We start from the raw sequence: 139598 nt of genomic DNA, 5'->3' as shown, positions 1-139598 counted from the left end.
AAAGTAGAGACTACCCAATTAACAAAGACTCTCTCATATTGCATACTGGTTTCATAGCTTATGTACTTCTTCAGGATGATTCATGACTACTAAAAGCATCTATTTAAATATTAGTCATACTACATAATTAAGAGTATATCAATGTTAGACATTTTGTTATATCAGTTTTATAATTCTATTTACAGTTTTAATTATTTACATGAGGATTAAGATAGGAGCATTTAATAAAATCATTTGATTAGATTAACTACTTAATGTTAACAACAATTTATTAAAATCATGATTCATATAAACTAATGTAATCCCGTTTTTAATATTCCTTTGTTTAGTTTATAAATTAAGCTTACTTATTAGTAGCTGAATTTGGTGTGAGCGTTGTTAATACAGAGAAACGTTTCGTTGTAATTATAGATTCGAATAACATAAAATAAATAAATGTGGAAGTACATGTGTTGAATGTGACGAGTCTTTTGTGAACACGAATGTGGGATGTACAAAACTACGCAGCTATTTATAAATGGGTGTAAAGTTACTCATTCAGTTGGGAAACTTGTATAAAGTACTTTAAGTTTCATCCTTTGCTACAAAACGTTTGTTCTTAATATACTCATTGATAGTTTGAATTGATATTGAAATTCTTAACATACTATAAATGAAATCAGATATACCTACAAATGAAGGACGCCGGAGATCAGATAGATGATGCTAAGTAATAATACATTTCTTGGTATTTATGTAACTGTTAGCGCGCATTTGTCACCTTGATCAAATTGTTTATTTCACATTATATAATAACGTTTATAAGTTTGAAGCGCAACTTTTATTCATCGATTTTAGTAAGATTTAAAGATGTAATAAAAAAATATATTTTGTTAATGTATATTAAAATTATAAAATAAATTCTTAATAATTGACTCAAAAAAGGTTACAATCTTATTATTTATATATACTAACGATTTCCTTTTACTTAATTACTTTTAAATTAGTATTAATCAAAGATTTAATGAGTCAATAAATACTTTTTGTTGACTTAATAACAAGAAATATATAGATTTAAGATCAAGCGTTCTCGTAGTTGGTTTTCCCCGAGATGTGTGATTAGTAGAAAGTTGACTACGGGTTTAATGGTAGTGTAGAACGTTAGAATGGAAACTGAAAGCAATCTCCTCCGATGAACAGGAGCGTTTTTCCCAGAAAGAAGTGTATATATTTGCATGATAGCGTAACCGTAGTTTTGTCCAGTTTTTCAATTCTTAATCCGGAATGGAAAAATAATGCACGAATAAATAAAAGCGAGAATGCGTGCGTGTGTATAGGTATGTACATGCCCTTAGGGAATGATTGTACTCCCTGAAACTGGCTATTTAAATTGTGGATAGGGTGAAAACCAGTCTCACGAACGGACCACCGACCGGAGGATGATATCAATCATATCTTATTCACATGTCCCGCTTTTCAAAATCGTTAAAAAGATGCGTAGAAAAATAAACGCAATTCAATTCGGAGACCTTTGATTGTAGGAGACTTGACTGGATGTGACAAATAATGAAAACAATATATAAACAAATTAATAAAGATAATTAAAGATACATTTTATTAATTAAATTTGGAGACCTTAGGTTGTAGTAATAACTTTTTTGATAAAATGAATGAAAGAATGAACTACTTAATATTATTATATTCAAATTAATTGGAATAATCTTCTCTTATAGTAAAGTTTTGGAAAATTACAATTAATCTTATGTGTTAAAATATTACACATTTTATTTTGTTGTATTTGTTTTAGGTTTTTCTTTAATATATCTGGTTAACTATTAGAAATAAATGCATTTTCTAATCATAATGACCAATAAATATATTAATGAACGTCTTATAATTTCTCTACCAAAAATCAAGTATAAACATTATAAAATATTATGCATTTAAATACAAATAAAATTTAAAAATTGCAACAAAATGTAATATATTCCCTATTAAGAATTTATTTATATTAATATTTGATAATTTAAAGCTAATATAATTTCATTTATCGAAAAGTTAAATTTTAAATGTAGAATAATTTAAATATAAAGAAAAGTAATTAAATTCAGAGATCTGAGAACTTCTTAGATATATAAAACATGTAATAAATTCGATTATTGGAATTGTTTTGAATCATTTTGTAGACTAAAAATGTGTGTCATATTTGCAAAAAAAAAGAATAGTGCTTTTTAAATGGAATGCAATTTACTATTGGGAATTTGCATATGCAAATGAACGAAAGTGTTTTATTGATTTCGTCTAACTACGCATCGGCCAATAAATTGCTTAATGTCGTTTCATACATATCAGGTGGTTTCAATATAAAGACCACCTGTTGCATCGGAGTTAAACATTTTCTATACCATGTGATTCCCAGAAATCGAACAAAATTGCGTGTCATTTTGTTTCCGTTGCTTTCTACAAAATATCCACTATATTTAATTTACAGTTTTTTTTGCTGCTCTTATTGATTGGAAGAAAATGTCGTTTGAATTTGAATCGCAACGACTCTTTATTTCTTAATGCCGAGACGAGGTTTTATGGTGTATACACCCAGTATATTGTAAGCACATGTGGTAAAAGTGGTACAACTGAATATGCAGCTTACATGTAATTTAAGTATTGAGACTTTCTCAAGTACATGGGAAAAGAAATGATTCTTGTATACATATTTATATGCGGCGAGGAATGATTGCATTGAATTACTCGTTTGTGTTTCTTCTTTTTCTTCACATTTGCTGCAGTGTGCTGCATTGTCGCATTGCAATACTGCATCCAAGTGAACAGAATTCTCTGTTTCGTTGTAGATCTATTGTATTTTTAGAATAATAACTAGTATTTGGAGATTATCTTACAAATCTATTGTCAATAATTCTATTCAAACTGAAACATTTATATCTTTTTGAGGATTTTTTTATTCTTTAAAATAATTATTAAACATGAATTTTCTTTAGTACACTATTATAAATGTATTCATGTTATACTAGACTGGTTTGTTTCAATCGATTTGGTCTTCACTTCTGTCTTTATTTTTTTTTTGTAATTTGTGGTTCTTATATATTTGTACCCTTTATTGTTTCCTTTTCACGATTTTTTCTATTTTTTGATTAATTTATTAACAGCAGTCTTTTTTCATTTTATCCTATACGAAATACGTTTTCAAATGTATGAAATAATAATGATAGTTTTGAAAGTTGTTGCATACAAATTATAAATAAAACTTTCCCGTTTCAAAATAAGATTTAATATTGATACTTTCTAAGGATGCAATTTGAGATATAATTAAAACTTTTCTGGAACATAAATGTATCTAAACAAAACAAAATGCATGTTTTATTTTTAATAGTAATATTTAGTAAATTATTCACTTTTATTATTATAAATATAATTTGTAGACAAGAAAAGGTAAAAGGCTGTAGACATTTTTAAAAATTTATTTTAATATTTTCTATGTTTATGATAAAATTTATTAAATAATTTAGAAATTTTAATCTTAATGAGTCAGTACTTAGTATTGAATGTGTCTTTAATTTTCAACGAAAGTAATCTTTAGAGATGGAGAATAATGTATATGTAAATAAGTTTCGAAAGGATGTTGGAGTTTTCAGTGGCTCGACTACGCTCAGAAATCCGATTTATTTAAGTTTTGTGTCCTTGATACCAACGAATGCTTGCAAATTTAGCAGCGACACCGGCGAACACTTCGAACGACGCGCGATTGTTTTTGACTGAGCGACAGAAACAACACGAAAAAAAAACGTATTTCGAGGTGCATTGGCATAGGACAGGATCGTCGAACGAAAATAGACGACTATATAGAATATACCGTGAGCCAGCAAATTTTCGTTACGTTTCAATAAGTTTATACTCGTATTCCAAATCCTGTTATATCCTGAAACTCGTGTTGCTAAGAAATGAAATTTACAAGTGACAACAAATAATTATTTTATTTAATACCTTAATTAAAATATTGACAATTTATTAAATTTACTACAAAATAAATAAAAACCTTTATAAAAATAACATATTTAAGTATCTAATTAAACAAAATGTTTATATGTATTCAATTAGTAATAGTATTTTATAGACAAACTCTCTATAATGGTCGTAATTGAAAGATCAAGATTTTATTGGTCACCTTTTCAGTTTCCCACACGTTGGTGGATAATTTCAAAGATGCTATAATATCATTTTCTATACAATTATTTCCTCCTCTTTCAAATTATGATTTTGTAACTAGTTTAGTTATTTAGTTATAATTTCCCATTCCTTATAGTCATCATTAATTATAAATTACTTCGTAAATTGTATTTTAAAATTGTAATTAAAAATAATTTTAAGAAATTCGTGTTCGCTTATAAATTATTTAAAATATTTTTTTTTTGTTAATGTGAGTAGATTTGATATTTTTTTATTGAGAAATTGAAATAAAATTCTGAAAATGAATATATCAATTCTATTTTATTGTTTTTGGTACTAAAAACATGAAAAGGAACTTGAATTGTAACTGCTATAACATTAATTTGCTCTGGATTATAAATGGAGTCGAGTAACGGGAAAAGGAAATTGCCTGACGTTTAAAATAGTTTATGCTATAATAAAAGTTTCAAATAGATTTACTACACCTAGTTGGAAATATGGTTTTCGAATTTTAAATTACCCGGATTTGTATCATTCTGTAACTACAATTAATCGATTCTTTGGACAAAGACATTTAGATCGATCACAATACAAAGAAGCTATCAATCTCATATTTGTATTTATAGATTTTTATTTTTAAAAAGCTGTCTTTTGTAATTACATTTTTTTGTAATTAAAATTGATTATATTTTGCATGATAGTTCATTATTATACTATCTAGAGAAGACTTTTAAGGTCAAAACTTTGTTGATTACTTTCTGTAATGCAATATAAAATATGTTCACGTTGTAAATTTTAAATATATAAATGCATAAAATTATATTATTCAAATAAAAAAAAAACAAAATTTGTCTTATCCTAATTAACTTAATATCTAAATTATCATAAATTTACTTAATTGATTTGTTTATTTATTATTATTACTTCTTGGAATTGTCTTATCAATCTAGCTTTTAGCTTTAGATTTAATTAATTTATTTTTCAATTTAAACTTGTAAATAGAACATATTATTTAAAAATGTAGAAAAATACATTCATGTTTATATCAATCTATATTTTAAATTCTTAAAGAATATATTCGATTTACAATAATTTATCTTTAACAGAAACTCATAAGTAATATACGTGATGTTTTACTAAAAATATAAAAAATAACATTAATTTTCCTCCAAATCTAAGGATTATCTTTCGTAAATTATAGTAAAAATAAAACCAAACAAAAATTATTTATTTTTATCTTTCTTAAAATATTACATTCCATATAAATAATTGTAATTTTAATCTGAAAAATTAAATTCTCTGTAAGATTCATTAGGCGAAATATAACCACTGTAAGTTATACAACTAGTATCTGAATCAGAAAGTGGCTGTTCTCCTTGTATCTCATAAGAAGAAGCTAAACTATCACCAGAAGCAGCGAAAATATTATCATCAGAAGCAGCAAAACTATCATCATCATCATTATCGCTATCGGATCTACACAATTTTCCACTACGTTTATTATCCGTATTAGAGGTTGAATCATCATCATCATTTGTATCAGAGTGACATGAATCATCATCTGTTTCAGAATGTTCTTCTTCAACTTTTATTTCAACATCTCTTTTTTGAACTTTACATTTAGTCATTATATAGTCCTCCTCATCCGTGTCTGATGACTCATTGTTGATGATTGTATTACATATATCATCATCTACTTCAGAAAGCTTCGGCTCATCTTTTATTTCAGCTGAATATGTCCCATCAGTATCAGTTTTGATGCGCTGGTCTTCTACATCAGTAGTCGAAAATCTTCTTTTCTTTTGCCCTCTACGTTTGTTCAATATATTCTTCTTGTTGTCTTTGTCTAAGGATTCATGTATATCATCTTTTTTTTTCGAAAGTTGCTGCTCTTCGTCTATGTTCTTTTTTTCTTCTAAACTTGACATTTTTGGAATAAACACTTTCGAACTTTTATAATGTGATATTCTCGTCAGGAGTTATAAGATTGTACTGAATCCCCCAATCATATCAGTCAGCTGATATAATATATTTATCGTTTGTCATGCATTGTATTTTACAATAAATTAAAAAAACATAAATACTTCGAAATAGTAAATTATAAAAATATTGAAAAAAAAAACATTGTATGCATATTTTAGGAAAGATTATCAGAAATGGATAATAATAATAATAATACAGATTCTTTATTTGCTAGTATAGTCAAGGAGATAAATTCGTTTTGTTGGATCGTGAGATTTACAAGAATTAATAAATATTTCTTGTAACCTAGATAAGCGTTGCTCGGTTTGAATGTAATGCAGTTAGTAGTGTGTTTGTCGTAAAGCAGATTTACGTGTGAAAATCTATTCCTGTAGTCTCGAGGGGAGTGCTTTAAAAGAATTTTTGCAAATGCATGTACATATATATGTAGATGTGTGAATTTTAAATAGTCGATGAACTTCTATTATAATAACTGACCGAACGTATGCACATATACCCGACTGGCTGGGGCAATGAACGCACCGTCATTTTCTTCTTTGCAGGAGAGAAACCCATACATCCATACCCTATGCATATACATACACGTGTCTGTGACTGTGTGTGTGCGCGTATGTATATAGTTATATACGTGCAGATCTTGGGTATATACATGTATGCAGTACACAATATATTCCTTTCATATAATATCCCAAGACGTCTTGCACAGCCCGGGCAAATTGAAACTCATCATCGCGTCGGATTACATACATGCATATTACGCACGCTCGCACGCACATACGTGCATACACTCATACATACGTACACACGAATACATACATACATACACACACATAATACGCTAGAGGGAGAAGAGTTGGAGAGGCAAAGAACAGGTCGAAGAACAGGCCTCCTCCGGTTCGCATGGTCCCCATTTGGCCGTTACAAAACCTCCTTACAAGAAAAAATGCACTCTCCTCCTCGTAACGCTTGCCTTTTGTTCTGGCACACCTCGTCATTACATTTGGCAAGTGCTACTAGCCGAAGGGGAGATTTTGCGAAAAGAAAGCAGCTGTATGTATGTGCGTATGTAGTCTATAAGCGAGTCATGGCTATGCCTTCGGTTTTTGCGACGTTTCCACTTAAAACACCAACAAAATAACGTTCGTTTACACAAGACTGCAACCTGTCCCGGACGCGTTCGCAACGTCAGTATCATTGTGATCTTGGTAACCGAGTTACCTAGTTTCAATATGTACATGATCTTCAGTATTTAGGATCAATTGAATTACCAGATTTCTTCAATAAACTGAACCAAAGATCATATTAGTTCTATACTAATACAAGTATTATTATGATCTTGTTAAAACCAACTTATCTATATAATATTTCTTTTTTATTTCAAATTAATAAATGTAGACAGTTTTAATGTATAAACGTACTTCAGTATTAGAGTTCATTGAATTACTTAATTTCCTGATTATAGAAAACCCAATTTAATTTATTAATCAGAAAAATAACAATTTAATAGATTGCATAACTTTGCCAATTATCATTGGGTTTTTAAAGATCAATTGAATCAATTGATTTCTTTATTATAGAATTAAATCGATGTTCAAATTAGTAAAAAATAAATTTCACATTAGTTATACTTGATACTAAAATGTAGCCACTTTTAATGTATAAGTGCACTTTAGTATATAAGGTTCCTCGAATTCAGTTTGTTAATCAGAAAAAATATATAAATATATAAGATTAAATGTATAAACACACTTCAATATTAATAAATCCATTGAATTACCTAATTTCCTCATTACAGAAAACCCAATCAATGACAATTATCATTGCGTTCTTGGAAATCGAGTTAAATAATTTAAATGTGTAAAAAATCTTTAGTATTTTAGGATCAATTGAATTTGCCAAATTTCTTTATATACAATAGAATCGAAATGGTACAATAATACTATTGAATTTTATATAATCTATTCTATTTTTTATTTAAATTATTATACATATGTTGTATAGCCTTCCTAATTTTCATAACTGATTTTTCTACATTCACTGTGTAAACAAACTCTCTTCAGTATTTACAATCAATTGAAATAGTTAATTTCTTAATTATGAAAACGTAATTCAAAGTAATAGTATTCTAAATATCTTATAATCTAAGCCAGTTACCATTTAGGATTAAATAATTGTGCAACTAATTTCGGCTTTGAACATAGATATGTTTATTTAGATTATACAATATTTATCATTATATTTCCAGTACATTTATAATGCCTGTATATTATATAATATAGAACTTAATATCCTTGTTGATTTTCAGTCTTTGTCTTTGATTCCTATTAAATTCTCATGCAATCCTAATTTGGACCAAAAGTCTACTGGCCGAAGTCTTTCTTCCTTATTATTTTTCTAATCCCTTGGATGTAAATTATTACAGATGTAAACTAAATTTGAACTAAAAATAAATTGGAAGGATATTTCAAATATATATTATATTGTCCGATAGTTTCATATTCTTAGGTATTATGAGCTCATCTACATACACATCATCAAGTGTTTTGAGCATTACTTATGTTTTTCAATATCGCGATGATACGTGAGGTCTAACAAAAGTTTGCTTAGTTGGCTTTTTATTTTCGGAAACAGCCAGAAATCACATGGCGCTAGGTCCGGAGAGTAAGGAAAACTTGTGGTATACCACACTGGCCAGTTTCCAGTGGGATAGCCGCTACCACTTTTACGCTGGTAAATTAAATTGATACCATCACTTTTGTTGCTGATTTTTATGTTCTTGATTTAACTGGGAGATTTGCACCTTCTGCGCTCCATGCCATGGACTGCTGTTTTGTTTCCGGATCGTACTTATAGTACCAAGATTCATCACCTATTACTATTTTCCTAAAGGTGCTAGACTCTATTTTCAAATTTTTCTAAGAAATATTGGGCAAAATGAACACGTGCCTTTTTTTTGGTCATCATTTAAAATTCGTGGAACCCATCGTGCGGATTTCTTCGTGTAGCCCAAGTGATGACTTAATATTCTCAACACAGCCATGGCATTGAAGCCCAGTTCATCACCTACCATTTCCTGTGTCATTCTTGGATTTTTGTCAATTTTTGCCTTCACCAGGGCTACATTTGTGTCGTCAGTGAAAGATTTCGGGTGACAGAAAAATGCCCGGTTTGGAATATTCGAAACCACTTGGAAATAGTCATAAGAGATGATGCATTCACTCCATATGCATTTTGGCATTCCTGGAAAATTGGCATAGGCTTGAGTTGACCTCGAAATCCGTAAAGAATGGCAAAACAATTTTTTGCAGTGTTGGTAGTGGAATTTCTACCAACATTATATAACTAATCTTGCATTTTCAACTACCCATTCTTGAAATTTGACATGAAATATCGTTAGACTTTAACAAATTGAGAAACAACTTTTGTTTTTTTTTCAGAAACATATGTATTTACGCCAAGTATGCGAACTTTTGTTAGACCCCACTTAAACATATGATTATATATGAATTTAATTGAGACATTTTCCTTTTTAGCTAAATATTTATATTTCGTTTAAAAATGTTTCAAAAAAATTATTCGCAGCAAAAATTGCATTGTTATAATTACTTGTTGATTTTTACTCAACGTTGCAAAATGTTCATATATTTTCTCAGGTCATTTTAATAGTTTGCGTGTTTCATTATAGTAACACGTATTTAACATTTAGTTACCGCTTATTTAAATAAAGACGTTTAAAAATCATCTTTGAAGATGTTCTTACAAAGTTTCTTTTTAAGAAAGAGTACATTCCACCTACACTTGGCTATCTGTGCTAAATGTTTTAGAAAGTGTTATCTATAAACAAACAAGCAAATAAAGCTGAGTTAAATGTGTTAATGACGATATTTTTAAAATTTGTTAGTTTTGAATCGAAATATTTTCTATACTTCTCATATTTTTCTTAGTATATTAATTATTATTTATTAATATTATTAATAATACAAATAAATTTTAGAAAAATTAAACTAATGTATTTTAAGTTATAATATATTTAAAATTTCCTATTCATAAATATAGTTTATTTTTGGTTACACAATAAATCACAGTAGTAGTGTTTTGAAATTATTTATTTCTAAAAAAATAGTCGAGACTTGTTATTGTATTTCTGTTAAAAAAAAGAAACATTTTAGACAAATGTTTGCGTGAGATGTTAATATTGTTATAGAATAATATGGCGTGAACCGTGTGCATTCGGTGTCTTTGGTCATTTACTTGAAGCTGGTAATAAAAACTTGGGTAACCGGTTGGCGAGTAGAGGGGTTTCCATAATGCATGTTAGATTTTTATGTCTGCTAAATCTCAAAACTGGACATTTAAAAAGCCTCTGCATTTTAAAATAACCTCCAATTTCTCACACACAAAGTAAATACAAAAGGTTCTTTCATTACCTTATTTTGAATAGTTATTAGCTAATTATATATTGATTTGTTGTTGTTATAGAATGATTTGTTTAAAAATTATTGAGAATTTTTGCTTCAAAGATTCATATTACGGTTTTTGTTTCATACTCAGAAGATACATTTTAAAATTAAATGAGAATTAATTATTTGCTATGTATTATAGGAAAATATAGACAGGTTACTATAAAATTAATATCCAAATAATGACCATTAAACGCTACCTATTCTTCCTGCGTAATGCCAATTTAATATGGCTATTATCCGGATACAAGCCACAGGTAGCAATGGGCCCCAATTACGTAATAGGCCGAAAGGGAGAAAAAGAGGTAATAGTCAAACCCTAAGCCTTTGATGGTTATATCTCTCATATATTTTTTGTTAACCTGATCAGAAGGGTGGCAAGCGAAATCGCTGTACGCCCACCTGTTGAATGGTTTCGGTGGTTGTCCGAAGGGCATGCTCCTCTCGGCCGTATCCCGAATATCCGTCCAACCCTTCCTCCAACCACTGCATGCAGTTCTCTCTCATATTATTATTATTTTTTTTATCCTCCGGGTTTATTTCGCTACCTGTGACATAAATTTCAATCCATTCACGGGTGCGATGAAAGGGATGGCAAAATGAGGGTTGCGAATTCTATTACGGTGTAATTAATGTGGGTAAGAGTGGACAAATAGTCCATCGTCCCCACGGAACGACCAACACTTGCAGACGACGGTGATGGGACGCTGTGTGTATGTGTATGTATGTATCATCATCCTACGTGGATGGATGTGGATGGTACGGTTATTTTTTGGCGGGAAGATGGGAGAGAAGAGATCTTGTCCTCGCGCACCGCACTCACATATACAGCATGCATACATGTACACGCACACATACGCCACACATGTACTCACATGCAGGACGAAAAACCAGTTTCGATTTTTTCCCCAACCGCCTCCGCCCCTTTGCGAAAGCGTTCGTTTATTCTTCTTTCTTTCTTGTTCCTCTCTTCATTTTTTTTTCTCCTCCTCTTTTCTCTTCTTCATATTATTATTTCACTTTGTATTCCTCTCTTCTCTGCCCTCCGAGGAGCCGAGAGAGGAGCTAGAATAACCTGTTTCGCGAACTGTTTTAGCGGGAACCGAACAGAAAAAGAGAGTCCATCCAGTTAAATGGAATATCATCTTTGCCGGTTTTCTCGTTTGTTGCTTGCTCTATGAGATTTTCGGACACCGCTTGTCTTCTTAAAAAAAAAACGAAATGAAGACAAAGCATTGTCAAAATGTATATTCTTCAAAAAAAAAAACCAATTGTATTCTTATTTACTTTTAAACATAACTTAATTTTATATTAAATTTTGAAGTCTATTAAATAATTTGATCTGAAAAAGTCTATAATTTATGAAAGATCTTTCTAGAATTTTCTGTGCAAAAATCATCAGAATATAAATATTTCTTATTGGAATATACAGGATCTTATTGTATTGTATTCTCATTTGCAAATAATATAAATATTCTAAAGATTTTTATGAATTAATTCCACAAAGTTTACTTACTTATTATATTCCATTGTAATAAATATTTCTAATTGGAATATTTGTGTTATATAATCTTCCAATTAGAAACATTTATGTAACAAATAAAATAAATGTATACTATAAACTATGATTCAATTACTTTAACATATTTTTATTGTAATTATTTTTAATTACAATATGAAAATAATATTTATACGTTCAAATTCATCTATGTCAAGAGTTAAAGTCTCTAAAAGTTTTTTTTCAAATATTTAAACAATTACTATTTGTTGAATTGCTGTATTTATATCAAGTAAATATTGCCCATTGAAATATGCATTACAATTTATTAAATTGGGATTTATACATTTATCCACGCTGAGCATTACACGAGACATAAATCAAGGATGCTAACTACTATTAATTATCATGGAGTCTCGTGATACTGAAACTAGACTTATCCTGCGACAGCACAGTGTGCTGCTAGAATAGTAAGTAGGCATGTAAGGTATATAAGTCTCAGGTCACTCTTAGTGTCGATGCAGCTTTAGGTTAAAATTTTACCGCATTGTAAGACTTGTAGTAATTATTTATATATGCATATTTACATTAGTTACATAAAATATATACATAATTATATAGAATATAAGATGTATTAATGGTAAATTTCTATGAAATTCTCAGTTTTATTATTATTTAAATAATGAATATATACAATTGCATAAAAGTTTTGTTTTGGAAAGACCGTTTATCCTTTCCTTACACGCACAATTTTCGTATTTAATATGACTTAACATCTAGATAAAATGCAACGCAGAAAATATGTAACTGGTACGAGTGCGCTAATTGGCGAACAAATGTTCCGAGTGTCCGTTTCACGTTATGTGCTTTTCTTGTCTTCCTGCCGTATTTCATTTTCTTTCCCTATATTTGCGCAATGAAATTTCCGATTCTTATAAGAATGCCAATTGTTTGTTGCGTGCATGGCTTTTGTCTTCCTCTTCTTTCTTTTCTTTTTCTTCCTCTTTGTATGGGTTCTCGCTGGTGGAAAAACAGATGTGGCGGAAATGGGGCAGACGGTTGTGTGTGCAGTAGGTATGAGGAGAGAGGTTGCATAGGCATCTTATTTATAATCAGATGAAATAATATAGAACCGGAAGTATGTAACATGCTTCAAGTTGTTCGTCGCAAGAAGCGCGGTTTTTACAACTTGCGGTTGTACCGACCCCGAACACATGTTTTTTGATATATACGTGTATTATATAAACGCAGGGAGGAGAAGCATACGAAGAGCTTGCAATTTCTTTATGCTGGACACGTTTCTCCTCCTCGTATGCATTGTTTTGTTTGTTTGAATGCAATTGAACAGGGAAAGGGAACATAGTTCATTGTTCTCCTATGGAAAATCTCTAAGAGTCTAGACGATTATTTTATGTAAAATATTTTTTGATAATCCTTGTTGCTACAGCTTCTCAATATTTGACAAGTAACATATGAAGTATCATGATGTACATACTACCATAGCAAATAACCAAATTCCTACAAGTATACATAGAAAGTATAGCTTATTATCACTTTGGCGTTAACTACGAGAAATCTCGTAGATGAAAATATTCCTCTGAACGCCCACTACCAGTGGCAAATAAATGATCATTTCCCCCTCTATAACAGTGGTCGGCAACCTCAGGCTCTATATGAATGAATATGGCTCTTTTCGATATTAAAAACTATTAGTTCTATAGGTCGACCAGCGGACCATTGGTTGATCATCACTGAATGTGGCTCCCTAACAGACAAAATCTTAAAAATGGCTCTTCTCTACACAATCAAGTATTTTTGCTGTCTTCTAAGGTTATAAACTCCTTGACTGGTCGAGTTTCAAACAGTACGGTAATATTATGTTTTAACAAAACAAACTAAGCAATAAATAGATTACTTATACAAATTGTTATTTAAAAAAGTAATTTTCAGAAATTATATTTTTACTTTCTAAAAATATTATATAATAATACAGGAAATTTATATGAATCATAAGCCTACCAAGGCGATATTATTACCATTTTTTTCGCATTGTGAAATTGAATCATGTATTTAATCTTATTTGCTATAATTGCATTTCTTGCAAAATTCACATTTAATTAATATTTTCTTCTATTTCCAATTATTCTATTTTCAACTTAGTTTGTTTAGTTCACATTTTATTATAATAATTGATTAGATATACTATCAATTTACAAATTATAACGTAGTTATTTTTTTTCCAATAAATTAATGACTATAATTATTATTTATTGCAGACTCATAGTGAAATTATTGTAGCCTTGCAAACTTTCAGTCAATTATAACTCGATTTCCATCTCAAATTCGAATATTATTGCCAAGTTGTGCACATCACGGTTGACAGCACAATGAGATTTTACGAAATTACAATCTCTTAGTTCATAAACGTTTATCATTTTATTGATTCATCGTCATACATAAATTTTGTATATTTTTGTTATTACAACTTTTCCTATTGTAGCTGAGGTTAATTTGAAAGAATGATATACTAATAACCGTTGATTACGTAACAATCAACAGCCATATGGTGATTATACCATGGAGAATGTTGTTGTCGATGCCGGTGACTGCTTTGGTATGCGACTAGTTTTAGTTTATAAACGTTCCATTGTTTTCGGATATTTAACAACACTATCCTTAAGAATATATTGAGTTTACCGTATTTTCCCAAGTTGACGCTCCCATATATAAGACAAATCTTAAATTTGGGGATAACTAGAGCCAAAATTTCCAAACACTTTATAAGACTCAGCTAGTTTTTAAACCCATTTTTTTTTAAAGGGATGCATTTTATACTTAGCGAAATACGTTTTTCATTCTATATTTATTTAATTTTAACTGTACTCACTTATTTTTAAATTAATAAAAGAAATATTCTGGTGATATTTCATCAAAGTTTGTTTATAAAATAAAATTGAAAAGAGAAATCACTGATATGTTACTATAATATTATTGTTATCTAACATAATATATCACAATAATAAAATGTCTAGAGAATATAGTACAAATATATCTTAAGATCTTTTATAATAGTAGTTATATATTACTTGGTAAATATTCCAATGAGAGTACATTTTTTTTATATATAATAGCTGTTAACGTTTATACTAAAAAATATTAATATTATAAGATTTTAGACTGATTGGTAGATCATGATCAGATTTAATCATATTTTCACAATTAATTAATTAGCAGATAATCAACTAAGGACGTCAATTTATTATATATTTATTAGATAATTTTTACTTTAAACACAAAAGGACAAAATGTATTGGTAGAATAATGGAAATTGGACATTACATCACAATACAATAAAACTAAAATATGCTTCATATTAGAGGGACTAATGCAAATTGGCAGATATACATTTTTTAACACCTGTCCACCTATAATAAGTGTAATTGTTGTCCTGGACACCCCATATTTTAACCCTCAGAACGCCCCTAGATTAATATCTGTATTATCGATATTTTAAGATATTTAAGTTATCAAAACTTTATACCAAGCTATAATTAAAAATAAAGATGTTATCAAAGATAAATAGTCGTGATATTTGTGGGAAAATATTATTTTTAATGGTTAATTATAATTTAAAAAAAGGTATGATATAAATCTATTGATTTCACAATAAATTGTTAGAAAAAAAATCACAAATAGAAGATTGGCTGTGGAGATTTATAATTTATTGCTTCGTAGTATAAGAAAATCAATAACCCTTAAATCCGACTCACTGCAGTCTGGAGGTATAAAGCGTTCCAATAAATATTACCTAACCTGATCACAAACAACTGCTGTAATTTAGAAATATAGATAGAAGTTATATATTTTATAGCTAGTTTGAATTGTCAGCAAAGTTGAAGAATATTTACTGCTAAAACACATTTGTTGCTTAAAAATTACATGATTAATATAAGTTATAAAACTCTTTACAGATTGATGTCATTCTGTTAGATCAAATGTAATCATTATGTATATTCGTAAAATCCTCGTGGTCAGTGGTTAATCTAATATCAATGAAAGTTTTCAAAAAATGTCAATATATTGATTTTTCGAATTTGGACATGAACCAGTAATGCCTGTAATGCTCAAGGGTATACGGTAATGGGGGGCCATGACTTTGGACCATCTACGTATCTAAGAAAGAATATTTGAATTAGAATTCGCCCTATTCCATCATCTCTACCGTCAGTTACTGAACTGTTGCCTAGCGCCTAAACAGTGCTGAGATTCGGACAATGGGACCTTCGGACCTCAGTCCCGATATTTCTAGCTACGATACTGACACAATTATTTTGAAATGTTAATGGATTCTTTGAATGGATATTAAAACTGGATAAGGAGCATTTCAACGTTATTGTACTACTCGATATAAAAAAACCATTACGATTAACAATTCACTGCATGCAATGTGTGCTGTTTTTTTATATAACACATCTAACGATAGAAGAATGTTGAAATCGAATCTGTTATTTCTCTTTCCATTTCATTAATGCCCCTGTTTAAGAAATAAGAATGAAATATTTAAGATGTTGACCTTGTTTCTTGCATACTGAATAATACACAAACGCATTATGAATTCTGAGTATTGAAAAGCGTACGTGCGTTTTTCACTGGAGTGAAAGATCGTCCAGAGACGTAAATAGTGTCTTGATGAATTTTAATCGCTTGTAAACACATTTTCTGTTTATCTAATATACTTCTGCTTCTATGCACTTGTACCACTTCTAACAAGAATATGAAAACCAAATGCAAGAAAATTATTTACATACTGAAGTTTCTTGAATTTATTTATTTTAAGAAAGAGTGTGCTTATTTGACACAAAATTGTACTTCGTTTCATCTATTATCGGCTGTGAAGCAATTAGCTTATCTTTATGAGTGGCGAGTGCTTCTAATCTGTTCTTAAACACAAATTTTCGGAAGCATTTTTTTTTGTGCTGTGATATGATTATGTAAACATATTTTTGTGTAACAACACAAAATACAAAAAATAATATATAATATTTAATGATGATTCTAGGATAAATTTGGATGATTATCCTAGGTCAAGGTGAGTATATTAATTCAATAAAGATTAGAAGACTATAGGAAAACCATTTCTAATTGGAAAACTATTTTCATACTTAAGATTGTCTATTTTAAAAGACTGGAAGAATATAGGTTAACAATTTCCATAACATTTCGTAATGATGATCGTTTATCAATCAATGACTTTAGAAATAATGAAAGATAACTAATAAAATATAGAATGGAAAGAACGAAAAACTAGCCTAGCTTCAAACTATTATCCGAATGAACAAATTATTTTTAAAGATAATAGAACAACAAAATATGTGATGGTGTAATCTAAGAAAGAAAATTATTTTTAAATTTAAATATTTACAAACTGGAATATTAGTAGAATTGTTTTGAAGTATATTATATTTTAAAATAACTATTATATTAATTTGATTATAATTCTAGGATAAGTTTTGATGATTATTTTTGCAGAAGGTACTTGTTACACGAGAAATGTATGTTCTCTAACAAAGATTGCCTATTAATGAATTGACTCGAGGAGTTTAAATGATTATGCTAGGTCAAGGCCTACGCTGCAGTTCTAGAGATACTGGAAGACTAGAAGCAATTTACAAGAGAGGAGAGCTTTCTGTAATGAAGATCATCTAACGATTAATATACTGGATATGTTTAGATGCCTATGGTGCAGATCTGGAAAAAATGGAAGACTACCTTGAACTCTATTTTAAGGGTAGATACATATTTTAAGTGAAGAAGTTTTTTTTTGGAGTTCCATCAAATATTGATCAAGTTTAGATGAATAATATAAGTTACAGGTTTGGAAAGAATGGTATATATAAAGCAATTTCAATGAGAAAATAACTATCTCTAATGAAGGAAGATCATCTATCGATTAATTTGAAATTTTAAATGCTTATGGTAGGTGAAGGAGTATGCTACAGATTTGGATATTATGGAAGACACCTTGAGACATTTTCGATCTATTATAAGATAGGATTATCCTAGGTCAAGTAGTTCTAAAAAGAACAGACTACTTCAAAAAATAATAGAAGAATTATGATTTTGTTGGAGTGAAATATGAAATAGGATGATTATGCTAGGTCAAGGTGTACGCTTCAATATTGTGAAGAGTGGAAGACTAGGGTCATCTAGTTTCAACGAGGAAAATAGTTTCCCGAATGAACCAATCGGCTATTAATTAATGGAGTGCATTGAAAGAGAATAGCCGTGGCCTTAGAGGAATTTTAGCATCCGCATAGCCAAGAAGGCGGGCAGCCAGGCGAAATAAGCATGCAAGAAGAGAAGAGAGGTTGTATGAATAAAATGTCTGCAAGCAAGCAAAGCAATGCAAAGCTATGAGAGAGCAAGCAAGAACCGAGCGGTCGTTAAAAGCAGAAAGAATAAAGAATGCAATATGTCTGTAGAGACGACGGCCCCGGCGGAGGACGGTGGAGGACGGGCGACGGCGACGACGGTTCGAAATGGCAAAAGACTGGTTTTGCAACGGGGAAACCGGACGGGCCGGCGCATGCCCGTATCGCCGCCGCACAGGCCCCGCACCGCCGTCGAATGGGAATGCAAGGCGTCGCGTCGGCCAGACGACTTGCAAAACTACCGATATTCTGCAGAGTGCACATTGCATTGCAGCCGCGGGAGTCGGCACTACATCAAATTTTTCTATTCCAATTCTACAAAACGTTCACAAAAATTCTTAACCTCTATCTGCACGCATCTACGTAACACGTTTGCATCCACGGTTCTCATCACAATTTGTTTTCATCACTCCACAATTTTTATATTTTTTATTCTTCACATCTTTTAATTATTATATTTTATTTTTTTTTTAAGTTTTGTTTAATTCGTTTCAATTTTATACTTTCGTTTCGATGTTTGCAACGTTTTTCAACCACACCAGTTCATAAAATTTTGTTCATCAGTTTCGGTCGCGGATGTCAGTTTAGTAGTTCTTAAGTATTATTCACGCAATTAATCGCATCTCGTCTGACGCGTTAGGAGTTATTAATTTTTTTATTTTTTTTTATTATATATTATATAAATATGTTTGTTGTGTTTGTTGAAGTGCATTAAAAGTGTTTTCATTTTTCATTACAAGGAGTTTAAAAACAATCTTTAACATTTTTGGTACGTATACTTTTCCAATTATATCTCGCTACATGTTAAGCTTTTCGCGTTGGACGTATCGTCCAATGGGAGCCTAAGCTAAGTTCTTAGCATCTCAACTTAGCAACAAGCGCTGCTGCCGCTGACGCCAAATATTCAAATTAGAATTCGCATTCCTTCTTTCTCGAAACATCCTTTTCGAAGAAGCAAAAAAAAAACCCTGTCTGTTGCAAATCTTTTTGTTATAAACAATCCTTTGATTGTTTTTGGTGACGAGTCGCAAAATCGCGGCGGGAGGTTGCCAAAATAGCTGCGCTTTTGAGTCACTCTATATTTATAGTAGCGACGAAAATTGTTTACTCTTTCCAAAAAAAAAGATCGCTTTATTCTCTCCTTCTCCAGCGCGTCTCCATACAATCTTTCAATAATTAACTCTTATAATTAACCGCAGAGCAAAAACGTAACGTGCAAACGTTATTAAACAAACAGACGCTGACAAAAAAAAATAGATAAAAAGACTTGTATAAATATATATAATAAAAACGCTGCGTATTTCGTTTCGTGCTTATCGGTTTAGAAGTGGCGTGGCTGCTTGAAATACCTCAAGTACCTAGTATAATAGAATTAAAACCATAATCCTTTCATCATGTTGGATATCCAATAGCAAATCTTATTGGATTCCCAACTTTTTTTTTCTTCAAATTTAACATTCGCGCTTCGCTTTTAACTTCGACCACAAGTATTGTTCTGCAGCGTTTCAAGGCCTCGACTATGGTTAATAAGGAGTACTCAAGTGCAAGACTCCATATGGCATCAAGCTGAAATGCGTTTCGGCTTCGCGAAGCGGTTACCAGACGGTATTTAGGTGCGGCCATCAGATAAATTCTTTAATTAATGCTTTTTAATGCATCATTTTTAACGAGGATTAAAACAGATCTTTAAAGCGATCGCGGCAACAGATAAACCTTAATAACACGTACATTATTATTATTTTCTTATATTTTTAATTATTATTTTTTATTAAAAAAATGCAAATGAGAGTGTATCGAAATTTTTCGCCCCGAATCTTATGAAATGGGGTTGCGCGAATCTTTTAGAAACGTGTTTCTAGCCGTCCCCCTGACCGTTGTAATTTATGTGTGACCGGACAGAATCCAGACGAAATCCACAAACCCCAATTTGCACGTACAAATGGACCACACAAACGGTGTTCCTTTTAATGTGTAGGATGTGTTAATCTGGACCATATATATTATTTATAATTACCACCTACTTTATCAATTGACGATTGCAGCCTAAAAAAAAGGTATTGATAACTTTGTGATATTAAATATAAATTGAGTAGTAATGTAACAAACATTTTGTGATAATAATGCTATCGGTATTATTTGTGCTTCATAAATTAATTTTTGTGGTAATTAGTAGATATTGACGCTTTGACGATACACTCTTAATGTGTATACTTGCATCATATTGTTCGATGTAACCACAAACCGATTGGTTAGAGCAGACAACATCTGAATCATCGCCCGCAAAACCGTTGTGTATGTTTTCGTTTTAATCTTGTGCTTCCTGTTTTAATTTCAAGTATTTACTTCAATTGAGGATCTCAGTATTTTCAAATTCGTGACAAACTTAAAATTAGGATTTGATCGCTAGGTTTCCCCCCATTCATGTTTGGGACAGCATCCATTAATTGCATGTTAGTACAAACAACATTATTAATCATAATATGCACTGAACAGTATTCAACGTGTCAAGTATATTAATGCTTGTAATAGAAAATTAAACTCATTTTCTTATCATATGGTGATAAGTACACATAAAATGTCATTAAGATAAGACTTTATTATATACATTCATTAATTTCCTTTTGCTTAAACAACTTTTTTTTAACTTTTACAGAAAATGTTATTTAGTTCACTTATTCAATTATTGTCGACTTTTTATAGTTTCATTATAGGATAGTACAACTATAATTATGCAATATGTACTAACTACGTTGCACGTCTATATTTACGTTTCAAATTATGAGAATACTCGTTTGAACTTTGACTATTCCTTTCATAACTGAATGCACAACTACCTTTTAATTATATAAGAATAATATTAAATCATAAACGGTACAAATTAAATCAATTGATTTATGATTCTCATACATTTTTATTGAATTCAAAATACATACATTTAAATTTGTATCAATTAATCCATTTATTTAGTTTTATTTTAAAAAAGTGATGATTAAAATAAAAAAAACATTATTATTATATTCTATTTGTTAGTTTTGTATCATTTCCAAGTATTTTGTTATTCATGCTCATAATATGATATGCGGTTAACTAGTATTTTCTGGATTATAGTGATTCAAAGAAGGAATTCTTCAATTAAACTCATTTTATGCAGCGGTTTGAAAGTCAATCATCGGAAATATTTGATTTGCATAAAGTTGAACTAATTTTATTTAAGACTGTTTCAGCAAAACTAATTTTGCATTTACATACTGAGTGTTAATTAATTAAAATAATTATATTCAATTAAAATCAACGAACCGACTGTTTTTTTTATAATAATAAACAAACATTTTCCGTTTTGGTATAAATTTAAATATTTCATTAATAATATTTATTGATTATTTTTTATTCTTACTACTAAAATATTTGTATTTGTTGGGAACATTGAGAATTTTGAAGTTTTTGACTGAAATATGCCTTTAAGTAATTTGAATAACTGAGATGTTTCTATAAGTAAAGTGAAATAGTTTTAAAGAATATATAAATATTTGTTTATTTGATCTATTTAACTTCTTTCGAACATCGATTAAGTTAAGAATAGGTTTACCTTCGATGCTACATGCAACAACTTGGAACAAGTTCAATTCTCTATCTAAAGATAAACCATAACATAAACCTTTCGCGTTCTGTTTCTACTAGCAAACTTAGTTATTCAATTCTATATTTTTTTTTGCCGCGAATTCAAGTATATTTCATAATTCGTTATAACTCAAATACTATCGATAATTCCAAAATGATAATAGACCCATATCAACATGATACACATAATGTTTACATAAACTTGCAAGTAATAATAAGTATCCAATGAGGAGTCCTTCAATATATTTATACTAAAATATGGCTATGATAACCGTATCGGAATTCCCAGAACTCCGAAGGAAATGCGTTTCAATGACATAGGTTATTAACGTCGCTACTTGAATTTCAATTATTTGCGAATTGTTATGTTGTTTTTTTTTTGGCGTAAATCAAATTATTCATTCATTTATACAAAATAATATTTTCACGAAAACAACTATGCATATCGTCAATGCTTTGTTTGTTTGTTATCAATTTATGCAAAGTAATTAATTTGAATAATGTTTGGTATTTTCACGGTTACAAATGACGTGGAAGAAAGTAAAAAAAAGCAAAATTTGCGCAAACGGATTCCCCGCTATGTGTGTAATAATAATGCCGGGAGATGTGTAAAGGAATTTCCCATTGTGCTCGCGAAGTTCACACGGGCATTCAATTAACCCTTTTTTATATTATTATATAAGGGTAGGGAAAAGTGGGATAATGCAGACAGGTTTTTCTTTCTTCTTTTCACCCCGAAAATACTCGCGCGCATACACATACAGCAGACATACGCGATGTCCGAATATACATACACATACACATATGTTTGTGTGGATGCTCGAAATTCCCATTTATAAAAAGCGTAAATAAAATTATACTGTATAATTTTGCGTGTGATTTTTCTGTTTATCGAGGGTAATCCTGTTCACGTTTGAAAGTGTTAAGAATTTGAATTTTAAAGATTTGGAGGGGTTGTGTTTTTTTAATACTGGTTATGAGTATCGTCTAGTTTGGTTTTGGTGTGCTCGAATGATGCCCGCGAGGAACTGTGTTGTTATGTACATTCAGGGTAATTAGTGTTTGTAGTTTATCTTAAATTTATCTCAATTCATAGAAAACATATGCAGACTGTTTGTCTTATCTCAATGTTAGGTCTTAATAGTAATAGAAAGTTTATGGTTCTTAGTATTTAATATTATATATAAGTTATTTCATTGATTTTATTGAACATCTGTTTGATAAAATGAAGTCAACACTAAAATAACTTTATAATCAATTGCTCTTTAAATCATTTTCTAAATTAAGTAAAGGTAAAACATAGTTTCACTTAAAGATTCACATTTTATTCTTAATTATGAATCTTATCTTATAGGTAGCAAGTTATAATTTTAGCAAATTGTATGAAAATATTAATGTCTGTTTTGATTATATACAAATTCATGCGATTTTTAATGAAGCAAGTGACATTTTTACTGAAGACTAGTAATAAAAATTTCAATTCCAAATATTCTTCCACGTGATCTTTATACTAAATGTAAATAAAAATCCAATAGTTTTAATTGAAGTTTAATAGTTTAAAGAAAAGTTTAATTTGATGGTAAAACTTATATAAATTCATATGGATATTTTCTATATAATTTCAATCTTTTAAAAAAATCTAGTTAAATATCCAAATTTTACTAAAAGCAAATGCAGTTAAATAAATAAAGGGCGATGAACTAACCGTGGATCCATTATATAATTAAATTTAACATTATTTGAAAAATATATATTATTACTCTGTCATTTATTTGTTTAAAAATATCAATATTTATATATTCTTTGGATTTAATCATAACTATATTTAATTATTTTCTATATCTAATTTTTATTAATATAACATTAATATGCACAAATTTATGATAAATATAGTTAATTTCAGTTTTGTTTAGTTACTCTAAAAATAGTCGGAAATATAATCTTGGCTTGAAAACAATGGGAGATAGGAAATTTTGCATATACACAATTAGTCATGTTAACACAAATAGTTCATTATTTTTAACTCAAAAAAGTTGAATAACATTTAAAAAAATACTGTTAAATGATTTTCCTACTGTTTAAAAATAACTATATAATGTTATATATAATTATAATTTTGTATCAGTAATAAAAGTTTACTTTACTAAAAATAAAAAATAGTAAATGTTGTTTATATTTTGAATACAATATATGTAACAATTAAGTATAATATCAATTAAGTATAATATAAGTTATGTTATTATAAATTTGAATTATATTTTAGTTCGATTTAGTTATATATTTATCTAAAATTTTGTTGAGTATTTTCATAAAGAAGTTAAACTTTAGCTCATTTGATCAAAACAGCAGCGAGCTGTGTATATTTTAAGCGTAATTTGGTATGCAGCAAATGTTTTTAAAATGTACAACGAACAAAATACAAAAATATTTACATTGGCTGTTGACAAGAGTTTGCCAAATAAAAGCGATGTTTGTGCAAACCCAGATTTCAGCACCAAATGATCTAACGGACGTATATATTTTTTTATATATTTTTTATCAGAAATACTGCATTGATAAGAAAAATGTTGGAGGAAGATGGAGAAAAGCGAGGGAGAATGATAGACTGAATAATAGTGTCTGTCGGATAATTGTAAAAACAAAATAGAAAGAATGATCAAATCATCCGCGATGACGGCGCAACTTCCATGCGGCGTCCAACAGAAAATGGATTATCCGTGGTCATGAATCTTCCAGCCGCGGCACCCCTTATCTATTTCTGGTGCATTGTGTTGGATGCGTCCAAGTCATGCCAGGTCTTTCTGCCCCGCTTTACGTCGCCGCATGCCTTGCCATAGCGGTTATTTGAAAGTGGTGCGGGCAGTTTGCGCAAATGCATTTCTGTACTTCGCACTCATGTGTCTTGCATATTCGCGGTCTCCGTCGATTACGCTTGGTATGCGCGCAACGTTGCGAGGCTAAACCCTTGCGCGTCGCTTTGCGAACCCCGAAAGCCAGCGGTCACGTTGACGTTGGTCGAGTGTTGCGTCCGCCATTTTCAATGTTAAATTATATATTTTGATACTTTTCCCAGGTACGTAGACGCTTGAATTTGCGGCGGTTGCCGCCGCTTGAGGTGCTTGAACATCTCCACTGCCTCACGTCCTTTGTCATTGCGAAAATCCGCTGTTTTTATGACGCCGATGCGTATGCCCCGTGCCTACCGTATGACCAGTAGGCTTATACCGCTCCTCGCCCTCTAAACCGTTGCTGTAGTTACGGTCATGCAGCCATACGCATCTGAACCCTTCTCGTAATAGCCGATTGCGCTGTCATCGCACGCTAAAGCCGATCAGACACTTTTCCTGAGGTACCGAAAATCCTACCGGCTTTTCATCCATGGCTTCTGTCACCTCCCACCACCACCGACGCCGGTCATAGAATTGGCGGGAAATTCCGAATTCGAATTTGAAACAGCCAAACCTCCTCCCCACTCTAAAAAAAAAAACAAAACCGCGCGCGTTTCTCTTTTCCCCGCCACCGCAACTTTCGACGATAAACAAAAAGCAAACTCGAAAACAATAACAGAGCGCAAAACGTAAAACACATCAAGCAGTGATGTTTACGTCTCGATTCTGACAGTCCGGCAATTTAAAATAAATAATATTTAAACAAGTTAAATAAATCATATTTTGTTTTTCCAGCTATGGCAGAAGGTAATGGTGAATTACTGCAAGACGAATCGATGAAGATTGACGTGGAGGCCGAGCGTACAGAGGATTACCAAAAGTTGATTGAGTATGGACTGGATGAGAAGGTGGCGGCTAAGCTTGATGAGATTTATAAGACTGGGAAACTTGCACATGTCGACTTAGATGAGAGGGCTTTAGATGCCCTGAAAGAGTTCCCCGTAGATGGGGCTCTGAATGTGCTTGGCCAGTTCCTAGACTCCAATCTGGAACATGTATCTAATAAGTCGGCATATCTGTGTGGTGTGATGAAAACCTATAGGCAAAAGAGCAGAGCCGGATCAAGTCAGGGAAGTGCTACCCCAGCTCCTGCTGCTGTTAAAGGTCCTGATGAGGAGAAAATCAAACTTATACTTGACAGGACTGGTTATACATTAGATGTTACAACAGGTAAATAAATACTTTAATATTATAAATAAGCTTCTAGAAGTTGCCTGCTCAGTGTTGCCTTTTTTTTCTGCTTGAATGAATTTAATTGCAATTTAACTCAATAACAATAATCATATGCCAAGGTCAACACATACTAAATTGTCTCAAGGACACTGATGCACTTGCCATTGCATGAAGCAAACACCTACAATTCATTGAACTGATATTTGAACATAAAAGCAACTAACTATAAATAATAAAATTATAGTCGCTTAAATAAATAATTTTGTAATTTCCTAGCCACGTATTAGGAAGTTTATATAATTGTATTTTATAATCAATAATAATAATAGGTGTTTGTATAAGGCGTGTAGTTGCGAAACAACGCGTTAAATGCACGATGAGTCATTTTCAGTATAACGCAAACTTATTTTTACATCACCATATATATTTGATAATTTATTTCTTTTTGTTTTAACATTAAAATAATTGATTTCTAACGAAAACAATTCTATTGGACATAAAATAACATTGGAATGAAAACAACAGAATGAAATTTCATATTACATTAAAAATAGATTATTTTTCTGATTGTATATAAATAGAAATATATACGTTCTTTATTTACGTTAGATTTAAATTCACATTTTGAATGATAGTAATTTTTTAGTTTGCGTGCGCATAAAAAATTTGAATGTTGCGCATTGAATAAAGCGACATTTTAGAAGTGTATTTAGATTTTCAAATTGTTTTTATACAATTTTGTATATTTTAGGGCAAAGAAAGTATGGTGGTCCGCCACCTGGCTGGGATGGTTCTACACCTGGTGCTGGCTGTGAGGTATTTTGTGGCAAAATACCGAAGGATATGTATGAGGACGAACTAATTCCACTATTCGAGGAATGCGGAACTATATGGGACTTGCGCTTAATGATGGACCCTATGACCGGAACTAATCGCGGCTATGCGTTTGTCACCTTTACCAATCGCGACGCTGCCCAGGTTGCTGTACAGAAGGTAAGAAGGTGGTGGTATGATACACGAGGCAAGGAAATTGTATATCCAGAGTATCTGTATTTGTACATATACTTCATCAATCAATATCGTTTTATTCACCTTCATTTTTTTTTGTAGTTACATTAAGTTTTCATTGGTTAGCTAAGTTACGTATGAACAATTACGTGTATACTCTGCATATTTACAATGACATAAAGTCATACTAGGTGTGTTCAATGTAGTGTTTATTTTTCATTTTTGGTGTGTACTTATTAAGAAAGCAAAACATAAGGGAGGTTTTCATTTAGTAGTCAGTAGAATTTTTTTTTGTGTTTCTTTTAAGAAGCTGGATTTTGTTGTTTTCAATTGACTCCCGCTCATATTTCGTTATATGTAGTTATGTTTTATTTTCTTTTTTAATGTTTCCTTGATGTTAGAATTTGTGTTTTCCGTTCCAAATCTTTGTAAAAAACTAGAAGGTTTGGAACAAAATGTGAAAATTTTATATGTGACCGAGCTTGTGGATTAGTTGCGAACCCTCGTAGCTTATCCACTGCAAAGTCACTGGGTAGAATGGTGAGATTTTGTAATTGGAATTTAAACATCATCTCGATCAAAAAAATCTTTTAGTCTACTTCTATTTTTATTTTGCCGTTGTATTTGTTGTACGAAATCTCACCATTCTACTGTTGTTGCACTCTAATTGGCATTCTCTATTATAGTGATGATGTGTGCCTACTGTAGTCACAGCCGGCAATTGAGAGTTGCCTTTTGTTGCAGCGGCTCTGACCACGGAGCATATATTCTATCTTCCCATAGCTTTGTCCTTGATGAGAGCCCTTAACCAAATTTAGAATCAGTTTTTTTGAAATTGTTGAATACTTAACGATCGAAAAAAAAGAAGAAACTCGGTTTTTTTAATTGGCTCTAGATATACTGGTGTATTTGGTTGGATTCAAAATATTTGTTTTTCAGGTCTCCTCTTTGCATTAACATACAAAGGGGCAAAATTGTGAAATGGCAAATCTTTATTCTAAATTCCTTTTAGTAACAACAGGTGTTGGGTGTTGTACCGGATGCGGATGTGTTCCAGGCCCTTCGGGTAGGCGGTAGCAGCGGGTTCTAAATCCATTTAGACGAGAGCATGCCCGTTTAACAGTAATCTGTTTGCAGCAAAATTTAACAATCTGAATCACTAAATTTTATTATTTTTATTTCCTATATTATTTTTATTTTATTTTTCAAAAACGCTAAAATTGATGTGGCTATACCAAATTCTGGCATGTTTCTGTTTCTTGACCCACAGCTCGATAATCATGAAATCAAACCCGGCAAGACTCTGAAAATTAACGTTAGCGTTCCGAACCTTCGGCTATTTGTGGGCAACATACCAAAGTCTAAAGGCAAAGAGGAGATTCTGGACGAGTTTGGTAAATTAACAGGTAAAGTGCATCAGTAGCTAGTGGCGGCCGGCTGCCGGGCTCAGTCCTTTGACAAACAAACTTCCTGCCCAGTCCTTCCCCTTGCCCCAGGCATAAATTGGCTACCCTTCCACTGTTCTTGCAGCTCAATGATTATGAGATACGGAAAGGCAAAAAGATAGGCGTTACCATATCTTATAACAATCACCGATTATTTGTCGGCTATATTCCAAAGAACCGGGATAGAGACGATCTCTTCGAAGAATTTACCAAACACGCACGTAAGTTGAAAGAAACCACCCTATAAATATCCCTGGAATGCGTTAGTCTGCGCCTGAGCAATGGGTAGGGCAGGGCCGCTACGAGCATGGGAAGGGTAGCAAGGTCCAATGCGATGTATTAGATATTATTATTATTTATATGTACCCCCAAGATAGACTAGTGCAGTGGACTTTGGTGCCTCTTCAGCCAAATTAATGAATTAATGTTGTGTGGCTTTCTTCATCCATCATATTAATAATCTTTGTGCTTCTTTAGCCGGTCTGATGGAAGTAATCATATACAGTTCGCCTGACGACAAGAAGAAGAACCGCGGCTTTTGCTTCTTAGAGTACGAATCCCACAAGGCTGCGTCGCTAGCCAAAAGAAGATTGGGCACCGGACGCATCAAGGTTTGGGGCTGTGACATTATCGTCGACTGGGCGGATCCGCAGGAGGAGCCAGACGAGCAGACCATGTCCAAGGTGAAGGTACTCTACGTCCGCAACCTGACGCAAGACATCTCCGAAGAGAAGCTCAAGGAATCCTTCGAGGCCTTCGGGAAGGTGGAACGTGTAAAAAAGATCAAGGACTATGCCTTTATTCATTTTGAAGACCGGGACAATGCAGTGAAAGTAAGAATTTTGTTTTGTTCATGTTCTACACATTTTTCCATCGTGCTTGTAAATAAACCACGACATCCGTGTCCAAACGATACTAATTGCATTCACCACAATAGGCAATGGAAGAACTAGATGGTAAGGAAATGGGTGGATCAAACATAGAAGTCTCTTTAGCCAAACCTCCGTCCGATAAGAAGAAAAAGGAAGAGATTCTACGTGCAAGGGAAAGAAGAATGATGCAGATGATGCAAGTGAGAGGAGGGTATGTATCAATATCTCACCTTTTCTCCTGCACCCACAACAATCATACTAATTTTCTTGTTTTTCACTCGAAGCAGTATGGTGCCGGCAAATATGCCCCTAAGAGGTCCAGCTGGTCAAGGACCAAGAACTGGTACTGGTATGAGGGGGCCAATGGGCCGAGGAGATTACGGTAAGCAAGCGATTGAACTAAACTTAAACACTATTGGTGAAAACGCGTGTTATCTAATACAAAACACATTCCTTAGTCTGCTTGTTAGTCAAGTAACTATTCTGTTGTGCTAAAAAAAATATTAAACGAACACTGAGAAATAATGACGGAAATTTAATCTGAAGTTGTTAAAGGATGCATTTGGTTTGGAAACGAAACTGCTTTTATTTGATAACTAAAAATGGTGTGGGGAATATCATGCAGGGTGAACAAAAGTTGATGTCACGAAACTAAAACCAATGTCAATAATATCCGTTGCCTCTGTGTATTCTAATCGTGTGTGAAATCATCTTGTGCACATCCTGTGTAATGCTGCCATAATATTAATAATTAAATCATGAGAGTACGCGCACTGCTGATTATTAGGTATTATTAATACATGCTAAGGTGTTGGGGAATATCTGTTTTGGCTGATGAGAAAATGACGACCAAAAAAAATGCATACTTTAACACCACTGCACACACGCATACCTTTTGGCACTTTATTTTTCCTACACGTTGCTGCTAATTCAATTCAATCAATGAACCAAAGGTAATGCAGATAGTACTATTGAACTAACACAAACAAAACAAACATTTGTATACATATACGAAAGAGACTAATTTAGTATTTTGTTTTTCTTAACACATTCTAACATTGATTTTGTTTAATACCATTTTTTTAGCTAATCTTTCAGCACAACCATATGATTAACATCTTTTGGTACTACCACTGGCAATGATTGATGATTGTTTTCTGAAAGTGATGTTTGTTGCGATACACATATAAACACACCGCACAGAGCGCTTTTTTCCTTTAAAAAACATATTGCAAAAAACAAAACAGTTATCCATTTATTACAGGTCTGGCTGATCGAATAACATTGACTAATTTTAAAAAGTTGTGTTTCTTATCATATTTTTTTCTATAAGTCTTGTTGTTGTTGTGCTGTGTGTAGACCGCTGATGATGGATGAGTTTTGTATGTGGTTGAATCGGATGAATGTGAAAGATGATGAAAGTAGAGATTGTGTTTATAGCATGCGGCTGCCTGGGGCACCGCGAAACATTGTCGAGAAATCATGAGTTTTTCAAAAAAAAAAACGAAAAAAAGGGCTACTACTACTATGTACCAAAATTTTTACCAAAATCAACCAATTGCAATGCACGCGCTCCGATTTATTCTTTCTAACTGCATGTGTCTTGTCTTTCTTGTGTTGTCGCTTGCAGGAGCGGGTAAGTACTGTGCTGTGGTGTGGGGTATTATTATATTACTACTTAGTATTACTATTTTGTTCTGCATATATATATCGCTATATATATGTTATATAAGTATATATGTATTTATATACGTTATGTTATATTGAAGTGTAGGGACCACTGGCGAGAATCGTTACTTGACTCTTTTTCCCGGCATGCTGTTTTAATAGTAAGGAGACATCTTACTCGGAGAAAACAGTTTACGAAGTACACGAAATTTCAGAGAAACAATTAAAATCAAAGAAAAAATGAAGAAAGAAATAAGAAACCAAATCAAATCTAAATTGGCTAAAATTGGGAATATTATTGTGTGTTTTATAGATTATGATTACGACTATTACGGTTACGGGGATTATCGAGGCGGCTACAGTGACCCCTATTACGATGACTTTTACCGGTATGAAGAGTACTATTATGATTACCCGCCGGCACCACCGCAAGCTCGAGGGAGAGGCAGACAGCCACAACCGGTGGGTGGCCTAATTTATAAAAAGCCCCATATATTATTTATACTTTATTATACTACTATATTTTTTTATTTATTTATTATTTTTTTTTAATTATTTTACTCTACAACCATTATTTTATATTATACTTCTCTATAATTGCGGTATAGTTTGACTGTGGCACAGTGTCGGCAGCTGCCACTAACAGCCGCTCTTAACACACCATCCCAACTCACACATTGTCTTAATTTCTGTGTCTAACTGCCCGACGCTTGCATGGAAATAAACAGAGAACGATGGGAGAGATCACCCCGATTTAAACTAAAGTACTATTATAGTACGGAGAGACGATGATGATGATGATACGGGTCGCTAGAGTATATTTCATACATGAATCTCACCGTTTTTGACTAACACAACTTGGACACTTGCCACAATCAAATATCATATCTGAACCACGGCCTACTCGTACCATACTTGCGAAGCCAAAACAATTTGTGCTTGCCGGGAAGAGATTCATGTCAGGATTGATGCCAGGACGATGCCGAGAAGAGCCGCTTGGCTCAGATATGATGTGCTCTTAGTTGCAGGGTTATCCAAAAGTTTTCCCGGAGCGGAGGCGCAGGACGAGACGCCGCCGCCGCCGAAACAAAACAAAAAAACCACTAACAAACCAAAAAAATTATATATAAAAAACATTTATTTCTGCTTAATTCGCAGTGTGTTCTTTAGAAGGTCTGCCGCTTGTTGTTGTTCGTCCGTGTCTCTCACATTGCCAAATTTTTTCAGTTTATTAAAAAAAAATATAATACGAAACCAAAAATCAGACAACCGACAAGTGGGTTGTTCCACCACCGCTTCTGTTCTATAAACCACTACTTTATACTATTTTTTTTTGCTTTTTCTTATATATTTTTTTCGCTTTAGTGCTTTTATTAGAAGCTTTGCTTTCGCTTTGTGATTGGCTGTAGACAGCCGGACATGCTGTGTAGCCGAGCCCTTGATTTATTATGTTTTTTGGATAACCCTTTTCTAGAGCTTCCGCAAATTCGATTAGTTTAAGAAGTTTGATCTTCAACTTTTTTCAAAAAAAAAAAAAAAAAAAGTGAAGGATTACTCTTAGATCAGGGTTAGCTATGAACGGAGTAAATTTGAGACCAATTTGCGTTTCAGGTATTGCATCCGCAATACTTCGATCGACCCATCCCCCCAGTAGTACTTAGTAAAACGCTGCATGTTCGTTTTTTCTCTTTGTTTACCGCTTCTTTTTATCATAAACATATTGTTAGAAACTTTAAATTGATTGTCTCAAATCTATTTCAGTTCGAGTGACCCACAGCCAGCAACATGCGATTCGTTCACACAAATAATCGCATTTTGCTGGTTGCAAACAAATTTAGGATTAAGATGATTGTTTTTTTTTATTAATGCAAGCGCTTGCAAATTTGTGATTTTCTTCCTGTTGTTGACATTCGATGAAGAGATGCGAGTTGCGAGCGATTGCTGAATATAAAAAAAGAAGCCCAGTGCCAAGTGTTTTCATAAGAGACACTACTTCTTACTGATATGATTTTATGTTGACACTTAGGAACTGGATGAAACGAATACATTGAACTCTACAAGTGTGTACTACGAAGTGAACAGTGGGACACAGGTTTGTTCCAACCCTTTCTACTAACCTTTTTTTTTATTTATCTACCGTTCAGATATATTGTTTCCGTTTTATCACATATCCCCATATTCTTTTCTCTCATACTTTGTAAACATAAGAAACTGAGTATTCTTCTATTCTACATTTGTATCTCTCATGAAGCTTTTGTGTGCTTTTTATGGTACTAAATTAATTTATTTTTATTTTTTTTTTGTTAATTTTTCAAATTAATTTTCTTAATTTGCATTTGGTGGCATCTATTCATTTCACTTTATTTTTTTCTGTTTATCAATTTCCCAAATATTTATTTGATCCAATCACTTTTGATGAATGCGACCGTTCCTCCGAATCCCTTCTCTATCCCTGAGTGTTACTTAATTTGTTATTATTTAATTATTTATTTTTTTCATTTATTACGGACTTATTATTAAGTATTAAGTAACACGCAAATCCTAAGTAGAAAGGGTAGAGCAGCGATTGATGTAGTTGATGTGTTTTTTTTTCGGCTGTGTTCTTGTGTGATTCGAAGTCGACCACACCAACGATCCGATTTCTTTATTTCTTTTTGTTTACTTTTCAGTATTTGTTTTTCATAATTCAAATTATAATCGTGTAAAGTGCAGTTGGTGTTGTCGGTTTCAGTGATTGTTGAATTTTCTTATACGACATTTTTTTTTCTATACATTTTGTTCATACAAAGTTCTTACGGACGTGGAATCCAGATTTTGGGTACTAATATTGTTGATGTGTTTTGTGACAGGCTGGCCGTGGGCGTGGGGTGGTGGCACGTGGCCGGGCCGGTGGCCCCCCAGCCCGTGGGGCAGTGGCCAACAGAGCGGGCCGGGGAGGAGCAGCAGGGGTGCGTGGAGCACCACGCCAAGCCGCCCGTGGGGGGGCTCGCGCCAAGGGAAGTTTACCAGGTAAATTCGACAATCATCTTTGTAGTTTTTTTAGCGTTTTTTTGCTGTATTTTTATTTATTTTGCCTGAAAAACATATACAAAGTATTTTGAAAACAAATAATTTCAATTTAATTTAATTGTAGATAATACTGTTAATACTAGATCTTATATCAAGAAATATTACATAATTTGGATAATAATCAACAAAAATACGCAGTATAATTTCGAACCATTCTAAAATTTTCATTTTTCTTTAACATCACTAAAACTGTAAATTGTTGTCTTTGGTTAATTATTACGATTTCATAGTGCAAACTAATTTTTCAGAAAGTCTAATTGCATTTATAAGTACATGTAATGGAGACAAAAGTTATCATAAAAGTATATACATATATATATAAATTATATAAATATTTGCGTTGATAGTTCAAATACTTTGTATATGTTACTTAATATCGATATATCGTTGCAGGTAATGTAATGAATGTTGTTTCATTTTCAGCTGTTTTGTTAGCTACAGCATAATATGATTTTCGGAGTTCCTCTTACCCTGTATGTATACAATCCCATTAATCCATCATAGTCCTATGCATTAACCACATCTTCCTATTCTCACCGCTGCAAGTAACACGGGTGGGTGAGCTGCTAGACGTGTGCTTTGATATATATGTTATATAAGGTGTTTGGTTTGTGGTCCACCCAACTGCTGTTCCCGTGTTCCTTGCACGCATCTCTCTGTGTTCTTCTATCACCGAGCAAGTGGTTATCTAAAATGTACATTTTTCCAGCAGGTAAGCGGAAATTCGACGGGGGTCACCAGAACCAGGGGGAGTCAAAGCGCAGATACCAGAGTAATTGGGGTAGTCAGCCTCTGGCGCAGCAGCCTCTGGGTGCAGCAAATGGAGAACAGTGGTATCAAGACTCGTATCAATCTTGGAGTTAAAGTATTTATGTGAACAGAGTGCACCCACGGTGGGACTGAAATTGAGTGGCCCTGCGTCTGGGCAGCAACAACATCGACGTCGGGTGGGATAGGGCTCATCCCTTCCTTCGGGGGGGATGGATCCGTCCACTGGCTAAGTGGAACCCATGTACGTGAAATATCAGCTGATGGTGTCCTCCCCATACCTTTCTGCATATTAGTTGTCTTTTTTTTTGTACTTGTTAACTTTTTCTCATTCATTTCATTTGCTCGTATATTATATATAAGCGTTGGGTTATCTAAATTATTATTTTAAATTGTAATTGTTTCATTATTATCTTTCTCTATTATTATTACTATTTTGTGTCCCTTATTACTATTTACTATGATACGATTATTTTATTTTTCACTTCTCAAATTGATAGAAATGCAAATTAAAAATTGTATAAGTTATTTGATTATTATTAGTATATTTGTTTGTTTTCTCTTATATTGTTAATTTGACGAGCACTGCGCCTCTTTCGTTCTGGAGACAAAATCGCGCGGAGGCGCCGATCCTCCAAAAAAAAATTGAAACCACGTTATATAGTCTCGATTATGATGGTATGTTATAATTGTGTTTGTTCTCTATTATTTCTCTTCATTTTATTTTTAAATATCATATTTTTTTCCATTTAATTTGTAACTTCTCACCCTTGGAAAAAAGTGTCTCACTGCGGCAGTTTTCGGTGGGTCGACACTAAACGGCGGCAGCAGCAAATAATATAATATATTTATAATATAGAGAAGGTCTAGCATACTTTTTAAAAGAAAAGAAATGAAAATAATTCGAAATTACGTAAACCTTCGAACAAGAAGAGAGATTCATTCGGGCTGCTCGTTGAGTATATAGGGGACTTTGCACTCGGTTCATGCAATGTCCGCACACGCAAAAAAAAATCCATATTTGAATAAAAAAAAGCAAAAAAATAAATCTATTACAAATTTTTTAATAAGAAAAAAAAATTTTATAAAAATAAGATTGAAAATTGATATGATCATATATTTACTGACCATCGGTCACGAAACGAGTGATTTTTTATTATTATTATATGTATAATATAAATATTATATTTTATTCCTGCAAATGCATTTTGCATTGTGATGTATTTTAGCGGTAATTTAAGGAGTTGCATATACTTCTGTTTTATTATTATTATTATTTTTGTTTGTTTGTTTGTTTTTTTTGTAATTGAACTATTTTTTTTTGTATTCTGGTAGGATTTTCGAAATTATAGTATTTTTTAAATGTTCTTACAAGAAAGAAGCGAAATTTTAAAGAGAAACGAAAAATTCGATGAAGAAATTTTTTTATATAAATATATTTATATAATATTGAACACATGTGTATATCGACAAATAATTATTATATTCTTATGTAAACGATCGAAATTTGGAAAAATTATTATTATTATGATTACTATTGAATTAATTATTAATTATTATATAACTCTGGTTAGCTCCGACACAATATTACAGCTAAAAATCACTCATCATTTTGCAATTTATATATATATTTTTTAATGATTATATATGGTAAATATTTTCTCTGTCTAATCACAATAATTATTCATTATTATTATTTTTAATTGCTTTCGCTTCCCCCCAGCCCCAAGACAATTTGTCCCTATTATTTTAATATATTTTTTTAATTTTCTCTCACTGTATAACAATTTGTCCTTATTAATTTTTAGTGTGATGTAGTTATACATATTTTTTTAAACGACATTACTGTTAAATAACAATGCCCTGGCCGTATCTGCGGAGCTATTAAGGAGCTTCGATTGGATTTGTTATAATCATTTATGAGAGGACTGATTTATATGTCTCAATAAACAGTTGTATGTGTATTTACATTTGAAATATCCGTGTTTTTTTACTATCTTTTTTAAACCTTCCTATACTCTTTAGATTTTTTCTAACTTTTGTACTTAGCTTATACCATCAATTAAGGTGAGTTTTATTACATTTTGATACCAATATGAACGCAGTCAAATCGTATCTTATAATAGTGTCTTTTTTTTCGGGAGGAGATGATAACATTACATAGAGGGACCACGGTGGATTCGTGGTACTGTGGGATTTTTACCCACTAAAAACCTATTCTCTCGACAAGCCCGACAACCGAAAGACCGTCTATTGAAAACCCGAAGTTCGAAATCCCGAGTGTATCGAAATCCCGACAATCAAAATCCCGAGTGTATCGAAATCCCGACAGTGTCTTTTATTAATACAATTTCTACAATAACATTTTAAAATTATTCTACTATATTTTAATAGGTACGACGGATACTGAAAAAAATACTTTTAAGACCTAGGTCGATGCCTTTTTTGCCCGATTATTAATTGTTGTTATTTATTCTTAATAACAATAAATAATATTAATTATTATTGTATTTTTTTTGTTGACTTATTCATTATAAAACTTAAGAATAATAAAATTAGTTTATGTTATTAACAATAAATAGCAACAATGAATTATATTATTAAGTTTTAGATTGCCGGGATTTTGATATAGACGGGATTTTGATATAGACGGGATTTTGATTGTCGGTATTATGGTAGTCGGGATTTTGACATAGTCGAGATTTCGATATAGTCGGGATTTCGAACGTCGGGATTTCGAACATCGATATTTCGATTGTCGGGATTTCGGTTGTCGGGCTTGCGATTGCCACCGTTCGTCAGCATTCCGGTCCTGTTTGTTGATACTGCTCTGAAATGCTGTGTTGGCTTCCACTGTCATTTTCTTCGTTTTATTTCTCCATTCACCTAATTTGAATTGGGAAGGATAAAGTATATATTGTATACAAAAATATATAGTCCTTAATGCGAACTTGACTCAATTGGTACAGCAATACCTGCATAGTGCGGATTCACTATAGTTGGAAAATTTCAAAACAAACTGAATTGAGTAAAATGAAAGTAAATTCTAAAAAAAGTATTAAACATTTTTTGTACATAAATAGTTTTTTACTATATCTTTTAAAGTCACTTTTTGTATAATCGTAAACCTATCGAATGAGTTCGCTGAAACAATTGTATCATCGATATTTCGATTTTGAATGGTCCTGGAAATTACCGAAAATTTGCTAATTTAGCGCTTTATTTTACAAAATTTTGTTGAAATCGCAGTATTTTTTTTTATTAATTTTTCAAAAGTTACTTAACTATTTTGAATTTTTATTGTCGCATAAGAAGACTATACAAGAGCGTCACCGAGAAAGGACGGTTTTCATCTTCAGTTTTGTACGAATAGATCAAAAACTATCTTATCGTCTGCTACGATGCTATCAAATGTGTCGTTGCTAAAATGGAGTATCATCACGTGATTATTACATAGATTTTATTAAAATCGTAGTATGATAGGATTTTCCTTAACCCTTGTGGATGCGCAGAGTGGGTAAAACTTACCCATACTTAGAGTTAATTGTTCTAACCGACTTGTTTTTAAAGTTACGTTCTGCCGCGACTGAAGGCATACCTAATTATCCTATTTTTAGAGCAGTCACTACTTGTCAGCTGTAGTATAAAGTACGCCAGGGTAAATTTTACCGATCGCGCGATCACTAACTTTTATTTTTTTTTATTGCATAAGCAGGGGCGGAATAGCGTTGTATAACAGCAACGGTTTTTACCGTTCATTGCGTAAGAAAGGACGATTTTCGATGTCTTCATTTTTTATAAATTTGTCGAAAAACGCGCGTGCTAGTTGCATCATTGAAAACTCAAATTAAAGGTATGCTACGTGCTGTCAAATGTGACGATGCAGACCGTCACCTTTCGAATGAGTCCGCTGACAAAAAATCAATATTTAGATTTTAAATGGTCATGAATATGACCGAAATTTCGTTCAATTTACAATAAGATAGAAATTCGTTTTCAGTGTTTTTTAATTACTCGAAAATTATGTAACTTTTTTTACTTTTTATTGTTGCGTAAGAAGGACTCCACTGTATTCTAATTACTTATTAATTGGTTCATTGTTACAAACATACAGATTCAACTCTAGTTTGGAAACTGAATTCATTATACTCGGAAATTGAAGTTTTGTTAGGAAACGGATTAGTCTTTGTTCCGGTTTTATGTTTGGGAATTGAATTTTTCGGGAACTAAAGAGTTCGAGTTTTACTATATACCAATTACTTATGAATGGGTTCATGATACATATAAGGATTTAACTCTCGTTAATACCTACTTCGATATAAAAAAATAGGTTAAGAATGTTTTTACAAAATACAATTTTATTATATTGATTTATTTAATGTTTTACATCTTCTAAATAAATATAATTATTTGAATTTGAATACTTTGTATAAATCTGATATAAAAGACACAAATTGAGGTTTTTGTAATATCATAAGAGTATTACTAGTAAACAGAAAAAGCACAGTTTTAAAGTTTCAACATATCATTTCATTAAAATTCAAGTTCTTCTCAGACAATAAACGTTTGGAACATACAACATTTAACAACTGCTAAATACAATACTTGATGCATATTTTACGTAATGTAAGAGTATAAAGGAGCATCCCTATAAATTGATTATTTCATAATCTCAAACTACTCGAAGAACTACTTCAGAATCTACATTTTAATATTAATAATGCTTCAATTTTATATAAAAAATATATGTTAGAATATTCAATAAAAAATATTTTAGGTATAATTCATTCAATTAAGAAACCCTTTACAGTAGTTAAGATTTTATATTATTTTTATTATTGTATTGAATTTTTATTTTGTAATTTATTATTGCAATAAATATTATTATTTAATTAAAAGAAAAATCTTCAACTGTTGTAGTAAACTGTATTGTGCTTTTATGTATGCAACCAAATTTACGTGATGTCTCATCATGATTGTCGCAATTATAGTCTATTTTGTTTTATAATTTTGATGAGATTTAATTGTATTATTTATTGTTTTATTGTAACAAAAAGTTAGATTTATCATTTTACTTTTATTAAACTTTATTTGATTATTTTAAATATTCATCTTTTTATAATATCTCTACATAATTTCCATTTATTTCAATACATTTCTGAAGTCAGTAGTTTCAAAACATTACTCAAAATAGGCTTTTTGGAGCTTTTCAATTTCAAATTGGAACTGAAGACTCTTTACTTTATTTTTTAAATTTTTGGAAACCGCTAGAAATCACAAGGGCATTAGAATAAGGTGCTGGGCGAATTTTATTGATGCCAAAGAGCGCAAGAAAGTTGTTGGTTATTTCAGTATTTCCACTTTTTTCTGGTTTCCCAACAAATTTTTGAAAATTTGTGGTAAGCAAGTTACTGTGTACTACTTACGCTCTGACCAGTTTCGAGTGAGATAGCAGCTACCACGTTTACCCTGGTAGAGTAAATCGACATTATCACTTTTGTTGCTGATTTTTTTTATAAAATTGATTTGATTAAATATATGCAATTTTATACTAATAAATTAGTATTTATTATGTGTTTCATTAAAGTATTCAATAAAAATAAAAAATGAAATTAATTTGCGAATGCGCTGGATTTTCTCATTTACTATAATCACAACCCGGTTGTAAAATGCAATTTAAAATAACAAATTGAAATGCGGCATTATTATAACACATTTTAATACACATTGTATTTGCATCATATAATAAAACCATAAAACTTATTACATTTTTTAATCAGTAGTTGTATTAGAATAGATGTTGGTAAAACAAGATTTCTTTACCTAAAAAGATGCTATGTCAATTCGTAATATAGAAAAACTTTGCTTCCTTAATTAAGGCTAATAAGTTTGTCTTTTTTTTTAAATTTTATTAATATGTTAATGATAATTTATTGACCATAATAAATAAAAGCCGGGCAGAAAAACCTATGGTCAATATCCATTTGTAGCAGTTGACTTTTTGATTTATGATATTTATATTATTGTATTAATTTTTTATTTTGTAATTTTAATATTTCAATAAATATTATTATTATTAAATAAAAGTTATGTAACACGACAGCGTTTCGTGTACGAAAAACAGAATATATACAAATCTTCAGCCGGCTTGGGCGTGAGTCCGTGACATGGGAAGGTTCAGGTCGCCACTTCCTTTTATTGAGAGGAAGAACACTTATAACTGCTTTCTCAGATCAGTACATTTCTTCTCCGACGGTGGGCCTTGGCTCCTCTAGAGCACCAACATCGTCTTCTTGGAACTTATCTATAATATCTTCTCAACTGGAGAACTCAACCGTCTTCTTTCACGGTTCGATCCGGTTTCCCCGAATTTTGGAAGCATAGTTGCACCTTGGAGCGTAGATGCAGCGTTGTCTATTTTAACACGTTATAGTTACATTCATATAATTAAAAAAACAATTATTAAAATAAAATAACCAAATATAAAAAAAAAACAAGATATAACAAAAACAGTAATTCTGAGTAAATTAAAGAAAAAAGGATATATCTAGTCAAAGGTATACTCACCAGATGTATTTAGTTTATTCCCATTTATTTATAATTTTGTATGACTGCTACAATAAAAGTATTTAGTGTTATTATTAGAAATTTTGTTAAAATATTATTTTTAAGCAATTTTTCTTCGAACTTCGAATGGTTTGAAACTATAATAACTAAAAAAAAAAATGAGTATAATGATTCTAGTATTGAAATTCAAGAAATTACTAATTACAAATTTGAATATCAGTATTCATTAATGGAAAGAAAATTACAATATACATTTTATTTTTAAGAAAGAAGAAATAACAATATGCTATTAACTACACCTACGTAAATTCCATTTTATAAAACCTATTTCATACTGAATTACTCGTACAAAGTTGCGTGGGTTTCAAATAAACCCGTCGCATCCGCTAAAAGTAACATCAAGATTTTTTTCTTTTTCACTCATTAATTTATTCCTTACAATTTTATACGCAAATAATTATTTATTAATATATATAGATAAAAACATTTTTTTCCTAATGGACGTATGACGCATTGTAGAATATCAAAATTGAACAGATCAATTTACAAGAATTCTAAAAATACATATATATCATTTTCTGTGGTTTTTCTGGATTATAATTCTGTTTCTCAGCTTGTTTTTATTTATCTAGACCAGCGTTTCTCAACTTTTTAGAAGCGATATTTCTTTGTAGTTGTTCCCAATTGCTAAAAGTTTTTCACCAGTTCCTTCCTTTGACACAAGGTGACAGCTGTCATTTTGAAACCAATTTAAAATGTTACCAATAGGCTAAAACGACCAGTGATTCCCAAACTAATTTCGCCTACTGCCCCCTTTCCATAAAAAAATATTACTCAGAGCCCCCTGGAAATACCTGTTTTTGATTTTTTTTATAGCAATTAAACAGAAAGATATATGTATTATGGTAGCGCCCACTTTGGGAATTGCTGATTTAGACCAATGATTTTATAACGGTATGTTGCGAGAAGATTTTAGACCTGCCCTGATTTGTATGTATGTGTACCACGGAAATTTAATATTAATAATAATAAGGTAAAAACAAGTTGGAAATCACTGCACTGCTTAGATTTGATAATTCCAGAACTAATATTTTAAAGACTTAAGTTCTTAACCTTTAAGAGGGGTTTTTTTGAAAATGTTTATTAAATTATTTATTAATTATATTTATAAATTGTTCTTAATTATATTGGGTGAAGTAAAAAATTCTGAGCGATTTATCCCATACATCGAGACCAAACTTGAGACCAGCCTTATGCAAATGGTTCCAAACGATTTTCTGGCTAGTCTTGAGTTCTTGGACAATGGAATAAGTGCTCTATTCCGATTTGACTTGATGATTTTATCAACATTTTCAACGTGTCTCATCTTCAACGTCCAGAACGGAAGCGTTGGAACCAACGATTTGCTGTTGCATTCGATACTGTATTGGGTCTATAAACAATTTTTTTTTTCGCCTGCTCCGCTTTTCCACTTGGTCGTAGTGGTACAGACAATTGGATTCACTAAACACAAAACTGTCAAAAAACTTTTTTTAAAGCAAGATGCAACGTATATGGCTCACTAAAATCATCTAACAAAAATTGCTCAGAACTTCTTACTTCACCTAATATTTATTAAATCTGAAGAACACAATAAAAAATGACCCATGGTATGTCCGCGTAATATTTTACATCGGACATACGAGATATGTTCAAAGTGGTTTTGATTAAAAACATAAACATTTTGATAAAACATCGTCTGTGACATAAAACAGGAATATTATTAAACAATTAGTTTAATGTAACAAACAGTAAAGTGGGAAGGAATTAAATTTTATTCTTGACTTCCAAAGGAGATGGAATAGTTTAGAAAAAAAATCAAAATCAATTCATAAAATATCTTAAAGAATCTGAAGAAATAAATTGGTTCCGCCTAAAAAAGGAGAACTTAAAATTTAGATGAATTATTTAATGCTTTAAAGAAAACTAAAAATAAAAAATAAAATAATATTTTAGAATAATTTATTATTATTTGTTTTTCTATATAATTTTCTATTAAATACATTTTATTTTGTTGTAGTTTCATAGTTATTTTTATATATTATTATAGAATATTTTAAGTTTTGTTTTTTGAGATTTTATTTTGATATATTTTTTTATCAAAATCTTTTCTCTTATTTTTTTTTATGTGAAAATTCGGAAATCGGTTTTGTAGAAAAGATGTGATTCAAAAACCGGTTTTTAAAAAATCTGTTTCTGTGTAAATCGTACTGTAAGACCATTCTAATAAAAACGTATCGCGTATGTTCAAATCAGTTAAGAGGTTAAAAAAAAATTTCTTACGTTTATTGTGTATTTACAAAACTGAAGTATATTTTATGATCTCTCTATATTGAATTATTGAATTGTTATTTTTTTACATTTTATAAAATATTCAATTTATTTTGGTAGAAAAAACTAAATAATTTAAGTAATTATTTTATTTTTGTGTTAAAAACATTATTATTATACCTTACATATCTATATCATTATTTTACTTGTACTGCGGTTTTTAACAATAGGTGTATTATGAAGATAATAAATAATAAATAAATAACAGATTTCGTATATATTTTATATATGTATTATGTAACTCCCGGATTTACGAACAAAATTCTAAAAGCTCTAACTTGTTACAATAATAATTCGTTTAATAAAATATAATATTTTTGGAAGTTGTACTATCTGTTTTGTTGCATTTGTTTCTTTCCTCGTTTTTTATTAAATAATTGTGAAGGTATTTCTAAGTAATTATTTTCTTTATTTTAATCTATTTTTTCAAATGTATGCAGTCAGTAATACGGAAGATAACATATATAAAAGTAAAAACCATGATAAAGTGTAGTAAGAACAATCCTTTCGAACGGAAATAGTAAATCGGGGGATACCTATATTGTTATGTAATAGAAAGCTTAATGTAAACTATATTAATATAGTATAATCATTTTTAGCTTCTTAACGCCGGAATTAATTTATAAAAGAATAATTTGTGTCATAAAAACTTGCATTTAAACTATTAATTACGTAATGTTAAATACAATAAAAGTTGTCAACGAGTATATATTTTAAAATATGATTGAACTAAATATGTTATACCCGAACATTGCTTGAAAATATTGTTCTGTCCCGCATACTGTTTTAGAAACGGTATGTATCAAATATGAAATATTCGGCTTTAAGAAGTTAAAAGGTAACCCGGCGCATCCACTAATTATGTAAAATAATAAATAGGGCTTGACAGAATATTTTATGTATAGAATGATTGTTAATTATAGTAGGTCTCGGAAATGAAAGGGGTAGTTTGCTAAAAAAAATGTTTCGTAAGTTGATAAAGTTTGAAGAGCACTGGTCTATTGTGTAGCCAATTGTACGTGTAGTTAATTAACATGGATGGGCGGATGTGTTGCCTGGAAACGAAAAGTAAACAATACATATTAAAAATTGTAAAATTATACAAATAAATATATAGGCCGCGATTTTGGGGTGGTTTTGATGGTTGAAATTAGGCGCATATGTAATTTTTGTATTTATGTCTAAAAATAAAGGTTTCGTAAGTCGATAAAGTTTGAAGAGCACTGGTCTATTGTATGTAGTTAATTAACGTGGGCCGCGGAAATGACAGTGGGCGGATGTGATGCGTGGGTGTATATCACTGTTGCTTCGAGACAGAAAATAAACAATAAATTTAAAAAAAAATGTAAAACTATAAAAATAAATGTAGTTCGCGATTTTGTGGGGGGTTTTGTTGGTTGGGGATGGTTTAAATTTGGCGCATCTGTAATTTTTGTATTTGTGCGTGGCGTTCGGTTGGCGTCGCCACCCCTGCGGTGGCGGCGCGCGCTTTCGGGCAGTCGGCGGCGGTCGCGACCGCTCCCATTCCGTCGGTGCGCGTTTAGACGGCTGCATGTCGGACGAGAGCGGGCGGCCGTCTTGCGATGTCACGGGACTGGGCGGGGCGGGCCGTCACCCGTCGGGTATCCTGACAGGACAGTGCTATCGTTTTTGCGTGTGTTATGTGTGCCCCATTGACTGAAGAAGTGACTTTGTAGCGGAACGCGAAGGATCGCCCATCCACCAGAATATTTCAACGGCCACCACCGTCGAACATTCTCCTCTGCCAACCCCCGTCGTTACACCATACTATCATTGTATCTGTGCCCCCTTTGCCGTGGATAAGATGGCGGCCGACGAGGCGCCCGGTGTTCAAGGGTAAGTCCAACAACCGCCCCCCCAGCGTTTATAAACAGAAAAAGAAATCCACCGCCGCTGCAGCCGCCGCCATCCAAGATCCTGCACCCGGTGGAGCGGTAGCGCGACCCGTGGTACGCCGCCCCCCACACCATACACCAGACACACCCCTATCTCGCCACTAGCACTGTACGTGCGGGGGCGGCGGGCCAAGAAAAACAAATAAACCGTAAGCAGGCACCGCCGCCACACATAATACACACAATACGGTTGCAATGTCGAGTGTAGAATGTACACCCACCCACCCTACGATTACTATCGTTTCTCTAACTAGGCCTATCGATTCACAATGTTTACATTTCGGAGCATCTTCAAGTTTGTTTAAGTCTTTCTTAGACGCGGAGGGGCGTGGTTTTAAACGGTGCGGATCTCATCTTCGATGTCTTTAATTCTTTGATTTATATTGCATTCCTCGATTTGTACTCGCATTTTACAAACACCCACACCCCTTTTTTGCAAGCGCAAAGTGAACGCCCCAAAATATCGCCTAATAAAAAAACACCCTCTTATGTAAGGGAGCACACCGCTTCCATCTGACTATTTCTTAGAAACATTGCATTCCGCGTCCGAAGTCGCGGGGGTGTGACCATCGGTAATAATAACCCGGCGCATCCACTAATTCTGTTGACTAACAAACAGTCCTTTATTTTGTTTACACTACAATCATAAATTTAATTTACAACAAAAATTCAACAACTTTTTTTAGATAATTTATAACATTTATTTAGCAAAAGGAAGTATTTTTTTATTATTATTAATTAACTTAATTTATTTATTTTTTGAATATCATATTTTCATTTCTTTTATAAACGTAGTTTATTCAAGTTATTATATTATATAAGTATAAGTATATTATATTGTAGAGATATTTATTAGAATACTTTGCTTAACATTACATTTTGTGAGAAAACTTATGGGGGTGTGACCATCTTCAAAAAAAAAAATTACCAGGCGCATCCACTAATTTCGTAGACTTTATTTTATTCTCAGTACAATTACAAATTTAAATCGTAAGAAATCATATTTTCATAGAAAATTTATAACAATTTAAAAAAAAAATGCAAATATTTATTTGTTAATTAATTTCATTTATTTATTTCATAAAATATTACTATCCTCTGATTTGAAGAACAAACTTAACTTGAATCTGTATAATTTATGTTATACAGATATTTCTTGTAATACTATTTAGTTCTTAATAATACATTTTGTGACTGAAATTGTGGGGGGTGTGACCGTCCTAAAGAAAATAACCCGGCGTATCCACTAATTCTGTTTACTAACAAATATTGATGTTACATTTATAAATTTAAGTTACATTAATTGAAAATTGTATATCCAATTTATAAACATTTTGAATTTCGTTATACAAATTTCACCTACAAAGATGAGGGGGTGTGACCATGGACAAAGACATAACCTGGCGCATCCTCTATTTTAGTTGATTAATAATCAACCCTTTATTATATTCACATTACATTTACTAATTGAAATCAAAATTATATATAATTTTTCATAAACTATTATTATTTATCTATATTTACTTTAAAATAAATTTTATTTTATTTTAAAGAAATCTCATTCTTCATTTATACAAGAAAGGCTTATTTAATTTATTTTAAATTTTATTATAGATTTTTTTTAAATACTATGGACTTCTTAATATAACATTCTTTGACTAAATATATGGGGGTGTGACCATTTTCCAAAAATCTTACTCAGCGCATCCTCTTAAATTATCGACTTAACAAATAGTTCTCTATTTTATTTTCTTACAACTATCAATCTAAATAACAATTGTTTATAAACATTTGATAATATATATTTCTTTTTATTTCATTTTTATAGATTTTCATATTTGTGTTTCTAGTTATTTCTCTATATCTGTGATTCTCAAACTTTTTGGTCCGCGACCCCCTTATGGATATAAAAAGTTTCAGCGACCCCTAGAAAAATGGGTATGTGTAGAAAAATAACCAAGATAGATCTGTCATTAATTTTTTGCGACCCTCCCCCAAATATTTTTTTATAGAATTTAATATAAAAAATATGTCTTTTAATAAACATAATGTATTGTACACAAATTTTAAAAAAATAAATTATTTTAAACGGAAATCATATTTATTTTATCAATTATATTGTAGGAGTTTTTTTTATATTATTGTATATTTCTATCAAATTTTACTTCTTAGAATATGAGGATGTAACTATATACAAATATAATCTGGCACACTATTTGTATTAGTAATTTGTTTCTTCGATTCGTCTAATAGTAAAACAAAATAAAATGATTATAAATGATTGTATGCAATAAATTTTTACGATTTAAAATTCAATTTTACATTCAAAGTGGTTGGGGGTGTGCCCATTAGAGCCAATAACCTGGCGCATCCACCGATTTTCTTCAGTATTCTGAAAACCATTATAGAATTGATACTTCACACATTTTAAGTCATAAAAAAATTACTATTTTTAAACATAATTATTTGCACACACATACAAAGTATTTCTTCTCGGTTTTGTAGATAATTTATCTACAATTTTTGTTAATATTTATAAAATCTTTCAACAAAGAATTATCTTTTCTTAAACTTAGAATATAAACCATTTTAGAAAAACCCTTCTCAATATGAAATTATGCATTCACAATCTATAAAACGCAATATTTTACACGTAAATAATATTTACATAAAGTTTTAAAATTCCAATATTCATATTAATCAATTACGAAAAATGATCAATATCAATTTCACATTTGCTTTATTATTTTCATTTAAATATATTATTTTTTGTTGTTTCTTACATATTTTTTTTATCTCTAATTTCAAAAATGTTTATTTAATATCTATTATGTTTCATATCTGAAGTCGTGTGGACGTAATCATCTGAAAATTACATTATATAACGTTATTAAATTAAATAATTATTGATGACAAAATTGTTTAATTCATAAATAAACGATTATTAAATTAATTATTTAGTAATTAAAAATAATTAATACTATATGAAATTAATGTATATAGTTTTGAGAAATGAAATATAGTTTAGTGGTTTATTTATTTATATAATAATAAATCTATTTTTCTAATTCTAATTTTACTTATTTTATATATGTTATATTCCGATATAAAAATAATATATTTTATAATATATTTCTTTTATAACAATAAATAATGGTGATAAATGCTTTTTATAAAAGAAAATAATCGAATTTATTGCAGTAAACAGTTCACAAATCAAATTAATTAATTAATGGAAAATGTACTTCGGTCTGTTAAATTGGTGGTAAAGTGTGTTTTGTTGTTTTCGATTGATCTACAAACAGAAATAATTGTCCGTGACACCGAACAATTAATTTATTTGTGTCGAGCGTTTGTTCCTCATTTTCAACATATTTCTATCATTTTATTATACTGTGAATCCTTTGATGTTTTCTATATCATTGTAATATTATTCATATTCTTTTATACAATTTTTGTCTATTATTAATAATTTATTTATATCAAATAACAGTAAATTTTATTTTGTTACGAAATAAATACATGATTTGGTCCAAAATATTATATATAAACTAATACAATTATGTAATTATATTTTCAATATTTGGAAACTAAAATGTAGATTTTTTAAATTATATTATATTGAATAATAGACTATTTGAACAATGATTAAATTATGCGAACTTGTTCACTATGAAATATGTTATGAATTGTTTCAGTAATAAAATCGTAATTTATAAAGTTACAATAAATATTTCTTTCTAAAATAAGCCTTAAAATAGTTATAAAATCATGTAGTTTAAAATAAATTTGTTATATTTTATTTAAATATTTGTATATACAGTGGAACTTCGCTTAACGAGTTTTATCCGTTCCAAAATTTCCGGATTTTTACTCGTATAGTGAAACATATTCAAAAATACACATAATATATGCACATACGTTTTAAAAATGATGTAGCAAGCGCGCAATTCGGGACTTCTCTTCTCTTTACAATTTCTTACAATTAATTTTGCTCGTTAATTATGCGAGATGCTCGTTAAGCGAGGTTCCACAGTACATTTAAATTAAAATTATATAGACATTTATTTTACATTAAGTATGTAATAAAATATAGACGTTATTTATTACAGAATACAAGAAAAATTAAACTCTTTATACAAAATTTAAATTATTCTAATATAAAAGTTTTTATTTTTTTTTTAAAATAGATATTGTTTGGCATTAATATTGAGTAAACATAAACGAAGATTAAATATTTTTTTAATATAAAAGAAAAACATATTGTTTTAAATTATTTTTAACAAATATATAATATAATGTTGAGAAAGAAAGATGTGATTATTGAGCAAAAATAACAGTTATATAAAGTATACAAATAATTTTAGGATTGAAGTTTATTTAATAGTGTATCTAGATGTTATATATCGTTCAGCAAGTCATTTTTATTGAGAAAAATGAGCGATTGAAAACTTACCAAATTATAGTAAAAAACCACTGGTCAGACTGTGACAGCAAGAGACATAGTTACCCACTTGAAAATATTGGGAGCTGTAACTAAGGTTTTTTGGTACAAAGATTTAAAAAAAATGAGCCGTAATGTATATATTTTTTTATTTATTAGTTGAGCCACAACAAAACTCTTGAAGTTTAGCTACTGCTGTGGAACAGTGGAACCTCGCTTAACGAGTATAATCCGTTGCAGAATTTCCGAATTTTTACTCGTATAGTGAAACAATTTGCCCCATATAAACTAATGTAAAATACGATAATGTGTTTCATGTCGGAAAAAAAAATATAACTTGATCTCGCTTTTAATGATTTTACTTTATCTATGGTTATTTTTATTCGTTGGCTTTTTTCATTCATAAATATATTATTAACAAAAAAAAATATTGAGCAAACATTTATTGTTTCTCTTAAAAAAAAAATACCCGGCGCACCCATATATTTTTTTAATCGAAAAGATTACTTTATTATAAATTAGATTTACTTGAAACAATTTTTGCTGGCTACAATTTGTATTTACTGAAGAGAAAAAGCTAAGCGATACAGTGATCCGAAAAATGGGCGTTGTTCGTGGATAAAGTTCAAAGATCACGTCCACGTATCCAGTTAACTTAGTTTCAATCGCGGCGCATTAAATACGTTTGATTATGTAATCAAGTACGGTGCGATCGTGCGTGTAAACAAAGAAAAAAAAAGTAACGTAGAAAGAGGGCGTTCTACAATATTATTATTTTTTCCGGCTGTTTGTTGTTTGCTGCACGCTTTACTTTCCCGTGATGGATGATCTGATATTACATAATATTCGCGGCCGTTGGAGAACGGAAAAACGAAAAATGCGGCAGCGAAAATAATAAGGTTGAGGAGGAGAGTTGAAAGAAAAAAAATATATAAAAATAAAAACGAGGAAAGAAGGAAAATCCTGCAGGACGGAGGCAAAAATGGGCGTTGTTCGCTGGTGGAAACAGGCAGAGATTCGGGTTCAGATCTGATCCTGCGTTTTCCGTGCATCCGACTGCAATAGGATGTGTACGCTTACTAAAAGTAATTAGGAACGTCGCTATATGCTATTTGTATGTTGTAAGCAAGTGAATTTTGATGGTGTATGTATATGGATTTCGGTATCTGTGTGTGAGGGTATGTGTGTTTGTGTCAGCGTGCGTATAAGTGGAAGAAGTCTCGGAGAGGGCGCGGTGGCTATTGATCCGCAACGGTAACCAAACAGCTGTTCAAGTAACCCGTTCCCTTTATTAACTATTTACTTCTGCTTTCTTCGTGTGGACCATTAGCAGGCATTCCAGGGAGAATGTTATGTAACGTTTCGGCGTAAATCGGCGCCGCCGTCGGCGCTCAATCTGCACGGTTACGTTTCAATTTCGCTTCGGTCTGTGACAACAAACATCATTCCGAGATGCGACATTCCAACAAAACGCAATCGGTATTATACATAATACATCTACTCACTAAATTATATTACTATCATCTCTTACTACGTATATTGTTCATCTTTTTATTGAATTTTAAAAATATTGGGATAAAAGATAAAAGCATTTAATAAACTTTTATTCAACAAAATATAATAGATGTCATACCTAATACACTTATTAAATTGTACTACTATGACGTTTCAGTATGTAGATTATTTTTACTCTTGATCTATATTGATCGTAAAGTGAGGAATTGAATTTATCCAATATTCGATGAAACTGAATTCTTATTTCCAAGATACTCGTACGTTATTCTGACAAAACACAGTTGTTGTGAAAGGCGGCAAGGCAACAATGTACACCATGAAGTTGTAGGGGAAGCTTAGCTCAGAGGAGTTAAGCATGGAGAAGATTATTAGTTTCGTAGTTAAGCAATAGTTTAAGTGACAGTATTAGAATATTATAAGTTTTGTAGTTGAATAGTTGAAAGTTGCCATCGAGAAGAATAGTTTAATATAGTGTAAGCGAAGTATGTAAGATGTTACAAATAAGCACTATCCAAACGGGTGTTTCATCGTACGTCATAATATAAGGCGTTTTTATAACCATATAAGCATAGTCTAAACGTTTAAGATTTGCAGTGACTGCTGACTCATCATGACGTAGATGATACGCGTTTTGGTAACTATACAAAGATTATTCTAAAGCAGGCATGACCAGCAACAAAAATAATTATTTAAATAAGTTCTTCGTTTTATTTTTTATATGTGTGGTTTACTCAATAATATTTTTTGGGTGCAGCAAATTATTTGGGTTAAGCGCTTCTGTTTTAAAGTTGATTCAACAATATTAAATTATATTCCAATTACTTTCTTATTGAATATGATTTAAAATTTATATAACATTAAAACCTATAAAGAAACATTTGTGCTTAAAAAAAATAAAGAATAAATTTGAATTTTTAATTTATAATTATGAAAATGATATTTATACTCTAAATATCATTTTAAATTAATAATTATTATAACAAGTATTACCGGTAAACTTAATTATTACCATATTTTAAAACATAAAATATAACTTGAAAGATTTCAAGTTCTTTCATTCCGATATTCTAACAAAAAAAGTATAGTTTTGAATAAAACTATAATTATTATACTATAAACTTTTCTTTTAAGAAATTTATATAATAATAAGTGCATCTTCAATTTTAGAATTTTATGATTTTTTTATTATATTTGCCTTTGTTCATTATTGTATTTGTTTATAGATATCTGTCGTAAAGGTTTGTGCAATCATTCGATAAGATTATGTATTGTTTTATATTAAATTGTTTGGCCGGTAACTTTTGAAACCAATAAATAATAAAAAATTAAAGTAAAGTAATAAAATAAATACAAAGAAGTAACAATAATAAAAAATTATGCAAATATTATATTTTGTATTAAAATGTAGGGAAAATTTAATAATGTTTACATTAATATTTCAATCTGTTTGTCAATTATTTAAATAGTTATTAATTTTGTTATATTTTGAAGCAAACAACGTGTGATGTATTAAAAGCTTTACGCGTTCTGTATTTTTTACTATATATTTATATACATGTATAGAAGCTAGCTTATTCACGGATGATGTGGCTCCAAAGCTAATGCACGAATATCATAGGAATTTTTTAATTAAGTAACATTTTTAAAATAGCTCGAAGCTGGGCGGAAAATTGCGGATAATCGTGGGTATTAGGAAGGGCCTCGAGGTGTAATTAAATTCAGTTGGCGAATAGTTCGCGAGGAACTCAGTCATTCTATCCATAGTAAAGGTCTGCGTTTATCCTAGCAGCACACCCTTTTGCATACGATAATCTACAGAATTTTGTATCTGTAATTGTCCTTCAGTAACAATTTCCCTGTTACAACTTTTATTTCATATATCGATGAAATATAATGCAAAAAAAAGGATGCAGAAAACCTAGAGAAATTGAAGCGAAGATTCGTTGAAAACTGGAATTCAATTTCAATTACTATTCTCGCACCAACCATTCTCCTTTTATCGAAATTTTCAATTTGAAATCGGTCCTGAAATTACTTGCAGCTCTTTCACTTGATTAAAAGTAAACTTTACTCGTCTCACACCTGGCTTGGATGATGATGCCATATCATCATTCACGACTCGTTTGATTTCGGAATACTGTGTTTTTTTCTTGTTTGCTAATTCACCACACTCATCCTATGATCTGGATGATTTTCTGTAGTTTAATTGAACGTGAATGATTTGTTTGCAGTAAGCCAAGGATCCGATCCACCAATACCGAGATGCGCCATTCTGCGATCCACACTTTCCATCTTACACGAAGACACTTCCGGTCTTCAATGCGACGGGAAGCCCAAACGGAACAACAAGATTCCGGAATTTCAGGAATATAAGTTATCAAAATTTCAGCGAAGAAAAAAAATATTGCTATATTCAAATTTCAAATTATTCTCATTCCCTACATTATTTATAGTATTAAAATCGGATTTACTCTTATAATATTAAAGGTTTTAAGACAAATTTTAATTGATTATATAATTATATCAACAATTATTGGTTATTTTAACCAATTGACCGAAGTCCTTTTGACCAATTTATTTAACAATAATAATATTTATTCAAACAAATACAATATTATAACAAATTTATATAATTAAAGAAAATATTATTAACTGTTATTACAAAGTATACAACCATTTTTAATTTTTTTATAAGTTTTTAAGGACTATTGTTTTTCTGACAAAAAAATAATTTCAATGTACTTTTTTTTTTTAACAAATAAAATCTAATATTATTTTTATTGAAATTTTCTTTTGTCAAATCAATTATAAATTCCTTTAATTTATTATTCAACATACATACATTCAACAATCGTACAAAGTTGTAGTAATTTTGACCATAAACCGCCAAAACTACGAAGGTTCTTTATTAATTTTCAGACTATTATAATTAATTATTAATTGTTTTCTATACGATTTCTCCTCAATAATTCAATGCTTTGAAAATGGTTGATATTTGCTAAATGGTTCAAATTGTCTGCTACGAAACAGACAATATTTGATTAGAATTAATAAGAAGTTAATGTTAGTTTACAATAAAGGAATTTCTGTTTCATCAAATGTTTTTTCATAACGAAAGCATAAATCAATTCTAATTATTTTATAAAAACCTCGCATAGTGCGGCTTCGTTTATTCCGGATTTACTATAATCCGGTTTGAAAATTTTGAAACAAACACAATTTTAATTCAGCAAAATAAAAATAATTTGTAAAAAAATAATACACAAAATTAGTTCCTCGATTAGTCCGGTTTCGAACAGCAGTATTTTCACAACATTATTATTTAGATGAAAACGAAGCAGACGTAATTACTGCATGTGAAACAATCTTCTAATCTTGTGAATTTCAACGGTATTCTCGATGTATTTGGTTTGGGTGCTGTTGCTGCACGATAGATTAATCAGCAGCTTCGAACATGTTACCATTGTTTTAAGAATCCTGAATGCAATATTGTGCAATGCGTTTTACATGAGAATTAGAGTAAATTCTGTAATGCCATCGTCTATCTACCATTCTCTTTCCCACTCACTCTCTCAGTATATATATACACGTATTTCTCTCAAGCAAAGTAAACTAGGATTTCGAGAATTTCAGTTTCAGTGAACGCGCGATGACTGTGAATGTCCATTCAAATTTCATCCATGTATATTTCATGCGAAATCTGAAGAGCGGGATTTCCAACGTCACATGTTATATGCGCTGTTCTCGTTCCTCCACCTCTCTTTTTTTCTTCCTCTCTTCTTTCTCTTTTCCTACTATTATTTTCGCCGTTTTTTTCATCTTCTACAATCTTCTCGCATTCTGGCACTTTATCCTCCATTAGAATATTTTTAGCGAAACACTTGGAAATCGCTTCGGAAAAGCGGAAATGGAATGGAAATTTAATGAAAATTATACAAGATGCACACGGTTTGCCCACAATTATGTAAATCGATTACACGCAATTTTATTTTATAAAAATCAATTTATATGAAAGTATTTTTATAATAAATATACAGCGATAACTAGTGAGATTTCGATCAATCCGGATAGTGCGACTACAATTAGTCCGGATTCTATAGTGAAAATTAACTAATTTTTAATTGACAAAATATATTTTTTTAGAAAATAGTACACAAAATCGTTATACAATAATACAGCAATATGTCGCATAGTGCGGCTTCGATCAGTGCGGATTCAGAATTCATTCATAATTTTAATATATCCAAATAAAATAATTTTTAATTGAGCACAATGTTTACTTTATGCGGATTTAAGTCTTCGCTTAGTCCGGTTTCAAACATTCTGTCAGAAACGTTTACCCGCAGAATTCGAGGAATTGATCTTAATTGAGTTCTTAAGATAAAATGTAGTAATTTCTTACTTTTAAGTGAAATAATTTCATTAATAATGCATTGAAAAAAATAGAGGTTAACAGACAAATCGTGAAGTTCGTTTTTTGGGCAATGCTACTTATCGATCTGCGGCGATTCACGTGGCGATATTTATGACTGAAAAGCACTTTATATCACAAGAATGGCGCAGACGAAATCCAAACTTGGCAACGGTGCTAATGGTTTGCCATCCCTACTTTAGGGCCGGGCCCTCCGTACATATGCCAAATAAATTCTTATCTGGTCTGTCCTGGTTGCTTACATACCGAAATTCCAGCGCCCATAAATATGGGCGCGCACCACGGGCGAAAACTTTTCCGGCGAACAAAACGCTGCAATAAAAATCGAATTTGCGCAAATCGCTAATCAATATCGCGTTCCGTTTGTATTTCGAGCAAGTTTGACTTCCGTATATCCATCTCTGCAATAAAGTTAAATTGTGGATCATGCGCATTATTAACTTTTAATGAAATATTAATATGCATATATTCATAATAATATTTGGGCGGAATGACTTATGGGCAAGGATTTATAAATTTATTATTTTAAACGAATTTACGAAATGAAATTTTAATTAATTAATTTATTTACAATTTTTTATTGGCCCCATATGTGGACCAAACCACTATCGCTTTCATAATTAACTCATGTTTAATTAAAATTAGATATGAATTTTTATTACAAATTTATTAAAACTTTAGCAAATAATCTTTAGAAGTCATATTATTCATAATGATACAAAGTTTATTTAGTAGTAAAGCAAACTTTTATTTAATTATAATTGTTGGTTAGGGGTCACTTAGAAAATAGTATAACCTTTAAGAGATTTTAATTTGTTTTTATGAAAAAGTTTGAATACAAAGTGCGGCATAGAATCTGAAGATTATAAAAATCTAATTTGATAGGGTTAATTTTATTCACTATTTGTTCCAATAATTATTACGTTTTTTTTAAAATAAAGTATTGAATGATTTAATGAGATTTTCATAATAGTCCGTCTCTCTGCCGCACTCTGTATTTACAGAGCCGTAACAAAAACGCGTCGACAAAAGCGCGCAGCAAAACAATCACGTCAAATTCACGAGAATTTGTATGTATTTTTAAAATACAAACCCTACCTTGAATGTCGTGCGTGGTTGTTTTACTACGTGCTTTCGTCTGTGCTCTTTTGTTCTGCGCGCTGTTGTCGGGTCACCTGTATTTTTATAAATATATGTGCTAAACAGTGGTAACATCAGAAAATATTCCAATATTTAATTTAATGTAATTTATATCATTTCACAAATGTTAAGTTCCGTATATGATTTGACTGTAGAATCGATATAAAGAGGATGATTTTTTAGATCTTAAAACCAGAAAATACGTAAAGTTAAAAATATATCTGTACAGAATTACTATTGGGTTGTTACATAAGTCCGTTCGTATTTTGGTGTTCACACGTTGACGTTAAGTAGAGGGTGAATACTTTTAAGAAAAAAGAAGTAATATAAGAAGTAAAACCTTGCATAGTGCGGGTAATCGGTTCTACCAATATCTCGGACTGTTGAAAACCGAATTAATCGAGGAACTAAATATACGAATCCGCACTATTCGAGGTATTGTAATTCTTAAATATGAAATGAGGTCCACAATGCGACTTAAAAACATGTGAGTGCATTCTGATTTTAGAGTCTCAACTAACATTATTTGGGGGTCTTGAATTTTTGAATTTACAAAAATGTTTATCATAATAAAATAGTAAAAGTATTAGTAAAACATGTATTAACAAATGGCTTCATGATAACGAAATTATTAACGAAATGTCTAAAATTTATGAAAACATATATTATTAATTGGAAATGTTGTGGTATTAAAAGTATGATTTGATTTTCGGGTGTTGAAATTTCGGTTAAAGCAGTTGTTGAGCAAGTTTTGAGGAGGGTTGGTGGCTTCAATAATTTTCGAGAAACGCTGACGGACGTGTATATTAATTTCTGTAAGTAGCAAATGTGGAGCTGACATATTTGAATTGGCGTACATTTTAATACGTACATGAATAGCTGAAAGCATCGCTCATCAGTCACCCTCGACTCTGATGGACTTTTAACTTTAGCGACGATTAATTAAGCCTGCGCCGTACATACTGTAACCGCACCGGTATGAAATAAAATTAAATTAAAAATATATATGTATATATGTCTATAAAAATGTGTATGTGCAAGTCAAAGGGGTAGAGAAAAAGCGATGCATTAAAAATGTTGTAACGGACATTTATAGATTTAAAAGGTGAAAGCTCTTTTTTTATATTCATTTAATACCTCGACTTACGTTGATTTTTTTAAATTACTTTATCTATAATAATAAATGAGAAATTTAGGCAAAAAAATGATGATAGTAAAAATCACATTGAAAGTGACTATTAATTATTATAATTAAAAATAATTTAATTAAAAACATACATTTCTAATAGAAAATACTAAATATTTGACATAGTTTTAAGTAACTCTTACTTCTATATGTTTATTTTGGAGAGAATAATTGTTCATATTTCCAGTTTCGTGATGATATTAAGTCATATTTTATACTTACTCTAAAACAATCTAAGAATTGTCAGGTTTGCACTAAAATAATTAATTGCTAACTGTCGGGAAACAATAGCTAGTTCACAAACATAATTCACGAAGCGGTCTATTATCAAAGTGATTGCATCAGTCAACTTTACCACAGGACAACAACTCTTGTTTACCATATAGTATAAATACTGGTGAAATTGTAATAGAGGTCCAATTTAGGCAGATGTCTAAATTTAGCAATTCTCTTTTAATTTTATTTACTTTCTATTTATAAACCGGACTGTTTGAAACTGGACTAATCGAGGAGCTAGATAACTTCTCTTATTTACTATGTTTACTATGTATTGCAAATACTATATACTGGACAAGTTTGAATAGTGGTCCAATTTAGGGACCGGTCTAAATTCAGCAATTCTCGGATTAGATAATTTCTATCTATAATCCGGGCTGTTTGAAACTGAATTAATCAAGAAACTAGACAACTTCTCTTGAAGATCTATAGTGAAAATACTATATACTGGTTAAGTTGTAATAGTGGTCCAATTCAGACACCAGTCTAAAGCAATTCTCTTTTCATTTTAAACAATTTCTATCTATAATCGAGACTGTTTAAAACTGAATTAATCGAGAAACTTGACAACTTCTCTTGTTTATTATATAGTGCAAATACTATATAGTTTTCAAGTTGTAATAGTGGTCCAATTCAGGCACCGGTCTAAATTTAGAAATTATTTTTAAATTTTTAATAATTGAAACTTATATTTCGGATTGTTTAACACTTTAAAGAGATTTGACTGAAAAACTTGAAGCCAAAAAAAGATCAGTTATATATAAAAAATAATTTTGTGTTTTATTTTTTTGAATTTATTTTTATTTCACCCAAGAATTAGATTATTTTGTTTTTTTTTTTAATCCGGACCATAGTGAATCTGGACTGATCGTAGCCACACTAAGCGAGGTATTACAATACTGTATTTGCATTATCTATTTTCCAAATATGTGTATAAGATACTTGGCAAGTAATACCTAGTTCATATCCGGATTTATATACGTATAGTTTATGAAAGAAATTATATTAATCAATTGATTATTCAAAATGTGACCTTGGATTTTAATATACATTCATCAAAATATCATAAAAATTTATAAATATTCATTGTGTAAATAAATTATGAATAAAATAATTTATACTAATCAAAATTTTTGTTTCAGGTGAAATAGGAGGTTTGGGCTTATCATTCACCTCCCGCCCTTGTTCCCGACACTGACGATATGGTAAGTGAATGTAAATTGCAACTTTTTTCATTAATCTTATAGAAAATAAAAAAAATATGAAGTGTTACTTTTTTTACAAATTTATTGTTTGTATTTAATTCTTCATGGAAGTTATAAGCATTTGAAATCTTAATAAATAAGTCAATATGCAAAATCAAGTAATTATCTACAAAAAAAAATACTTTTTGAAAAAAAAAAAAACTGTATAAGCATTTGAAATATTGTGAAATATTTTAATAAAATCAATATACAAAATGAAATAACATGTACTGAAGAAAATTCATATAATGTTATATTATTACAAATTTTTTGTTTGTCTTCATTTTTTCATGAAATTTATAAGAATTTTGAAATCTTTTGAAATATATTAATAAAATCAATATTCAAAATCAAATACTGAAAAATAAAATATCATTTTGTACATAAACATTTCTTATGGAAGTTATGAGGATTTAATATCTTGTAAAGTATTTCAATTTCCACACATACTCTGATGTTTGTGTACATATTCTGTACACAGATTTGAGTTTGTCTTTTTGTCTGATCAATCGCGACGGTCTGGATATGATATGTATGTAAGAGATGGTAAACAAATAGACTAGAACGTTCAATATTGAAACAGGAACAACTTCTGGAGCGGTCCAATATTGACTAGTACTACGTTAGATCAAGTTTCTCCGATACTTTCGATGTTGCATTGAAGGCAACTTGAAACCGACGTGTTTCACTCGACTAACTTGCAGTAATGTTACCATCCCTTGATCATCATTTCCATTACACTGTTCCATCCTGTTTGCACATCCGCCCCTATTTAATTTCTCGTCGTGCAATGTTCAATTAGAGATGAATGAAAATCGAACAATTTTTTGATGTTAAAAAATAAATAAATAAACGTAATCTTCTTATTGCTATATAGCCCCCATAAATCAAACGAATATGGACTCAATAATCCCTGAAATTAAATGCTACAGTTATTTTTCGACGAAAAAACAAACCAATCTAGCAAAAATATATCGATAAAAAATGTCACAAATGAATGAAACATAAACCACGATATTTCAAATATTTGTCCAAAAACTCTATATGCAATATATACAAATTGAATTTAATCTAGTACGTGTTATATACTTTTATTTCTGTTTGTTTATTTGGTACAAGTTATTTGAATATATAGACTGAAAGAGAATTCGTTGTCGATTGATTTTATACACGCAACTATTTATATATTTTTTTTTATAAAATTTATGTATATTGTATTTTCGACAGTTAGCCAACATTTATTTACATTTATGCGGATATTGAAAAAAAGCAAAAACAAAATTACTTTGTTCTATTGGTTTAAGCGCCATCTAGGCTCGAATACACGTATTATCCAACGAATTAATTTCCAATTGTAGAGGTTTTTAGTTTGTATCTCTGCGTGCCAAAGTTTTTTTTTTCGAACATTACACATTGTGAATTCAATTGTGCAATCCACGTGCGTGTTTGCAATTGCGCTGACGAACTTTGTATATAATTGCAGTTAATTTTTAATTGTTCCGCTTGACGCTACGCTGTATAATTAATGGTTTTGAATTCCACACTGAATTGTATTTAATTACGGTTGGATTGTCAGTTTTCAAGTTTGACTGCATTCGAATATTATTGTCTTTTGTTAATGTATATATGCATTTTCATTTTTTAAATTAGAAAATGAATGCTGAAAATTTGAATTAAAATCACTTTAATCAAATATGTGATATGTGTCAAGTTACTTGTAAAGTAATGCATAGTGTATAAAAGATGTTCTTACAACTTATAAAGCTACTTGTACATAGAATAGAATAGTTTAAGACACATGCAAAATTTTATATAAAATAAAAGTTAAGTACTTAGAAGTATTTAGTAATTATTATTTCATTTTTCAGATATTGAGTAATGTGTACGTACTTTAAAATATTTGCAGTATTGTTTTAAATAAAAATGATCTATATAATATTATGTATAATTGAAGTAAAGGTGTTAATTATAAAAATACTTAATATGTTATACTTGTTAAGTAACTTGTGTGAATCAATGTATACAATATGTGAGAATACTTATACTCAGAAAAGTAATTAGAAACTAATTATTTAAGTTGGTACAAATGACTAAGAAACAATTTGACAAAAAAGTAGCAGCCAGAGCAGTACTTAATATTTAATACTTGTCAAGTAACTTGCGAAGAAGGGTGTAATGTATACAAGATATTATTACAACTTTTAAAACTACTTGTATTAAAAAAATAGTTAGAAAGTAATTATTTAAGCTGGTACACATGACTAATAAACAATTTTGTTAAGTATGGAATGTAATCACTACTAATTCAGGTAGTATATCAGTTTTACTGTTATCACTTTATTCAAATGCAAGACAGTTGACAAATATTGAAAAGTGTGTACGCATTTTAAGTATAATTTAATTAAATGTGTTAATGCAGTACTTAATTCACTTCACTAGTAATACTAGTACTTAATATGTGATACTAGTGAAGTAATGCATAGTGTGTACAAAATTTCTTGCAACTTGTAAAACTACTTGTACTTAGAAAAGTAATCAGAAAGTAATTATGGTACACATAACTAATAAACAACCAATGCAATCACTACAAATGCATTTGTAATTTCATATTTACTATCATCACTTTGTTCAAAAACAGTTGACAAATATTGAGTAGTGTGTACGCACCTTCAAATATTTACATGTATATTATTTATCAAAAGTCTTAAAAAATGTAATTTAAATGAAAAATACAGAAATTTGAAATTTGTTTAATGTTTATTAAATTAAGTATAATATTTATAGAAGTTCAATTTATAATAAAATCTTATCTGAACAATAGAAAGTTTTAAGTGTGTATTCCACAAGGAAATGTATCTTTTATATAACTAAAAATGAAGTTATTTTAACATTTCTTTATAATACTGTATTTACTTTGTATTTACTTAATTATGATCAAATTAAATTTGAATAATTTCAAAAAATTGCTAAAAAAAATTATCCTACGAAGTAGGTAAATTTAATGTAAGTTGATAGTACAAATTTACTGTCAACTTATTGAGATTAAACTAAATTATCATGCGATTAATGTAATTCATTATAAAAGAATATATTCTGATGTTTTTGTTTGCATAAATTTTATGTAGAACGGAAGAGTTCTCGTACCGTAAATTAAATTAATAGTAAATCCCTGATTGTCATTACAGGGCACGTTCCTTCCGGGAGGGGCGGTTGCGGGGGTTTTAGTAGGATATAGAAAGGATAATTTGTATGCGCGGCTCATGTATCTCGCTCGCTCCCTAATTCGGGTGTCATCGCAGCCTTTCCCACCAGAAGGGCTGACTCCTAGGACACGAGCCCCGATTATAAACTAAACGCCAAACATTTGAATATACAGCAACCAACTCTCTCCCCTCTTCTCATACCAAAACCACCCTACAAAACCATTCATTCGACGAAACTCGCAGAGTTTGTTTCCATCGGCTGTAAATGAATTAAAAATTAACGGAAACGGAAAATACTACCATTCTCGTATTGTCCTTGCTACACAATCCTGCGTGTATCACAATTTTTACTTCGGTTTTAATTAATTAAATAATTAATTAATTAATTAATTGCGCATTACAAAATCTAATTAATAATTAAACAAATATAATTTGTTTATATAATTGCATTTATGTATTACATGTTTTAATGATGTATTGATTTAATTAATTTACATTCATATAAAAAGTAATATTTTAGTAATTGTAACAAATTTATCTTTTAAACTTTCAATTAAAAATATCTTTTATTTGGAAATTTTATTTTAAAGGAATTTAACTGAAATAAACAGAAATATGTTGATGTAATTAATAATTTTGAGAATTTGTTTTAGTCGTTTTATTAGTTTTCTTTGTAATTTATACTACATATAACTTAATTTTTTTTTTTCAAATTTCAATTAATCAAAATTATTTATTTAAATTTCATTAATTATTTCAATTTAAAATATTTCAATAATTACAATTAATTCAAGTTAATAACTATTTCGAATTATTCTTTTACAAATCTTTATTGGTTCATATTTTGTGACGGAAAGAATTATCAATACATCAATGTGAACATTGAGTAAATTTAAGATCGCGGTTGACATTAAGTGGATAATCTTTTCCGGTGGATAGTTAACATTATGATGATTTGATTTTAATTTGTTGGTTTGCACTAGCTCGTGGGTAGGGCGATTTAACCATTCGGTTATTAGTCGCCCTTTATTAATATATAAAAGAAAGTTTTTGTATGAACATACAAAAAATAGATATAAGAAAGTTTTGCTTGAAAAATATGTTGATATAGCTGAAATATTGTATGGGCTTTCTCTTGTATACTTATATCATGGTGATACAAATTCTCTTGCAGAAGCTCGTTTTTGTGGTCATTAAATGATTAGAGGAAAAAAGTACCGAAGATGGATAGGTCGGCTTAATTGAACTAAACTAACATAAATCAATGTCTATCTGCTAATGATCTGCTGCTCAGGGAAAAGAAGCGACTTGATGTTGTAGGATTACTTACATATACAATTATTTCCTAAGTTTGGTTTATACCTCGAATCAATCTTTGGATCAACAATAAAACTAACGTAATAAATGTAATAATTATTAATTAAAATTAATTGTGAAATATATACTGCAAATATTATTGCATAATAGAAATTAATTGTAAATAATTATTATTTTATGAAACATATAAAACAATAATAGGGGTTTGTCGGTTTTTAAAAGCCGATTTCCAACTAAAAACCGGTTTGTGAGACTAGACTTAAATATATAAAACAATGAATTATTTTAATTATTTACGTAAGAACATAAAAATGTTGATACAAAATCGTGTCTATTACTTGAATTGAAACAAATGAAAATTGAAATGAGTTTTAAGGTTTTAGTTTAATAAGGTTCCTAATTAATTAACTAAATCCATAGAGTTTAGATAAAGACATTTAGCTTACTTCTTTCACTGGTTTAAAAAAGTTAAATCATTAAGATTTTGGACAAAAATTATCAAGATTGGCCTGCCTCAATCTGCTAAAAAAAAACAAATAATTTAGTTGATTGTTTAATGCTCTAAAGACGATTATACCCAGCTTGGTAGTAAATGAGTATCTTATATTTCTGAAAATAAACAGAAAATAAGCAATATAATATTAGTTATAAAAATTATTTTTCTCTATTTTTTGTGTAAATTTGAAAACCAGTTTAAACCGGTTTTGTAGATATTCGAAAATCGGTTGTTAAAATCCTAATCAATATCTGAAATTGTGCGGCTTCGATCAAACCGAATTTACTATAGTCCGGTTTAAAAATTTCAAAATAAACAAAATTTTAATTGGTCAAAATGAAAATAAATACCAAAAAAATAGTACACAAAATTATTATTGTTTTATATATAAATCAGAAGTTGGAGATTTTTTTCACTTTTTAAACCAAAATAAACACAACATGACATGGCAAATTCCAATATATTTATGTTACACGGATAATGAATATGGTATCAATTCTAATATTTTTTGCAAGGAATGATCGGTTTACTTTACCGCACAAGTAGGGACTTTATTTTTGTATTTACTTAGTTCTTCGCTTAATCCGGTTTCAAACAGGATAATGACGGAACCGATTACCCGCACTATGCTAGGTATTGTTGTTGGATTTAATATGCTTAATACAGGCTGCATTATGGGTTTGATATGTAAAAAACAAAATCGACAGTATTTAAATACAAAGTAATTCATTGAATTATCCAAATTAATTGATTTTCAGCAAAATTTAATTTAGCTATTATAATTAATGTACTGCGTTCATTACGTAATTATATGTATATATTATAGAATATATATTTAATATATAATCTCTTTTATAACGTTCTAAACTATTTATGATATATTTTTAGAAACATGGAAAAATATTGTCTCTACACCAAAAATAAACTTCGATATTATTTTTGGTATCTATTGTTTATACAATATTTTTAATAGTCTAGAGCAGTGATTTCGAAAGTGGTCTATATCGACCTCCAGGGGTCTATGACAACCCGCAAATGGTCTACGTCAGCGGAAAAAAAAATTGGGGGTCCATGAAATGAAAATGGGGGTCCACGATAGTAGATCTCAACATACACTGACTGAACCTATTTACTTACATTATACAATCTTATAATATAAAGACATATACATTATTTATAAAAGTAACTATGAAGTAAAAAATTTATTATATATGTTTATAAAATTGTGTAAGTTGTAGAATGTAGGCATTCGCTTTGTGGTCGCAGTACATTTTGAACATGTAAAAACCATAATGATATACCAGTACCATCTTCTTACAAGTATACGCGCAGTCTCAGAGCAAACATAAATAACAATTATAAAGATGTCCCAATATAAATAATAAATTTACAAAAAATAAATATCAGATAACTAGCGGGTCTACCCAAAACCAAAAAACATTGTCTAGACTTTAGAGATTTGCAATTTAAACTTGTTATTATTTTTCTGTTAAGACAGAAACTGTTATATTATAAAACCGTACTGATTGAAGCAGAACTATGCGCGTTATTGCTGTAATATCTTTTTGTTGAATATTTTTAATTTAAATGTCTATCTAGATATATTTTACTGATTTGATTTTATTTGTTTAATTATAATTTTTTTTTCAAGAAATATTGTTAATATTATATTTATAAAATGTTAATTAAAGCTGAGTTATTTTCTAAAAAAGAAAATACGTATATTTCAAAAGTTAACTTACGTGCCATTAAATACTGTTACTTTGGACAGTAATTAGTGTTATAGCGTATTAAGACAAATAATACTTTCAACTCGGCCAAAGTGTACATCATGTTTTTGTTCTTCTTCTTGCTTCGAAGGAGGAAACCGCTTCTTCCAAAAGATTAAGTAATTAAAATTTAGTTCCAGAAGAAGTGTTCTTGATTACTTTAATTTAGTAAATCTTGGAGCGTTCCTCCCTGTATTCCATCTCTATCTATCTCTCTTTATTTTTTTTCCGCAAAGAAAAGCGAGATCTTTCTCTTTCTTTTTGGGATGTTGACCCTGAGTTTTATTTCTTGAGTTAATGTATGATTAGTGGGTCGAGTGTGCGTTTCGGCGACGCCGGCGCCGAGACGCTCAACCGCCACGCCCGCCATCCAAAGTCCATTCACTAAAACCTACGCCCAAATGCGGTTATAAACCTCGCCAAAAACCCCACCCGAAGCCTCATTCCACCACCGCCACCAACAGCACAACCCACCCCCCGTGTGTCATTCCTCACCATTATATGCGCTAATTTACTGCATACAAAAGCGTCGGAGTTGACATTGAATTGAAGATTCGCTTGTGGATTTTTACAATCCTGAGAGTTATATAACCTGCTCCATCTAGCTAGTTGGAGAGATTTCGGAATCGAATGTTTGCCCACTGCGGGTTACGCCCACCCACACCCAGCTGCGGGACGCGCGCGATCTCCTCGAACAGCCTGAAACAATCGATACAAGGCTTTTCTTTGTTGGCCAGAAAATTGTTTCGCGAAAGCTAAGCTTGTTCTCCGTCCGTCCCTTTTCTAGAAAGGGGCTGTGGAACAGCAGGGATGGCGGCGCTTATGATAATTGCCGGCTCGAACTCTCCAATTTGCATTCCATTAAACGCCTAGTGTGTAATGGAAAACTCGATATTCGACGAATGCCATTGATCGTTCATCTCTATCTCTGTTGGATAATACCACAGTTTCTTGACTTTTCAAGATGTATTGGATTCAATGCTAATCCGCGGTTTTCAACTCAGATCAATACTTGTCAGGTTGTTTTGTTCAAAGATTATTTAATCTTATTGAGTTCATTCAGTTTTATTCAAACTTTACATATAGATTCTATTTTTGGACAGAAAAAAAAGGCGTGGCAATTTAAAAATATCTTTATTTTTATTCTATAAATTCAAGGATTACGGAAATTGAAATATTGTTCAATAGATACTATTGCTTTATATAATAATATTTGTTATATAAGTTACATAAAAATAAAAAGGGCTATTGACCACTGATTTTTTCTGCCGCAGTACATAACGTTCCTTTATTAGATGTTTAATTATCAACATATAAATAAAATGTTATTAAGTTTATTTCTTTATAATTTTAAAAGAAATATCAAATTTCTGTTTATGTAATCTGTAATATTTTTTTTATGAAAAAGTAGACAAGACAATTTGAATATGAATCTTACAATATTTTTAAGATTTATCTAATTAGTAAAGCATAAATTTTGTTTAAATCTGATTATCTTTTCTTTATTTCTGAGTCTTAAAATAATAAGATATTATTAGATAAAACGGTGTACCTTGTGTTTATTCTCTTCATTTTCTAAATTATTGAAATATTTAATGTACTTGATATACAACTTATTTACTTATTTTGATTTCGGTTTACAATTAACAATAATTTATTTCCAAATGTTTTTCCTTAATTGAAATATTTTGTGAAATATTTACATGATTATCTAATTTGTGTAAATGATTTCATTCTACACTAAATGTTTTTACTATAATTATCCTTAATTCAAAATTTTATTTATATGCTCCTCCTTTCTTGGCAATGTTAATCGTTTTCTATCTGCGTTTATTTCTATTATTGATTTAGATTGCATTTCAACCAGCAATGTTCTATGATATGTCCATTTGCCCAAACCTTTATTTATACTCGCCAGTATTAAGTTGAACTGTTTGATGTGACAGTTTGGGTAATCAGTTCTGCTTATATCACGGATTGTTTGAAACCGGACTAATCGAGGACTTTAAACCCGTATACAAAGAAACATGAAAGAAAAAAGAAACAATAGTTTATGTATAAAAAGTAAGTTTTTGTACTAACTTTTAAAAACTTATAGTGAAACAGGATTATGCGAAGTATAGCTTAATCTAAATAATCTAACAATACAGTTTAATTACATTATTAAATTTTCTATTATTATTTAGATATTTATTAAGAAAGTAGTGTCAATGTAGAAAAGGTCATGGGAAATCTTAAAATAAAATCTTATTATTAGGTGTGTTTGTCTCTTGTAATTAGATTATATTTTAAGAACAAAGGTTTGATTATTGGCAACGACGTTTATGTTCATGAATTCTTAAAATACTGTAATATTTATATAAATAGAATATAATTATTTCTTTCTTTAAAAATAAATTCCTTTGACAAAGGTGAAATTGTAGTTTTCAATATAATTTAAAGAAAAAGAAAAGGAAGCAGACTAATTAAAACTTAAAGATTCTTAGGTTCATTTAAAGATTTACCAAGTTTAAACAATATTATTAATTTTAATTACACTTTTATTATATACAATTATTTTTTTGTTAATTATGTGCATTTATAATTCTTCATAAAATTGTCAACTGCAACAGAATTTATTAAATATCATATAAAACCATAAATTTTTTAAAACAATTTATAGAAAAAATGTACATAGAAGAAATAAACATTCGATTTTTTTTTAATTTTACTTACTTTTTTCATAATTTTATGCTATCATCGCTTTAAATACGTTTTAACGTAAGAAAAGAATATTTTATTATCGTCGCAATTTAAGTCGATTTTTCTATGTAAAAACGGAATTTTACTCTTTGTTCTTTTCGTCAATATCTTCACGAAATGCAAAATAGAAATTGGAAATCTAATAGAATAGAAATCTGAATCTTGTATAGAACATAAAAGTATTTTTTTTATTTACAAGTATAGATTTATTAAAGTTAATTGGTAACATATTAAGTAAAATTGCATTTACAACTGTGTTAAGTAATTTATAAATATATAATTTGTTAAAAATTAAGCTTACATAATCATTATTATACATTTTAGGACGAGCGGCGAATATATCCGCCACCATAATATACACAGGAGATATCTCACTTTTATTTTAGTAGTTTTAGCTACTTCTCACTAGATTGCTGAAAATGCAATAAATAATGCTGTAGCTTCTTGGGCACAGTGTGCAAAAATATAAATCTGATTTTTTTTATGGAACATAAACGTATTTTTTTACTAACTTATAAAGTATTGCGTTGTGTATATGGTATTTGCGTAATCTCTATAATTACTGCAGCATTTACAAAAAAAAGTAAATTATTCCGTAAGTATTACATTACACTTATGCATTTTAAAGGAAGTTTAAAGTCTAAACCCCTTATTTAAATTTCTAAGAAATAACTTTAATTATAGTTTAAATTGCATAAAAGAACGTTACATTTACATTTTTTAATATGCATTGAAAATTAATATATTTTTAGAAAAGAATATTTTATTACCTTCGAAATATAAGTCTTAATCCGCTGGTAAAAATGGTAATTTGTATATATTTATAAGAATAATTGTGTATAATCATTAAAATATTAAGGTAGAATCTAAGGATTTCATTATGCTGAATTAATTTCATAACTATGTACAAATTATATAATTTTATGAATCACATTTAATTAAATTGTACAGTAAATTGAGAAAATGAAATTGTGTTACGTAATTATTAACTCACCTATTTCTAATAAATATTAATTTTATTTTAACTAATAATAAATTTGTATGAATGAAAGACTTTACATCACTAAAAATCGAAACGTATTGTGTTATTTTACTTAATTACCGCGAAAAGTAAGCTTGAAAATTAATTAAGTATTGAACGACGCGCGTCGGTTCGTGTTTACTGTTCCAAATAAACTGAACGCATGCAAATCGCTCGTAAAATCCGAAAAGGTGCTTGATAGTAAAAAAAACATTATCAGCTGAACTTTACCAAACACGCCGCACGAAATAAAAATCTCGTGCACTTTTTTTCCTCCCATCGTTTCAAATAGGTTTTGCGTTTTGTACTTTTATGTTCGCATTTATTTGATATTTCAACAGCTTTTAATTTATTTACAACTTTTATGATATTTTTATGATAGATTTATTAAAGTTAATTGATAACATATTAAGTGAAATTGCATTTACAACTGTGTTAAGTAATTTATAAATATAGAATTTGTTAAGAATTAAGCTTACATAATCATTATTATACATTTTAGGACGAGCGGCGAATATATCCGCCACGATAATTTACACGGGAGATATCTTTTATGGTTATGTTATATAATTCTATATATTAAAAAACAAACTACAAGTTTTAGCTACTTTTCACTAGATTGCTGAAAATGCAATAAATACTGCTGTACCTTCTTGGACACAGTGTGCAAAAATGGGTTAAGTAAAATTGCATTTTCAACTTTAGTTATAAATTTAATAATTAATTGATAATAGTGAATAGTGAATTTGTTAAGTATTGATCTTATCTTATCTCTTACTGCATTTAAATAAATTGCACAAACAGAGACTAATCAGTATAAAAGAAAACCTATTCATTCTGTGTACAAAATATTTTTTTTAGAATTTATCTTGTTGATTCCGTTTTGAAATTTTTAAACCGGACTATTAAGATCGAAACCGCACTGTGTGAGATATTATAGTACAAATAATTAATATTATATGAAACATACTGAAATAGTGGTTGAAATTTACGGGATATATGGAAACACACATTTTGATTACTTAGGTGTCCGATGTAAATTATATACAACAATGAACACGGTCCGATGTGGGGATGCATGTGTTGATAAAAGATTAAAACGAATTAGGGACATGCGACGATTCGATGATAATTTTATAATCCCATGAAATCAATTAGTTTGTATATGATTAATGTGCGCAATTTTATTTTATATTCGGAAAATACACATACATGATTTCGGACATAATACATAATTCGATATTGGAGAGGAGTTTGCTTGTATTATATACATATATTTATGTGTGTGTGAAGTATGTGTATATATATTTGTGTATATGTGTAGGTTGGTGTAGGGGTATGTATGGATGCGGGGTTTGTTACATAATTCATGAATGGCTATAGGCGGTGCGGCCAGGAATGGTGGATGCGCCGGGTCGATACTCAACATTTTATCTGCAAATATTTAATTGCTGTCTGGAATGCCTTGACGAAAACCGCAGAGCCAGATATCCGACATTACCAATATAGGCCGACATATTTTATTTAATTAAAACCGAATCAATTAATTACATAATTAATAGAACGCATCGAGTATACTTCCGAACATAACTTAAGTTTTAATTTGTTGTTACCTAAATATAGATAAAACAAAAAACCTAAATACTTGTAGGTAGTTTAATGTGATCTTTAAATTGTATTCAAAAATTACTTTTTTTTGCAATTGAAAACAACAAGTGAGTATAAACCTACATTCAATACTTGTCACTTTGTATAGGTCATTTTTTTATGTTGTAACGAGAAGAAAAATTGTATAAAATAATGTTGTTACTAAATATATATGAAAATTGATCAGTTTTTGTAATGTAAATCACTATAATTCACTTATTATACAATGTAAGCTTATTATAGCCTGTTTTTAAAAGAAATTCAAATTGGAAAATGATTCAACTGTCACAAAGTTAATTACTACATTTCTTTCAATTAAAGTTATTAAAAATAATAAATAAAATACATTAATTCTCAATTTAATGACACAATTATATAAATAATTAGAAGAATATAATAATACAAAAATTATTACAAAAATTATTACAAAACAGCATACAAAGGGCTTTACCAATATGTGTAATACTTAATTATTAAATTCTTAATTAAAAAAAATGAAAGAAAGAATGCGAATGAAATTCATTAAACTTAAAAAGTATTGAATATCGAGAATATGATTTCAGATTATTAAGATAATATTTTTAGAATTTATAATAAACTTTATGTAATTATTATAAATTCAGTATTTTTATTAGATTAATTTCACTTGCTTGTAAAAGAAAGTCTAGGGAGCCGCAATTTTTTTTATCATAAGAGTCGCATTTACCCAGGCCTTATAAAGTATAAAAGAATATTATATAATTAGAGTAAATTTGTTTAGAATTATATTTAAACTACAAAAAATGTACATAACTTATATTAAATTAAATTAATAGATAAAGAAAATGAAAAAAATATTTTCAGAACAGTATTTTTTTGTATTTTTAACATCAAACATTCAATAAAATTAATAATAATAACATATTAAAAAAAAATCACTAATTGTCTAAAAATAAACTAATTAAAACAATTAGTAAAATGTTATTATTATATAAAGATGTTATGAATTACATTAATTCTCATATATTTATTTTAGTTTTCGTGTAAGTTTTGTGTAAATATTAATCGAGGTAAAAATTGTAGAAATGTCAATTTCGGTATATGTTATAAAAGTGCTAGTAGTTTCTGCAGATGTATCTAAATTGCTTCCTGTGTTTCCGATTTGCCAGTCGATAGATGCATAGATCGAATTAAGATCGGAATTAATTAATACTAATTGAAACTTAGCTCGACGAACTTAGCAGGACCCCAATTAATAATTAATTAGACCAGAACAGTTCTGCAATCTCAAGTATAGACACCGATCCAATGTACACTGCAATGGAATCCCATTGGTGATTAGATGAGGGTGATGACTATGATTATCATGATGATTGATGAAGTTTGTTGCAAATTAATTATTATTATTAGGAAATATTTTAAGATAAGCGTACATGTATGTATGTTTATATATGAAATCAATTAAATATACACGTTTAAACGGTAATTTCTTTACGCGTTTTCTTCTTAATTCATTTTTAAGTTAAAAAAAATAAATGTTGAAAATAAACTGGAGATCAAAGGAACATTTTTTTTTGCTTTTCAATATTTGTGTTTGAATAGATAATAAACAACAAAATATTGCGTTTTTTTTGCATACTTTTCGATTTACACGGTTTTACATTCAAAAAGTTACAATTTCTATTTACACGTTTTCCTGTGTAAATTGGGGGATATGTTCTTAAATAAGTTTAAGTAGATTAAGTTTTGTTTCTTCGGAGATTTGGAAAACAGCTGATTCATTGTACGTCACATAGTAAAGGTTTTTCATAACCATATAAGGATTGTTCAAACGTTTTCGATTCGCAGCAAGCACTGACTCATCATGACGTTGATGAGGCGCGTTTTGGAAACCATATTAAGATTTGTTTAACGTTCGTGATTCATCGTGAGATATTTAAGGCATTTTCATGCCCATATAAAGATTAGTTAAGACTTTTCAGCTGTTATGTCCTGACAAAGCGGGTTTTAAATACCATATAAAGCTATTTTTCAATAATCTCAAAATTTTTATTATTTTCTTATAAAATATGTCGAATATATACAAATTTTATTGTTTTAACACTATTAATTTCAATAAAATTTATGCAAATATTATAACATTAACAAACGTATAAAAGACATGAAAAATAGAAAAAGTCAATTATTGTTTTTATGTATTGTCAATTATTGTTGTGAAAATTAATATTTATTTATATTATATTAGGTAAGGTAAGGTTTTCAATGGGAAATTTTGTTAATTTCAAAACTATTTGCTCTTTGCCAGCATTTGGAAGTTTGTAAATAGTTAATTTATTAAAAAAAAATAATATTATTTATTTGAGAAAAATAGAACAATATCAAAATTATTGCTACATAATAATATAAGAATTATTTTATCAAATGTCTCAAAAATCTATAAGTAATTATGTAATAAGAATTTATGTACAAATATCAATAATTAATTTTATTCACTTTTTTTTGGTTATCACAAAATTTAAATTTATTTTTTTGTAATTTTATTCTTTTTTTACATAAAATTAAGTAAATATTATAATTATTGAACTAATTTCTAGCTAGATTGACAATAATCCAATTCTTAACATTATTTGAATGTATACGCTAACAAAAAAGGTGAAATACATTTTATATAATAAATTGCAATAATTATATAATATCACAAATGGTTTCTGTTAAAAAAGTTTCTTTAAATTGTGTAATTTTCGTATAACTATCGATATTAAGTTAAATCCACTTGAAAAAGATATTTGTAAGAACATAAATATATATTTTATTCTTAAGTGTTTCAATGTAATATTGTTCATATTGCAAATAAGCGCAAATGTTTTTTGAACCGAAAAAGTGTAAACATAAAGCATCGTTACATAACGGCTACTATAACGTAACGACTTCCCAGAGGAGCCGGTGCACCCCTTTATAGCATTTATTTATATAAATACGGAAAAGGAAAGCACGTCGTGTTTGCTGCGGCACGATAAAAATGTAAGTGCAATAATGGTCTGAAGCCGAGGAAGTGATGGGCATTACAATCTCGTCGAGGCACACTGCCTTTTCATGTTTACTATCGATTAAAGTGTCTACCACATAATGACCATAACGATATTACGTAGAAAATATATATATATATACACATACAAATACTGTGCGCACTTTTACAGTTCGTAATGGAATAACCGCAGGGCGGAAAAACTATGAAAAGGCATGTTTTTCAAGTGTTTCAATTTCAATTGAAATTCAAACACAAAGCGTGTTTTATTCCAGTTAATAACAAATTCATTTTCCATATCGCATAAAGTATGTATACTGAAATAAAAAAGTTATATAACTTTTATAACATTTTAATAAACTTTTAATGCATTGTGTTTCCGAATCTGACAATGATTTGCATATCAAGCTAAGCGTGTTTTTTTAAATTTCATTTTCTATATACACACGTTAAAGAAACTATGTGTTATATAACTTTTATAATATATTAATTGATTTTTAACACTTTGTAATATATTTTTAACCAATCTGGTAATAATTTGCTTCTGTGTATTTAGAACTTGATAAATATTGTTAGATATTCATTCTCAAAAATAGTATTTATTGCCGGAATTTACTAATGAATTTTGTATTGTAAACTGTTACATTTAATAATAATTAGTAATAAAATACAAATCATAAAATAATTTTGTGAATTTTTAAATAAGAACATTAAACATTCGAATGCTAGTATAGAGTTAGTTGAATATTTTCAATAGTCAATTCATTTTTTTTTTATATATAATTTAGATGATTTCTACAATAAAATCAACCCTACCAATTCTATCACCAAATTGTTTGTATGTATTTTTAAAATACAAAACCTGCCCAGCTGTTCTTAGCATACACTAGAGTGTATGCGTTCAAAGATTTATATGAATTTTTAAAATACATCCAAAACCAAACTCTCCCAATCTAAAGTACTAGATTGAATGCCGTGAGTTTAACATGGTAGTTTTATTAGGCGTAATTATTTTTTTCCTGTGCTCTTTTGTTACTGCGCGATTTTGTCTTCGCTCTTTTGCCATGTCACTAAAAAATATGCAATTACAATAATCAATATTCAATAAAACTTAATGAAAATTATGAATATTATTGATGGTTTAGTTATATAAACATCTACATAATGCATTTTTTTCAGTCTTCGAGGACTAAGATTGCTATAAAGAAATAGAAACCAATTTTTAGAAAAAAAAGTTAAATTTTCTATATAAATTACAAAATAATTCACTGAATCGAAATTAATTTTCTGTAAAAAAAAGATAAATTACATAACTTTTTGAAATGGATAAATAAGTGTTTTTGAAACTGTCGCTCGATTCATTTCTTCGATCATTTTTTTATGAAAGAAAATGATTGATGGATTGTATAGACGCGATTTTTAATTAAATTAGGAAGACATACGTCAAAAGCAATATCGTTTCCGACGCATTCCTTTACGTTCAATATCTCAAATTTCCATTTATTGAAATATTAAAGAAATATGACTGTCAAACTTCACGGGAATATAATTGATAATATATCTTTTCAATGTAATTAATAAAAAGTTTGCTCTAATGCAGAAATGTATTTCATTTTTTTAATAGAATAATAAATAATAGATAAAAAAGTAGTTTTTTATTTAAATAAATAAATTCACATTTTTTTAGAAAAAAATATTAATTTAAAAAAGTTTTGTAATTAGTTTTTACGTAAAGTATTCCATTAAAACTTATACGCAACTTTCGAGATAGTTTTCGATATTATGTACACTTTAATAAATTGTATAAAAAGTTTGATGTGTACATATGTAAGCATCTAAACGTAGCCGTATTCAGGTTGTAGTTAGTTATACTGCAGACGGTAACTGCGCGATTCCATTTATTGCATTTTCAAATCACCGCCGGGAATAACGATCTAAATCGGGGCAAACGGAAGCTCGGAAGTAGAAAACGCCGATATACTTTTTCGAGTACTTTCCATTGTGAAACGAACCGTGCATTATCATTATTCCATTCCATGCATACGGGATAACGTGGAAATACGCCAGCCAATGGGTCATCAAAAATCGTACAATTACTTGCAAACTTTAGTTTGATAATTAGCCACGTCATTTTTTTTAGTCCTAAGCCCCATTATCTCATTCAAGTCCTAGTTCAACAATTCTATTCATTTAAATATTTTTTGTTTGATATTATGAAATTATTTAGAAATAATTCAGAGGATTTGAGTTTAACATTTATACATTCGTTAAGTATTTGGTACTAGTTATATCGAGTATTTTTAGCTTAGTTCTCAATCAAGAACTAATAATAGCAACTGTATTTTATATTTGTATTCATTTAAGTAACTGAAAAACTCTTACAGAATTAAAAATCGAACTTTCAGGACTTCAAACATTTCAGAGTTAGTTCTGAATATTAAAAATTTCATTGTCAACTACTATAAGATCAATCAGAAGGCTTTCTTTAAAAACTTAACTATTGATCACAATTAACTGAAAATCCTTAACAATTGTATCCTGTATTAACAGGATATTAACATATCAACATATTAATCTTTAAAGGAAAATCAAAGGATGTCATATAATGATAAACAATACAAGTTTGGTACCATTTCAAACAGTTCTGTTCCAACCATTAAAAGCTTACTTGTGAACTACCACAAGATCAATCAGAAGTCTTCCTTGATAGAAACTACTGTTTTCTTCATAATAACAAAATTAATGTTGATAATTGACTTAAATTTATTAACAACAATCTTGAAGTATATTTAAAAGAAAACCAAAGAATGTTATATAATGATAAACAATAAAGCTTTGTAACCACTAGAAACACTTCAGAACTAGTTTTGGCCATTAAAAACTTACTTGTCAAACCGGAAGGCATATAATTCAATTAGAAACTACTGTTGTCTTCAAAATAACCAAACTATTACTGATAATTAACATAAATAACTTAACAAATTTATGTTATATTAACAATAATCCTAAATTCTGCAGCAACCATAAGATATTCATGGAAACCAAAGTCATGGTATACAAAAAAAAGTTTTGAAATTCAAAACAACTCAGGACTAGCTTTGAACATTAAAAGCTTTTCATTACTTGTTGTGCTTATAATGTCTCTGTAAGTAAAGATCTTAAAAATAATATTGATTGAATATTGATTTATAAAATATTTATTTGATCTTTTCTTTTGATTATTTATTTTTTAATAAGAACGTAGCTACAACATGTCAAATACAGACATTAACAAAGAAAATTAAGTAATTAAAAATGAACAAAACTAGTTTTTGAGGCTATTTATAATAATACCTAAATTTTCATATTTAATTCAGGAGACTTTGAAGAAATAAATTGTACAAATTTACAAAATATATTAGTAAAAGCCGGCAATATGCAAAATAATATTTATTGAAAAATAGCATAAAAATAATTTAAAAATCATTATTAGGACATTAGACAAATAAAATTACGCGAATTAGATATAGTCTACGAATCAGTATATATAGATAATTCTCCATTTAATATAAAAACTTGTAGGTTAAACTGAATTACGGTTACTTATTTGCCATTTATGGAGAGACTTCACATATACTGAAATGGCTCTCACTATGTTTGGAGAGTCCGGGTATTTCAATCTCTACGACCGTTGTATACAATGGGAAAAAGAATCGAAACGACAAACATTATTGGATATTGCCAGGGATGACCCCTCATCTGCCGTATTCAACAGAACCTTCAGATTGCCATTCGTTACGGTCTCTACAAGAACTTTGATGCCCATGAGGACTCCAAAAAAAAACCTTTTAAAGCTCTTACTTTACCAAAAAAAAATAGAAACTTCTCGAAAGACGTATTCATAAAATTACATGACAATTGACTAGAAGATAACAGTCTTTTTTATTGGTGTAACAATATTATTGAAACAGTTTTGCAATAATGTTGTTATCAATTGCAAAATATGTTATATTATTTTTATATTTTACTTTCATATTTAATTAAACGATTATAAAAAAAATGCACCATTATACGGACAATTTTGAAAATTATAAATTCAAAATGTTAGATACAATAGTTTTATGCAAGAATTTAAATTCAAATATTTCTTTTTTATTTATTACCATATTTCTTCATTTCTAGAAGTAAATTTGAAACTAATGTAAATTGTAGATAGACACAAATACATTTACAAAAGGTTGTTGATCGTAGCTTTTCAGCCATAAGTTTTGTTGTGATTGTGTATACAGAATTTGTGTATACTAGAAATCACTTCTGACAAGGATTATTACGTTCGAATCATATCCCAGTGCGTACATAGCAAATCTGTACAAATCTCTGAGGAGTTTGTCCATGGTTAGGTATCATATCAGAGGTGATAAGACATGTCTTTGGGGATTTCCTCTCGCCATTGCAACAGTCATGTAATATAGTATATATATATATAGCTGAAATAATTGTGTTTATATAAGGGGGTGTAACCTTTGCATTCTGAACATAGTAAAAATATAAAAAAAATATATTTATAAGAAAATATATAAAAATTTAATTAAAATATATTTAAAAGTGATTTAAATAAATTTGCTTGTTATTTTTTTGCTGCATATTAATTGAAATACTTATACAAATACTTCGTAAGTAGAATCATAAAAACATATTTCCATTTCAATTAACAAAAAATGCAGTTATTAAAATAAATAAATGTATTACGTAATTTATTATACGATAAAATTATTTAAGGATTTCACTAATATATGTTTTTGATGAATAATTTTAATATTGTTCTATTAAATTGAATGTAAAAACAATTAAAATATATAAATTTTCAATTTATTTTATTTAATTAATAAATTTAGTATCATGAAAGAATGAAAAAACTAAGGATTAAATATGTGAATTAATTGTTTAAATATTATTGTTTATAGCATTATTGATGTATGGATATTATTTTGTGTTGTTTATTCATGTTACAAACAAACAAGCAGATTTGGAATATAGTTTTCCCATAGAGTAATTAGAGTTTTGCACAAGTGATTATAACCGCAGAAATCACTCGTCCATCCAGTTGATTCGATGCCATCAGCGGTGTTAATTAGGGTGCCAATGCATATTAATTTTATTACTGAGTTCGTCGAAGCCGTAAAAACGCGTAAATTGCTAATTGCCACGTCAATCATCGCACCAGCAAGAGTTTATATGTGTGCGACAGAGACAAAACTATATAAAAATGGTGATGAGAGAGAGAGAGCGAAAGTAAAAAAAGGACACAACAAATTAGTGAAGAAAAATGTGGAGCGATCGTTGGGGGGTGGTTCACATCCGATGCGGCAATAAATGCATAATCAATAATCGCTCATTCCACCAATTAGCAAATTCCAAATCGGACGTAAACAATGCGCCAATGTTGGATAACTTTTTCATTCGCTTGATGCCGTTGGGGGTGTGGGGGAGGATTTCGAAAGCATCGCCACCCTCGATTCACAACCCCTCGGTGCATTCTCACAGCCGGTGTTCTTTTTTTGTTGCTGCTGCTGTTCATTTCTCTCTCATTTTTTCTCTCCCTTATTTCCTCCCAGCTTTTCATTTGTTGATGGTGCTTTGAGCATTTTTTTTTTCCAACGACTTGCTGAAAACTTTTCAATGGTTTCTCAACCGATAACTCACGGACGTTTTGTTACATATTCAATTTCAGTTTTGACCAGAGGAGCAAAAGGAAAATCACTAGGACGCCTCAGATTTCCCTTTTGTTTTAACAGAGTTTTTCCAATCGTATGAACACAAAATAATTCCTTTCATATTCTAATAGAAACATCAATATCTAATATACATTTTTAATTTAATTAAAGAAAAAATATTTATGAAAGTTTATTATATAATATTATTTGTAAGCTAATAATAAGCAAAATATATTTATTTGTTTTTTAGTATTGTGAACTGTTATTATTATTAATTTAAATAATTTAAAATACAATAATAAAATAATGGTGATGATGGTGATCTTATCGTTATACTTCAATTTTTTAAATTTACAAATCCTATATTTTACTTGTATTTCTACATACATGAATTTTAAGCATGTTTTGAGTTGTTTCTGTTTAAATACACGATTTACGAAACATTGATCGAAGCGTATCAATTCCAAAAGATGGGGACTATCACTAAAGAATAGGCAATATTTGTGAAATAGGGGGAGTTACCATGACTACCACAGCTTATTTCACAAATCCATACGCTTCCTGAAATGCTTTGTGTATACTTGTATACGTTACTTGGCAAGTAGTACGCGTTATTTAAAGTTAAAAATGAGCAAAAATAAATATTTCAGTTTAAATTCATCGTCGATGTCAGAACTAGCTTATATATAAGACAAGTTATATAAAATGAAAAATGCTTTTTATATATTATTTTCCCGCAGACTATAACTTCAAATATTCGTGACCCGACAACAGCGTGCAGGTTAAAATCGCACCGACAAATATATGCGGTAACAAAAGTGCGCAGGACATAAGCCGTGCAGTTACCAAAGATCTTAGGTTCGAGGAGTTTGGTTTTGAATGAAATTTAAAAATACATATAAATTCTCATGCATTTGACGTGCTTGTTCTACTGGGCGCTTATGTCGGCGTGCTTTTGTTACGGCGCCTCAAATATTCCATAAATGCTTATATTGTATTATATAAGAGTTTTTGGTTTATGTAAAACTATAACAAATATTATTGTTATAACTTTATCCTATACTTGGATGGTGGTAATAGGACGATAAAGTACGAATAAGCGCATAAATCTGAATTGCAGTTGGATTATAGCTTTACTTGAATCATTATTCATATTGTAAGTGTATATTCAGATGCTATGCAATAAAAGCATAATATTATCAACAAAAACATACAAATAATTTGTATTTCAAATACAATAGAAAATTCATAACAGATTTTTTAGATTATTCTATTCCATGTATTTAACACAACATTGTTTTCTATGAAATAATAAAAATTACAAAACAAAAAAAAATAAAACTTTTACTTTCTACTAAATTCTACATTTGTCCTGTTACAATATAATTTTGTATTCAAACAGATTTTTTAAATGAATTGTTGTAAATAAACCTGATTATGAATGAAAATTTTTGTTTTTTGGTTCTTTTGTTAAATTATCCAATTTATGCTCGTATTAATCATTAACTGAAATGAACATAAATATTCTTAGAGTTTTCTATACTTTATGTTACAATATTTCTTTTGTTGTTTGTCTTGATTACTTCACAGACTACGATATAAAAAGTATTCATCATCCGTTTCGCTTTAAATAGTGCCGAGTTTCTGGGAATAAGCTAGCATTTTTACAAAAGGCATGCGATGAGAAATGAACGCGAGAGGGCGAAAAAGTCGCCGGAGAATATGTGTGTAATTGCCTAGAAACTGGGGATGTTTTCTTTTCGGGTGACTTTCCGGGAAAATAAAAATATTTCATTGTCGCAGATAAAGAAGGAACACAGCACGTCGTCCCTTCAAACCTCCTCCTCCCTCTTCCCTCAAAAGGGCATAAGTAAATTGCGATGGACGTGTATTAATGGGACGCAATCGTTGGATCCAGTTGGATGGAAATGCGATGCTATTTAAACCCATCTGGGCTGGAGCCCTTCTATTTCCTCGCCTTCAGCTGCCAATAAATCCAAGTGAAAAGTAGCGCAATTTATTACGGCAACAAGACGACGAACGAAAAAAAAAACCTTCCAAAAAGGATTGTGGAAGGAGTCGCAGGATACCAAAGCGTTGCATTGCAACGCTAAACAAATCCACCCGAAATTGCGTTCAAACGCTCCATCCCTCCAAAAGAAAAAAAATAACCGTTCCACCCTTTTATTACACATCCTGCTACTTTTTCGGCTTACACTCGTCGCACGCCCCCCTTTTACACCCCCGCCCCTTTCGACGATTTGAAATATGAAAATCTTTACGCGGCGCTGCCGACGATGGCGTCGCGACGCGCTTCGTCCTTTACGCGGGAGGTGTGGCCACGGCGCCGTCAAGGAGTGCCGACCCTCGTCCACAGATGGCGTTGCGACGTCCTGGCAACTCTCCGTACCCCGAATTCTGCTGAACGCGCAGAGCCGGCGTCTCTCTGTTTGCCTATTGATCGAGACTATTAAAGACTTAAAACATATTTAGCCCAGGATGGGGCGGTTCCTTTGCCCGAACAAAGAACACAAAAACGGATCTCTTTGATGCACACTTAAGCACGCATATTTCGTCCTCTCCTCGCCGAATTCTAATTAGATTTGTTTTTTCAGCTCCTTCCATATTTTTTTCGTCGTATTATTATTAATATTTTATTAGTCAGCGAGGTTTTAATGAAAGGCTAATTGAACGGTATTAAAAAGTCGAGGGGTGGCAACGGCGGCTACGAAAATAATTAACAAAGAGGATTGCTCTTAGTCCTTATTTATGCATTGATTCAAGCATCGATCAAATTGCTACTATCAATTAAACCCTTAGCATTTCAGAATTGAAAACTAATTAATTACTTTTCAATAGAGTATACTAAAAACAAATGTATTTCATTCAAATTATTTACTTAAAATAGCTCCTTCTTATTTTCAGTGAAAAGTCTGATTATTGTTTATATCTTATATAATTATATAATTATCAAATATTTATTAACGCTAATTCGAACAATATTTCATATGTCATTTTATTACAAGATGTTCACTTAATTTTTGTACTAGATGTTTTCCCGAGAGAAAAGAGTATACCAATTTTTATTCATGTTATGTTCGAATATCTTGTTCTTTTTATGTTATTGTCACGATTATCATCATCATCAATCATCATTATAATCCATCTGTATCATCTGCCATCAATCATCATTGTTTTTGTGCTAGACTGTATAACCTTTTTTCATGCTAATGAAGAATCCACGTTAGACTCGTATGCTCTTAACGATGTTCATGCAATTTTCAATATTCAAATTTTTTGTTATACACAATATAAATACAATACTTTATTTATTAAAATAATAATATTGAGATACTTTTGTCAATTTCCAAAAAAAAAAACATTTTTTTTAATCTAAATATTACAAATTTGATACAAGTATAAACTTTTATTTTTTAATTCCTTTAATTAATAACAGCTTCTTAAAGTATTTGTCTTAATAATGTGTATTTTTTATTTATATAATAAATCCAAAATATAAATTTCGTTATATTTTCATAACATTCCTAGTAAAAATATATTTTATTACAAAAATTAAATTATTGATACATTTTGTTATTCTTATAATATTCCTATCTAACATTTACTGAAGTATTGATTTTAATACTAAAAATCCTGTTTAAAAGCTTCTACAGCTCAGATTCAGTGGCCAACTTATTATCCTAATTGCGGAAGTAAACAATCGAGGATTAAACTATTATATTTAATTAACAGGACCCTCGGTTGGATTCTCGCCGGAAGATGAGATCCGCATCATAGCCTTATTCCAGGCACTGCATCGCGAGGTTAGCTTTATGGACATAGCGTATGCAATTTACATTTTAACTGTTCGAGACTTACTGAGCAAACACAGTAAAGGACCTTCACTTTCTGCAATCTAATGAAAATCCACGCATTATCCTAATTACAATGAATTCCTTTTATTCACTCACAAATTAATAGAAACGTCTTTTCATTTAATTAGTATAAGAAATCTTATATTAATTTAATTAAATTATATATAATATGGATTGAAGTACTTCAGTTTTCTTTTATTTTCAATGATTATTGATTCTTTTATACAAAGAATATCCTTTTGGTCCAAATTAAGAACAATAAAAATGTGAAAATAAATAAATTAAAAAAAAAATGTTGTGAAAGAAGTTATTATTTTTTATATTTCATTTATTACTTACTTAATCATAAAAAACTTTTCAATATTTATTTAATATATAGTCAATAAATTTAATTTTAATTGTTTCTCTCAATAAATTATTGTAGATGTGACATATTTGCATTTTCATATAAAACTATTTCGGAATTTATCATGTATATTTTTTTTGCCAAAAATAAAATGTTTATGCTAAAGTGTAGTCGATGTTTGGTTGAGTATGTGTAATAATGGTCTATGGAAAAATGTTAATTTGTATTTTAGAAGTGTGTAATTGTTGTTATGGAGTTTAGTGAGTAATTTCAGAGACTTGTGACATGGCCACAGCATACATACAATGTGTGTAACATGTTTGTGCGATGTAAACGAATGTAGGTTCATGCAGCATGTGTGTCAGGTCAAAATTACTGGAAATGTTGATTTCGTATATTGTGATCTATCTATTGTTGTACATAGTCCGAATACAAATGCTTAATGGACAATGTATTTGTTTAGATACGTTTATTCTAATTTTACATTTAAATACACAACTGAACATTTTCCGGTGGCAATCTCAAGCCCGACAACAGTTGGGATTATGGTTGTCGAGATTTTGATATAGTCGGGATTTCAAACGTTGGAATTTCAATAGACGGTATTTCGGTTGTCGGGCTTGCAATATAGACCCAACATTTTCATGTTATATAACAAAAAAAGGGAGATTTATAGGATGTTGTTGTATTAAAAAATATTGTGAAAAAACATGATTTACTAGTTTAAAACATTGAATTTATTTTTGTAATACAGTTGTACAGATTGATTTATAAATTTTGAAAATATTGTATTATTATTTATAAAATAAGTCAATGTATTATTTTATATGAAAACAACAAATAAATACATTTTGTATTATATAATATTCACAAGAAAATGGAATAATTTTTAATGAATCCAAATAATTGTTAGATATTTATAATATTATAACAGATAATTATTGGATTATTTATTAATGGTTTTGTTTTATTTTTAGGACACAGTATGGCCCCAGCACACCGGCACACCTCAGGGAGAAGTCTTGTTCTGTCGATCATTTGCCTCCAAGCCATATGTCTTCAAGTGTCTAGCGGTAAGTAATAATTAAAAAGTATATTTTCTAAATATTATCGATTACATATAAAAATACGTAATGTGAACTATATATTGTTGAACAATGAAATTCATAGTGGATAAATATTGAGAATAATGATTTATACTACTAACAACAATATAAATTATTGCAATAATTTACTGACTTATAGATTTTCACCTTGTTTTTTTACTATTAACAAATAATTTTTAATGAAATATTAAATTGGCCTATGGTCAAAAGTGTAATTCATTTATACTTTATTTTATATAACTAATTTGTTCTCTCTTGCTTATTTTAATCTGAATAGTCAAACAGAACAGAACATATGAAAATAACAATATTAATAATTAAAATATCTAAAGTATTAATTATATTTATAATTTATTACAGCAGATTTTTTTTGTATTTGTAAAAACTAGTAGAATCATAAACAATTTATAATTAGTACTTAGTAATTATCAACTAACAAAAAACATATTTAGTTGATAAACTAATTGTAATTAAGCAAGTAATTAAATGTGCAGAAGCATTGTCTATATGGACTAATAAACGGGCCCCATTTGCGGTCAAAAAACTAATCAGTGCTAGTCGAGGGCCCCAAACAGTATTAATCGAGCGTCCTAAATAGTGTTAGTCGAGGGACCTAATCAGTGTTAGTCGAGGGCCCCAAACAGTGTTAGTCAAGCGTCCTAAATAGTGTTAGTCGAGGGACGTAATCCGTATTAGCCGAGGGCCCCAAACAGTGTTAGTCGAGCTTAGTTAGTCCTAAATAACGTTAGTTGAGGGTCACAAACAGTGTTATTCGAGGGTTTCAAACATTGAAACTATAGTAAATTATAGTATTAGACGTTTGTAAATCTAACATAATATGATTTTTTGGAATAAAATTTTCTGTCATGTCTATTTGATAAATATTAGAAATGTTGTCTACAAAGCATAGTGTATACTCACCTTTATAATAATAATAAAAATGCAAATAATAGCGTTTCTAAAAATAATTCATTAGATTAACATAATCAAGCACTAATATTATAAAATGAACATAATAAAATATTGTGTAAATGTACATTTATTATACTAAATATGAGAATGTTAAAAACGTGACTAAAATTAATACAATGATTTAAATTAACGACGAAACAAACACGAATGAAGACGTAAATGCCAAATATTCATTATTATTCTGATGATTTGTGTTTGTGGTTTATGTAAAAAGAGCGATTTTATCGAAATACTAGTAAATTAATTTTCGGTTGTTCAAAATGCAGCATTTAATGTAGAATAATGTGCTTTACAATTCATCAGCAATTACTGCCTCGCATGTCGACATCGAGTGCTTATTATTTATGAAATATACGTTCCTTGCCCTTTCCATTGCGTTCCGGTTCATTATGTAACATTTGTATATACCGATATTTGTTTTCCATTTCTTTTGCCTTACATACATATTTATAAAAATAAAGTTGTATATATATAAAGTAACTGATTCTATTTGGCTGATAAAATTTGCTGTAACCAGGAAACGAGGTCGTGACTGTTTTTATGCGTCAATATAAATTTTTATACGTCCCATAAAACCGCCAGAAATCTCAAATCAAGTGACATTTCCTGTCTGGGTTTTCCTCCTTCCGATACTTCCCTGTCGTTTTGTTTTGGTTTCGCGTCTGTTCCCGGTGTCATCATCAGAAATATGACATAAAATTGAATTCCTCGTAATTTTTTTCTCTCTTCCTCTTCTTCTGCATCCGTTTTTATTTTATGCCTCCTCTTTTTTTTATTGGTTTCTTATATTGAATGTGTTACCAGGTTGTAAAAGAAAAAATATTGCATAACAAAATGGAAAAAAAACATCTTCTAGGTAATATACAAAAAAGGAGTAAAAATTTCATATTATAATATTATTAATATAAAAGAAACTGTTTTCATTGAATATTAATTTTCATTATTTATAAGGCTAAAATTTAGTAAATTTTCATACATGCAATTTTATATATATTGTATGTTGAAATATTCCATTTTCATCACGACAAGATGAATTTTCATGAATTTTATTATTTAAATCTTATATAGTAAATACATAAGATTTAAAAAAAATCATAATTTTTTTTATTAAATTTTGGGAAAAATCAGTTTTTCTAATTGCAGTGAAATTTATTTATATAATATTTATAAATAAATTACAATTTAAAAAAAAATTCAAAAAATCATCTTAAGCTAGAATCAAAATAGGAGTTTTTTTACTTATAAAATCTTATATAATTGTAGTAATTTTCATTTAATTGTTTAGAACAATAGAAATATACTCAATGAACTTAAATTATTGAAAATAATCTTTTGTTACATATAAAAAGTCTTTGTTGGCGATGTTACAAGGTTGAGAAAAAATATGCCGGATTTTCTTAATAAATGGATTAAAATCTGTATCGGTAATGGTTAAATTATTTGGATATGATGTATATATTAAGATATGAAATGAAGATCCAAAATTGGATGTTCATTGAGATGTTACAAGTTTGAGAAGAAATTCAATTAATTTCCTTGGTGAAATATGTGTCTGTAATGATGAAATTATTTAGATATGATGTGATTATTTTGATAAGAAATTTAGATACAAAATTGCTATTTTCTTTTAATAAATCAGTTAAAATATGTATCTGTAATAGTGAAATTATTTGGATGTGATTATTGAGATATGAAATGACGAGCAAAATTTGAAAGTTGATTGAAATTTTATAAGTTTAAGAAAAGATTCTATTATTTCTTGATGAATTGGTTAAAATGTGTGTCTATAATGGTCAAATTATTTTGATGTCATTATTGAGATATGGATAAATATTTGAGATAATAAACAAATATTTTCTGGATAAGTGGATTAAAATTTGTGTCTGTAATGTTGAAACAATTTGGATATAATGTTACTATTAACTTATGAAACGGAAATATTAAAATATCTTAATTAATGGATTAAAATGTGTGTCTGTAATGGTGAAATTATTTGGATGTAATGTGTTTATTCAGATATGAGACGGAGATCAAAAATTGGATGTTTGAATGGAAAATCAATTTGGTGTTAAAGTCGTGTGTAATTTATAGACGACTTTGGAAGCATAATAGCTATACCGGTTGATTAATTTAATACTGTATTCGCTTGGATAGTTTTGTTTGGCAAATGGAAGTTTAAGATAAACCGTGTAGGGGTTTTGCCCTTTGATTCTGGGGACGTAAGGGAAGAGGGGTGTCTCTCCCGGCGAGACAAGTGACACACATCAAAGGGTTTAAAACATCTTTATCCGATCGATGCAGACGCACACATAAACTTCATTATATCCCTAACGATTTGTCCCCCACGGCAGATGCTATCTCCGGGCCTCCCTTATATCTATATAGAGACCTGGTTACGTGCTCAGCTTGTCAAATAGACAAATATTTGTTACGACTTACATGTATATAATAAAAGCTCCCAGTGGGCCAAACCGTGCCATGGTTTTCGAGAGGAATAAAGGGTGGATGAGGCTATTAATGTCCTTCGAAAATCCAGGAGGGAATTAACAACGTGAAATTAATTATTGACCTCTGCGACTGCAAATGGAACGGATGGAAGATCCACCAACCAAAAAAGGAAAACGAAGAAAAAAAATGGGAAGTCGAAATCGATGGAATTATTTTCGCGGCACTTTGCTAATTGACCCCGACTGTTGTTCCTTATTAATTCACGAACGTTTTTGGGTCGCTCATAACGAATTTAATGGGTGACCCAGAAAGGGCCGTGCAAAGGGTGTAGCCCGATAATCACTCCCAGGGAAGGGAGAGGAGAAAGCAAAAGGAGAGAATTCCATATCCCATAAATATTTTTACAGTGTTTTTTCTGTTTTATTTTCTTCATGTTTTTTTTTCTTCGGCGTTCGCAAAAAGTCCTCCCGTGGACCTCATTAAAATCCCCCGAATAATCATCTTCCATCCCATCAACGACAACAACAACCGCAGTAACAACGACGCGCCTCGAATTTCCTCGACAATAAATAAGTAATTGGAAGCAGAAAACCGATCGCAGAAATTATTTTTTGACTTAATTGGAAACGGATCCGGCGGTCCCTTACGTAATCCCGAGCTGCGACTGGAAGGGCACCATGTGTATGTGTGTATGTATATATACACACACATGTATATTTTGGTGTGGGTGTGTTTGTCGTAGCCGAATCCGCCGACGCCCACTCCCAAGGCGTCGCTGTCGTAGGGCGGTTTTGTAAGCCAGAAATTGGGATCGATTCGGCACTAAAACAAACTTATAAAATCCTCAGACCTTTTACCTTTTCCTTGAGGTCCTTGAGGAAAAAATATGTATAAGGGAAAAGGAATCTTGGATGTAAGCAAAGATTTTTTTTTCTTCTTCGGAGTCACCGAGAAAATTTTGTATTCCTACGTTCTAGTCATCGATGAATATCATTTTTTTCGCCAATTTAATTACACGTACGATGGATTTCGTTTACTTGCTAATCTTTAACTCAATTTTGATACTGGAACTGATCCGAATTTAAATTATGTTTTATAACTTTAAATTAAATTAACTGATAAAACATATAATTTTAAATACACTGAAAATAAGACCTTGAAAAATTTGTTAATAATAATTTTAATAAAATGGGCAGAAAAACTGTAGCCATTCTATGGTGACCCGACAATAGCGCACAGGAAAAAAGCGCGCCGACAAAAATACGCAGTATCAAAAGAGCACTGTAACAAAAGCGCGAAATAAAACAACCATGTCAAATAAACGCACGACATTCACTCTTGTGCCTTGGGTTGACGTAGTTTGGTTTTGGATGTATTTTAAAATATATACAAATTCTCTTACACTTGACGTGTTTTATTGCGCGTTTTTGTCTTCGCACTTTTGTCGGCTCGTTTCTCTCCTGCGCGCTTTTTTTACGGTGTCACTTTCTATGTATGTAGATTTTACAGAAAAAGACAAATAAATTCATTAAAAAATGTACAGCAATACCTTGATAATTTGATTAGTGAAGATTTACTGTTTGAAAATTTCGAAACATACTAAATTTTAATTCAGTAAAATAAAAATATATTTATATTTGTAAATAATGGTATTTTATTATATAGTCAACATGTTTTTATCTTTTAGTGTTGTTTTTTGTGTAGTTCTCGATACCGTTTCAAAGAGCCACTATGCGAGGTATTCATATAATTGTAAAAATACCATGTTTTAAACATTCAGAAAAATAATGAAAACTTATATAAAGGTATCTTTCTTCTTTATATTTGTTACATTTTTTTAATATAACTTAAATTATGGTTTAAAAACTAACTGGAGGCTGAATTAAACAAATTCTCGAGTTAAAAAGTAAATTCATAAAAAAGATATTGATTTATTTCAATACCAAAATTATTTTGTTTTAACTAAATTATGTCATTTTTTTAGTTAACGTATTTTTCGGAATATAGGGTATTTGCTATTGGAATTATGTTAGAGGAAGATTATATCATCAAAAACTCCACTTTATAACAAAAATATACATATGATTCATGATCATATTTAGTTGTATTCTTCAATACCAAAGTTGTAGATTTTTATTGCAATATTTTTATTGCATTTTGATAGCATCGTATATTGAAATTGGACACAGCTAAGTTTATTTCTCTTTGGTTTTAAATAAAAATTTCTTAATTCTCACTGAAACTTGAATAAATCTATAAAAATATGTTTGTTGTTTTGTATTAAGTACCAATAAATCCTGAGAAAAGCTACAAATCGAAAATTGCCAATTCGAACTTAAATCAAGATTAGAATACCGAAATCGGGCTAAAGATCTATTATTAACTCGGAATCGATTGCCACAGTGCTACACTAATCCCGCAATCTCGCGTCGATTAGCTTCTGCAAATTACGCAATAAGACGCTAATCTCAAACTCGCACGAACAGGGCAAAACACAATATCGATCTTTAATTTTCGTTTGAATAACAATGGGGAGAATCCCACAACAACATGGGACGTGCGCTTTCCAACCCATCGTTATGTGAAAATAAAAAGGAAAGTATGGAACCCATCTCACGTCGCTTGTCAATATTCCGGAAAGCAAGAGCGAATAGCGAGAAGAAAAAGAAGATAAAAAAAGAGAAGAGAAAAAAGAAGCAATCTGTTATTAACCCTTGGTTTACGACATTCTCCCCCATATGAGGGTTCAAAAGTGACAGGCCCCCTCTACTCCGCCCATAAAATCAGGAATTTTCATCATGCGATTAATTGATTGATTGCCTTTGCACGCGTTATTTTTTATTATTAATTTCACTGCGACACGCAAAGTTGAAACGAATTAATTAATATTGAAATTACTTTAAGTTCCGACCGTTCACAGAGTTTACGTAATCGAGTTTCACCTGTAATTAAAATCGCAATTAAGAATCAATGTGTACATGCAAGTGTCGTAGAACTAATTGATTTAGTAACATTTTCTCTTATAAATGAGATCAAACATGTAGAAAGTTTATATTAATTAAAATCAAATAGTTTCGCACTAATAAAATTAATTAAAATTATAAACTAGTATTTAGAAATCATATGTAAATTAATTCTCAACTATTTGCTATTAATATTTAAAAAAATGAGTTATTTAATATTAATACATGATATATTTACGTAACAAAATATATTAAACAAAAAATTAGTCATTTAGATTATTTATTTAATATATTTGTAAACATTTATATAATGAGTATAATGTTTAAATTTTTCCTCATAAATGTGCTTAGTAGCATTACCTCGCATAGTGCGGTTCTATCAATATCCGGACTGTTTGAAACCAGACTAATAGAAATAATTAAATACATGTAAAAAATGATAAGAATAAACTGCATAAAAAGAAACTTGACTTTATAAAGAAGAAAACTAAACGTTTATATATAAAAAATATTAATTTAATTGTAATTGAATATTCTCAATTAGATCAAATTTATAAAAATACAAAGTTTATTCATTAGACATTCCCATAATAAACAACGTTATATTATGTTTCTGTTATAACTAGGGCTACATTAAGCTTGTTGTGATCCCTAGACACTAGTTAAGTAAATTGCAATTTCTAATCGGTGAATTCCGATTTCAACTATCATGGGCCCTAGGCTTTCTGCCTATTGTACCTAATAGATAAAACGACCCTTGTTATATCATCCACTTATTCAAAATATTGCATTAATTTTTCTTAGCATTAGGATAAATCTATTTTAGTTTTTAATCATCTGTCACTTTTATAATCTAACCCATATTTCAATTATTATTAATATTTATAATATTAAATATATACATGGAAAGATGATTCACTTAAAAAAAATGTATGTTTCAATTTTATATCAACGTTAAGCCTTATATACGGTACGACAGAAATAACTCCCATATTTTAAAGGTGGATTGAAAAAAATGGTACGAAGTATCACCATAAACTTTTATTTCCCAAATGTACAATAAAATAGTTTACTTGAAGATTTAAAAAATGGTGGCCTTGACTGCTAATACATATTTGGAGTCGTTCTTGGAAGTTTTTCATTTTTTGTAACGTGGGAGTTATTTCTGCCACACCCTGTATTAAGAAATATGTGTTAGTTATACCAACCAAACAATAGTACACCTAAGAGATATTGTTACATTTTATGCATAATGTGGATGTGGCACTATATTAATTATATGAGTAATTGTAAGCTAAGACAATAATAACAATATTAATGGTTTTAGTATGAGATACTGAATTAACTTGATTAAAGAGTGTAATGATGAAAGGTCGATGCGCTCTGGATGAGGGTGGAAAGTGTAATATGTCCGACATAAAGGTCAAATTACAATATTCATGTCTGGATTTATTATACGTCGGATATGTTGCATAGCTGAAATAAAGGTACGTGTACGGATCATACGTAACTCCCTCGACTTTCAGTTCCTCCGGCATGCGCTGTTTATGGCTATCCGAAGAGGGGCTGCTGTATAATTTATGGCATTTTGCAATTTAATCGGTTGAGTGTGCATTAAGCCCACGCCAATATTCACGTGTACAATCTATTAACCTTTTCGGTCACTGTTTCCATTACATTGGACACGGATGACTTTGGCCTCGATTTATCAAAATTCATAACAATAGATCATATCTTCATATCATATGCACACATTGTCAATGGAATTACAAAAGAAACAGCTTTGTAATCAATATCTCAATTTTTATTTTATGTATCAATTATTACTAATAAATAATCTAAAAAAAATCACAGGTCGGTAACCCGTGGCTCCGGAGGCCCATGCAAATTATTTGAAATGGACTTTCAGATTGTATACATTTTAACATTTGAAATTCTTGTCTTTTGGTCATCAACTAAACATTTGAAAATTTCATTTTTTTTTTATTTCTCGCCCCCCGTCATCAACTAAAAATATATGAAATTCATGAACTTCCAAACCCTTATGCCGTCGCTATGTAGGCTCCCTATTTTTTTTAAACAGGGTATATCTTAAAAATGGCTTTTTTTTTCAAGAAGGTTGCCGATCACTAGTTTACAAATGAGACAAGACACACCAAGGCATTAAATGAGTTTATACTAACGTCTTAAACTCTTTTTTAGATTATGTATTGTGTACAATTATAATATTGTACACAATACATAATCTAAAAAAGAGGTTATAAATATATTTTCATGTTACTCTTGTGGTTTATATAATTTTGATGGTTGCTTATTTAAATATAAAAAAAAGATCACTGCATAAATTACACAACAATTATATAATCTATTCAAATCCATGTATTCTAAGTTATCGTACAGTTCCATTAGTAAAAATAAATACACTTGGTTCTCTTGTTATGCGCTAGACCACAGGAAAACGCATAAAAATAAATCGCACAAAAAAGGACTAGACACACGTATAAAAATAAAGGATACGTTCCATAGTTTTTTAAAACCGCATAAAACTAAATCAATGAGTTATAATATACCGAAAATCGCATAAAAAAGGGTTTATTAAATTTCAGAAAAATAATTAGTTTTACTATATTCTTTATGAAATGTTTATTCATAATTTTATAAAAACGTTAACAATCATAGACAAGTTTATTAAATTTCAGAAAAATATAATCTTAAGGAATATACAATATACAAAATATACATATACAAAAACAAGGAAAAAAGTTAATCTTTCTTCACATTTTTTCTTTAGAATTATCGTCGCTATATGAGCGTGTTCGGCATAATTTGCGAACTAGTTCGAAATCACTTTCATCACTAGAAGAGATAGTCAGCATATCAAATCTATGTCCTGAAGATAATGATTCTTCACAAGTAAAATTAGTCTCAACTTCGCATGTTGATTTTTTTCCTTTGATTAAACTTTGCGATGGCTTTGCTATTTTTTTGTACAATTCCTTATATCCAGAAATGCAATTCTGAAGGTCGCGTTGAAACTTGAATGCTCGTTCAAAATTATCATCTTTTTCGATGAAATAGTTTGACAATTTGTGTCAAAATTGACATGGCCTAAAATAGTTATTTAAAAAACATGCTTCTTGAAATAAAAACCACATAACTTCAAAACCGCATAAAAAGAGGACCGAGTGTAGTATAAAAATATTCGTGAGATGGCGTTATGAACTATTTAATACTAACGTACCTCTAGGACATGTATTTTGTACCTATACTTTACCTATGTTATGATTGCTGCTGATAATTTCAGTCTGAGTTTACTTTTTTTCTTACTACTTTTGCTATTGATGAATTCTTACTAATTATTTCTTTAATGACAACTTTATATATTTAATGAAATGTATTCGTTTTAAAATTAAAATGTTCATACCAAAAAAGATTTTTCAATTAATAAGAACAAATTTCTTTAAGAATATTCACTTATCATAAATTGTATGTCACATAATTTATTATAAACATTAATTAAGTAAATAAACAATAAAAACCTGTTTTTTATTTAAGTTTTTTTTTTAATTAAATATATGCTTAATAAACACGCAATACCTGTTTCTATACTTTTTTTTATATATATATTAAAAAAAAATCTGATTATATAGCTCCATTAAATTGCATGAGAATTACTTCAGCAGTATTTTCTAAAGTCCCATTTATTTGCACAATTGAAGTTGAGCTCATTAAATTAGGATTTTCTGAACGCGAATCACCGATCGAAATAATTATGCAAGAGCAGCGTGATGGCGCAATAAAAAATTATTGGCTCTAAATGGAAACGTATTTGCATGAATGCATACGAATGCATGGAGTGTTTTGTGCTAAATTTAATTTAATGAGAATTCCCATTCGCACTCGCATATCTCCACTTTTATTGAGGCAGTAAAAGCGACGATGACGAGGATCTTATTAAATTTATTACATAGGACAGAGTAAATACACCTCGCGCAAATTGCTTCTTTTTTTTGCTTAATAATTATTACAATAATATATTATCATTCTGCAAATTGTTCGAAATTTGTTGCAGGAATGACCAATAAAAGAGGATTGCCAAAGTTTTGTTCAGTATTGCAATCACGTTATTCATGTGTGACATTGATCAATGAAACGATTATAATATTATTTCAACTGCAGTAATTACGTTGTTTGCGAACTTCACTTTGTTCCTCCTAACTTCAATAACTTCAATTACTTCTAATTATTTGAATTTGAATTCATCGCAGGAAGTTGTAGTTGGAGTGTATATATCTGAGTCATTGAAATTTGTTGGAGTAGTTTGGAGCAAATAGCATTGTAACTAATTAGTTTTCACGTAAGTTCAGATGATGTAACAAGAACTAAATAATTACCTGGGGTCACAAAATTTATAAAACTATTTGTATTATACAACAAAACTCAAAGAAAATTATCCACAAAGTAAGTTCCAATGCTAGTTAAAATATTATCTATTATTCTTATTGACCATAGGCCTTTACAAAAAAATATATAAAGAAGCATTTTTTTTTTGCATAATATATATTAATTAATACTAAATGTTATTTAATTATAACATTTTAATTTACTTAACAATATTAACTATTTATTTCAATACTAATGAACATAGATTCATAATAAATAATTCAAATAAAAACGATTGAAAATGTTATACATTTTGAAAGATTTAAAATATTCATTGTTCTTTATTGTACTTTTTCTTGTCTAAAATTTCATACATTCAACTTTTTATCTAATATAACGGACTTTAGAGAAACACATTAATATTCCTTATACTGACCAGTAAAAAAATATGAAGGAAACCGCTTTATAAAAATAGTGGTTGAAATGAAACTATTCGTGGAAGAAAAATGGTAATATAAATCATATTTATCAGGTGTAAAAGCTTCAACGTTATCAGAAAATCCGCGAAATGTCCAACTTTCTTTATAGTTTCCACTTCGTACTGGCTTGGTTTCAACACTTGGCACGCATCCAAGGTGATCCTCAGGGCTTTATGTCACCTTCAAAACCTCACGATGAGTTAATTTAATCTGTTAATTAGTATAATGTTTTAATTTAAAATTAATTATTTTACGTTACTTTAAAGTTATGCTACGTGTACATGCAAATTCGCTTACTAAATATAATATTGTTTCACTAAGCACATTTTTAATATAATACAGATTTTTATTGGAATTTAGTTTATTAAAGAATATTCTACATATTGAATTTTAACTCCTTATATAATTACTATTCATCATCCAATTTATAGTTAAAGTTTGAATAAAGTTTAGATTACTAATCTACATACCAACAATGGTAAACCTACTTTGTGCATTTTAATTTCTTCGCATTTTAATTGTATTCGCAATATTCACATTTTTAATTGAAGTCTCAATAAAGATTCTAATTAAATTATTTTGGGATTATTGAGTTCATAACCAAAATAATAGATTTCTTTTATAGATGAAATACAACACAAATGTTAGTTATATTGCACTCTGCTTGTGCGTTTTAAATCCCCACTTTACAATTCATCCTGAAGATCCGCCTTTGCAGTAATCCTCAACTACTAGATTTCTCCATTGAACTCCTTTACTGCACATCGGTAATCCTCTCACATTGAATCCCCCTGAATGTCAATGACCCCTACCAAATACAATTTCACCCAAAACTCATCTTGTTCTTGGTTTAATCAATAACAGTAATACTTTTCTGTACAGATTGTCTGAATCTAAGACTCATTTTCAAAACTTTTAACAGTTATTATTTAGGTATGAGTCATATTGTATCTAATTAGATGTGTAACATTTTTACATTATTTCAACGTTATAAATCTGAGTAAAGATTATCATTGTCTAAAGTATTAATTTAATTGCACTTAGTGTATAAAATCGACGTTCCAAATGAGAGCTTTCAGTAATTCGGTTCGGTTTTTTGGAGATACTTGAATTTTCAGAATTTGTGTGAATGAATGTAAAGTGGGATTTGCTCATTAAGCAGAGGGTTTGAGTAATCGATCACCTGATCAGAAATTCTGGGCATCCCTTGTATAAAGTAAAGCGTGATCCAGTTCAGAGTTGCAAAGTTAATGGCATGCCTAATGATAATCGATCTAACTGGAGCTTGGCCTAGTAAAGCGGAACTAAAAAAAGATCTGAAACAATGAAATAGAAGCAGCAGCGGCGGCAAAAAAAAGAAGCAACGCACATGGGGATCATAAGAGAAAAATGCAGGAATTTGGGCCATGGTACAACGTTGGTCGAAGGGTCGAGGAATCAATATTTCATAGTCGCGGGTAAAAGAAGAGGGCGCGGGCGCGAGTTTTAGAAAGAAGAAAGGGATCGGCGCATCGGATGGAGCGCCACGACGCCGACGATCGGGAGGAGAGTCTCGTCCTGATCAGGCTAGGATCAGGCAGTACGCGGCACCGCAACGCAAATGATGGTCGCCGTCGCGATATGTTGCATCCTCGTGCTTCTCGCCGTCTTCATCGTCCTGATCATAGTAGTCGGACAAACTATGGGAACACCCCCGAACTGAAACCATATCAAGCAAGATACTCAGAAGCAGAGGAAGGAGAAGCAGATGAAGAGGACACCTCCAAATTTTATACAGACACCTTTATGTAACCACACACTTGTATTATCAAGTCAATATCAACAGGGTACCACGACTTATCAAGGAGAGAAGTATTTGCGTTTATATCAAGAAGATGCCCTAGCTCAAACCAACAATTGCACAACCAATGAAGTGCGAAGAACCATGTGTTTGGAGACTGATGATTTCGGCGGAGACCCAAGAAGTGCTGTGCCGATGATTGTGGTTTGGTACCTTCAATACCAAACAGACGAAATGCACTTTTGATATTGCTCTTTTAAAATAACAACAACAAACAAATAACAAACATGTGTGATCCGTGATTATTTTGTAACATTTTAATTATTTTTTTTAGTTACTCCTTTTGTATTAGCCTTTAATTTGTGTACTCGAAACATGTACTCGTCAATGTTAGTGTAAAAAGTTTTCGATGTTAATCTTGTAGAACTTTGGGGGAAGAAAAGGTAATGCGACTTTCGAGTTTTCTTCGAAAGGCAATCGACCAAAAACAAAATTCCGTGCCTCATATTTGCTTTTCATTTCGTTGCAAAACAATCATACAAATTTTATTTCCAGAAAATATTATTCTTCCATGTTTTCATCCATCCAAAAAAAAACATCTTCTTTATATTTATATTCTCCGAAGTAATTACTTTTTCTTCCTATGTTGCGCTTCTTCCATACACATTTTTTAATATTTACAATTTCAATAATATTATGATTAGTATTGAAACATAAAAAATGTCGCTCTTTAGGACATTTCTGCTTTTACCATTTTACATTATTTTATGTTTAGATTTTAATAATATGTTTGATGTATTTTAGTCTTATTTGTTACTTTCTTATTTTTTACGAAACCAATAAATAACATTTTATAATAACGCTTTTATTTGCATTTTTTTATGGTCTGAAGTGGATATTTTATTCAGCATATATTTTATTTTAACTAATTTTAAATTTACAAAAATAATATATTTTCTTTGCATTTTCTACTCTGAATTCAAATGAAATAATTGCAAAAACTTTATTTTAAATAAAATTTTCATTCAATTAAAATATTATGAACAAATTTCAATATTTCATTTCCAGTTCAATTCATATACAATTATTATTCTATTCAATGTAAATATTATTTAAAAATATTTTCAGCTCCAGTTATTGCGAAACGTTTATTTTACTTGAGTTTTATTTCGTTAGCGAATTCGTATTGCTTAAGTCTTTCATTTTTTTTCTCTCTTTTATTTCTCGTATAAATAGAAAATCCTGGAATCTGTAACAAAATTTCTATTTATAGTGTGCTTCATTCACTTCCAGAATTTACTTCTTTCATTTTCACAAACAGAAACAGTTCAATCATTATTTTTGGAACATACCTAACAATAACCATTTTCTGATGCTTTACGTAACTACAATCGCATGAATTTTACTATGTAAATACATGTATTTTTATTTGAAAAATTATATAAAGTTTGAAATAGTTTAGCAATTTTTTTGAATGATCAATTTGAAAACTTTAAAAAAAATATAATTTTAATTGGGAATTAGGTTTTAGAAAAGGTTAATTTTATGAAAGTCGCATTACGTGAATCTTCCATAAGTATACTTAAATTATGTTTTCTTTTCATGTTAATTAGTTTAGTTAATTTGTAAAATTAGTTAAGTTATTCTTAATGTTCATGCGAATACCGAGAAAATGTTCATGCATAAGCAGCGTTCGTAGGTAGCCTTAGTAGAGGTTAAGAACACTCCAAAAGGATTAAAAAGGACGAAGAGGTGGAAAATGAGCTCTGCACGCCACCCTTGTCTCTCGACTTCAAGTGGTGGGTCAGGAGGAAAAGTGGGCTTCCAAACGGAAATCCATGACGATAGCATCCAACGAGTTGCAAAGCAAACTACACTTCCGAATAGAATATTTCTAATGGTTGTCCGACGCTGCAATTAAATGTACAATGGATGGAAGCTGCTGCATCTTCGCCTCTAAATAATCGATGTGTAATCTATTTTCGGAGCTTCGATATAGCCAATCCAGAAGCAGAGTAATAGCCTTTCGCTTCTCCACATCTCATACCTCGATCTCATCCATTTATTTATTATTTGATCGTCCCGCATCGAGCCCTTTGGCACGACAACAACATATCAATATCATCCGAGGATAGCATCCAACTTTATACTTCCACAAACTCCATTACTGCTATTACCAACCATTTTACTTTCGCCGGATCTGAATGTAATTGATTACGTAAACGGTCCTCGCCTCGGGATCGTCGGTGTGTTTAATGTGATAATGCGGCAATTCGCGCAGTAATTGCGCTAATTAGTGGCTTACCTGTATGTAGTTCGTTTCTACATGTAGATATGTATAAGTATGAGAATGTTTCTAGAATGAGTTTAGGAGATGTATACAACTCGTAATAATACGCTCAGATAATTTGTGTAGAGTTTTACGGTTTTATTTTTGTAAGACTACATTTTGTATATGTATTCGTATTATTATTATTGGCGAGGAGTCAAATGTCCTGGACTTTTATGCGATGAATAAATTTACTATTTTACAGATGAATACAGCTTTATTTATTATTATTATAAACTAAATCCCAAAACCAATTAAAAAGGTCATAGAAATTGAAAAAAACGAACATAAGTTAACATTATTAAATAATGAAAGAATCAAATCGTTAAACAACAAATCTGAAAAATTATCCAATATGTATAAAATAACCATTTTTTACATTGAAATGACATAAGCGAATCTTACTTTTTTTTATTAACATAAAATGACAAAAAAATAATACAGTAATTTTTATTATTTTTGTTTAATAGAAATTTACAATTAGTTTATCAGTTTATAATTTGGATATATCTAATTTGTAGATTCATTATAAATGTATAATATATTTTCACTAAAACGTAACGAAAAAAATGTAACGTTTCAAGCAAAACTAATTTCGAACAAAAATACTCTAGTTATGCATTGCGCGGATTGCCTTCATAGAAGTCACATCTTGAACGTTACAGGAAAGAAAAAAAGATCCTTTGGTTGCGAATTTTACAGTGGTAATTGCATTTATAATTAGGAGACGGTCTGGAAAAAGAAAGGACGGAGGACGAAAAAGTTCCGGGAAATCATTTCATAACACCCCCATTCCGTGGAATTAGTTTTCGGCTCTTTGAGAGCGGAAAGGATGGGTACAATCCAAAGGCGATACCCACCCTATCCAAACTTCCCATCAACCCCCAAAACTTTCGACCGTTTTAATAATTAAACGCGGAAATAGAATTCAACCCTCCTTTTTTTATAATGCCTGCTTCACGGTCTAATGGGAATTCGTAAAATGTATGCATTCATGTAGTTTTTTTTTTGTTATCATTTAGAGCAAGTTTGCTTATGATCGCATTGTTATAATGCTACTTACATTTTAATAATTATGTGTATGTAACATGTAGAAGTGTATTTGAATGAGATAAATAAATTTGTTTGAAAATAAATGAAATTAATTATCAAAAAGAAGTTTTAACTAGCATTTATGTTAATTTAATATTTTAATATAAAATTAGAATTGCTATTATGAAGTCACCTTAAATTAAGGTATCTTAACTAGTAACCTCTACTATGCCGATTTAGTTACACTCACACCACAAACAGGTCAAATTGACCTGCTACATAAATAATTCATTCTCAACGTTCTAACAAGTAATTAACAATAATTATTGCTAAAACTTTACATTAAAACATTTATCATTAATAACACACAACAACACTACACTCTTAATATAAGAAAAAATAGCAAGCCTCTAAACTTATATAATTTATTGACGAATCTACATAAACATATCAGATACAAAATTGGAAAAGCTCAAATTCAAATATGTGTTGAAAATTTGATACAAACAGGTTTATGGCAAATTATGCAACAATGCAAGGATTTTATATCATTCTTAACATGACAAGTACTATTTACGGTCAAATTGACCGGTATGGAACTAAATATTATAACATCTTAACAACATGTATATCTACATTATTGTATGGTTACCATTTATGAAAATGCAGTAATGGAAGAAAGCACAACTATAAAGTTTAGAGCGAAATTTTGATTTACAAATTGACCGGATAATAGCAATTGCAGGTTATGAACTTTGCTTCAATTAAGTTAGCTTATATGAAGTTATCTTAAGAAAACTAAGTCCTTTTAAGTTACGTCGTTTTAAATTAAGTTAGCTTACTTTAAGATATCTTAAGAAAATTAAGTTAGTTTAAATTAAGTCAATTAAATTACCTTACGTTAAGTAAACTTAAATTAAGTCATCTTAAGAAAATATAGCTTAACTTAAGTCTACTTAAATTAAAGTATTAAGAAATGCTAATAATAATTATCAAACGAAAAAAAAATTGAATAAATGTCAGTTATTCAATTTTGTAAGCATTTAAAATAAATGTCTGTATATAATAATTGAAATTGAATTCCAAAATTATGTTCAAATTATTGTGAGATCTTTTTTCTACACAGATTTTTCAAAAACATTAAATCATAACAAAACGCTGATACATTATAATAAACATTTTGAATTTATTGTAAATTTTGTATATGCTGCTGCTGTAATTACATGCATCGATGTACAATTAGCGGTAATTGTGTTTGGAACATGAAAGGCTTCCACCCTTCAATAGAATTATTTGAAATGTGAAATTTGGAATATCTAATGGAAACAGGTTAGATAATTCCCCTCGGTTCACCGAAAATAGTCACGTAAACATTGCGCGCAGCCGGATAAAAGATTCATGCAATATTGTTTGACTGTCTTGACAACAAGTCTGACACGAATGCATACATACATACATGCATACGTATATATAATATATTTCCATCCATTATTTATATACACACACAAAATACGAGCACGCAAAACCCACTGTCTCTGTATTTTACGTAAACCGAGTTACGTATACTCAAGCAAGCTGTAGATACAGTTTTGTTGAAGTTAAAGAAATACATATTGTACAATTATGTATTGCAGTATAATAATTTAATAATAAATATTACAAAAAAATGTTATGAATCACTTAAATCTTTATTAATTTTCTAGAAAATGTCCAGAAAAGAAAAATTACCACCTTCTAATCAGCAAATTCATTGCATACATTTTTTGTTTTTATTTTCTAATAATATACAAGTAATATCAAAATCTCAATATTTTGACTTATAGAATTTTTTTTAAAGATCTTGGTGGAAATCGATTTCTAATTTTTTTTGTATGCTTATGTTAAGAAATTTATTGACTTTTACTATATAAGATAACTTATTTTGATAAGTACATTAAAAGTAAATATATGTAGATTATATTGCAACTTTTACTGTGTAGTTTATTTGTTACTATATATAACCATGTATTAATGTCTATTTATAATTTAACAATCATAATTTGGACACGTTTGCTATTGGATTATAGTTCTAACGAGGATAAATGATTACGGTTTGAGCACGGAATTTCATGATAAAACTGGAAGGAATTTCGCCATGTTTCAAGAATGCGAAACCTTCTATGAAGTATTTGATGCGAGAGCGTGCCTCCCTTTGCGCTTCCATCGTAATTCCAACGAACCGACGGAAAAAGGATAATAAAATACGTACGACATACGATGAGAATGTGATGTTCTCGCTAAGAGACAAATTGTTCCAGGACAAATTGTGAGGGCGGAATAATTCTATCGATTATTAATTTACAAGAAAAGCTTGGTAGGTCTATTAAGGTCCTCCGACTGTTTCTATATTTAGACCGTACTTCTATTTGCGACGCTTTAACGGTCCCCACATCGGAATTAAAATATCGCGTGTCCAACCTTACGACCTCTAATCCCATAGTCGTTATATCCATTCAAGGATCGGCTACACTGTCATTCATAAAGGAAAAGGACTATCCATTCACGTTTATACAAAAATAAAATTGACTCGTAGCAAATGGCATGGATGAATAAATACGGTGTGTGTTTACTTCTCAGAAAACATAACTTGAAGTGAATTTACTTGGCAACCGCAGTAAAGTGGTAGCAGATAAACAAATTAGCAAGAGGTTCTTTTCCCAAAGCTATTAAGCTAATGGGAGATAAATAGGTTCGCGTTTGTTGGAAGGTCATCGACGTCGTTGCTTATCAAGCGTTTTTTTTTATTAAGGGGAGAGTGAATATATGGGTCAAAATCGTTGATCGTGTTGTTTTTCGGCTTCGTTTGATCTTAGTTTAGAAATAAATGTTACGTTATCTTTAAGTATACTTTTAATGGGATTTTGTGTTTGAAAATAGATTTATTCATTATTTCATTGATAGAATCTTGATTATTTATTTGTTTCCAATGTAACATGTATTAAATAGGAAAATAATAATAATGAAACTGAAAAAATAATGTAGTATTTTTTCAGTTTCATCATTATTATTACAATGTACTCTTCTATATATCTTCTATATCAAAATAATTGTTTTAAAGGTTTCATTAAATTATAATGCTATATTACAGTTATAAATTAGTATAAAAAATAATGAAATATATCAACTTTCTATTGGTGACCTGTCGAATTAGTGGCTTATATTAATAATTATACCTCATGTACCCAAATTTTCAAGTCTATTGTTGTTTATTAAAGATTAGACTAATTTCTAGAACCAAATAGATTCAATGATAGTATTTTTAGATTTGACTTCAATTGTGGTATTTTTCTCGGGATTTCCCGGGAAATTGGATGATTTTTAAAATCCCGACACCTTGGATTCACATTTTAAATTTCTGAGATTATTGGCAACGAAATATTAACAAAGATAATGATACAAATATACAACAAAATAAAATCCAATAATTTAGTTCTAGTGAATGTTGAAATTTCTCCATCTACTAGTGATTTTTAATTATTTAGTAATCTCATATACTTATAAAAAAAAAGTAAAAACCGATAAAATACTATCAATTCAGCTTATTATATAACTATATGAAAATTGACAGAAGCAGAAACGCGTTTTCTGGCATATTTACCACAAATAAGCGCGTTGTTATATCTGATCATTCTATTGAGGTTCTGTGTTCTACTAAAATGAAATTTTTCAGTTCTCAAGATATCCCACTTTAGAAACAGCGCTCATTACAGTTTATAGAATAAATATATTTAATATTCTTAGAGATTACAAAGTTTTGATATTTAAAAAAAATATAGAAAAAATAATAATTTTATTATGGTTTTATATAAGTCTTTTTTTTATTGTTGGTGAAATTTGAACATATCACCTTTCTTATCAAATTGTATGTTTATGTACAAATTAATATTATTTTATTAACTATTTCCACGTGTACTTGATTTATAATGAAAAGAATGCTTTTATCTAAAATAAAAGTAAAAAGTGTCGCTTCATATTCTCGTGAACATCGTCTGAAGGTATTTTTTCAGCTTGAACTATTAAAAACACAACACTTTAGTAAGTTGTGAAACGCCGGATGCACACTTGTTCCAACTTTTGTAAACTCCAAGTAATGGCAGCAAGAAAAGGGTTTAGTTCATTTTTGCTGTCTACTTGCTAAACAAAAGTATTTTATCTTTTTTTTCATAGTACAAGATGATGTAAAAGTTATTAGTTGAAAATGTTTACTTTAGATATAATGTATGTTTTCCTTTTATACTAAATCAATAACAATTTTATAAAGACGAAAAGATTGTATTTGTTTTTTGATGTTTACAATAAATTTTCCAATTATTTATAATTTATTTACAACTCTTCCTATTTCATAAAAAAAATTACAAAAACAAAATAAAGAATAATTGATAATAAATTATTTCAAATGTTGCAACAAATTTTGTTATTATATTTAAAAACAAATCAAAAAAATATTCACAAATTGAAATACTTTAAATATTTATTTAAAAATATGTACATTTATAATATTTTTACTATTGTTTGATTTACAAAATAATTAATCCAATGAGAAAATAATCATCCACACAGTAGATTCTACAGTAATCTAAAAGTGATATTAAGTAAATGTTGACACTTGTTTGGATGGGTTTTGGTATGCGGAATTGCATTCGGATTGCATAGCAGGTGAATTTGCATACGCCATTTCCGGGATTCGCGGATTCTGATTTTAGTCAATGCATGAAAATTGAATGTAAATTGATACACGGCTAAAATTGGAACGCGAGAATCGGCCGTTAGCAAAACCACTTGCATTAGTTGCATAATCGGATTCACCTGCCTAAATTACCGAAGCCGACAAAACGGACAATTTGCGCTCAACCTGCCTGCTGCCTCTCCTGCCCTATCCTACTTGAACAACCCCCTAAAATCCTCCACATCATGCATGCATTCCCCTCGTTCCGACGCCATCGATTACTTCACATACTTCCCTCGACGTTTTAATTGGAATCTCGCTGAGATTAATATCGCGCTTCGCCAAGTGTACGGATTATTAAATGATATTTTCGCAATTGCTAAATGTTATCATTATTATTATGAAAATTTGTAATTAGGAAATTAGTTCTGCACTGACGAAAGGGCGTTCGCAATAAACGACTTATTGTAACGGTATTCGTTTCGCTTCGCACTTTTAATTAAGGCTAAACAAAATGGATGCGGTCGTTTGTTTCCATTACCTCCTCCCACGTATATTAATCAAACTACAAAACACCGGAGACAACAATAAATCCTGGATTTGGAAGATTTCATCAATTATTACGTTTCGTGTTTTTCTTTTCCAAATTTTCCACCCATTTGACACATAAGGTTCTGAAAATAAACAAAATTCGTATATAATACGCACCCATAAAATTACGTTTATTTTTCAATAAATTATCTAAAATTTTGATATAATGCATACTCGTGTACAATATGCATCGCTGATCAGTGGATAAAATATAATTCGCACTACACTTATTTTTTTCTTTATTTGCAATTGCATCAAATATTTATTAAGAAAACAGATAATAAAACTAGTTATTACACTTTTTGGAAATATTTCTTCAGATTGAAGAATTCATATTTTTTTTCGTTAGGATTTCTTAGATATCTGTGTTATTTGAATTCTGAATTAAATTAATGTTTTTCTTAGAAATTTGAAATTTATTTATTTTTAATAATAAATTTGATTTCTTTCTTCGAAAGTAGTAAATATTAATTCAAAAACTTACAAATTCAGTTAGCAGGAAATATTTTTTTTAAGTTTATATATCAGAATACACACTTTAATTCAGTTGATTTTATGTTTTATCTTGAAGAAAAATCTCCTGCGACGAAAAAAATCCTATTATTGGTTTTTGTTTCATGCAGTATATATATATATTTTCTCTTTCTATCTCTCTTCTTCTTCTTCTTCTTCACTCGGGCAGTGAGGTAGATAGATTGTATATCGAGTGCATGTAGTGTGAACGCTGCAAAAGCTTTCAACCCAGATCCGATCCTCGGCGAATCCCGAAGCTGCATTATAATGGAACCCGTACATGTGTAACTTTATTAAAATCGCAATTTAATATCCCATACACTCAAAGAGTATAGCCAGAAGAGTGAAATGCCCTGCTCCAAGTCAATATTGGGTTTGCGCAAATGCAGCACAGTTGCTGTGCATATTCCAGGCAAGCTCATCTCCATCCGAAATCTGATTTGCAAACGGTTGCAGCAACTATTTACATTATTATATCTACTTCATATAACTTCATTCAAATTATGTTGAAACTCAAAATACTTCGAATAATTATTATAGTTATACAACAATGAATATTTCAAGTTTAAAAGTATATTAACTTTTGAAGAGGTGACCAATACAAATGTACAAGTTGTATAGCCAATATACTATACTCGTTTCTTAATGTAATAAGACCAATAGATAACTAGAAGAAAAACGAATGTTTCGAAAATAATTTTGTTGAAGAAACAAATCTGTAAAAAATACATAATTAATATGTTATTGTCTTAATTAAAACTAAACCAAGTTTAACTCTAAAAATTATTTAATAATTATAATGTATATTTCGTTTATTTATCTGTAGTAAATTTAAGTGAAAAAATATATTCTACAATTATCTAAGTTTCTGGGTAAAAGTTCCATTAATTATTGTTCCAAAATAATGTTTAAAAATACAGACTTTGTAGAAATAATAACAAACTAAATAAAAAAATGTAATTTGGAAGATGTCCAACAGATAAAGATTTTTTGTTGTCTTACGTAAAATTTCTTTGCAAAACGCCTCTTCGTGTCTTGCTGTTCGGTCTTCATCCGAATCGATTTCTTCTAAACCGACATCAATCAGTTCAAGGCCTTTACCTTTCCGTGATATCCATTCCAACTTCATCTTCCGACACAGAATTTCCGAACAAAATTTATATAACGACATCTCGTTATGACAAATCCAATACATTTTCAGCATCAAATTAAATTATGTTATAAAGCAAAACTCAAATAAAATTACAGAATAAACGATATTTCTTCTTGCAGTGATGATTGAACAAAGTGACGAATTTGCAATTTGTTTATCATCATCAAATTAACCTTTAAGGACAACTGACGGGTCAGAGTGACCCACCTGATTTTTGTTTTCATTAGCATTACTTTGTAATTTTTTCAAAATTAATAATCGTGTCATTTTGACCAATAAATAGTAGATTTTCAGCTTCAAATTAAATTATGTTATAAAACAAAACTCAAATCAAATTACAGAATAAATGATGTATAGTCTTGATAATATTAAATTAGTAATTTGCAACTATTTAAAAGAATTATTTTAAAATTAATTATATAACTACAAAATTATCGAATACATAGACATGAGATTTGGTCTTTTCTCAATTATTTAATTGAATATAAATTATATACTTGCATAATTATTATGAATTATAATTTATTAAACTTGATTAAAAAGACTATGAAAACCACTAAAAAAAGCTTTTAAGAAGTAAGTCATGAGTAATGTTCTATACAGAAATAACTAGCATTTATTACATTCCTTGAATCTCTATCACATCATTCATGTTTCCATCATCTCGGCTCTGACAAAGTGTAAATGCGATGGATTACTTTTGACGTGACATGAAAATTGTGAGAGATTCTCGGAAAATTAGCTTCGATAGACTGGAGAACTGCTCAGTATTCTGAATTGCTACAAGAAGTTCTGTGAACCGCAGAGTTTCGAGTTAGCGGAAAACTTTGCGATGAAGAGGCAGAGAACTCAGTTCATCATTATTAATATTATACCCGTCATCATTATTGCAGAGGCATCCTCGTTTGTGGTATTACTGTGCAACAAATAAATGGATTCAGTTTCAATTGATGTGCAATTTAATTAAAACAATGGAATATCGGGGGAGCGATTATCCCGAAAATCAATTATCATTTCATATTCGGACTCGTCCAAATTTCATAAATAAAAACGGATATTCGTTTGTTTTGCTCATATTTTGCTACGTTGCAGATCTAAATAATTAATTCGTTTATTTTTTTACATTGTATGAATTTCAATAAAAAATATCACTTTTTCAATTAAAATGAATGCAATGAACAATAAATTGTCTATTTTGCTACGTTTCAGGTATTATTTCCAAATTATTACTATTTCTTCTTGTAAATTTTTTAACTGTCTCAGGTTTATCATCATCAAATTATCCCAATTGATATTTGTTTTCATGTGCATTCCATTGTAATTCAATTATTTGGGTTGATCTGCTAGCTATTCTAGTGCACATTTCAATAGGAGCAAAGTAGTTGCGGTGAAAAGTACTTATTTTATTGTAGTTTATTTTGAGTCAAAGTGATCCCTCTATAGCAAACACGTTCTTGAAATATCATCGATATTGGGATTTCAAAGTGGAATAATTTTTTACCAACATGTCCTACACCTAAGAGAAAGACGTATTTTTATAAAAGCATAAGACCAATTTCTTCTACTTGCGCAAAAAAAGTTGCCCATATTAAATTCATTAAATAATAAGAATTAATTTGTGTTTGTTGTAAAAATTAATAATTTGTTTTTTTTAATATTTGACAATCGGGTCATTTTGACCCACTTGTGTTGTATTTATTTGTCCGTGGTAGTTACGGGTTAATACTAATAACTACTTATTACTTACTTATTTTTAAAGTTAAATTTCTCATTAAATAAGAAATGTATTTTGCATAATATAATTTAAAAACTCTTTTATATAATTCTGCAATTTTTGCACTAAATATTTCTGTACGATTTTAATAATACGTTTTTATGTTGTGTAATCAAATGAAATATTCATTTTCTATAATTCTTTATAGTTTCTGAAATATTTAATAAAAATATATAAAATTGACTAAAAAATGTAATTAAAAAATTGGAACGGAAATACTTTGAATAGGCACGTGTCCAATACGATGTTACCAGACTACTTTTCTATTTTTGATATAGCTTCGCTTTTCATTATATCCGGTCCGGGCGGAAAGCCAAATAATTTCGCATTATTTATGAAAGCTCACACTCTGCAACGGACTACAATCTCCATTGTACGAGTTTTTTTTAATCTCCTTCATATACGTCACCTATGGATATCATGAGCCAAAATGAACCTCTCTAATTACATATTTCAATTCACACTACATTAATCATGATATTAAAATTTAATGCGCTTTATTAAATTGATTTAGTGAACTAATTTCATAAAGCAATTAAATTACTATTATCTATTCAATATTCGAATTAATGCAATATTACATATCGAATTAATTAATTTATAAATATAATTTTCCGTACTTGATGTATCTAAATAAAACATCAGTTTTGTGCTATTGAAAATCGTATTATTTGACACTATATATAAAAATAGACATTCGCTTACAAATACAATCCTAGTGCGGTATTTCATAAAATCGTTACTCGCATAGCGTCTGAGAAACTCCGTTAAATGTAATGTTAGTAATTAAAATATATAAATATATAATTGATTAGATTGAGAAAATATAAAATATATATATAATAATGATATAATAATGATATTTTTTTGTTGGTAACGTGCTTTTACAAATCGTCAGTTATACAGACAGAATCTTCATAGGTCGGTGTTGCCCAACTCTTCATTTTTAAAAGTTATGATTGGTATTGTATCTACTGCGTCTCACAGACGCCATGCAATTAATGAAGGGCTAACTGTAAAAGAGTTTGCTTAACCATGAAAAGTAATGCTATGGGGAATGATGAATTAATGTATTAAAGTTGAATTAAAGTATAGTTTTAAACGAAGGTTGTCATAACTTAAGTACCATATTATTCGAGTGTCGTCTGTATTTGAAATTGGTACTGGTATGTGAACTTATTCATATTTTTAATATAATTTATGAAACAATAATGTAACTTAATCGTGTTTAAAAAAAATCCATATAATATGAAAATTACTAATTATTTATAAATTACTTCTGAATTATATAAAAATATCTTTTAATAGCAAAATACGTGTATCTTAACCATTTTTCTATTGTAGTTCAAATTGAGACTAAACAAAATTTGTTGCAAATCGTGTTACTTTGTGTTCATAACTTGACATACTTTTATGTCTTCTGTCACTCCTAGTGTGGATGCAGCATATCAAGTAAATAATTACATTGAATGTGTTAAGTATTTTTGTAAACATATGCGTTGACAGATTGGTTTATTTTGAAATCTTTCGTACATGTGTTTGATGATGATTTTCTGGTGTTAATGTTCTGGTATTTTGTTTTTATTTTCCAGAGTGTGATCAAACGTTCGTGAGTAGGCCCGGGGGTCCGCTGAACGGCACCTTCCAGGCACCGGAGTTCCTAAATCCGCGCGCCCATTCGCGCCAGTGTCTCTACAACTTCCTGGCGGGTCCCGGCCAAAGGGTCGAAGTCATCCTAACCAGTTTCACGCTGCGAGGCACTCCGCCAGAGTGAGTAACACCTAGGATCTAAGGATATCTCCAATATTTACTTCATACATATCAAATAAATAAATATCCAAACATAATTTCGATAATTTTCATTAATATGCTTGACGAGAAGCATCCAAAATTGGTCAACAGAAAGAATGTTGTGTTCCATCAAGACATCAAGATGTGTACGGCCTACACATCTTTAAATCGCACCCGCCGTATAGTCCAGACCTGGCACCAAGCAATTGTTACCTTTCCAAGCATTTGCAAAATTTTCTTGATGGTAAAAAACTGGCCTCAAGAGAGGCTTGCTAAAATGAGCTCGCCAAGTTTTTTTTATCAATAGAGACAAGGATTTTGTCAATTGCAAAATTATAAAATTGCCTTCAAAATGGAAAAAGAACAAAACGGCGCATATTTGATCTAAATCCGAAAATTCTAACTTTGATCGCTCAAAACTTTTTACTTCACCCAATATTTCAAGAAAAATGATAATGTTTACGAATCTTCATACATTATTAATGGTTTTCATATATTATTTTTATTTATTAAATTGCCTAATATTGTAACAAACTATAATTATATCTAGAAGGGTATTGATTCAATTGTGTGTTGAAAACATGAAAATTCAATAATGGATTAACAATTATGAAGTCATGTGGTAAACCAGAAATCTCTGTATACAATGAACGGCGAATTTATATTCAGGATTGAAACGGATTAAACCAAATTACAAAATTAATTTCGACGGAATCAAAAACAACGAAATTCTGTTTGGATGTATTTTGCATTGATTTGCGCGAATCTCAGTGCTCTCATTTTATGTTCCAGCAACATCGAAACTGCTATATATATATATTGTATTTTTTTCAATTCGTACAGAGGGACGATATATTTTTAAACTGCTCCTGTGTATCAATCATTCTGTGTATGTGTTTTATTTTTTTTCATTTCGCAGAGACCGCACTTTCGTGGAAACTGTTTAGGATAACGCAATTTATCGCCTGAAAAATGCTATTTTAACAACGTTACAATCGAAACTCACTTATTTATAGCCAACGATAATTCACACGTAAATATTGTTCGGATAGAATAAATATGTGGAGATGTTTTCGCTTCGAATTAAAAATATTCTATTATTTATCCTTATACTCGCAAATTGAGGGAAATATATTTATGGTTCTATTATTGAGGAGGTGCAATTCTTATTTTTGTTGGATGTTTCTTAATATTTTGCTAAAGGACGAAATTGTCCTCTACGTAATTTCATTATCTTTACGACCGGAAGGCGGTTCGCTTCTTTTTCCACAATTATGTATTTTTTTTTCGCTACTAAACCGTGAAAATGTTTCGTTGCGAAAATTGCGATTTCCTTCCGACTGCGAGAGTTTTCCGCTTACGCCAGATTTTCCTCATTAACTTTGATTAATTCCTCGCGTAATCTCGTAACGCTCCAAGTGTTCCTCTCGAATCGTTTTATTGAACCTAGTTTATAATCCTATTTTTTTCATCTTTGCCAACTTTGCTGGATTCTCGTATCTATTTTATATGTTCATTCACCAAGTATTAAATCTATTAGGTAAACGTATTATACGGAAAATTCATACTTTCTGAGTCAATTTTATGAATTTATTATATAAACTTTAGTTAAATTTTTCTTTAAAAAGTACATATTCTGATTTATATATTAAAATGATGAAAAGTTCATTGTAGGATTTCTATGGCAATTCATATTCAGAATTTTGGGTTTGATCACTGAAAGTTTTCCTTTCAAAAATTGATAAAATTTTAGAAACGTTACTTTAACCTACTTTATCTAAAGGACTGAATTTTGTTTACGAAGTAAAAATATAATCTAACTAAGAAATTATAATCACTGTTATCAATAAATTGGAGAATGTATTTATTTTAAGTGCAAGAGAATATAAATTGAATTTTTCAATAAAAAATAAGAAAAAATATTAATAAAAATCAAAAATAATTCTATGTACAAAAAATCTTAAAAAGATCTGAAAGATTTAATGAAAATAAATATAAATCCAATTAAAATTAAAATGAATGATCAATTTTCATAAAAGCATATATTTTTTATATATATAAAAAATTCTTATAATAATGGTTGGAGTTTGTAATTGACTTTTCTTTTGGTAGAATTTGAAAGAGCAGTTAGTGAAGACGATCTATCGATTCCACTTAGCCATCGGTTGCTGGCTGCCGAAGTAATTGCATCCAGTATTGATGAAGGAGGACACTAAGTGAATCTGAAAAGTAATTTAATAAATGGCCGAAACGAGCCAAAGTTTGCTCGAGTTCTCAAAAAAAAGGTAATGCATCTCGAAGGAGACAGGAAGCGAATTACAACTAGGGAAGTTGATGTAGTTTAATGCAAACTTCAATTGATTAATAGAGAAAGTTATCTATTACAATATTGTATTGAATACGAATATATTTATACCAAATTCTTAATTTGTGATGAGTTTTTAGAAACAATTGTAGATTTCATATTTTTTATGTTATTTGACTAAAATTATTGTGTTAAACGTTCTTTTTTCAGTTCATGAAGTAAAAAGACAATTTTGAAATTAGAACTTTATATTGAAAACTTTATAATATAAATATAAAATAATATACACAAATGTATATATTTAAACAATATATAAATTTAAAACATATTGTTTTTGGTATTAATTTTAGATTACGTTAATTAGTTACAAATGATTAAAAAGACATAAATTCAGATTATCCAGAAAATAAGTTCCTATGTCAGACTAAATGTAAATCATTAGTAGAAAAACCATTTTTAACATTTAAACATAATAAAACCTTTCAAAGTTATATTTTGTGTTGGTTAAAATATTAGATTCTATACTTGAATTCTTGTTTTATCTAAAATATCTATGTTCAGAAGTAGTACAAAGCAAAGTTATAAGATTTTAACTTAATTTTTTTGTCAAATTTCTAAGTAAACCTAAAAAGTATACAAAAAACTACAATGTTAAATTTGTTATTAAGTTTGTTAACTTACAAATACTTTTTTCTAATCTTTAACTAAACGAAACAAAAATGTACAAAAAACTTCGCAGTCTTCGAGAATAATACCTGTGTTATGTAAAAGTTGAATAACACGATTTCAGGAATACAAAGCATTGCAATTTACATGGCCTTTCCAATATACACACACAACGTTGAGCAATTTCGCGTGATTTTCCTCTGATTTGTTGGTTCGCTTCTTGAGATGGCGATGACAAAGTCATCCAATTCGTTTCGGTAAACATCAAAAGAAGCGTCTGCACGGTTGTAACGAGTCGCAGCAAATCAAATAAATTCCAGATAAGTTGTTTTATTTTTCGCATTCGAAAGAAAAAAGAACCTTAGTTGCTGCTGCTACAACTTCGAATATCGAATCGTATATCTTCCGTTTCACCTGAAGGGCTCAGAAGATTGCGTTATGCGAAACAGTTTCCACGATCCCATCACGAATACACGGTGTGAGTTGTATATGATGAGAAGGGCATCAATCATCGTTGGGTCCTATTTCTTACACGTACCGATAAAAAATATGAAGCAGCAAATATTTAAACAAAAAACGATAAATATCTGTGTGTGCGTTTCATGGATGTGTAGAGTTGTTGTTGGTTCATTATCCAAAATCTATATACAAAAATCAATAATTATGTTTGAAATTATAGATTTTGGGAATCTAGGAACCGTAACATTATTTGTATTTTTTTTAGATATTTTAACCAAAATAAATATTATATATATTTGTGTATAATTACAGCTTCAATTCATTACATTCATAAAGATCCTTTCATTGCAATAGAATATTTAGGTATTGTATAAAACATGGGGCACTTTTAAAAATTTTCAATAAAAATTTACTAAATTTAAAATTTTATTTAAAAAAAAACATATTTTATTTGCCCATTGTATGGGGGTTGTACGTTATTTTATTTCTATAAAGGTGCAACCACACCACATTTAAGAACTCATTTTTTTTTTGTAAATATGATGTGATTGTACCTAAATTTAACATTACTTTTATAACTTAAGTTATAATTACTATTTATACAATAATAACTCGAACAGTCCGGATTCACTATAATTCTGTTTGAAAATGTCAAAAAAACTAATTATTAATTGAGCAAATTGAAATAAATTCAAAAAAATAGTACACAAAATTATTTGTTATATTTCGGTCACTTTTTGTGCAATTTTAAAATCCTCAATTAGTACGGTTTTAAACTTGATATTCACGGAATTTGACTATATGACATATTACTGTATTATCTTATCAGATATATTAAAGTTACTAACTAATTACTAAATAATTAAATTTTATTAAAATAATTCATTCATATTAAAAAAGAACAACTTAATAATGACATAGTTGTTCATGTTTTTGCAAATATCAATCGTGAAATTCGTAATCGTATTACTTGTGTGCGTGGGTTTCACTTTTCTTCGTCCACAGTTTCTGTGGGTGTTTAATGCACTGCCTACTCCTACGCTCTTGTAGGAGATGAAACTGCGGTCTCGAAAGCTCATTGACTGAGTAAATTTGCATTTGTACTTTGAGTTATGTTCAGAGCCCTTCTGCATCAGGGAAGGATAAATCCTCGAGCTTGTGCAATTACCATACATAACTGGGCATGCAGCCGGTGGACATATCCTATTTCCTGAAGCGAAAAGGGATTCACGAATTAGTCGGATTTCTCCGCATTGAAAGGATCTAACAAGGATTCGAAATGGGAAGGAACAATGTTTGCAATGTAATGGATTGAATGCTGTGGCATATTAGCGCCATAGTGCTGCGGTGTTGCTGCACGTTGTGCGTACCTTATTTTTGTTGGGATGTTCTTGGTTGAGATGTTGACTGATTGTTCTTGTGTTGCCGCTTCCCAGTGGAGCTGCTGTGGGAGACCTCCCTGCGTGAGTACCACGACATCTTGGGTCGTTTGGTGTCTACCCTTTATTTACGTTTTTTTTTGTATTTTCTTTCGTTATCTTTTAATTAATCTTTTAATTATATTTTTTTCAACGTAACTTTGTGTATTTAAGCTTGATCTTTTGACTTTTCACACTACAAGAACATCTACACTAAACACAACCACACAACACTATTACTTCTTTAGTTATATAGCAAAAAATTACAAAAAACGAATATTAGAAATACATATAAAAACATTATTCAAAGCTGTAATTCTATTAACATACTCATACATTTTAGAAAACTTAATAAAATCTAAGTTATTTTTTTTAATACATAAAAACAATAGTTCTAATAGCAAATTTTATAATATAAACATGCAACCACAATTGGCATGAAATAAAACATAAAGGACAGTCAAGTATACTTTTAGTTATCACTGAAATTCATGTAGGAATTATCACAAAATCTGTCCTTATTTTAATTGTAATGATTCACTAGGTAAAGAAATTAACTGCATTGCAGAAACACTTTCTCTTTGCAATATTTTTAATTGTTATTGTGTTTTTTAAGATAATTGGAAAATAAATTACTTCCAGTTTTAAATTTAGTTACAAATCAAATTCATTCATTTATTACAAAGTAAAACAAAATAAATACATTTGGATAATTCTAATTATTGCAAAATGTTATCAACATTTTACCATATATACATATAAAAAATATTTTTGTAGTTAATTAAACAAATAAAAAATATGGTAATTACTTTAAAGCTTGAACATTTTTTAGAATTAATTTAATTAAATTTAATAATTATATAATAATTTAACAAAACAGTTTTTTGTGAAGTTAAATTTTTATTTTTCATGCATAAAATATAACAGTTTTAATTAAAATTTTTGAGATTTGTATTAAAACATTTCTTTTTATAAGTAATAATCAGTACAATAATCATAACTTTTTGTTATACGATTCATACTGAAATGATTTCCCTGAGGTTACAAAAAGCATTTAATCAATAGAGCTGTGATATAAAAAGAAAAAGGAACGAAGAAAAAGCTGATTTTTCTATTCTTAGATGTAGAACAAAGAAGAAATATACAGACAATTAATCATTTTATCGCGGTCTCGATGAAATGACATAACCAGCCTTGGTTTGATAGCAAGAAAACCTTTGACGAAACATTAATAGAACTTTAAGTGAATCAAATTATTGTGTTTTTTTATTTGTATTTTTTACATGTTACAGATGTTTGGAATATGTAAGCTGGTTGCGAATTATTTACATTCGGTTTCCTTTTGGATGTGATTTATAACCTTCATTGTTTGCTCATTGCATCCAAAATAGTCGCTTTGAACGTTACGCCAAAAACAAAGTATAGTTTTCTATATGCGTTTTAAAATTTCTCATGAAATTTTGTTAATTTTCTCTAAAAATTATTACATCACATATTCACGTCATTTTTTTTGTATATTTTGAGTATTTCACTAATATTTATTATTAAATTTTATTTCATGAAACTTTACTTTATTAAAAAAATAATTAGAATTATTTTATTTATTCTATTTATAATAATACTTCATTTGCTATTTTACACTTAATTTTTTTCTCACAAAAATTATATAATTTAAATAAAATTTGTGAAATATTAACAATATTAGAAAGAAACAAACAAAACTTGTTTAATAAATTTACTATATTTTTTCTAGTGGATGTGGAAATATTGCCTCGGAACGGGCGTTACGTAATAGAGCTTTAAAAATGAGTGACACACATGGAAAAAGCTCTTACAGCGATGAACATTTTATAGTATAAATCTCGGCAATATATCTCCTGCAATTCATCATGAATATATATAATATATGTGCGTTCGCAATGTCTATTTTTGTCGTTGCTATATGACAACATATTAAGTTAAGGAAAAAGCTTTGAACAATGTTAAATGGTGTATATTAATAATACAAGAAATATACGTATTTAGAGCAGTATTTTTACTCATAGTTTCAGACCAATTTATTTCTATATTTATAATAATTTGGATTAATGGTATAGTTTTAGTTCAATAATATACTTAAGTTTTGTTAGTTTCATATGAAATATTAATTAGGATATCAAAAATTCATTACAAAAAAAAAAAAGTAAAATATAATATATAGACGTTGAATTAACATATACAACAATACCTCGCATAGTGCGTCATCGGATTAGCTATAGTCCGGTTTAAAAATTTCAAAACAATATGTATAAAAGATGCGGTTTAAAAGACCAATAGCTTGGTTTCAAACAGTCCGTTATATTGGTGGAACCGCACTATGCAAGGTTACAAATACAACTTACACATATAATATAGAGTAGTTAAAACTAAATAATTACTAGAAAATAACAAGTTTTATTTTCAATCAGATAGTTCTTTTATTAGGAAGATTAGGAATTACAATTACACTAAAGACATTGGATGTTTGCTATTATTTAGTTTATTTTAATTACTTTAGTGTGATCAATTTTGTAGATAGAAGCTTCACTAAACTTGTGTTCGTTGCATCATCTTAAGGGTCTTTGTGCGGTGCTCTCGATGTTACGTAACTGTTTGTGCGTTCACTTGGCCTAGTTAGTTAGGTAGTGCAAATGCATGAGTTTCTTCGTTTTAGTTCGAGGCTTTTGTGCGATTCCTGAACCTATTTTAATGGATGCCCTTGCCTTTTGCCTTCTGCGTCGATAAAACATTCTTCACAGAGCTTCAGCTTTTTGCCACCTCTCGTGCATTCGATTCCAAGCCTGAAAATGCTAATTTAAAAACATACATAATAATTAATTAAATAAATAAATGAAAAACAGAATACAAAACCAATAAATTATAATATTTCGTATACAAATTTATTTTATAAATGTAACTTTCACACAACTTTTCACAATTAAAAAAAAATCACAATCTATAGTCATTTTATTATTATTTTTTTTGTATTAGTCAATTTCATTTCTAATGAATATTTAGAAACTTCTAATCAACTATATTTTTATTTATATTTAAACATTGATTGAATAATTTATTTTTTTCAAATGGAAAGTGTATAAAAACTGAATTAAATGTGCAGGTATTTAGTAATGAATCTACAGAATTGATGTAATAATTTACGTTGCATTGAAATTAATATTATTTTAATTAAATGCGTTTCATAAATTACATTTGAAGTAATTGAAAATTTATTTTCATTACAAATTATGAGAAGTAATTATTTGATTTATTACATGAAAATAATGAAACTTTTGTTATCGACATAAAAAAAGCAAAGATAATAATTTCGAGAATTTAAATTTAATTAAAAGCAATTTTTTACTTTATGTTATTATTGACAAGTAAGTAATATTTGGCAACTTGTAAAAGTTCTTCTAGTTTATATTTCATACAAATTATTGTAATACTTGTAAAAATAGAAGTACAAGTAGCATTACATGTTAAATAATTTATGATATATTATTTGGCTAATAATTTTTAAAGTACTTTTTAATGAAATGGTTTCCAAATATTCTAGTCTTGAACTTCTGTCATTTGAGTTGCTCAAGTTTCACTTGTTTCTACACGCAATGTTAAGTATTAAGTAATATACTTGGCAAGTAATTTATTAAATATTAAAAATCGCAAATAAAAAGTTATACAAGTATTTTGGATGGTCAGTCCTAATGTCTGAAACTTCTACAATTTAAGAAAGTTTGCAAGTAGTTTACACGTAATATGCAATACATGTAACTTACTTTACGCAACACACGTAATCTCTTAATTACTGATTAACAAAATGTTGTGTAGGTAAAAAATAATAAATAACTATAACTAAGTTATATGGAAATAGATATTTGTAAAAGGTATTCCTGTTATTGAAACATATTTATTCAATATTTGTTTATTTTTACAATGTTATAAACTTTGTCTAAACATTAGGAAATTGGTAAACGTAATTATTTTAAATAAACGAAAACTAATTTGTAAATGGTCGTTTTGATTATCTGTTGAAGATGACTGCTATAAAAAATATTTTTAGATGTGATTCAAAATGGAGTTGTGTGAAAGATGAACATTGGTATACTAATTCTAAAGTTAACTATAAATATAATTTTATTGGTTTTGGATGAGACGTTTAATCTATAGTCCCGACTTATTTTTGAACCACGAAAATAACGTGAATAGTGTTTTCACGATTCGCTAGAGAAAGAATTCACACCCTTCACTGAAACCCTTTTTTTTAACTATTTCTATCTTTATTTTTGTTAAACTGTTTCTATTTTTTTTATTATGTTTTCGATTGCATTGATGAAGTCTAATCATGTTTCTTGTTTAGTTGTGTTCATGAGTACATGGATGTGTACTCGGAGGTTGTGAGTCCTGACGCCGGAGACCTCATCAACTCGCCGTTCGGAGGACGTTATTGCGGGCCGATACCGCCGCGACGCCGTGTCTCGTTATACCGCGCCATCACCCTAGCCTTCTATACCGACAAGAACGCCTCCACGAGCGACCTCTTCACCGGCAGATATTCCTTTATTAATGACTGTGAGTCCTTCGCCGCAGGATAACGCTATTAATCATTCCACCCAAAAACGCATCAACGTCTCCACCAAACCTATTCCTCTCACCTCCTCTTCTCTTTCTTCCCAGGCTTTTCGATTGTTTCTCGTGAGGGAATGGAAGTATTCGATTTTATTAATCTTTTTTCTTATGTTCGCAGCGGAATATGAAGTGGGTGCACCGGTAGCGAACACCCAGTGCAGTTTTTTGGTGAAGGGCGCGGTCAAACCGACCGGCGTCATCCTTTCTCCGACCTATCCTGGCGCATATCCAAAGGCTCTCGTCTGCTCCTACCAGTTCCTAGGCATCCAAGGGCAGCGAGTGCGACTCGAGTTCAGGGACTTCGATCTCTTTTTTGGCGGACCTCAGTAAGTCGACACACACATAATTTATGCCCTTCACAGGATCACTGCTACAAACAGATATTTTTTTTATTCTAATAAATCATACAATAATTTCATACAATATTAATTGTATTCAAGACAATTTAATTTCGTATTAATTAAACAATTAAACAAAATATATACTTATAGTAAGATTGAAATAATAGATTAAACTATACAATTTCTTCTAATTTTCCAAAAAAATAAATAATTTTAAACCATTTCATTTACAGTTATGTAATTTGATTACGTTTTTACTAATTACTTCAACATAATTTATTTTAACTTAAAAATATTTAGCTCAAACAAAAAAAAAACTTCATTAAATTGTTGTATTTGCGTTTTTTTTTTCCTAAAAACTATGAAAAGTTTATAAATAATTTTTAATTAAACAATTCATTCATAAATCATTGTAATTGGTTACAATTAAACACAAAACATACACACATACATTTTATAAAAAGTAATAAAATCATTTGTTAAAGTAATAATTAATAATATTTTCTTAAAGAATTTACAATTTGCATGAATAAAATTGATATAAATTTTACATAATTAAATTTGTGATAATTAATTTTATATTTCGAATAAAAAAAGTTTAAATATTCGAAATATATATTGAAAAATACGCAATAAGCAATAATTCTACTATAAAAAAGCTTTCATATTAAAATGCATTCACGTTGAATTCAAGTTGCCATCATTCCTTCCAAGAAAAATCCATCACTTCTCGTCCACTCCACTTAACATGTAGACTTCCGCCTGATGCAACCACTCGTCCGATTTTCTTCCCACCGCCTCCGATTTCCGCAGAAGTCATTCATCCTCTATTTATTGTAATTCTGCAGCTGCAGCTGAAAGGAATTTATGCCCCTGCAATCCTCCTTATAAATATTTCGGATTTATTTAAAATCCTCCATCTATTTATATACCACATTCAATCACATCAATCCTTATTTTACTCTTAACTTCTTACAGTTTTGTTCAATTCTTTCACGCAATTCAGCTTTTCTCATACAATTGTCTATACATTTTTTATTTGTGCTGATTTAATAGAAAGACTAGATTTAAAATATGATTGTAATTAATGTCATTATCCTTTTTCTTTTCGCTTATTTTAATTTAAAATTGTCTACTTCGTAATCCCAGTTTTTTTTTTAATCGATAACTCGTTAATATTTCCGTCTCTCAAATACAATTTCCTCCCCATAAATCTGATTTGCTTTAATGGAAAGACTAGATATGAAATATAATAATTTAAGGGAAAGTCTGGATTTCGAATATAATCAGAATATAATGTAGACCATTTAAAAAATTATTTTTAGATAATAATTTTATAGAATTTTTCTTTATTTATTTTTAAATTAATATTTAATTATTTTTTTGTGTAATTAATCTTCAAGATAGAAATGGTCTTATTTTTTGTTGTTTTGTGGTTTCAACATAAAAGCTTACATAGTAAACGTTAATAATTACTTAATGTGTACATAGTAAAAATGAAATGATATGGAGGGAATATGTTAATATACTGATCGTAAATTTGATATAAAGCACTTTCTGTGAACATTAAAAAGGTACTGAAGAAATATCTGATGAACACGCAACATCACTGTAACAACCACGCGTGAAAGCTACAATTTTGATAAATTACATAATCGTTGTGTTTCTTTGGATTTTTATTGAAGCTGCCCCTTTGATTACGTGAAAGTGTACGATGGCTCGGACAATTCTTCGGCTGTGATCGGCACTTACTGCGGCCAACAACGTAACCTCGTGCTCTACTCGTCGGAGTCGTCGCTCCTCGTTACCTTCGTCACCCTCCCACGCACTGCCAATACTCAAAATAGGGGATTCAAAGGTATCTTCGAGTTCTCGAATTCATTTACCAAGTTAGGTGAGTATCTAAGGGTTTTATTATCCATCGAATACATTGCATTAAATATGTACATTATATGAATATCATCAAATCTTTTAGACTTTATAAGAAAAAACGAAGGGGTACACATCCGCGGGTCGGAGTGCGATCAAAAGATACTTTCGAAAAAGGAGTCCAGCGGCTCCGTATTTAGTCCAAACTATCCATTTCCGTACATACCGAAGCTTGTTTGTCGTTATTTCATATACGGCATGCAGGATTCACAGCACCTCGAACGGGTTCGTCTCGAATTCTCACGTTTCGAGATTCCCAAAGGACCTAAGGGAGAGTAAGTCAATTTTCAACTATATAATATTATTCAATCATTATTATAATATCGTCATTTTTGAGTAGATATCAAATTTTATTAACATATGATCACTTATTAGACATAGTGTGGGTATACCATTATTTGTATTTTTTTAAATAATTGAAACCTGATAAAGACAAAATGTTAATTATGAAACATATTTCTAATTAATAATAAGTAATTTATCGACTTACGACTAACTCAATTTACGATGTAAAAATGAAGTCATACATATACTATATAGTTTATAATGGCATAAATCCAAAATAGTTGTACGTCGTAAGTCTAAATTATATCACATGTTGCAAAATTGAGTTCGTAAGTCGAGAATTAACTAAAATAGTGACTGGAAGTTAAATTATTACTACTAATAAATTCGAAATTGACAAATATTAACTTTTTTATCGATACAAATATTTTTGTTTGGAAAATATAATGTAATTATTGTTTGTAAAGATTATTAATTATTGATTATTTGACAGTTGCTCGGATGGTTATTTAAAAATTTATACGAAAGGCCAAGAAACGACGGACTCGTACGACAAATTCGATCACGAGATGTGCGGAGGTACGAGCAAACCACCGGTGATCGTATCCGAAGGTCCTCGGATGGTTTTAGTTTTTAGCAGTGGCGACCTAATGGGTAAAGGATTCAAGGCCAACTATACGTTCGAAACGGGTAAGGCCTTTGCCGGTTCACACGTAATCGCAGAACGTCGATGGTAATTCGATGAATTTCAGAGTACCGGATTCCTGGTACCGCCGCTCCGGACGGCAGTTGCACGTTCACCTACATGAGCGAAAGCAAGAAACGCGGGGAATTTAATTCGCCCAGGTATCCTTCCAACTATCCGAGCGATACCAATTGTACATACAATTTCATGGCCACCAAGAACGAGCAGGTCACGCTGATCTTCGATAACTTCAAAGTGCGCGCCGATTTGGCCAACTCCTCTATTGGCTCCTATGGGTAAAATATAGTTAATTGTTACAGTTTCAAAGATTTATACTGTTTATCGTTTGCAGAGCTACTGTTTGTCAAGAGGATTGGCTGGAGATATACAACGTATACCATGATGGAGTTGAGAAGATCGTAGGCCGGTACTGCGGGATGACAGCTCCAGGTCCGATTGAGTCCAATCTGGGCGCGATGGGTCTGAAGATCGTCCTTCATGCGGATTCTGAGGGCGTGTACAGCGGCTTCAAGGCACGGTATAACTTCGAGAAGTCCAAATCGATATTCGGCAATTGCGGCAGCAACATCAGCAGCCTCGACTACGGCATCATCAGCAGCCCTAAGTACCCGAAGAAGTACGACGGACCGGAGAAGGGCTCCTCGGCGAAAACGTGCAATTGGTATATCAACGTTAGGCCTAAGTACAAGATCTTGCTAGACTTCGAAACCTTTGCGGTCGAGGGCGAACCAATCGGTACGTACTGGATTTATTCCTACGTAAGTATAAAGTGGTTATTGATTGAGGATTGCGCCCTTTTAGGTAGGGGATGTCCCGCGGCTGTTCTGAGGCTTTGGACGAACATGGCAGGATCACCCATCGAGCTCTGCGGAGAGAAAGGCGTCGATGACAAATGGCAATATCTCTCAGACTCAAACTCAATACGCTTCAGGTACACTTTGCAATTATCCATTCCAACCTACTTAACATACACAGATACTTCTCTCCAAATCTTTTTCCAAGCGATTTAACAAAATCGTACTTTATATTCATTCATTTTCTGTTAATATTATAATAAAACTGCAAGAAAATAATATCAATTCTATATAAATTTACATCATAAACTACTGCTTATCATTACATAACAATTCCTTAAGTAAAAATATTTATAATATGTTTTTTTTTCTCTGAATCATGCAATTCTGGGTAATTAATAAATTTGATTCCAATTTACAGTTGATTTAGGTTAATGTTATTTCAGTTTAATAATTCTGTATTTGGACTACAAACATTTTACGTTACATGCAATATACATTGTATTTCAAATGCAATTTCCCTATAATTTAGCAATTCTATTCATTACAGAGGTGTATGCAATCTCCGAATCAACAATGTGCCCCACGTTGGGCTCCAAATATTGTTTCCCAATAATTGTTGTATAACTAATTTCCACTTGTGTTTGCATTTGAATTTACAGTTTCATAACGGCAGATAAAGCGGTCGGTGCACAAGGATTCAGGGTAGTGTGGACGGAGGTGCAGGAAGGTCCTAGTTGCGATGAGTTCCAATGCGTGAAGAGCGGTTTCTGTATTCCTGAGAAGCTGCGCTGCAATTCGGTTAACAATTGCGGGGCAGATGACAACTCCGACGAGGCCGACTGTGAGTGACACAATGGTTACTATTTTACAAAACTACTTAAGAATGTAATTTTATTTAACTTAAAGTATACATAAAGTACTTCTACTATTTCTCGTTCTCTCTATCTTTCTACTAAGTTATTACATTCAGCTTATATAAGCAAGGACAGAATATAGTTATTAATGATTATTTCAAAAGAAAGTAGTCCTACTACTTCCATTGGTGTATTATCATTTTTCTTTCGTAGGCGACTTTTCTCTTTTTGACTGTGGAACTGCTGCATGGGTGGTTTTCATCCTGTATTATTATTTCACATTCTTCTATTAATATATACGCTTAGTAATTTTACTGTTTGATTTTAATAGAAGTATACTGGACTACTTACGTTAATTTCCATTGATCCATTATTTTTTTGGTTCCTTTTTTTCTGTATATAGTTTATACTGCTCCGATCCATAAATATATAAAGCAGGTCATAGAGGCATCATCCGTAACATGCATTTATCAATTTATAAACCAAATAAGCTTCGAGCAAATTGACAAAATATACTAAAAAAAAACTAAAAATAAGTAGATTTAACTTGATAAAAGTTTTATTTAAATTGAAGGCAATAAGTATTGAATTTGGCAGATGGATAATTAATATTTTATGTATTCGAAACTAGGTTGTATATATCTATATATACATTTATGTGATGGTATATTAATTTTATGTCCATTATATCAGTTCAATGGATAAATGTGGATGGATATATGCATCATACGAGGGAGAGAGGATATTCAATTCCACACCATTCTATTCCGGTTTAGAGTCTAAATATAATTTCAAATAACCTATTCCATTCGAACTATTGATTTTATTACATCGAAAGTGACGTTTAAGTGTCAATTAAAATCTAGATTAAACTATTACGTTACGTTTTCTATTTTGTACTGGAAATACTCATACCGTATCCTTGAATATATTTCAATATAATTTCATATTTGTCAAAAACCAACGAGTGCGTTTGTCAATTGAAATGACATGTGTGTACCAAAAATATGCTTTCTTTCGGTATGATTTTTTTTTTCATATTATATACGCAATTTGTATAGGTATTAACTACGTCGAGTATTTTCATACGAATGAAAAGACATGTGTTACATTATTACATTGCGTGCGGAAATTTGTTAACTGAATACAGATTGCATTTTCATTGCCTTTATTTATGAAATACGTATAGTTTTGGGAATCCCTCGTTATAGTTTATCAATGGAATTCGATCTAAATAAATTTATTTGGTATAAACTATTTTGAATTGGTAAAATAGTTTAACAATAGTTTCGATGATCCTTGGAGAGTTAATGGGTTTATATAAGCAAATTTACATATTTATGGATCGGCAAGGCTATGTAATGTATAAGTTGGTTGGTTGGTATCTAGTGGTGGTGGCAGGGTGTTAATTTGTTCAGGTGGGTCGCGTGCGTCTGTCCGAACTGCAACCCCCGTCCTTCTCCTGCCACCACTGTTTTTGGCGGCGCTGCTGATGTTGCTGGCGTGATGCCCCCCAGAACAGCATGCTTCTCTCACGGTCACGTGAGTCTTTCTACTTTCTCATCATGTCAAACCACATTCGCAAACCAAAAAAATATAAATGACGAAACCAAAACGAGCATAAATTCATCAAAAAAAAAACAAACAAATTGTTCACGACTATCAACAAACCATCGACAACATACATTATCTTCATATCCTCCTCTATCTGTCTGTTTGTTTCTCTTTCTATGTGTATCATCATTGTCACCATGCACGCTCTTCACATAATGCATCTAACTTTAGTTTCTTTCTTTTCTTTACGTTTCGTTTCTTTATTATTTCTGTTCTGTTCTGTTCTTATCATTTTGTGACAACCTAATTATTGATTTCATCGAATACATAATTTATCAAAGTATATCAAAGAATGATTGTTGTATGTGTATTTGATAAATATGTTCATTATATTTTTATGGTATTCGTTGATAAATTGATTTACCCTTTGACCGAATTAATCATATAGATTTAATGTGTCTTGTTAATAGTTTGACATGAAAAGTTAACTTGTAACTTATAACAAAGCCAATATGATTACCGAAATTAATTTTGATAATAATACCGGTAATTTCAGAAAAGTGCACATTTTACTAATTATAACTAAAATCCGACGACTGGAAAATTATTTCCACAAATCTTCTAATAATCTTCTATAGTACGTCAAAAATAACCTGTATATTTTCATTGATGATTGTTAATGTATAAAACTTGTATTAAAACTTAATAGGTTATTGTTAATTGCCCTTTTATACAAAACATTTTCAAGTAAAAAAATCATCAGTAATTTACCGGTTAATCCAGTGGTTCCCAACCTATTTTGTTCACCACATGGCTTTCTAAATTTCTTCAGTCCCCTCTATAACATATACATAAAACTTTAGATTTATCCATTTTATAATTGTCCTCCTATGTGGCCCAAGTTGAGAAAAATTGGATTAACCGGTTTTTACTAAAATTATTTACCGGTAAACAAAAATCAAAATAAATTTGGATGGCCTTATAACTTACGTTATTCCAATATTAATATGATATAGTAAAATGTCCTTACAAGTTAACTTAAGTAACAAACTAAATGTTATATCATTACATCATCATTATCGGTTAAAGGGTTACAGGACCAATGTTGACTGATTGTAAAGATCATTTCGGTCTATCTCTTGATAATGTACGTTAGTAAACTAATGTTTGTACTTTGTAACAGGTTTCGTGGAGGAACCTCCGGAGGACTACACAGTGCTGATGGCGAGCGGCGTCGCGGCGCTGTGCATCCTGCTGCTGGTGCTCTGCATCCTCTGCCACAGGAAACGGCGCCGACGTCGACGCGGCGGACTCCACCGACCCTTCCAGCTGCCCGTCCCCGCGGGCTCGTCTCGCCATCCACCACAGCACGACCTTGGCGAACGCTTCGCAAGCGTGGACAGCGTCTGATGGTTATTATCCTGTGCCACCGCCGCCGCCAGCAATACACACCACCAGCTATATCCTTTGGATGCACGCGATTTGATCGGTTCCCAACGTCAGCAAAACGAGAGGACGAAACCAAAAAAGGATCGTACAAACAACACCACACAACGTTGTTGTCTACTGTTCCCTTGGTCGAGCACGAACAACGCATTCGGTATATCCAATAACGGAGAATGGCCTACGTATGAACAATAAGAAAGGACACCTCGAGGAGAACGATGGAAATTATATAAAGCGAAACATTGCCCGATTTTTTATACGAATGGAGATAGAAGAAGAGGAGAAAAAAAAAGCATTAACCAATTACGTAATAATAGATAGCACTTATTTGTACAGTAAGAATCGACTTCCAACTCGCGTCTATCTCTCTATCACACACACACACTCAGTTCACATGTTTTAATTAAAATATGAATATAAATTAAACAGCCCCGATTGTTACGAGGATGAAAACGTTACGAACAGAAAGAATTGAATGATGAAGGAGAAGAATTATTTAAAAAAATAATACTAATAATAAAAAAAACCAGAGACAATCTCAAACCAATCTTCCATGTAGTGAAGTAATGTTATGTAAATAAGCGAGACTATTCGAATTTAGCAAATTGTTTAAGTTTAATCATATCAGAATCACTTGACTATTCCCCCTCCTTATATTATTGTTGAACGATGCAATGATGACTATAGGAAGCAGAACACAGGAAGTCGGAAGTTGGTTAATTTCCAGATGAGGTTTTACACTATATCAAAAGTACAATAAATCAAGGCGAGGATTCCTTTTTGGCACGTCGGTTTTTGGACAATCATTCATCGCCTCGGTATTGCTGACGGTCGGCCGGTAACGGAGCTCATGGGAATATTTAGAAGAGATCGAGGAGAAGCAGGAAGAAAGAGAGAGAAAGAGAAGTATCCAGAAGCACCTCCGCAGAAGCCATCACACCCCAACACCACAACCACCAAACCAACAGAAACACCATCATCTTCCCCCCCTTAAAGAAGGATGCTCATTACATCTTAGATCGAAACTGTGCGTGAAGTCAATAAGTTGTATCTAAACGCCCGAACGGAACGGAACAATTGTGGACGCAGTTCGTCAGGCTCAAAGGGGGGAATTTTATATTAATGAAAATATATATTAAACAATAAATAGCGATTAACGGTGAATAATAAAAAAAAATATATAAGAGAAGAAGAAAACGAGGAAATAACGTAAAGAAAAATAAATATATATATACCCACCTATATATATATATATTAAAAATTAAAATAAAACGTATTTAAACAAAACAAAAAAAATATATATTAATAAAAAGTAAACTAAAAACATAATAAATCACGTGGAATTTTTAATAAATGTTAGTGTGCGATGTAAACGCGAGATGTAGTTGGACGAGGTGTTACGTAAACGGAACACAGCAGTTAGATGAAGAAGTGTTTTCTTTTTTTTGTTTCGGGTGATCACAGCGAAGCGGAGAGAGATTTTTTTTTGTAATAATAGCCAAGTGTTTCACTGCCTCGAAAATTGAGGAGAGATATATAAAAAAAAAATTGTTTTTTTGGGGGATGAATGAGTTAATAAAAAAAATGATATTCATTAATGTAAATCGCGTCGATAGAGAAGAAAAAAAATATTTAAAAAAAAGAAAATTCACACGAGGATTTTGTTTTTTTTTATATAAAGGAAATTATATAAATACGAACATAATACAAATGGAAACCCAAGAGCAAAATATAAGAAACGCAATAAATGATATAGTATATAGTATTTTGCACCAGCGCACAACAAATTGGTAATAAAAAAAGGTATTAAGAAGTATAAAAAAAAGAATAAATAACCGTAACGGAAGTGAAAGAGAATATTTTTTTTTGAAAATAAAACGCAATGTGAGGAAAGGGAGCGAACCAGTTCATAATTTTTCATCTCAAATCAATATGTCCTATCGACGTTTGTTTTTTGGTGCTCTAGAATATATAAAAAATATATATATAAATAAATAAATATGAGAAGAGGATGAAAGAAAAAAGAAAATAATGAAGAAGTAATAATATTAATGATAATTAATTTATTTTTACAACGAATTATTCAAATCTTCCTATACATAGAACATACACACACATACACAAATTGTTACATTCGGTTTCCTTTTGAATAATTTGTTAATGAAAACTTATTATGTTTACAATTTAAAACAAAAAAAAATATGATGTAAAGCGGTGACAGTGCGATGGAATTCACTTTTCAATTGTGTTCATTTGATGTTTTTTTTTTCTGTGTGCGATGAAATTGTTTATTTATTGAAGCCTAAACGAAGTTATATAAACAAAAATAATAATAATACAAAACAAAGATTATGATTTGATTATGTAACGTAATTAATTAACAAAGAATATGATGATGTTGAAGAAGAGGAAACCCAACTGCCGAGTCGTGCCGTAAACAAAATAAATTAAATTATAAAGAAGAACGAAGATGGAAACCGTACTGTGGCCGTAAAAAGCGTTGGATCTTGTGGGAATATCGATGGATGGATGGACGGAACGAAGAGCTGCATTTTTTTTCTTGTATTCCTTCCTCCTTCGCCGCCTCATTGAAACGACGACGACGACGATGATGATGATGATGATGAAAAGAAGATAATGTTATGTGAATGGTATTGGTTTCGTTTTCTGTTCTATATGTATTTATGTTTCTTCCATTTGAGAGAACCACGGTTCTCGTTTTATTTATTCTCCATTACGTTCTTTGTACTCGTTGTTACTTGCTGACTGAATAGTGTATACAATCTAGTTGGAATGGTAATTGTTTTCCCCAATTGTTACTGACCGATGATGAATCTCTTCCGCGCCCCTTCAGTTATTTTGTCTTTTGAGCGATTTGACGAAGAAGCAAAGTGAACACGTTTAGATGAGGATATAAGAAAAAAAACCGTACCGTTAGTTATTATTATATAACTCTATCGAAGGAAAAAAAAATATAAATATATATGTATATGTGAAGAAGTGTGTTATACGCGTTCAATCCTGTAGGATTTCGCAGTACGAAAGATGAAGAAGTAAGGATAATATTGGAGATTGGGTATGAAGTACTTTGTGTAGCTGTCCGTCTGTTTCATTTTGGTATTCGATCTTTGTATTTTGTACACCTTGTGCTCAGATGAACTCAGAAATAACTCAAGTGCGATTACGTGAGACACCGAAAATTGATACATTTTAAACAATTCGATTTAATAAATTTTATTCATAAACGTTATTTCAAAATCACCTTCATTACATACAAATATCCACCAAAAAATCCAATATTTAATCCAAAAAAATTAAAAAAATATAAATTAATATTAGTTTTTTTATTAAATTTTTATTATTTTTAATGTAAGTAATTAAATTTTGTTTTTTTTTTTCAAATTATTCACAAACTTTTGTATTGAAACATATTACAATAGTTTAGATTGATTCATATTATGTTGTTATTAAATAATTCCATTTAGTATTAGGAAGATTAAGAAAAAAAAGAATCTCATGTTGAGATCTTTGATAAAAAAAGTAAATTTGTGAAGTTTTTTTTTATATGAATACATGAGCACAGAAGTACAGGTTATCGAGATAGAATTCGTAAAACCCAAAATTAGTTGTCCTAAATTTAATTTAAAAAAAAAATGTTAATGAATGATTCAATAGCTTAAATTTATTTGTTGTAATAAACTATGATTATTATATAAATGTAAACTAAATTCACTCATAATAATTAGAAGAAAATATGTGTAATGATAATATTAACTGGATTAATGTATAATTTTTGAAAATCTGTTGATAACTTTGAAAGTTTAATGTATAAAATTGTTTCTTTTTTCAAAGGTTGTGTGCGAAACTTGTTAAGTAATCTTGTCAAGTAAATGTATTTGGAAACTTAGGCTTTAATATAGATGTCACAAGTACTAGTATATTTGCTCACATAATACACAGTTGACGAATTTACTTGGCAAGTAACGCGTATCTAAATGTATCAATTTGTTTGTATCTTATGATAATTATGCGCTAAACTGATTCGAACTTGATGACCGTTCAAACTAAACGTTTTTTAAAAACACACAATTACTTCGATTTTTTTTATACGTGTAAGAAAGAAATAAAGAGAAAAAAATATAAACATTCCAACCATTTTTTAAATTTAAAAACTAATACTAATATATATATATAGATAAGACTTGTTTTTTCTCTGTCTAATTGATGATTCGATTCGAAACGAAACACGAGTTTTATATATCGCCAAAAGTCTTCCTGCTTACTAAAGAAAGAAACACCATAATTCCATTTATTGTTATATTTTCTACGATACATTAGCGAAGAGCAGTGATGTTGTCTCAGGAATACTAATTAAACAAGAAGAAAGATGGATTGAAGAGGAAAATAATAACGGTAAAAAAAATACGCTTATATAGGATTATAAAAATCGATTTCGCCATTTTTTTTTATATTTCATTTTGTAACTAATTGAAAATTTTTAATAAACTAAAAAAAATAATAAACAAAACAAATTAAATAATAAGTGAATATACATAAAATAAAAACGGAAATGATTATAAAAAATACAAACTTAAGCGGTTATTAAATTCGATTCAGTTTGCGAAAAACAAGAAAAAAAATTGTTGAGTCTAGTTCATCTGAGGAAAAAAAAATTGTTTTACCGATTCCAAAACAATTAATTTCGTACGAGAACAACGAAAAATAAAGAAACTTGTATCAGATGTGTATTGAATGTATAAGTTTAGCATTTTGCGTTCGTTTTAATGTATAAATAGTGAAAGAGCTTCCTTCTACAAATATTGTGCCCATAAAACGTCTGTTTTTTCAAATGATTAATTTTGTTTTTTTATACCAGAAAACGTTGTAATTAATAGCGGCGCCCCGAAAAAAAATTTATATGAGAGAAGCCGAATTAAATTTAAAAAAAAACTTGTAATTGTGTATAAAAAAAGTATATATATATATGAAAAAAAAAGTATATTATAATAATATTAATAATAAAACAAAAAATCAAGTATATAATTGTGTGTGTGTGGAGAAATGCAATGAGTTTTATATAGGAACGTTTTTCATTAGTGCCAAAGCAAGTGAAAACTAAAGTAACTAAAACTACAACTTTTATCATATGGAGAACACCAAAAACCGTTAAGTAATTAATAATAATTGTATTAATTAAAAGAATTTAATTAATAGAATTTAATTATAAAAAGGTAATTTAATTAAAAGAGAGAAAAAAACTTGGGTATCATTGCAGTTTTCCACAGAAAAAAATAAAATAAAAAAAAAATTAAAAAAGTAGGATAATTATTTATTTTCTTTCTTATTAGATTGGTGATATATCCTAATAACTGCAACGTTTTGCCTATGCGTAACGTTTTTGTTTAGTTGATTTGTTTGTCTTTTATTCGAAACACGCTCAAAGCCAAAATGTATTCTTGTTGTTGTTATATAATTATTTTTTCATTTTGTAATTTACTTTGGACACGTAAATATTGTTGTTAGGTTTCGATTCGGATGAGAGCAAACAAGAAAAAATAACATTGGATGAGGAAGAAGTTGGAGATTGCGAGGATGCCAATTGATTGATCACGAAGACGATGAAGAGGATGACTTAATAATAATAAGGAATAATAAATCAGAGAGAAGAAAATGAAAATGAAGACACACAATTGTTATTTAGAATAAAACATTATTTTTAAATATTAACCACTCGCGAATATAGAATTATTTATATATAAATATTTATATATATATTGTATGTATGTATTCATACATTTTATGCAGTTGTACCAGTAGTGAAAGGTGTTAGTCGATGATAAAACAAAGATATTTAAAAATGATGTTGTAATCTGGGCAACTTCCGGTTATCTTTCGCGAGATGGGATAACCGGAAGTTGAGGGATGAGATTTGGGTAAACGAACGAAATCTGAGCACCGCGCGGCTTCCATATAAATAAATTTAAAAAAAAATCCACGACACGTACAACTGCGTACGAAGCACTTTGTTAACAACTTGTAGTAAAAAAATTAATAAAAAAGAAACTATACCAAAAAAAAACAACATAATAATTAATACAAACAAACAAACAAGAATTAATGAAAAACTAAGAACGAACAAAAAAAAATGAAGCATACGAGACTGGACGACACTATTACGAAGATTACATGATAATGTGTGTGTGAATTCGGCTCAATTTGTGTTATATTATTGTTTACTTTTTCTCGTTTTGTTGCTGTTACCACTTTCAACTTGTCCCGATGTGAGGAAAAGAAATGATCCAAAAGGAACGATTACTTTTTTTGTCTTTTGGTCGGAGGATCCAATCGTTTCCATAAAAAAAAATTCTTCACTTTCCGAACTTAATCCTCCTTCCAAATCCTCTGACCTTCTGGACGTTACTCTTTACTTTATTGTTGTTGTTGTTTTCTTCCATCAACCACGAAGTACTACGATCGTATTTCCAAAGAAAATATGAAACATTCTCATCCACATGAATATGTTATTTGTTAATCTTAAAAGCTGTTAAGTACTGTTAAGATATATTTAAAAAAATGATGATTGGTCGCTAAAAAAAAGTAATAAGAAAAAAACTGTAATATATTGTATCAAAAAAAAAATATGCTCACACGGCGACTAGGACGAGTTTGGATAAAAAAAAATGGACAAAAAAAACATGAATAAAAAGGATAATGTACTCCACTTACCCCAACTATTAATCATCTGTTTCTTGCCATTATTTTTATTTTATGATTTCATTTTGGTTTTGTGAATCCATATTGAAGAGCAGTGATCGAAGTAACCTGTTTCATTTTTATTGTCATATTAAACCCCAGCCATTTCTTTCCAAATTTTGTTTTTTTATATACTTTTCTTTTACATTTTTAATCCATATACTACTTACTCAATCATTATAATTCATTGAATAACTAGTGTGTCGAAGAGTAATCACCGTATTGATTTTTTGAAACTAATTTTTATTGATGATGTTTGTCATTGATATTTGCAATTTTGTAAATAGATAAGATAACACAGGAAAACTGGAAAGTTTTATTAATTTGCTTGTTACTTTATATCTTTCTTAAAAAAAACAAAGAACAATTTTCAGTTGATATAATTTCTAAATTGAGAATTACTTAATTCAATTTTGAAGTATTTAAAAAACCCTTATTCCTGAAAAAAAATAATTTTAACTAATCTTTAGAAAAAGTTAAATAATAACATTTGCTACTAAATAAATCGATAATCTGTTTTTATAATATAAAATAAATAGGTAAGTATATTACAATATTTAAGAATGATTGAGATTTATAAAACTATTAGATATTTGTCAGTTTTCCCATTCCAATTCTATTTGAGTACTTAGGCAACCAAACATACAATGAGTATATATGTTCGATACTTCAAATTACAGTAAAGTGTCGATAATCCGTGGTAATTCGGTTGAAAAACACGGTTAATGTAAACATCGCTTTTAGTTGCTTTAAAAACTTGAATATCTATGTATTCATATTAAAAGGTAATCTGTAATTTTTGATTGATTTCCTTGTAAAATTATTTACTCAATGCATATTTGCAAAGACAATTTTATAAAATAAGTAAACACTAAGACGACCGCAACGACGGTTAACCCGAACCAGATACAGTAAGTCATATCCTGATCAAGAAGCCACGGAATCCCATCGAGAACGCCTCATTGTTTATGCCAATGTGTCTCATTGACACAATGGGTAAACGGCTCACACAACTAAACGACTCAAGGAGGAAATTGACAGATGCGGAGGTCTATCTGAAAGACAATACGGCTTCAGACAGGGCAGGTCCACTATCGACGCGATCCAAGCGGTGATCAACATAGCGAAGGAAGCAAGAGATGGTACTGGAAGCAACTGAAAGCTTTGCGTCATACTGACGTTGGACGTCAAAAATGCATTCAACGCGGTTAAATGGAAAACCATATTAGAGGAAGCAAGAAAAAAAAAGGAATTGCCACGTACCTGATAAAAAATAATTAAAAGTTATCTCAGCAAGCGCTCCATAAGGATCGCGAGCGAACAGGGAGAGAAACTAATGGAGGTAAACAGCGGAGTGCCTCAGGTTTAATGTTAGGGCCTAGGAAGAGCTGGCAAGAAGGGCAAATGTAGCTTTACGCAACAACGTGCAACAAAAGTGAATGGTGGAGAGAGTCCTGAACTTTGCTCCCGAAAAAACAGAAGCGGTTTTGTTGACGGGAAGAAGGAAACTGAGACAAATAAGATTTGAGGTCTCTGGGATAGTTATTCCATCAAATACTTGGGGGTGGTAGATAGCAGACTGTCCTCTGCCCAGCACATCAGAGCAGTGGTCATCAGAGCAGCAGAGGAAACTACTGCGGTAAGCAGACTGATGCTGAAGAACGGTGGCCAGAAGCCAAACAAGAAAAGGTTGCTTTGAGTAGTGGCGCAGCCTATAATGCTGTATGCTGCTCCAATATGGGAAGATGTGATGATGGTGCAGAGCTACAGAAGGGCAATAAGGGTCTGCAGCGCTTACAGAACAATCTCTCGAGATGTAGTTCCAATAATTGCTGGAATGCCACCAATCGAACTCCTAGCCTGAGAGAGATGTGAGAGGCAAAGAGGAGTGAGTAAGGAAACTGCAGGCCTAGACAGCTGGAAAAGTGGCAGGAAAAATGTGAGAGCTCAGAGAAGGGAGCCTGGACTAGACGTTTAATCCCAGAAGTAGGACCCTGGATTTCCAGAAAACACGGCGAGTCAACATTTCATCTGAAACAAGTGCTTTCCGGGCACGGGTGCTTCAGCAAGTATCTGCACTTTATAGTAAGGAAGGAGGACGAAAAGTGCTGGTACTA

General features: G+C 30.1%; 3 protein-coding genes across 22 annotated transcripts; 2 read left to right on the top strand and 1 right to left on the bottom strand.

The window, feature by feature from the left end:
• Positions 1-5438: 5438 nt before the first annotated feature.
• LOC108562265 (protein starmaker-like) lies at positions 5439-6089 on the bottom strand. Its single transcript, XM_017920541.1, has one exon. The coding sequence runs from the start codon at positions 6087-6089 to the stop codon at positions 5439-5441; it is 651 nt and encodes a 216-aa protein (XP_017776030.1).
• Positions 6090-19009: 12920 nt separating this feature from the next.
• LOC108562271 (heterogeneous nuclear ribonucleoprotein R) lies at positions 19010-35350 on the top strand. Of its 15 annotated transcripts, none has more exons than XM_017920557.1 (12): positions 19010-19302; positions 25835-26269; positions 27024-27265; positions 28811-28946; positions 29203-29558; positions 29663-29808; positions 29882-29979; positions 31579-31727; positions 33292-33357; positions 34115-34274; positions 34758-34807; positions 35044-35125. In XM_017920557.1, exons 2-11 carry the CDS (start codon positions 25837-25839, stop codon positions 34778-34780), a joined length of 1809 nt encoding a protein of 602 aa, XP_017776046.1. In that variant the 5' UTR covers positions 19010-19302; positions 25835-25836; the 3' UTR covers positions 34781-34807; positions 35044-35125. The 15 variants fall into 15 exon arrangements, with proteins under 15 accessions (XP_017776046.1, XP_017776047.1, XP_017776041.1 ...); XM_017920558.1 differs by having other exon boundaries at positions 35047-35109; XM_017920552.1 differs by lacking the exon at positions 34758-34807 and having other exon boundaries at positions 29885-29979; positions 35044-35350.
• A 10228-nt stretch (positions 35351-45578) lies between these two features.
• LOC108562273 (bone morphogenetic protein 1) lies at positions 45579-131896 on the top strand. Of its 6 annotated transcripts, XM_017920567.1 has the most exons (16): positions 45579-45896; positions 60091-60153; positions 86283-86378; positions 113126-113303; positions 118191-118217; positions 122548-122759; positions 122935-123142; positions 124843-125051; positions 125133-125361; positions 125865-126061; positions 126124-126352; positions 126409-126812; positions 126879-127008; positions 127534-127715; positions 129147-129270; positions 130466-130544. In XM_017920567.1, exons 3-15 carry the CDS (start codon positions 86291-86293, stop codon positions 129233-129235), a joined length of 2382 nt encoding a protein of 793 aa, XP_017776056.1. In that variant the 5' UTR covers positions 45579-45896; positions 60091-60153; positions 86283-86290; the 3' UTR covers positions 129236-129270; positions 130466-130544. The 6 variants fall into 6 exon arrangements, with proteins under 6 accessions (XP_017776056.1, XP_017776053.1, XP_017776057.1 ...); XM_017920564.1 differs by lacking the exon at positions 129147-129270 and having other exon boundaries at positions 130466-130692; XM_017920568.1 differs by lacking the exon at positions 130466-130544 and having other exon boundaries at positions 127534-127730; positions 129147-129213.
• The last annotated feature ends 7702 nt before the right edge of the window (positions 131897-139598 follow it).

This window comes from Nicrophorus vespilloides, unplaced genomic scaffold (genome assembly GCF_001412225.1).
Source record: "Nicrophorus vespilloides isolate i.1.1-1 unplaced genomic scaffold, Nicve_v1.0, whole genome shotgun sequence".
NCBI classification, from domain to species: Eukaryota; Metazoa; Arthropoda; class Insecta; order Coleoptera; family Silphidae; genus Nicrophorus; species Nicrophorus vespilloides.
The sequence above is the reverse complement of the archived record's forward strand: the minus strand, read 5'-3'. Positions and strand labels throughout refer to the sequence as shown.

What these genes read in the sequence shown, in the direction of transcription:
- LOC108562265 (XM_017920541.1), bottom strand. Translation starts at nt 6,089, where the DNA reads ATGTCAAGTTTAGAAGAAAAAAAGAACATAGACGAAGAGCAGCAACTT.
- LOC108562271 (XM_017920551.1), top strand. Translation starts at nt 25,837, where the DNA reads ATGGCAGAAGGTAATGGTGAATTACTGCAAGACGAATCGATGAAGATT. An exon ending in CCCAGGTTGCTGTACAGAAG is followed by an intron (nt 27,266 to 28,550) that starts GTAAGAAGGTGG and finishes CTTGACCCACAG; the next exon opens with CTCGATAATCATGAAATCAA. An exon ending in AATGGGCCGAGGAGATTACG is followed by an intron (nt 29,980 to 31,578) that starts GTAAGCAAGCGA and finishes TGTGTTTTATAG; the next exon opens with ATTATGATTACGACTATTAC.
- LOC108562273 (XM_017920564.1), top strand. Translation starts at nt 86,291, where the DNA reads ATGGCCCCAGCACACCGGCACACCTCAGGGAGAAGTCTTGTTCTGTCG. An exon ending in ATGTCTTCAAGTGTCTAGCG is followed by an intron (nt 86,379 to 113,125) that starts GTAAGTAATAAT and finishes TTTATTTTCCAG; the next exon opens with AGTGTGATCAAACGTTCGTG. An exon ending in GAATTCATTTACCAAGTTAG is followed by an intron (nt 125,052 to 125,132) that starts GTGAGTATCTAA and finishes CAAATCTTTTAG; the next exon opens with ACTTTATAAGAAAAAACGAA.